At 38.8% G+C, this 121,896-nt stretch overlaps 4 protein-coding genes, 1 long non-coding RNA gene, 3 other non-coding genes and 4 pseudogenes across 13 annotated transcripts; 8 read left to right on the forward strand and 4 right to left on the reverse strand.

The window, feature by feature from the left end:
* Positions 1-10,231: 10,231 nt before the first annotated feature.
* Positions 10,232-10,335, reverse strand: LOC147937267 (small nucleolar RNA R71). Its single transcript, XR_015569793.1, has one exon. It is a non-coding gene; the product is annotated as a small nucleolar RNA R71 (small nucleolar RNA).
* Positions 10,336-11,565: 1,230 nt separating this feature from the next.
* On the forward strand, positions 11,566-12,165 carry LOC104720602 (uncharacterized). Its single transcript, XM_010438486.1, has one exon. It carries the CDS (start codon positions 11,566-11,568, stop codon positions 12,163-12,165), a length of 600 nt encoding a protein of 199 aa, XP_010436788.1.
* Positions 12,166-13,870: 1,705 nt separating this feature from the next.
* Positions 13,871-13,981, forward strand: LOC147937268 (small nucleolar RNA R71). Its single transcript, XR_015569796.1, has one exon. It is a non-coding gene; the product is annotated as a small nucleolar RNA R71 (small nucleolar RNA).
* Positions 13,982-40,142: 26,161 nt separating this feature from the next.
* LOC147937269 (uncharacterized) lies at positions 40,143-40,763 on the reverse strand. Its single transcript, XM_087468728.1, has one exon. It carries the CDS (start codon positions 40,761-40,763, stop codon positions 40,143-40,145), a length of 621 nt encoding a protein of 206 aa, XP_087324854.1.
* A 7,428-nt stretch (positions 40,764-48,191) lies between these two features.
* LOC104719560 (uncharacterized) lies at positions 48,192-61,886 on the reverse strand. 4 transcript variants are annotated; one of them, XR_015568624.1, is made up of 3 exons: positions 61,584-61,886; positions 53,834-53,889; positions 48,192-48,466 (listed from the first exon to the last, which is right to left on the reverse strand). It is a non-coding gene; the product is annotated as an uncharacterized LOC104719560 (long non-coding RNA). The 4 variants fall into 4 exon arrangements; XR_015568623.1 differs by lacking the exon at positions 53,834-53,889 and adding an exon at positions 55,345-56,176 and having other exon boundaries at positions 61,584-61,735; XR_756637.3 differs by lacking the exon at positions 61,584-61,886 and adding an exon at positions 55,345-60,793.
* LOC147937270 (small nucleolar RNA R71) lies at positions 52,287-52,393 on the reverse strand. The gene has a single exon (XR_015569761.1). It is a non-coding gene; the product is annotated as a small nucleolar RNA R71 (small nucleolar RNA).
* A 617-nt stretch (positions 61,887-62,503) lies between the features above and the next one.
* On the forward strand, positions 62,504-65,511 carry LOC147937271 (putative receptor-like protein kinase At5g39000 pseudogene; annotated as a pseudogene). The gene has a single exon (XR_015568625.1). The product of XR_015568625.1 is annotated as a putative receptor-like protein kinase At5g39000 pseudogene (transcript).
* A 5,584-nt stretch (positions 65,512-71,095) lies between these two features.
* Positions 71,096-73,972, forward strand: LOC104719562 (putative receptor-like protein kinase At5g39000). The gene has a single exon (XM_087469400.1). It carries the CDS (start codon positions 71,209-71,211, stop codon positions 73,795-73,797), a length of 2,589 nt encoding a protein of 862 aa, XP_087325526.1. The 5' UTR covers positions 71,096-71,208; the 3' UTR covers positions 73,798-73,972.
* Positions 73,973-75,658: 1,686 nt separating this feature from the next.
* On the forward strand, positions 75,659-76,468 carry LOC147937272 (uncharacterized). Its single transcript, XM_087470568.1, has one exon. The coding sequence runs from the start codon at positions 75,845-75,847 to the stop codon at positions 76,337-76,339; it is 495 nt and encodes a 164-aa protein (XP_087326694.1). The 5' UTR covers positions 75,659-75,844; the 3' UTR covers positions 76,340-76,468.
* A 1,393-nt stretch (positions 76,469-77,861) lies between these two features.
* Positions 77,862-81,151, forward strand: LOC104719561 (putative receptor-like protein kinase At5g39030 pseudogene; annotated as a pseudogene). The gene has a single exon (XR_015568169.1). The product of XR_015568169.1 is annotated as a putative receptor-like protein kinase At5g39030 pseudogene (transcript).
* Positions 81,152-90,689: 9,538 nt separating this feature from the next.
* On the forward strand, positions 90,690-105,051 carry LOC104720603 (putative receptor-like protein kinase At5g39030; annotated as a pseudogene).
* Positions 105,052-111,388: 6,337 nt separating this feature from the next.
* Positions 111,389-112,738, forward strand: LOC147937273 (uncharacterized; annotated as a pseudogene).
* The last annotated feature ends 9,158 nt before the right edge of the window (positions 112,739-121,896 follow it).

Consider the following 121,896-nt stretch of genomic DNA (forward strand, 5'->3'; position numbering starts at 1 on the left):
AACTGCTAGCTGCCCCAATGGATCGTCCGCAGACCCCACTAGCCTCACTACTAGCCATCCCAACGGACCCCAAGCTGGCCCTGCAGGGCATCGATCCTAACCCATCACTGTGGACATCCTAATTCACCAATAGGTTATTGGTGCGCTAGGCGTTACTCGAACCTTGGTCCTCACACTTTATCAACCTTCCCACAGGACAAGTTGCCACCAATTGACAGGTGTTGAACTGGCGGGCTTGTTGACATAGCTATTGGAGCGATTGCCACGAGTGGTACCATTAGGGGATCCACCCGCTGGGACTCCCGCACCCGGAAACCTAGCATCACCGGCCACTCTGGCACCGACGCCGCCCACATCGACTCCCTTAGTGCCTATGGTTCTGATGTGTGTAGAATTTCACTCCAAATATTTTACCATAAAAGACTACACAACGACTGAAAGTGCACAATTAATCAGTGTAGTATTTTTGGATCGATCCCATAGAGAGTAATAGCAAACACAAATAGAATTAAAAGAGAAAGAACTATGGCTAAGACTAAAGAAGAGATTGAGGTTTTGGTTTTCCTAATAACTATTTCAAATAAATAAAAACGGTTTAAAACTATAAGACTAAGGCGTTGGGCGTTTTGGGAGTCATCTAAGGGTCTTCATGGTTCTAAGCAATATTAAGTGTAAGATCTAACAAGTAAATACTAATTTTCGGTCTAGGTTCTTAACTACGAAACACTAATGAACTAACAAGCTACTATCATAGAATGAAAGTCTAAAGTCTTCATACTCCGTTACTCAACTTTCGCAGGCAACGACGCATGTCAACCAGCTAGAAAAACAAGTTCGATACATTCACCAAACTCCGCAACTCAACTTACGCAGGTTACGACGCGAGGTTTCGATATAACACTAGTTCGGAGAAATAGGATAACGCGGTTAGCGCTCCCGTTATCTAGATCAGCACTTGGTGATCAATCCAAGAACATGCATTAAGATAAAGATGTCCCAAAAGAACTCTAATATAGACCGAAAATAAGATCTAACAACCTAATTGAAGCGAACCTATGAATTCCCTCTTGAATCACCCCATAAAACCCAACAAAGTAAACTACTCGCTCATGATGTAAAGAAACGACATGATATTATAAAGTATAGTATCAAAAACAAATCAAATAACAAAAGGGGTTCAAAGGAAACTTCTCTATTTGTCACAAAAGTAACTTGATCCCAAAAGCAATGAAAGTATGAAATAAGAAGGAGTAGAAAGAGAGAGATGGTGGATCTTCAAAGGCTTCAATAGATGAACGAGAGAGGGTTCTGGTCGTCGCTACTTCTCTGGTCATCAGCTCTTTGGAGGCACAATGAAGGCACACCTCAAAACCCTAGGTGTGCATAAACAGATGATTTTGGATCCTAAGGAGTATGGAAGGATGCTGAGAAGGATTTGAGCTACCAAGTGAAGAGGATCAAGGAGATATAGCAGAGGGAACCAAGTCCGCGAGTCCACTGGACCAGACACTCGGCCGTGTGCTAGGAGGGACTCGATCGATTGGAAGAAGCAGAAGAGGAGACCACTCGACCATGTACTCGACCGAGCACCTGGTCGAGTTGACCGAGCCGCCTGGCTATTTTGTCTTCTAGCCATTTTAGGGCTTCCCCTCTCTCCTATATAAGTCACTTGTACCTCATGGCCGCCCACAAGTCAGAGAGAGTCAGAAATAATATCTAGAACCTAATATTTTACCCTTTTGGAGATTGTCTACTTTTTCCTTTCTTTTAGTTAAGATTTTTAGCCACTTTTGTACCAAAAACCAAGAATCTTTTGATACTTGCTTGTTTCATAACTTTCTAAGTATTAGGAATTTGGATTTAATTTCTTCTTCAATATTGTAGATCTATATATCATCTTTCTAGTCATGCAAGTTTCATCATTTTCTGGGTTTATGATTATGTTCATCATGTTTAGTGATTGTGAGTACTGGCTTAGGATCTTAAGGATGGATTAGGCTGGGTAAAAGTTATGGGCTTTTATATTGATCAAGCTTTATTGTTATAGATCTCTTCTAGATTAGATAAGCTCTATGCTGTTCTTACTCTGTTTTCATTGTTGTCCTGTCTCTGTTTTACATCCGCACACAACCTCGACCAACCACTCGATCGAGCATCCGATCGAGTGTCTGCTCGAGCTCCATCCAGAGCTTTTTATTATAGTATCTTTACATTCTGCATTTCATCATCATTAGTTGCTAGATAAAAACATTCATCACATTTGTCTTAACTTAGATAAGTATCCACATCCTAAGTGCTTGCATCACATCCATTATGGATTGATATCCTTTATGCTGCAACAACATAAGGGTAATTGAAACACCTTGCATCCACCTGTTCATCCATCATCTCTACCATCATTCATCATCATCACACATACAAAATTACATGTTTCATGGGGATGAAAGCATGCATTTGGAGCTAGATTGGTTGAAGACCATAGGACAAGCTAGCAATTGGAGCAAGTCCAGAAAAGCATCCTAGATTGGCTGATCAGCATTCGGATCGACCGATCCCGAATCCGAAGCAACTTTTCCTTTTTCGTTTTAAACCGACTTTTAGGGTATTATTTTACTATTTAAGCACGAGGCTCGACCTCTAGAAAGACCAACTTTTATTCTATGCCGCTTTTGAGATTTGTAATCTTGGGAGAAGATCTCTAATCCTTTGTATCCCTTTGGAGAAGAATTTTGAACCCTATTATTTTCTCTTTGCAATTCAAACATGTTTTCTTCATATTTGATTTGCAGTTCTTTGATTTCAATGTCTGAGTAGTTTTACTGTTGTGTTTCGGGTTTTAGAAGGGGGTTTATGACTCTCTAAACTTAGGTTGTTAGATTTGGGATTGATCTTATTGTTCTTCATCTATTGTTGTTTCGAATGCTTAAGCTAGACTGATCACCTAGATCAAGATCTTAGGTTTAATTCATCTAGGCATCAAAAGTGTTGTTGAATTGCTTGAAAAGAACATAGGTGAGCAAGGTGAACCTTAGCCAACGAAAGTTGAAGTTAAGGCACCTTGTGAACAAAATCAAACTTGAACTTATTGCTTGCTAGGGTTGCTAGATTCAAACGACGGTTTAGGGTTTATTCAATTCTTAGCATAGATAACTAATGCTGCAACAGTAGGCTAGTTTTACATTCGAGATTTGAGTTCAAGAACGGTGTTTAGTGCTCTCCCAATCTACCATCTAATTTCGTGATTGTCTTCTCCAACTAATTCCCTACGCCCAATATCTTTCCTTGCTTTCAAAACTCTTATTTATTTTCTATTTTTAATCGGTTACTTGAAAAACAATATTTCTCATTGCCTTAGCTATATTTGGTCTATATATTTTCATAGTGCATCGCTTGGTCTCTGTGGATTCGACCCTGAAGTGCTACGACGACACCACCAGATCGTGGTTGAGTGCACTTTGGGTTTTAATTGACTTGTGATCAATTTGGCGCCGTTGTCGGGGACCAAAACGCTGCCTTTGAAATTTTAGATTCATGTCTAGTCTAAGGTTATTTTATTTTAGTTTACTAACTGGTTCTTGCAATCTTTCTCCTCTGTTTCAGGTGTATGCATACAAGGAGCAACAAACAAGCCGATTTGCGTATACTGATCGAGTCACAACCCGGATTCAAAAGGAATACTCGTCTCAGTCAGTTCGACCTTCAACTCGAGCCAGTGCTCAATCGAGTGTCTGCTCGAATAAGTAATCATGTTTCCAAGTTGTATGTTCCATTATGTACCCACGCAACAACAACCAAGATTCCAGGCTCAATTGTATCCCCCTCCAGGATTCCAGAACTCACAAGCCCAAGAACCTGACTTAGGAGCTACTATGCAGCAATTTTTGTTTAGACAAGTAAATGGGCAGATTGAGGACGCAAAGCAGTTTGCTGAGCTGAACCAAACATTGGATTATTATTCTAATGACCTGAATAACAAGTTTGAGAGTCTAAACTCTAAGGAACCACACGATCAAAACCCAAGGGAGTTTATTGCTAAAGGTATTCATCTCTATGAGGAAGCTGTGACTGAGGACAGTGACGATCAAGCTGAGGAGGATTCGTCACTAATTGAAGCCCAAAGTGAAAGTTCTACTTCTACTCAGGAGACTGATGCAGAGAAACCACTCGACCAGGTGCTCGACCACACACACGATCAATTACCTGATCGACTGACTGATCGAGTTGTTCCCGCAGAAGCTGTTAAGCCTGTCAAATACATTCCTCCTGCTCAAAAACCTCCTTTGCCATTCCCAGGACGTTTCAAGGCACAAAAGCTGAAAGAAGTTAGGGAAATAATTGAAAAGAGGGAAGTGATGGCTTTACAACAAGAGGAGATCATTGAAAAGAAGGAAGAGGAGAGAGGACCAGCTTTGGAACACTATGCTCCATATCCTCTCTATAAAGGCATGTTACTTGACATATCCAAGCAAAAGGCTCAGAATCAAGACAAGAGAGATCAAGAGGAGATTGGGACAGCTATTGTTCCAACAAAACTTGAAGATCCAAGTCCATTCAATCTACCTTGCTCCATCAGCTACCTACACTTCAACAAATGTTTGTGTGACTTGGGAGCATCTATCAGTCTAATGCCTTATTCTACAGCACAAAAGCTTGGGCATACTGAATTCAAGTCCACATACCTTCACATATGCCTAGCAGATGGATCAAACAAGGAGGTGGTTGGTAAACTGGAGAGCTTACTTGTCAAGATAGGCAAGGCTAGAATTCCCACTGATTTCATCATAATAAAGATGGATAAGGAGTTAGAGGATCCAATCTTGCTTGGGAGACCATTCCTTGCCACAGCAGGAGAAGTCATTGATATTAAGGAAGGAGTGATAAGGTTAAACATAGCTGAAGGTTTGACCATGAACTTTGATATTACAAATCCATCTAACCAACCAACCATTGGAGGTCAACCATTTAAGATTGAAGATAAGGCTGATTATGGGGTTTTGAAAGAAGAAGAGACTTCAAAAGCTAAGGTCTATTCTCATGGGGAATCAGTTCAACATCTCAAGGATTCAGTTCAAGTGTTAGCTGGTTTAGTGAAGGATCTTCAAGTTCAGTTCAACAAGAAGCCTGTTAAGAAAGCAAGGCCAAGGCTCAAGGTTAAGATTAAGCAAGGTTCAGGTGTTGTAACTGTTTTGACCAAGAACAAGGATCATGGTGATCAATTTGAACCAGGGGGGACTTCATCACCTCCTTGGTCTCCAAACCAAGCCTGAAAAGGCCTCAAAAGTAAAGCTTAGTGACTTTAAACAAGCTCACTAGGGAGGAAATCCCTAAGGTATCTCTGTACATATTGTTTAGGGTTTTGGTATTTTGATATTTGTTTTGGTGTTTTCACGGGCAGGGAAGCAAGGGAGTCTAATTAGAAGAGGAAAAGAAGGCTTGCAGGCCAACTCGACCAGCCCACTCGACTGAGCACTCGACCGAGTACCAGTCGATGGCTATAGTCAAGTTGCCTCCTTCTCCACCTCCAAATCCAAATCCAAGCTCTAGCTACACCTTTGACAACATGAATGAGGATGTAGACACCTTCTTCCGCAACCAATAAGGTACCAACATCACCATTTCATTGTAAATACCATTTCGTCTCATGTTTAGTTTTCTTTTCACTCTTGAATCCTCTCACAAATTTTTCTTACACAAGGGACTGTATAATTTAAGTTTGGGGGAGGGTTTGAGATAGCATTTGACATTGTTTTCTATCTTCTTATTTCAAATTTTTAGCACAATCATGTTAGTATTTACATTTCATCTAAGGCATAAAAAAGACCAAAAAATTTGAAATTTTTTCACAAAAATCTTTGAAAAAACAGAGTGTTTATGTAGTTTGCATTGCATATTAGGATCTTGTTAGGACTGTTTCATATAGCATTAGGGGTCAATGATGAGTTTAGCCTTGTTAACTTGCTTGAATTCACTAAACTAGGATCAATGCCCAAGTTAATAGTACTTTGATGCTAGTTGAGTAGCTAGAAACATAAGATTGAACCAAGTCTAGAATTCCTATATTGCATTTTGTCTAAACTAAAGCATGTTGTGATATGAAACCATTTCCTATTTATTAGAACCTAATATTGACTTTTAAATATCAGTTTGTGCATTGCTTTAAACTCATGGATACTTTACACATATTTGGATCATCTTTCCCATTTTTTACCACTCTTGTTGATCCAAGTGCCTGAATTCATTATTGAATCAGTTTCCCCTACCCTTAACCAACCCTTCTTTCAAGCCATGTTATATCTTGTGTGTATGAGGCCTATTTTAGGATTGAGCTTGGTAGAAAGTGTTAGGTTTGAACTGACAAGAATGAAACCTTGTGTAGTTCTAGTTTGCATTTTTCAAACTAGGTAGGACTAGGATGTTTAAATTCTGGGTTGGGACTTGGTATGTTTAAAAACAGAGAAGAAAAGAGGGAAAAGAGAAAGTAAAGGGTAGAGTCTTTAGGAGAGGAATGTGTTTAAGTAAATATAAGCTCTAGTGAAAGAATGGGAAGTATGAAATTGTTAAAGATGGTTGTGTTCAAAGAAAAAGAAAGAAAGAAAAGAAGAGTCTAGCAAAAAGCTTTTCTGTCTTAAGAATTGAGAAGAAAAGGGAACCATAGCAAATAAGAAAGAAACCCCATTCCACTAGATGATTCAAATAAGAAACCTCTCCTAAGGCTTAAAAACAAAAGAGAAAAGGGTATTTGAGAAAAGATGAAGTTAAAGGGTAGAACTAGGACATTATGGGATTAGAATGATAGGAACAAACACTTTGGGTACCTTTCGGTAGACAAGGTTCTGTTCTTGTATGTGTTTAAGTGATCTTACCTTTAGCCTTCTTCTAAAGCTCAATCCACTTTTTGTGAGAGAAACCTTGTCTTTGATAAGCCCCACTCAAAAGAGAGACCATTTTTGTCTCTAAACCCTTATTACCAAGCCAAATGAGTTTAAGCATTCCATAAGTTGATTCATGTTCTTGTTTAATGAATGTTAAAGGAAATGGTTGACTTGAATGTATGTGGAAGTCTAAGGTTTGAATCAGTTAAGGTTGTGAAAGACTTGTCTAAAATTTTTAAGTACGGCTCAACTTTCATCCTAGTACTAATAACTTGGATATTGATTCTAGCTAGCTTATTAGCAAGTTTTAGGTGCTGAGATCCCACTTCCAAACCTCATTCTCCTTCTTATGTCTTGTTTATTTGCTTGAGGGCAAGCAAAGACTAAGTTTGGGGGTGTTGATGTTCATATATTTTACCATGTTTCACTTTAGTATATTCACATCTTTTGCATGTTTTACTATCTAGTTTGGCCATTATTGAGTAGCTTTAAGACTGTTTATGCATTAGACTAGGTTTGCATTGCATTTGCATAGTTTCTTGCATAAACAGATGATTTTGGATCCTAAGGAGTATGGAAGGATGCTGAGAAGGATTTGAGCTACCAAGTGAAGAGGATCAAGGAGATATAGCAGAGGGAACCAAGTCCACGAGTCCACTCGACCACCACACTCGACCAGACACTCGACCATGTGCTAGGAGGGACTCGATCGGTTGGAAGAAGCAGAAGAGGAGACCATTCGACCGTGTACTCGACCGAGCACCTGGTCGAGTGGACCGAGCCGCCTGGCTATTTTGTCTTCTAGCCATTTTAGGGCTTCCCCTCTCTCCTATATGTCACTTGTACCTCATGGCCGCCCACAAGTCATAGAGAGTCAGAAATAATATTTAGAACCTAGTATTTTACCCTTTTGGGGATTGTCTACTTTTTCCTTTCTTTTAGTTAAGATTTTTAGCCACTTTTGTACCAAAAGCCAAGAATCTTTTGATACTTGCTTGTTTCATAACTTTCTAAGTATTAGGAATTTGGATTTAATTTCTTCTTCAATATTGTAGATCTATATATCATCTTTCTAGTTATGCAAGTTTCATCATTTTCTGGGTTTATGATTATGTTCATCATGTTTAGTGATTGTGAGTAGTGGCTTAGGATCTTAAGGATAGATTAGGCTGGGTAAAAGTTATGGGCTTTTATATTGATCAAGCATTATTGTTATAGATCTCTTCTAGATTAGATAAGATCTATGCTGTTCTTACTCTGTTTTCATTGTTGTCCTGTCTCTGTTTTACATCCGCACACCAACTCGACCAACCACTCGATCGAGCATCCGATCGAGTGTCTGCTCGAGCTCCATCCAGAGCTTTTTATTATAGTATCTTTACATTCTGCATTTCATCATCATTAGTTGCTAGATAATAACATTCATCACATTTGTCTTAACTTAGATAAGTATCCACATCCTAAGTGCTTGCATCACATCCATTATGGATTGATATCCTTTATGCTGCAACAACATAAGGGTAATTGAAACACCTTGCATCCACATGTTCATCCATCATCTATACCATCATTCATCATCATCACACATACAAAATTGCATGTTTCATGGGGATGAAAGCATGCATTTGGAGCTAGATTGGTTGAAGACCATAGGACAAGCTAGCAATTGGAGCAAGTCCAGAAAAGCATCCTGGATTGGCTGATCAGCATTCGGATCGACCGATCCCGAATCTGAAGCAACTTTTCCTTTTTCGTTTTAAACCGACTTTAGGGTTTTATTTTACCATTTAAGCACGAGACTCGACCTCTAGAAAGACCAAATTTTATTCTACGCCGCTTTTGAGACTTGTAAGCTTGGGAGAAGATCTCTAATCCTTTGTATCCCTTTGGAGAAGAATTTTGAACCCTATTATTTTCTCTTTGCAATTCAAACATGTTTTCTTCATATTTGATTTGCAGTTCTTTGATTTCAATGTCTGAGTAGTTTTACTGTTGGGTTTCGGGTTTTAGAAGGGGGTTTATGACTCTTTAAACTTAGGTTGTTAGATTTGGGATTGATCTTATTGTTTTTCATCTATTGTTGTTTCGAATGCTTAAGCTAGACTGATCACCTAGATTAAGATCTTAGGTTTAATTCATCTAGGCATCAAAAGTGTTGTTGAATTTCTTGAAAAGAACATAGGTGAGCAAGGTGATCCTTAGCCAACGAAAGTTGAAGTTAAGGCACCTTGTGAACAAAATCAAACTTGAACTTATTGCTTGCTAGGGTTGCTAGATTCAAACGACGGTTTAGGGTTTATTCAATTCTTAGCATAGATAACTAATGCTGCGACAGTAGGTTAGTTTTACATTCGAGATTTGAGTTCAAGAACGGTGTTTAGTGCTCTCCCAATCTACCATCTAATTCGTGATAGTCTTCCCCAACTAATTCCCTACGCCCAATATCTTTCCTTGCTTTCAAAACTCTCATTTATTTTATGTTTTTAATCGGTTACTTAAAAAACAATCTTTCTCATTGCCTTAGCTATATTTCGTCTATATATTTTCATAGTGCAACGCTTGGTCTCTGTGGATTCGACCCTGAAGTGCTACAACGACACCACTAGATCGTGGTTGAGTGCACCTTGGGTTTTAATTAACCTGTGATCAATTTGGCACCGTTGCCGGGGACCAAAACGCTGCCTTTGAAATTTTAGATTCACGTTTAGTCTAAGGAATTTGAAACGCTCCTCTGTTTGAAATTTGAAACGCTCCTCTGTTTCAGGTGTATGCATACAAGGAGCAACAAACAAGCCAATTTGCGTATACTAGGAAACAAGGAGTTAGCACATCTTGAATGCGAAAACCGAAAAGCAAAAGCCCAAACCAACCCAATGGCTGACAGAGAAGAAGCAGTAGTTCGTCCACCCAACCCTCAGCTGGGTGTCGTCCACCAACAACAGAGGCAAGACCAGCAAGAGCAACCTGCACCAAATCCGCCAGCAAGGCCAACCACCTTGAGGGATGAAGATGCTCACAACAGACTCTTTGCAAATCGATCTGCGATTCAACCACCCGCCCCTGCGAGGCAAGACTACGAGATTAAGCATAGTCTAATCAATCTGGTTCAGAATCGTGTGTTCCACGGGTTGCCATCGGAGAGTCCTCTAGATCACATGGAGGCTTTTGAAAGACTGACCAGCACGATGAGATCCAATGGTGTTCCCTACGCCTACCTCATGCTGACTTTGTTCCAGTTTTCTTTGGCTGACAAGGCACTACGATGGCTGAATCTACTGGATCCTGGATCTCTCACCTCTTGAGCACAATGTAGAGCAGCTTTCCTGAACCACTTCTACACCAAATCACGCTCAGCCAAGTTGCGAAGCAAAATCACTTCATTCTCTCAAGGAAGTATGGAGACTTTCTGCGAATCATGGGAGAGGTTCAAGGAATATTTGAGAGACTGTCCTAACCACGGCTACAACCAAGAAAATCTGATGAACATCTTCTCAGGGGGAATCGAACAGAAGTACCAGATGGCATTAGACACAGCCATCAAAGGAGACTTCTCCACCAACACCGCGAACGAGGCCAATGCACTGATAGAAAATCTTGCGGCAAGCAATAGCAATCACGGCACAGACTATGATCGTACGGTGCGGGTCAATGCTGTCGAGACTGATGCTATTAATGATCTCACGACTAAGGTGAATCTTCTACTGAAAAGGGATCACCAAAACGTTAACTTGTGCGAGGAACAAGCCGGGGGATATGCAGACTTCGGAGCTGAGACAAACCTTGAGGGTACGGAGGAGATGAACTACATAGGAGGACAAGGAAATTTTCAGAATCGAGGCTTTAACCAGAATTTTAGGAATCATCCTAACCTATCCTGTAGAAGCAACAATGTTGAGAATCCTCAAGATCAGATCTATCCACCGCGACCTCAGCAGAGCAACTTCACACAAGGCTTCCAGAACAAGGGGATACGCTTTGGAGGATCAAATTTTCAGCAGACACCTCAAGTTAACAACTTCTCACAAAGTTATCAAGCACCTCCACCGCAGGCCGCAGCCCCGCAAGAGAGCAAATTGGAACAGATGATGCATGCTTTGATGGAGAATCAAAAGAAAAACGCTACTGAGGTGAATGTCAAGATCGACAGCATGTATTCTGAACTGAATGGGAGAATAGAATCGTTAAACTCTCACATGAGAGTGCTGGAAAACCAAGTGGCACAATCTGTAGCGAGAGTCAAGGCACCACCAGGAATACTTCCAGGGAAAAACAAGACTAATCCAAAAGAATTCGTGAATGTCATCACCCTTCGAAGCGGCAGGGAACTTACAGAACCACAACAAAGAGAAGGACTGACCGATCCAATAACAAGACTGGCCAATCCAAAACACATAATCAGGAAAGCAACCCCGATGAGGTTCCCAACCAAGCTTCTGATGGTATTAAAATCTCTGGTTCAGCTATTGCTGGGGGAGAGCAACCCTACAAACCCCAACAGACTTATATACCCAAACTACCTTTCCCTACGCGTCGCAAGTCCAAGATACAGGAGCGAGAGTATGAAAAGCTGAAATCAGTAGTAGGGGAGCTTCAGGTCAGACTCCTTTTTATCGAAGCAGTGAGGATGGTTCCATCTCTCAAGAAGTACATGAAGGAGATCCTCACCAATAAGCTCAATTTATAGAAAGGAGTAATGTATCACACGCAAGAATGCAGTTCAATGCTCCAAAATCGAATGCCTGAGAAATGTGGAGATCCAGGACCGTTTACTCTGGCTTGCACAATAGGAGATCTCAAGTTCAATAAGTGCCTCTGCGATTTAGGAGCAAGTGTGAGCCCGATGCCACTCAGCGTTGCAACGCGACTTGGTCTATACACTTTGAAGCCGACCCAAGTCACTTTAGTCCTTGGTGATCGTTCTACCCGATGTCCAGAAGGGGTATTAGAGAACCTACCAGTGCAAATTGGGAACTGCTACATACCCACTGACTTCATTGTTTTGAAACTCGACGAGGAATCCCAAGAACCCATTCTCCTTGGAAGACCTTTCTTGGCCACGACTGGTGCAATGATAAACGTCCGAGAGGGAAAAATTGATTTGCACATGGAGGATTTGGTCTTGAGATTCAACCTGGATAAAGTAGCTAAGAAACCCACAATCGATGGCCAAACATTCTGGGTTGACAAAATTGGAGAAATAGCTGACGAGATCTATGATGAAGTGTGTACTAGTGACCACCTGGCCGTAGCATTAACGAAGAAGGAAATAGAGCTGGGATACCTATCCGAGTAGACTTTGAAGATGGCAAAGACACTCGATGCTGCAGACATTCTGGGACATGAAGTATTATTCGTCAATCTGCAAACTGGACTGACCGATACGAAAATTGGACTAACCGATCCGGCTCCTCCTGTGGACATAACCGAAATAAGCTATGGATTGACCATTCCTGACGATGGATCAACCGTTCCCGCAACCTGCTCTGGAACAAAGGAGAACCAGGAGGATTGGAGCGAACTCAAGGCTCCAAAGCTGGACTTGAAACCACTCCCTGAAGGACTGAGGTACGCTTATCTTGGACCTAACTCCACCTATCATGTTGCGACAGTAGGTTAATTTTACATTCGAGATTTGAGTTCAAGAATGGTGTTTAGTGCTCTCCCAATCTACCATCTAATTTCGTGATAGTCTTCCCCAACTAATTCCCTACGCCCAATATCTTTTCTTGCTTTCAAAACTCTTATTTATTTTCTGTTTTTAATCGGTTACTTGAAAAACAATCTTTCTCATTGACTTAGCTATATTTGGCCTATATATTTTCATAGTGCATCACTTGGTCTCTGTGTATTCGACCCTGAAGTGCTACGACGACACCACTAGATCGTGGTTGAGTGCACCTTGGGTTTTAATTGACCTGTGATCACTTGATATAACATTAACATTAGAACCAGAATCACAAAGAGAGTTAGAGAATTCAATGCCTATTATGGAGCATGAGCAAACAAAATGTCCTGGATCTTCAGCTTTAGGTAGTCTCCTTAAGGGGTAGTGGCTTGCTGTTTCTTCATCAAATGGACATGTCATGCGAATAACATCTTCATGAGAGTCAAAGAGTGGTACCATAGTGTTGGGTTCACGGTAGGTGAGGGCTGGTACGGCTGAGATAGCATTGCGATATCCTTTAGGATTCTCTTTGGGTTTTCCCGGAAGTACACCAACTTGGCGTGGAACGGCATTAGCGGTTTGAGCAACTTGAGTTTGAAGATTCTTAAAATGGATAGAAATGCGTTCAAACTTCCCATTCAGTTCAGTATAGATGTTATCCATCCTTGAGTTGATATCTCTTGATTGCTTTCGAAAAGCAACAAGGAGCTATTGCATCTTTGTATCGACATAGGCATCAGCTTGAGTTGTAGACACTTGGGCTGGTCCGGTTTGTAAAGGCGGCTTGTTGTTGTTGAATTGAGCTCGCGGCTGAAAGTTGTTGTTGTTTCCACCGAAGTTGTTGCCTGGAAAACGGTTAGCTTGCTGAGGAAAATTTTGATCTTGGGGATTCTCCACATTTGGGTTCCTATAAGAAAGGTTAGAAGTATTTCTAAAATTATTGTTGAAGTTGTTGTTGTACCCTCGGTTTTGGTAGTATCCTTCAGCACCAACATAGTTGACTTCTTCTTGGTCATAAGAATCTTCTAGGAAAGGCTCCATGTTTCCATTGTTAATAGTCTCACAAGAGGTTACTCCACATTGTTGGTTCCTTAGAAGTTGGTTCATCATGTTCTTAAGATCGGCAATCTCCTTAGCGTCGGAATTGCTAGAACGGATGGTTCTATCAAAGTCGGTGCAAGTGTTGCTACTACTTGCGGCAAGGTTGTCGATGAGAGCTCGTCCTTCTTGAACGGTCTTCGTATTAAAATCTCCATTGCTGGCCGTACCGAGTGAAAGTTGATACTTAGGTTGTAATCCTCTATAGAAGGTACTTAAGAGGTTACCTTTAGCAAAACCATGATGGGGACAGTCACGTTCGTAGTCCTTGAAACGTTCTCATGCTTCATAAAAAGATTCGACCGGTCCTTGTTGAAAACTTTGCAGCTTGTTGCGAAGAGAGTTTGATCTCGACTTTGTGTAGAAGTGGCTGAGAAAGGCTGACTTGCATCCTTCCCAACTAGTGATTGATGCAGGAGGTAGAGACTTTAACCATCTATGAGCCTTATCGGCTAGAGAGAAGGAAAAAGCTTACACTTCTAGTAATCTTCGGGAATTCCATTGGTTCTTGTTGTAGAGCAGATTTCATCAAAAATATCAATTTGGTCCATCAGATGTGTGGTAGTAAGGCCATGGAACTGATTTTGCTTCACCAAACCAATAATTTGAGGTTTAATATCGTAATCACGTCGTGGAGGATGAGTGATTCGGATGGCAGCGCGGTCTTGAACGAATTGGTTTGGAGCATCGTAGTCGACTATGGTACGGTTAGGAGTGGCACGTCTTAGAGGGTGCACATAAGCAGGTTGTCTTGCGCCAACTTGAGGTAGTGGTGGATTAGCGATGAGTGGAGGATGGTGAGGAGGAGCATCAAGGTTGTCTCCCACACCTAGAGGATTGGCATCACGAGGAGCTTGTTGATGGTCTCGACCAACTAAAGGGTCGAGTTGCGGATCAGCGGCTTCAAGGTTGGGGTTGCCACCTTGTGCGAGAATTGGTTCTCGTTGCTCGTTGAGGGCAGGAGGTATCAGCGGTTGGTCGAGGTTAAAGGGACCTTGGTCCTGGTTCCTTTCTTCGGCCATGAGTTGTTGTTTTCGAAGTTTCCTAAGCTCACGTTCTAGTCGATCAATGTCTTGAATTGGAGATATGGTCAGAGGTTTGACTCTTCCAGCTTTCTATAGACACAAAGCACCTTAAAATGTGAGTTATGGAAGGTCTTAAAAAGTGGCCCATACTGTAAAGCTCTGAATCTGTCTTGAAACGTATTTTCTTTGTCTTTTGGTCCAAATTGCTATAAAACCTGTAAAACCTTCTTGAAACCTGAAATACTTGATTATAGACCTTTATATCTGAAATCTCATCAAACTAGTCCTAAATGCATATGAAAACAATAGCTAAAATGAGTAAAATAGTGATGTTATCAGGTTCTATCAGTACCTCCACCAGCCACACTCATGGACCCCTCCTGAAAGCCCTCCGACTCGCCAACACCCTCATCTATCACACTCTGATCCACGGTATCACTAACCACTAGGCCTCTGCCCCTACCAAGACCTTGTCCACGTCCACGACCATGTCCGCGTCCACGAACTCAACCAGCAACTGCACCCTCTCTAACCATCTGCACTACCAGAACCGAAAGCTAAGCACAATAACAAACCACAAATACAACACACATATTACCGTGGAATCTCATTGAAGGCTCGAAGAGGATGGTACTAGGACTTCATACCACAAAAAAATTGAGTAACTACTCATAATCAATTCCATCTCACAACATCATGCATCCAGCAACAGGAGAATAATTCAACCAATTAAATTCTTAAACCACTCTAACCCATCCACTTAACCATCCTAGAACCGTAAGGGCCCTGATACCAAACTGAAACAACTCGACCCATTTTTTTTTAATAATAACAGTATAATTAAGCATCTCATACTACTTAATTAAACCAACCAAACCACACAATTCATCATTAACCATCAACAACCAATAAGTACAGCGGAAACATACTAACAATACAAAAACCAACATATCATCAATACAATATCAATCCTAACCATTCTATCCAACAACCTAGCATAACTCTATCCAAGTTTCCAACATCAATAACATAACCCTAACACAATAACCGAGACACTAGATCATCCTCCTCCTCATTGCCATGAATACACGCCACATACCTGCACCACAGACACAAATTGAAATGCATGAGTATTTCATAAACACTCAGTGAGGCAATCCTCCCATATACTGGGATATACATACAAGCAACTGAGGTTCCAAAGTTAAGCAACACAAACAACACAAACAAACACATCAAACCAGGAAACCAAGTGTCGGTTAAAGCTGGTGTCGACCGACACTGACTGCTGTATAGAGAAACATGAACACCATTGCCACTGAAGTTGATCTCAAGAAGAGAAATAATATCGTGGCGGCTTGACCGTAAATAAAATACCGACGAACAAAAAGTTGGAGAAGAAGAATATCATAAAAGGACGAAGACAAGGAGTAGAAGGAGAAGAATGAACAAGAATAAGAAGGTAAAAAAAAAAAGGTTGGAGAAGAGGAGAAAACAAAGGTTTGCTAGGAGAAGAGATAAGAAAAACAAAAAACTAAAAGAATAGATCTAGGGCTGTTGGCTTTTTATAAGGTCTCTCTCTAAACCAAAAAATCTGATCGGTTTTGATGTACCGAACCAAAAAACCCTGAAACCGAAATCAATTTTAAATTTTGCTGATCGGTTTGGAATAGTAAATTGGTTTGAAACCAAAAACCAAAATTGTTGGTTTTTTTGGTTCGGTTCAAACGGTTTAGGCCAAAAACCTAGTATTAGTTATTAGTAGGGATGTACGTACTCTCTAAAATGCATGATAGAGAGGCTGGTGCAAGACATTTTGGCTATCATCCAAGATGTAAGAACATAGGCCTGACTCACCTTAATTTTGCTAATATGACCTTATGGTTTTATTCGATGGTACGGTCAGATTTATCTAAGGAACAGTTCTGGTTTCTAATGTTTTTGCTAAAATATATCGATTGAAAATAAGTATGGAAAAGTCGACGATCTATTAGCCGGACTATCGAGACCAGCTCCTCAAATCATAGAAGATCATTTCCATTTTGAGGTTTGTCATCTCCTTGTGAGGTAATTGAGGCCGCCCCTAGAGTTGTCAACACTAAATGCCTAACATCCACATACTACACATTTTCTTCCACTACTAGAGTTGCATAATAAGACAATTGGTTCTTGAACTACATTTTTTCTCTCATATGTTGGGGCGACTAAATTTGATAAGTTCGGCTCTATGGAGCATTTGCAACTTTTGGTTGGCTGCTTTTAGGCTCCTCCGAAAATGTATATTGCGGGATATTGATAAATTGTGCTCGGCTTTCCTCTGGTCCGGACCAGAACTGAGTGAGAATAAAGAAAAGGTCTCTTCGGAAGTTTGCAAACCTAAAAAAGGAAGCAAATGATATGATTTGGTTTGTGATTTTTGAAGGAGGCAAATGATATGTGTTGTCGAAAGCTAATCTGGAAAATCGTCCCCCATGGAAATTCATTATGGGTTAAATGGATACATACGTACTTGCTAAAGCAAGAAACATTTTGGTCCATCAAACAACCACAAGCCTCATATCTTAGATGTGGAAAAACTTATCAAATTCAAGGATATGGCTAGACTGTTTTGTAAGGTTAAAGTGAATAATGGCAATCAAGAGGGGCAATCCCTATGCACATGCACATGCAGATGCACATGCACATGCGCATGCGACATGCCCATGAAGCATGTGCTTGTGGCTCTTATATTCTGTGTGATGGTTCATGGCCGTTTGTTTTGGGTTCTCCTACTAAATAGGACTTAAATGTGTTGGGCTTGTGGCCCTTAGATTTTGTCCGACGGCTTGTGGCCGTTATCATGGAAGGCAGGAAAGCTGATATGCTAAAATTTATGGAAGAGACTTTAGATTTGAAAAGGCAAAACCGAAATGAGGGGGAAGATATCGTATCATGGAAAGGGGAAAGATATGTGTTCATACAAGGTTACTCCACTAAAGTCACTTTCAATGGGTGATCGGATAATTAAATTAAACGGGAGAACGTTGATGACATGTGTTTTCCGTAACAATGATATAGCTCCTCAGAACCACTTGTTCCGGAACCACTTGTTCTTTGTCTTATGATATATCATAGTTTTTACAGTTTTTAACCATGATATAAATGTATTTTTAGAGTCTTTTGATTTGCTTTTTAGAGTCATTTTGAGTTTTTGTAGGATCAGGTACCAATTGGCACAGATGAGAACGTAATGGAACGAAATATGATGATTTGTAGCACTTTCAAGCATTGAAGCTGAAGCTATGAAGCTTGGAGACGATTTTAGAAGAGAGCATCGACTGACGCTACATTGAAATCGGTCGACACCAGTTGCAACACAAGACAAACTCCGAGTTTCTCAAGTTTTGAAGATTTACAAACTTGCCCCAAATTTTTCCTTAATTGCAATATTCGTCCTTGTGTGTTTTAGACATATATATAGAATTTTTGGATTTTAGAGACTTTGGATGCTTTATTTTGCTGCAAATTTTTGAAAGAGGGATCCAGAGAGCTTTTGGGAGAGACAAGTCATAACTCACCTTTGTTGATGGAGATTTCAAACTCTTTATTTCTTTATTCTCTTTCGTATGCAATTTATTGAGAAGATGTTTTGCTTTTAATTGATTATGTCTAAGTAGCCTGCTTTTCAATGGTTTGTTAAATTGATTATTGATTGGGATTTATTATCTTATTTTTGTTCATCTTAGGTTGTTCTTCACATTAATTATTGACTGATCACCTAAAATTAATAACTTAGGATAATTAATTGATATGAGAATATAATTGATTTTCCTGATAAAATTAACTTTGGTGAGCAAAATTACCTTTTATAGAGAGATTTGTTTTAGTAATTTTGTTAACAAACTAAATTTTTTTTCAAAGATGTTTTAATTCTTGGATTTTACAAAGATATTTGGATTTCTAGTTTTAAACTAAGATAATATTTGCATTGAGAATTGATTTATTTTACTATCGTGTTTAGAGTTCAGGAACGATTTTAATTGATTGATTTGATACTCCATTATTTCCCGAGACTATTTCCTAGGCCTAGCTTCTCATCCATCTTGATTTTACAAAACTTTTAGTTTCTTTTCGCATTGCTATTTAAATATATCCTTCTGTTTAGCATAATTAAAAGATTAATAAATTTATTGTATTAATTTTGAGTCCATGTGGAATTCGACCTTAAGTACCACAGTGATCTATTAATTTGAGAGAGTAGCTATAAGGTTAATTTGAGCATATCATCTTACAAAATTCAAATCTCGGTACTCAACGGACTAGCACTTTCTGATTAACTTTGTTTATGACTGAAACGACCTGACCCGTTTTTTTTAAATTAATAAATAATAAATATATAAATATAATATAATAATAAACATCTAAGCTAGTTGTCCTATACCCACTTGCCACCTAACCATGATCACACAAAAAGCGGAAATAATAAAACCAATAAATAACCAATAAACCAATAACCAATATCAAATAAACCGTAATAATTCCAAAACCATAAACTAAAGATCCAATCAACATAAACCAGAAAACCAGCAATCCTAAACAATATTCTAGGACTCAACTCTAGCAATCTAACAAAAGCCATACAAAAACCATGTGAGCCACTAGAACATCCTCCTCTTCATTGCCATGATCCCACGGTCACACTTTGCCTCTACCTGCACCACAAACACAATGAGATGCGTGAGTATTACCAGAAATACCCATTGAGGCGATTCTCCCATCTACGAGCAATACACACAAGCAAATCAGGAGTACAACTCCAAATAAAATATAACAAACCAACCATTTAAAAAGAACAACCAATAACACTTTCACCACACCTACACATCATCACACAAAACAAGTCATACAACCCAATCGCTTAGATAAGCTCATGGTCATGCACTCACCTTAATAATTGATTCACGAAAATAAGAACAACCAAATGAGAGGCTCTCCAATATCCAAAAACAACCAAACTCGCTCCTACAACCAATCACACCGATAAACAAACATTGAAAACAATCTGCCAGAAAAATCAGAAAAGAACAACCTAAGAAGTGAAACCACGAAATCAAAACGAACCGTTAAATTTCATATCTTCGGTGAAAAGCAAGGTCGACATGTCCAGAAACTTCCCACAAAATTTCAAAACAATCGGCTTTAAGGTGAAACCTCAATCGATCCCGAAACACCCGCTAGTCTCAATCCGCGACTAAGACGAAACGCCCCACTAAACTGCCAATAACTCCTAGAATATTAACCCAAATTAAATTCTGTAAAAGGAGAGTGTACGAAAATCTCTTAGCTACACCCCTACCAAAAATAAATACCTTACGAAACGTTTTGAGTAATCGGATCTTCCTTCTCCAAATCCCTGTTAGTTATGTTTCTCTCATTATTCTAAAGAAAAAGCTTCATCTCCTTCTCTTCCTCCTTTACATTAAACAACTAAGAGTTATCTCCCTTTCTCTCCCGCTCTCTCTCATAAAAATGTCGACAATAGCAAAAACAAGAGAGGAGGCGTGACTTGGAGAAAGAGATTAGGGGTTTTTGGTTTAATTAGATTAAACCAGGATTTAATTAAACCAAAGTTAATTAAAATCTACTCTTTTGGTTTACTCAACATATCTCAAACTCTATTCCGGAACACGGATGTTACAATTATCCCCCACCAACATAGATTCGTCCTCGAATCTTCTACAACCATCAGCCAAGGACTCCCGTGCAACCGTCTCCATGGCCCGCACTCCTCCGACCGATCTACGGAAGGTCATCTCTAGGTGATAGACTCACGTTCCAGGCATTATTTGCTCTCGACTTTTGTACTTTCCTTTACTCACAGGCCTAAACCTTGAGTGTTTATTGGCTCCTCATCAGGCCGAAGCCTGCATGCCATAATATTGGCTCCTCATCAGGCCTAAGCCCGCATGCCATAATATATATAAGGAAGTCCAATACTCGTCTCTCGGATTACCACCCTACAGCGCGCCCCCGGATCGTCATCCAAAGTCGATATACCAACAACACTCCCAACCCACAAAGTCTTAGAATATGGTGGTACTAGGAGAACCGAAATCCCCCAAGGGTCATGAGCAAACAATTCTGAACACGTCTGAGTCCTATCCCTATCCAGGTTCCCTTCCCGTGGCTCGCGTAAGACAACACAATGTCCTACCAACCACATATCCCCTCATTAGAATACCTCATGACCATACAAGGATCATCTCACTGTCCCACGGGCCGCCACAAAGGCCAAACAAATATCCTAAACAGGACCGCCACCAAGGACACACAAATGTCCTAAACATGACCGCCAGAAAGGCCAAACAATTTTCTTAAACAGGACCGCCACAAAGGCCAAACAAATGTTCTAAATAGGACCGCCACAAAGGCCAAACAAATGTTCTAAATAGGACCGCCACAAAGGCCAAACAAATGTCCTAAACAGGACCGCCACAAAGGCCAAACAAATGTCCTAAACAGGACCGCCACAAAGGCCATCTGTTCCGAAGGGCCGTCACAAATACCATCTGTCCCGAAGGACCGTCACAAAGACCATCTATCCCAAAGGACAGTCACAAAGACCATCTGTCCCGCAGGACCGTCACAAAGACCATCTGTCCCGAAGGACCGCCTAAACAGGCACTCTGACTAAATAGCCCGCCACAAAGGCCACACTCTGGCTAAACAGCCCGCCACAAAGGCCACAATCTGGCTAAACAACCCGCCACAAAGGCCACACTCTGGCTAAACAGCCCGCCACAAAGGCCACAAAACGGCTAAACAGCCCACCACAAAGGTCACACAATAGCTAAACAGCCCGCCACAAAGGCCACACAATGGCTAAACAGCCCGCCACAAAGGTCACACACGGCTAAACAGCCCGCCACAAAGGCCACACACGTCTCGCAAGACTGCCGCACACGACACACAATGACCCCATGGTCCGCCACTAAGGCCACACTAGCCTCTCCAAGGCTCACAACCACTAAAAATGGACAAATTCTAACTCACATAAAACTTTCCATTTTTAGCACGTTCCACTTTTGGAAACTTCCCACTTATAGAAACTTCTATTTCAAGAAACTTCCCCTCAAACACCATCACAGTCCCGAAAGACTCCCATCAAAGGAATCTTCTTCTTCCAAAGTTCCTTGATCCTCCTCTCGAGCACCCTCACTGGTCTCGCCTCCAACGTCATGTTTTGCTGAAGATCTTCAAGGATCTTAGCCAACAACCGATCATCTTCACGGAGACACTTCCGCAACATAGACACATGGAAAACCTTATGGAATGCTCGAATAACTTCAGGTAACTCCAGCCTATATGCCATTGGTCCAACTCGCTCAAACACTCTGAACGGACCCATATACCTCGGACTCCACTTAGTCTGAGTCAATGACCTGTTTGGACCCCGCAACATGGCCATCTTGAGGTACACTCTATTTCCAACCAGAAGCTCAAGATCTCTCCTACTCCTATCGGCATAACTCCTCTGCCGATCCTGAGCTTCCTTCATGTTCAGCTTGAGAACCTGAATCTTCTTTGAGTCTCCTGAACATGCTCCTCTCCCCCACCTGAGTCCAGCATAACGGTGTACGACACGACCTTCCATACAAAGCCTTGTAAGGAGCCATCCCAATTCTGGCCTGGTAACTGTTGTGGTAAGCAAACTCTACCAAGCTCAAGTGATCTGCCCAATGGCCACCCCAATCCAGCACACACATCCTCTGACTGTCCATCTATCTGGGGATGATAAGTTGTACTCATATGCACCTTAGTGCCCATCTCTGCCTAAAATGCCCTCCAGAACACTGAAGTGAACTTGGAATCCCTATCAGACACAATGCTCGCTGGCACCCCATGCAATCTACTATCTCCTCCACATACTTCTTAGCCAAAACAGTTGCTCCATCAGTATTCTTAATGGCCAGAAAGTGTGACGACTTAGTCAACCGGTCCACAATGACCCAAAAAGCATCAAAGGTCCTGGACACTGGCAAACCAACCACGAAGTCCATAGTAATCATATCCCACTTCCACTCTGGAATGGGAAGACTCTTCAACAATCTACTTGGTACTTGATGCTCAGCCCTCACTAGCTAACACACATCACACCTCGAAACCCAACTAGCCATGTCCTTCTTCATCCCGACCCAGGGATAGTACCTCTTGAGATCATGGTACATCTTAGTCGCTCCTGGATGAATAGAGAACAAGCTCGCATGAGCCTCTCTCAGGATCTCCTGCCTCAACTCCTCATCCTTAGGTACACAAATCAGCCCATGTACCAAAATAGTACCATTAGCTGAGACCTGATACTCAGAGTCAACAGCCTTAGAGGCATTCACCAGCCCCAAATCATTCTCTTGAGCCAAACGCTCTCTGCTCAATAGGTCCGCTCTATCAGCTGCAACCAAACCCAATGGCTCCTGAGAAACCGCACATAAACTCAAGGCACTGATCGCTCCTACCAAAGAATTCATATCCTGCTCCTAAGCCGAAACCGCCCTCTTTCGACTCAGAGCATCCGCAACCAGTTTAGCCTTACCAGGGTGATAAGCTATCCCCAGATCATAATCCGCTACTAGCTTCATCCACCGCCTCTACCTCAAGTTCAGCTTGGGCTGAGTGAATATATCCCTCAGGCTCTTATGATCTGTAAAAACCTGTACATTTGCACCATAAAGATAAGATCTCCAAATCTTCAGGGCAAAAACTACAGCACCCATCTCCAAGTCATGAGTAGGATATATGTCCTCATGCTTCCGCAACTGCCGCGAATTGTAGGCAATCACCTTCCCATGCTGCATCAACACACACTCGAAACCAACTCTGGATGCATTTGTATACACCACATAGGGTTCTCTCTGCTTAGGCGAAGCCAAAAACTGGAGTAGTAGTCAAAATCTTCTTTAGGCTTGCAAGCCCTCCTTGCACTCATGTGACCACACAAAAGGAACATTCTTCCCTGTCAACTTAGTCAAAGGACATGCTCTGCTTGCAAAGCCCTGCACAAACCTCCTGTAATAGCCTGCCAACCCAAGGAAACTCCTGATCTCTGTGGCATTCTGCAGTCTAGGCCAATCCCTGATAGCCTGAATCATCTCCAGATCTACAGAAACCCCATATTCAGAAACTATGTGATCCCTGATAACACCGGCGCTCCCCACGGTGATACACTAGGACGGATGAACCCCCTATTTTCTTCCTCAGCTCTACTAGACTAATAATCAAGTATGATGACATCAACTCACCACCACCCGGATATCCACACCTCTTGTCCATCCAAGAACCTCTAGTAACTTACCTCTTAGGGAAACTTCCACAAAAAATCATCAATACGAGCGTAATAAAACAAACAAGTACCATACATTTGCACATTCTGATTCACCGCATAATATGCTTTGCAAGCCGCCAACTCAAACCACTTGCCTTGTTTCCCTCAGCAAGCTTACCAAAACCTTGAATCTAGCAACATCGTCGCAACGGTTATATTATCCTGCCATGAAGGCTTCTCGTGAACTTATGTATCTGGAAAACATGCCTTTGCCGGCTCAAACCTGCTGCAATTCCCCCTCCCGGGACTCCAGCACCACCGGCCTCATAATCCTGGCGCAATAGCCACACATACATAACCGCTCCGGTCAATAAAACCCTGACCCATTGGTCAACACATCCAAAACCCGAGATTAAACCACCGTCAATCTCTCAAGGTCTACATTCAATCGGTTTGTTTATACTCACGTCCTAGGTATTACTTGCTCCAAACTCCTCCACCCTTAGATCGCAACCTTTGAGCCATACCGATCTTACTCTCAGACCAGTGTCTTCGAGTTAACCGTCTCACTCTTGGAATACAATCCTCAAGATCTCGGTATTAGGGGAACTACTCATCCCCTTAGGGGAACATAATCCCCTCTGCCACTCTGGGAGCCCCAGCCCCTCGAGCTATCGGTATTCAGGAGAATCACCATCCCCTCAGGAGCAACAATACTTAACCACTATAAACATCTCCCGACCAAAAGTACCTCCTGTGGTCCAAGTATAACATTGCAATGTTACTCCTGCCCACTCAACTTCTCATATAAACCTGGATTACCCACCAAATAGAGAAGTATATGATCCAACTGCATAAGACCACCTATTTGCCCCTCTAGGCTCGATACCTCTCGAGAATAATCTCGTACCGGTTATCTACAACTGCTCCATCCTCCTAGCAGAAGATGGATAGCCCTCAACATCCGCAGCCCTCGGTTGCACCTGCCACATGCGGTAAAACTGGAGCATGCACTGGAACCCCTCTCGGTAACCGCTCCTACAGCACGCCAACAGATCTGCCAAGCAATCATCTCGACCCTGGGCTCCACCTGCTGCAACCCCACACTTGGGATCCCATCACCCCCGGCACGCTCACCGGCTAACCCCCTCTGGTCCCTCCTGATACGCTTGCGATCCTACCATGTACGTCCTCGTGGAACTCTGGACCACACATTCGCTGACCTTGGAAACCCGCCCGACCACGACCACGACAACGCCCACGTCCACGACCAACAACTCAAACACCTTTAACCACAGCACTTCCAAGAACAGAGACTAACAAGCAATCTTAACATAACACAAAAACATAAACTCACTGTGGAATCACACTGTAGGATCGAAGAGGATGTTCTAGGACTTCATGCCACACACAATTGACTAACTCACATAATAAATCAAGACATGCAATCCCAAACATCACAACATAAACCAAGTGAACCCAAATCTAGAACCGTAAGGGCTCTGATACCAAACTGAAATGACCCGACCTATTTTTTTAAAATTAATAAATAATAAATAAATAAATATAATATAATAATAAATATCTAAGCTACTTGTCCCATACCCACTAGCCACCTAACCACGATCACACCAAAAGCGGAAATAATAAAACCAATAAATAACCAATAAACCAATAACCAATATCAAATAAACCGTAATAATTCCAAAACCATAAACTAAAGATCCAATCAACATAAACCAGAAAACCAGCAATCCTAAACAACATTCTAGGAATCAACTCTAGCAATCTAACAAAAGCCAGACAACAACCAAGTGAGCAACTAGAACATCCTCCTCTTCATTGCCATGATCCCACGGTCACACTTTGCCTCTACCTGCACCACAAACACAATGAGATGCGTGAGTATTACCAGAAATACCCATTGAGGCTATTCTCCCATCTACGAGCTGTACACACAAGCAAATCAGGAGTACAACTCCAAATAAAATATAACAAACCAAACATTTAAACAGAACAACCAAAAACACTTTCACCATACCTACACATCATCACACAAAACAAGTGATACAACCCAATCGCTTAGATAAGCTCATGGTCACGCACTCACCTTAACAATTGATTCACGAAAATAAGAACAACCAAATGAGAGGCTCTCCAATATCCAAGAACAACAAAACTCGCTCCTACAACCAATCACACCGATAAACAAACATTGGAAACAATCTGCCAGAAAAATCAGAAAAGAACAACCTTATAAGTGAAACCACGAAATCAAAACGAACCGTTGAATTTCTAATACCTTCAGTGAAAAGCAAGGTTGACATGTCCAGAAACTTCCCACAAAATTTCAGAATAATCGGCTTTAAGGTGAAACCGCAATCGATCCCGAAACACCAGCTAGTCTCAATCCGCGACTAAGACGAAACGCCCCACTAAACTGCCAATAACTCCTAAGAATATTAACCCAAATTAACTTCTGTAAAAAGGAGAGTGTATGAAAATATCTTAGCTACACCCCTACCGAAAATAAATACCTTTCGAAACTTTTTGGGTAATCGGATCTTCCTTCTCCCAAACCCTAATAGTTATGTTTCTCTCATTATTCTAAAAAAAAAGCTTCATCTCCTTCTCTTCCTCCTTTACACTAAACAACTAAGAGTTCTCTCCCTTTCTCTCCCTCTCTCTCTCTCATAACAATGTCAACAAAAGCAAAAACAAGAGAGGAGGCGTGACTTTGAGAAAGAGATTAGGAGTTTTTGATTTAATTAGATTAAACCAGAATTTAATTAAACCAAAATTAATTAAAATCCCCTCTTTTGGTTTACTCAACATATCTCAAACTCTATTCCGGAACACGGATGTCACAATGACCATTGGCATGATCGAACTGAGAGATTTTTTGGCCTCATATGTTTTCTAAGCGACGGTATACACAGTTTGGCATGAAAGAAATGGAAAAAGACATGGATAGATTCCGAGTCCAGCATCGAGACCGGCAATCATTGATATGATCCATTGGTGACAGACGTTACAACAAAGGCCTCCAACTTTGGTTTGTATTGAGAGTTTAAGATCAAAATCATGGTTGTTCAAATACTTTCAACTAAAACTTGCACTTGCTGTAAATACAATATTTTATTTGAATTTAACTTAACACTATATTGAAAAATAATTAACACAATTCGATAAAATAATAAGATAATCAATTCTAAAAAATCTTACTATATAAAGCTTGATGTCAAAGTTACTCATTAACGAGATCGTGACACATGTCAATCCTATCGATAAGATGTCGACACGTGTCCAGATTACTGCTTAATATGATCGCGACATTTGTCAAATTAACGATCTTAGATTTTGTAACATCCGCGAACCAATTATTTGGTTTCTGGAATGGGTGTCGATCGACACCAATGTTTTCTGGTTCGGCCAGATTTATTCAATTGTCGATTTTGGTCAGTTTGGTTTAAGGAAAACCATAGAACCGGATTCTTTAAGTGGCAAGTCGACCTAGGTCGTGGATTTTTGTTGTTTTGGCCGCTTAATAGAGAGAAACGGAGAGAAAACAGTTCCTAAAAGTTTTTATAAAAGTTTGTGAGATTTCAAGGCTAGGAACGTGTTCGAAGGTTGGTGGGAGTGTAGGATTCATTGTTGTTGGTCTAAATCTTCCTGCAAAGAGGTGAGTGTAGGATTCATTGCTGTTGGTATAGGACCACTAGTTGCTAGTTGTAGTTGATTTATTATTATTATTATTTTATTATTATTAATTATTATTAAAAAAAACGGGTCAGGTCGTTTCAGTTTGGTATCAGAGCCCTTACGGTCCTAGGTTTGGGTTCACTAGGTTTCTGTTGCTGATGTTGTGATTACATGCTTTGATTGATTATGTGAGTTAGTCAATTTTGTGTGGCATGGAGTCATAAAACATCCTCTTCGAGCCTACAATGTGATTCCACGGTGAGTTTATGTTTTTGTGTTTTTGAGTTATGATAAGATTGCTTGTTAGCCTCTGTTCTTGGAAGTGCAGTGGTTAAAGGTGTTTGAGTTGTTGGTCGTGGACGTGGGCATTGTCGTGGCTGTGGTCGGACAGGTTTCCAGCGAGTGTGTGGTCCAGAGTTCCACGAGGAGGTACGTCGTAGGATCGCAAGCGTATCAGGAGTGACCAGAGGGGGTTAGCCGGGGAGCGTGCCAGGGGTTCTGGGAACCCAAGTGTGGGGTTGCAGCAGGTGGAGCCCAGGGTCGAGATGATTGCTTGGCGGATCCGTTGGCGTGCTGTGGGAGCGGGTACCGAGAGGGTACCAGTGCAAGCTTCAGTTGTACCGCATGTGGCGGGGTGCAGCCGAGGGCTGCGGATGTTGAGGACTATCTATCTTTTGTTAGGAGGATGGAGTAGTTGTAGATCACTGGTACGAGATTCTTCTCGAGAAGTATCGAGCCTAGAGGGGCAGATAGATGTTGATATGGAGGTTGATATGAGAAGTTGAGTGGGAAGGTGTAACATTCCAATGTTATACTCGGCCCACAGGAGGTACTTTTGGTCGAGAGATTTTTATAGTCGTTAAGGATTGTTGCTCCCGAGGGGATGGTGATTCTCCTGAATACCGATAGCTCGAGGGGCTGGGGGCTCCGAGAGTGGCAGAGGGGATTATGTTCCCCTAATACCGAGATCTTGAGGATCGTGGTCCAAGAGTGAGACGGTATAACTCGAAGACGCTGGTCTGAGAGTGAGATCGGTATGGCTCGAAGGTTGCGACCTAAGGGTGTAGGAGTTGGGAGCAAGCAATGCCTATGACTGAGTATAAACAAAACGATTGAATGTAGACCTCGAGAGATTGAGGTTAGTTTAATCTCGGGTTTTGGATGTGTTGACCAATGGGTCAGGGTTTTATGACCAGAGCAGTTATGAATGTGTAGCTGTTGCGCCAGGATTGTGAGGCCGATGGTGCTGGAGTCCCAGGAAGGGGAGTTGCAGCAGGTTTGAGCCGGGAAAGGCGTGTTTGCCAGATACATAAGTTCACGAGAAGCCTTTATGGCAGGATAATCTAATCGTTGCGACGATTTTGGTTTACGTTCATTCGAGATGGACGGGGTTGCTAGATTCAAGGTTTTGGTAAGCTTGTTGAGGGAAACAAGGCAAGTGGTTTGAGTTGGCGGCTTGCAAAGCATTCAATGCGGTGAATCAGAATATGCGAGCTTATGGTAGTTGTTTGTTTTATTACGCTCGTATTGATGATTTGCTGTGGAGAATTGCTAAGCGGGGAGCTAATTTTGTAATAAGCTATTTCTTGGATGGACAAGAGGTGTTGATATCCGGCTGGTGGTGAATTGATGTCAGCATACTTGATTATTAGTCTAGTAGAGCTGAGGAACGAAAAAGGGGATTCTTACGTCTTATCACGTCACTGTGGGGAGCGCCATTGTTATTCGTTAAGAAGAAGGGTGGGGGTTTCCGCTTGTGTATTGATTACAGGGGTCTTAACCGGGTCACTGTGAAGAACCAGTACCCTCTTCCGAGGATCGATGAGTTGTTGGATCAGTTGAGAGGTGCTACTTGGTTCTCCAAGATAGATCTGGCGTCGGGTTATCATCAGATCCCGATAGATGAGACAGATGTGAGGAAGACTGCTTTCAAGACGAGGTATGGGCATTATGAGTTTGTGTTGATGTTGTTTGGGTTGAAAAACGCGCCAGCAGCGTTTATGAGATTGATGAACAGCGTGTTTCAGGAGTTTCTAGACGTGTCTGTAATCATTTTCATCGACGACATCCTGGTTTATTTTAAGAGTCCTGAAGAGCATGCAGTGCATTTGAGGGCAGTTCTGGAGAAGCTGCGGGAGCAGAAGTTGTTTGTTAAGCTGAGCAAGTGTAGTTTCTGGTAGTGTGAGATGGGTTTTATGGGTCATATTGTGTCTGCAGATGGGGTTTATGTAGATCCGGAGAAGATTCAAGCTATTAGAGATTGACCTAGCCTACAGAATGTCACAGAGAGCAGGAGTTTCCTTGGGTTGGTAGGCTATTATAAGAGGTTTGTGCAGGGCTTTGTAAGTAGAGCACGTCCTATGACTAAGTTGACAGGGAAGAATTTTCCTTTTGTGTGGTCACAGGAGTGCGAGGAGGGCTTTGCAAGCCTGAAGGAGATGCTAACTACTACTCATGTATTGGCTTTGCCTAAGCAAGGAGAACCCTATGTGGTCTAGACAGATAGATCAAGAGTTGGCTTGGGTGTGTGTTGATGCAGCATGGGAAGGTGGTTGCATACGCTTCGCGGCAGTTATGGAAGCATGAGGACAATTACCCTACTCATGACTTGGAGATGGGTGTTGTAGTTTTTGCCCTGAAGATTGGGAGATCTTATCTTTATGGTGCAAAGGTACAGGTGTTTACAGATCATAGGAGCCTGAAGTATATATTCACTCAGCCCGAGCTGAACTTGAGGCAGAGGCGGTGGATGGAGCTGGTGGCGGATTATGATCTGGAGATATCTTGTCACTCTAATAAGGCTAAACTTGTTACGGATGCTCTGAGTCGAAAGCGGGCAGCTTCGGCTCAGGAGCAGGATATGGAGTCTCTAGTAGGAGAGATCAGTGCGTTGAGCTTGTGTGCGGTTTCTCAGGAGCCGTTGGGCTTGGTTGCAGGTGATAGAACAGATTTGTTGAGCAGAGTGCGGTTGGCTCGGGAGAAGGATTTGGGGATGGTGAATGCCTCAAAGGATGTTGATTCAGAGTATCAGGTTTCAGCTAATGGTACTATTTTGGTGCTTGGGTGGATTTCCGTGCCTAAGGATGAGGATTTGAGGTAAGAGATCCTAAGAGAGGCTCATGCGAGCATGTTCTCTATTCATCCAGGAGCGACTAAGATGTACCGTTATCTCAAGAGGTACTATCACTGGGTCGGGATGAATAAGGACGTGGCTAGTGGGGTCGCGAGGTGTGATGTGTGTCAGCTAGTGAAGGCTGAGCATCAGGTACCAGGTGGATTGCTGAAGAGTCTTCCCATTCCAGAGTGGAAGTGGAATATGATTACTATGGACTTCGTGGTGGGTTTACCAGTGTCCAGGAGGTTTGATGCGATTTAGGTCATTGTGGACCGGTTGACTAAGTCGGCACATTTTCTGGCCATTAAGAAGACTGATGGGTTGCGGTCTTGACTAAGAAGTAAGTAAAAGAGATAGTCAGATTGCATGGGGTGCCAGCGAGCATTGTCTCTGATAGGGATTCCAAGTTCACTTCGGTGTTCTGGAAGGCATTTCAAGCAGAGATGGGTACTAAGGTGCATATGAGTACAACTTACCATCCCCAGACAGATGGACAGTCAGAGAGGACGATCCAGACATTGGAGGATTTGTTGAGGATGTGTGTTTTGGATTGGGGTGCCATTAGGCAGATCATTTGAGCTTGGTAGAGTTTACTTATAACAACAGTTACCAGGTGAGTATTGGCATGGCTCCTTATGAGGCTTTGTATAGGAGGCCGTGTCGTACACCGTTATGCTGGACTCAGGTGGGCGAGAGGAGCATGTACGGGGCGGATTTTGTTCAGGAGACCTTGAAGAAGGTTCGGGTTCTCAAGCTGAACATGAAGGAAGCTCAGGATCGGCAGAGGAGTTATGCTGATAGGAGGAGGAGAGATCTTGAGTTTCAGGTGGGAGATAGAGTGTACCTTAAGATGGCCATGTTGTGGGGTCTGAACAGGTCATTGACTGAGCTTGTCCGAGGTATATGGGTCCGTTCAGAGTGATGGGCGAGTTGGACCAGTGGCATATAGGCTGGAGTTACCTGAGGTTATGCGAGCATTCCATAAGGTTTTCCACGTGTCTATGTTGCAGAAGTGTCTCCGTGAAGATGATCGGTTATTGGCTAAGATTCCTGAGGATCTTCAGCCTAACGTGACGTTGGAGGCGAGACCAGTGAGGGTGTTCGAGAGGAGGATCAAGGAACTTCGGATGAAGAAGATTCCTTTGATGGGAGTCCTTTGGGATTGTGATGGTGTTAAAAGGGAAAGGTTTCCTGATGAGTAGTTGCTAAAAGAGGAAAGTTTCCAGAAGTGGAAAATTCTAAAAATGGAAAGTTGTATGTGAGTTAGAATTTGTCCATTTTTAGTGGTTGTGAGCCTTGGAGAGGCTAGTGTGGCCTTAGTGGCGGACCATGGGGTCATTGTGTGTCGTGTGCGGTGGTCTTGCGAGACGTGTGTGGCCTTTGTGGCGGGCTATTTAGCAGTGTGGTCTTTGTGGCGGGTTGTTTAGCCATTGTGTGGCCTTTGTGGCGGGCTGTTTAGCCGTGTGTGGCCTTTTTGGCGGGCTGTTTAGCCATTGTGTGGCCTTTGTGGCGGGCTGTTTAGCCATTGTGGGACCTTTGTAGTGGGCTGTTTAGCCATTTTGTGGCCTTTGTGGCGGGCTGTTTAGCCAGAGTGTGGCCTTTGTGGCGGGCTGTTTAGCCAGAATGTGGCCTTTGTGGCGGGCTGTTTAGCCAGAGTGTGGCCTTTGTGGCGGGCTGTATAGCCAGATTGTGGCCTTTGTGGCGGGTTGTTTAGCCAGAGTGTGGCCTTTGTGGCGGGCTGTTTAGCCGGAGTGTGGCCTTCGTGACGGGCTGTTTAGCCAGAGTGCATGTTTAGGCGGTCCTTCGGGACAGATGGTCTTTGTGACAGTCCTTCGGGACAAATGGTCTTTGTGACGGTCCTTCGGGACGAGTGGCCTTGGTGGCGGTCCTGTTTAGGACATTTGTTTGGCCTTTGTGGCGGACCGTGGGGCAATGAGATGATCCTTGTGTAGTCATGAGGTATCCCAGTGAGGGGATATGTGGTTGGTAGAACATTGTGTTGTCTTACGCGAGCCACGGGAAGGAAACCTGGATAGGGATAGGACTCAGACGTGTTCAAAATTGTTTGCTCGCGATTCTTGGGGGACTTAGGTTCTCCTAGTACCGTCATATTCTAAGACTTTGTGGCTTGAGAGTGTGGTTGGTATATCGACTTTGGATGATGATCCGGGGGCGCGCTGTAGGATGGCAACCCGAGAGACGAGTATTGGACTTCCTTATATATATTATGGCATACGGGTTTAGGCCCGATGAGGAGCCAATATTATGGCATGCAGGCTTCGGCCTGATGAGGAGCCAATAAAAACTCAAGGTTTAGGCCTGTGAGTAAAGGCAAGTCCAAAAGTCGAGAGAAAATAATGCCTGGAACGTGAGTCTATCGCCTAGAGGTGACCTTCCGTAGATCGGATACTCATGCATCTCAATTTGTGTTTGTGGTGCAGGTAAAGGCAAAGTGTGATCGTGGAATCAAGGCAATGAAGAGGAGGATGTTCTAGGGACTTGATTGGTTGTTGTCTGACATTGTTAGGTTGCTAGAGTTGGGTCTTTAGAACTTGCTAGGTTGCCGGTTCCTTGCTTCCTGTTGTTTGACATTGGAATGGTTATGTTTGGATATTGGTTATTCTATTATTGAGTATTATTGGATATTGGTATTTGTTATTCCGCTGTTGTTATTCCGTTGTTGTTTGTGATTGTGGTTAGGTGGCTAGTGGGTATGAGACCACATGTCGTTTCAGATTTTGACACATGTCTAAGTTAATCGCTAGAAACAAAAAATTTAAAAATCTTTACCAAAAAAAAAAAACTAATCTAAAAACAAAAAGGAAATATTGACCTATCACTGTAGGAAATAGAGCATATGTCTTATTATATAAAAATGTATATTAAATGGTATCCTATATCAAATCAAAACTTTAAGTATGCCAGAAAATCATGAACAACAAAAAAACAAATACAAACCATGCAAGATCAGAAAACCATGCTAAGAAAAGAAAACGGGGTATCATGAATGATGATCAGATTGCTATGATCGAAAAGACACTTGCAGATGAACCTCATCTAAGGCTAGATTTAACTATGCTTCATATATGGGTAGACAAACTAAATCAATGTGTAAGTATAATATTTATATACTGCTATACATATATATTCGACTACTTCCACCTATCTCACTATTTTCACATCTATGAATAATAGACATCAAAATTGACTTTCATTGTCTAACATAGTTTACCAAAATACAGGATTCCCAAATTACAACTTAGACGATGGTAAAGATTTTCTATTTGTTTTATACAATTTTGGATGAAGAATCTACGTATTATCAATTTTTTTATTCTTTTTTTAATATTTTAATTTAATTATGTTGCAGTATTTTTAGATTTTAGTTTTATTATTTAGTTAAATTTGATTTTCTTATTAGAAACGATAGTAAAGACTTTTATTCTATTTGTCTTATACAATTTTGGATGACGAATCTATGTACTATCAATATTTGTTTTTTCCTTTTTAATATTTTAATTTAATTATGTTGTAGTATTTTTAGAATTTAGTTATATTATTTATTGAAATTTGATTTTTTTATTAGAAATTAGTGTTTTTTAAAATAAATTCTTTTATATTATTTGGAGTTTCTTTTTAAATTTTCAGTTAAAGATATGTAAGATCTTTATTTATTTATTCCTTCTAAAATAAATTTGAGTATGTTACAAGACCATGATGATATAAGAGTTTTAGCAACTGTCTTGTAATTTCTCAAATTTTATTGGGTTGGTCATAAACTCATTGCAATCATGTAGATATTTTTCTCTCAGTTTTTCATCCAACATACTTTTTGAGTTAACAATTTTAGTGGTTAAAAAAACTGTCACTACAAATTTTAATGGTTTAAAAAACTACATCAATGTGAAAGTAAAGAGACAAAAATTTGTTTAATTTCGTTCATAGATACATTTCATAGGTGGTGATAAATAGCGTATTTTACAATAAAATATTTTAGGGTGTAAGAACACATTATTAGTGATAAAACATAAAGTAAAATTGTACGTGGATGCTAATAAGATAACGCTTTGACGGGTTGATTGCATGTAAAACATTTTGTGAATAAGTTGTTGAATGTTTTGAAATTTGACAATAATAATATTCATATTGGTTAATGTTTGAAAAACATTTTGGTAGTCGATAATTTAGCTTTAGGTTATTGTAAGAATTGTAATAATAATTTTAAAATATAAAAATATATATTAGTGTATTAAAGTAAAAACTTCTCTCTAACTAAAAATATTTATCTTTTTATTTTTGGGCATGTTCAAAAATACCCCCTTTTCCATGTCCCTTTTTAAAAATATCCATCCATATTGACCATTTTTAAAACTATCCATCTTTATGTACAAAATGACCAAAAAATGTACAGTCATCAAAATCAAGAAAAAATTTCTGCCAAAAATTACTTTTCCCGCCAAAATCGAAAAAAAATTCCGTCAAATTTATTTTTTCCCGCCAATATTTTTGAAGTTTATACCTTTTAAAAACCTTGTAAACGCTTTTAAAAACCTTGTAAAATCGTTTACAAGATATTTAAAAACCTTTTAAAAACCTTATAAAAACCTTGTAAAAGCGTTTACAAGGTGTTTAAAAAATTTTAAAAACCTTGTAAATGCTTTTAAAATCTTTGTAAAAGCATTTACAAGGTATTTAAAAACCTTTTAAAAATCTTTTAAAAACCTTTATAAAAACATTTTGAAAAACTTTTAAAAACCTTTTAAAAACCTTATAAAAACCTTGAAAAGCGTTTAAAAAGTGTTTAAAAAACCTTTTAAAAATCTTGTAAAAGCATTTACAATGTGTTTATAAGGCTTTATAAGGTTTCTACCTTATAAAACCTTTTATAACCTTGTAAATTGATTCTCGCGAGAAATTTTTTAGCAGGAAATTTTTTTTTGTCAAAAATTTTTGGCGGGAAATTTTTTCGAAAATTTTTTGGCGGGAAAATATGTCGGAAATTCTTTTGGCAGAAAAATTTTGTTTTTCTTTTTCTTGAATAAAATATTTTTCCATCTAAGGGTAAAATGATTATTAAAAATTAAAGGAGGACAAAAATAAAAATGGTCAAAAAAGAGGGTATTTTTGAAAAGGGATATATTAAAAAGACTATTATTAACTAATTCTGTTTTATTTTTGGAAAATATATTTCACTTACAAAAAACATTGATATATTTTAAAAAAAATTAATTTTATTAAATATTTTTTAAACTCTCACATCCTAATCTAGTATATTATTATATAAAGTTGGGTTTTGAAAGTTAGTCATTAACAGGATCATGACACTTGTCAAGTATATTGATAAGATGGTGACAGATGTCAAAAAATATTATTTTTCAAAACAGCTAATTAAGAAAATAGCATTAAATTTACATGAAATTTACATTTTTATATCTTAAAAAAATTCCTAAATCAAAAAAGAAAATTAACAAAAAATTATCTATTTTCCATTGTACGCTAATTATATTATACATTTTTTCTCAATTAAATTTTGACATGTATAAACAAAAAAATAATTCATTAAGCATGTATATTATTATTAATCAATATATAGTGAATAAAGAAGTTAAAAAGAATAAAATAAGTTATGTCAAAACAATTATTATTTTTGAAACATAATAGGACACCTAATTAAGAAAATAACATTATATATACATAAAATTTATGTTTGTGAAGTGATATTAGTGCAGTGACCATTGATCAGTCGAATTATAGAAGACACCATCACACTAGGGATCGAGTCCGCTTTCTACGAATGTGGGGATTTGGCTAATGAGTCGGCATGTTATGGCCCAAATGTTGACAAAAAGTTATAGGTTTATATCACAGCTTTGATCTTTGATGTTTTTTTCCTATATAATTTTGCCGATATATTGCGTGGGTCTTTGATTCATGCAGGTTCTTCAATGGAAGCTATCAGATGCAATGAAATGGAATTGAAGTATATAAATCCTGCTAATTTAATCGAGGATGGAGACACTGATGGAGGTTCGAAAAGGGATTCTACAGTTAGTAGCATTATAAGTTTGGAAGATTAGTCGGTGATTGATGTTTCTGGTCAAAATCTAGAGTTTTCTCTTTTGAATAATTTTGATGATTCTGGTACTGGAACAAGAGCTGTTTGATCGAGTAATTGAGAAACGATTTTCAAATTTGTGAAGTTGGAATGGTTAACCGTTTTAAAATTGGTTTCAAACCGGATTTATATAGTTTTCTATCGGATTTGGTTTGTAAATCGGTTAAACCCAGATATATGGAGATATATATGAGAACCTTTGACTCAGATAGAAATAAGTTGGGAATTTACGATTCGAGAATATTTGAGACGAGGTCATAGTTTTAAGTAGTTGTTGTACAATGTGATACTTCTGAGGAGTAAATATTTCGTTGATCCTTAACGTGATTATGACATATGTCATATTTTGGATTGTTTATAAAGTTTCTATTTTGTATATTTGAATTATCTAAGACTTATATATACCATTGTGATTATAATTTTCAAATTTTTATTTTTATTATGTTATATTAACTTTTTTCTCAGTTTCTCAACTTTTATTAGGTTGGTCATAAAATCATTGTAATAGAGTAGATAATTTTCACCAGTTGTTCATCCAAAATATATTTGGAGTAATAAAAAATTCATGGTTAAAGAAATATGTGACAAAATTATTTTAGTAATTATAAGAACTATAATTATGCCAAATTGAAAGTTAATTAACATAAAATTTATTTAATTGGTTCAGAAGATATTTTATAGGTGGTGATAAAGAGTATACTTTAACAATAAAATAATTTTAGGTGTAAGAACATATTTTTAATGGTAAAACATAGAGTAAAATTAGATGTTGCTTTGACGAACTCTTTGCATGTAAAATATTTTGTGAATAAGTTGTGTAACATTTTTAAAATTTGACAATAATAATATTCATAATGATGAGTATTTGGCAAAACATTTGGTGAGATATAATTTAGCAATAAATTATTGTAATAATTGTTATTAGATATTAAAAATATAGAAATATAAATAAGTGTATGATAATAAATACAAATATGAATTTTTTCTCTAACTAAAATAATTTATATATTTAATTCAAAAAAAAAAATTCTTTTTTTATTTTTATATATTTTTTTAAGATTTATAATTTATTTTTTCAACAATTTTTAAGCCGCACATTGTGCTGACCCTTATCTAGTTTTATATAATTTCACCGGAAGAACTACAATGTTTTATGCTGTCAAGTGGAACTTGTGAAGCCCAATGAAGACTCAGTCTCGAAGATTGATTTTAATGGGCCTTGATCTTAATCGTCTAATTTCACCAAAACATATACATATGAACATGTTTTCATATATCAAATACAATCTTGAATTCCCTTCCTTTTCCCCAATTTTCATGTGTCGCTACTATGCTCAAGAATCGAAAGGATGTTCGTGATCGAGAAAAACAACAACGCTTGCAAGATGATTTGGTTGAAAATATTTGGGCAAAATTTGGAGTAAATCATTATTAAAATTAATCATTTTCTCCATTTAAGAATTGCACTTCTATTGTAATATGTATTAATGTTTTTATTATGTTTTGTATGTTTGAAAATTAATTAAAATGCAAAATTTTCTAGTTTTGAAAAATCTTAAATGTTTACACATTTATACCACTTCTATTCTATTTAAAATTTTTAAATTTAAAAAACAATATTTTCAAAAATAAGAGACCCAAAATTAGAACCTACCAATGGAAGAACAAATTTTATCTAAGAGATCATGGATTCTTATATTCAAAACAATACACAATTAATTCATAAAAAAATTAACAACCCCCTTATAAGAGACTACCGATAATTATGGTCTTAGTACTATTAGGATTGACGTAGTAGTCCTACAACCTAAATAAAAAATCGGAGATTAAAGAAGATTTAGTCGGAAATTAAACAAGATTTAATCAGAAATTAAACAAGATTTAATCGAAAACTAGTTTTAGGATTATTATTAAATTAATAATAAAATAAAATTTATATTACTAAATATATGTATAATTCTATTTTTGCTAAAATAAAAACATCAAATAAAATAGAAAACTATAATATTATCTTTTAAATTATAGTAAACACAATTAACACATAAAAACATAATTTTAAATAAAATTTTATGTTTTTTATAAAAAGTTTGTACATTGTAAAACATCACAAACTCTTAATTTAAATCTCTAAATAACAAAAAAAATATATTAGATTTATATATAATCGGTATACAAAAAATTAAACGGAAAATAATCGAATTAGATGAATTATAGTCAAATTAGACAAATATAATTAAATAATCGATGGTAGAAAAGAATTAATTATTAATCAAAACGTAAAGGATGTATCTAGCGATTTTAGGGATGTACCTAGCCATGCTTGGCGGGAATTTTTGAAACAGAAGTACTAATAGATATTTTAATTCACGGACTCTACTGTTATTCCACTAGCTTAAACATCAACGTCAACTTAATATAATCATTTGTTATTCCACTAGATCAAATCATCTGTTATTCTAATTTGATAAAAACTAAATAATGTCGTACGTGTTTTAATATCTCACTGATCTTTTATCAACAAAATAATAATAAATAAATAAATAAAACTGCGACAACAAAAAAAAAAGTTTGTTAATTGCTACGACAAAAGTAGTATCACGATTTTGTACAAAAGTATATGTCATTATGTAAATATAAAAATATAAAAATTTCATTTGTAAATATAAAAATAATAAAATTGGGTGGAAACTTATTGGTAAACAACAAAACAGAGGCAAAAGAACGAGTTAATGTTATTTAGAAATTTATAAGAAAATATGTTTTTTTAAAAGCCATGAAAAAAAATTAAAATAATCTAATATAGAACATATATTTTATTTTTTAGCAATACAACACATAAATAAATCAAAATCTAACTACAAAAACACACAGCTTTGATGTCCAAACTTTTTTATATCATAAGTAATATAAAAAAAATCCTTTTAAAGTTGTGTTTATAATAAAATAAACCTTTTCAAATTGTTTTTATATAAAATAAACCTATTATAATGGTTATGTTATAAGTATATTTTTTGTTATCAAATAATTTTTTGCTCTCGAGGATCAATTATTTGTTTAGTTCATATTAAATATGGACCAACCAAAGTAATCAGTCTACCTCTATATATAAAAGGCTAACATAATATAGTTGAAACTTATTGTTCCTCACGTATTGTTCCTTAATAAGTTTTTTTTTTTTTTTTATAACACCAAATCAATTATATTAATCATAAAAGTAGTACATGATAGATAAATAAAACCATTGAAATACAACTATTGAACAAAATATAGGAAATTGAAGAAGTGGAAGTGACTATGCTTTCTAGACGAAGTCGGCAACAGATGAAATCTGTTAAGTCCCCTCTTCATATACTTGTAAAAGGCTAACATAATATAGTTGAAACTTCCAGATGCTTTTTGCATCACTTTAATTAAACAAATACACTGATATGTTGCTTCAACTCGATCTGGATCATGTCTTTTATATCGCCATATCCACCGTTTCTGGTTAGTGACCGAGATTGCCTTTTTCGTAGAGCCCGAAGAATCTGAACGTGGGACAGCAAAACCATCATCACCATCATTGGACCATGTCTCTGAACAGAGGAAAACATCACATAAGCCAATTCCTTCGATCAAACAGATTTGTCTACTGATACCCGGATCAAATACCCAAATGATTTCTTCAAACCATATGTTTGAAAAAACTTCATCGGTTGAGAACCGGAGATGACGCCAGTGAAAGAAACCACTGGAAACAAACTGTATATAAAGGAATATATCACGCTTCAAACGGATTGACATGACATGAGACAAGAGACATCGATACAGTGAATCTTCCGATCTTGAATTTGGCAACGGCGTTACATGAAACTGATAAGTGTTTGTCTCCATTGCAAACATGATCATAAACGTTGTTACCATCCAACAGGAGAAAATAGATCGAAAAGGACTTCGATTAAAAAGTGTATCTCTCATCATCATTATTAAGAATAAAAGAAGAAAAAACTAAAAAAATGAGAAACAAACCACCGGCAAACGCCGGCAGTCCGCAGGTGAACTAAAATAGTAATATTTTCTATTAATAAATAGTTACTTTATGTAGATTGTGGAGTAAACATTCTATTAATAAATGATTACTTTATATAGATAGATTGTGGATTACACAGTATCTTACTAATGGTAATTAACTGCGGTCCGCACCATATTGCTAGCAATAGTACGGATGATTTGCTGATGGGTCAATAAATCGAAGGTCACGCGTCAATGCCAGAGGCGGATAGTTAATTAAAGGGGTAACTAAGGAAAATAATTATTTGGATCCGTACAATTTCAAAAAAAAAAAAATGCTAATTTTTACTTGTACAAATACATAATATTAAATTTATATTAGTAATTTATATATTTTTTTTTTGTCATCTGATGTTATTGATACTGCTTAAAAGATTACACTGTGAAATACATCTTAAGCCGGTGAAAAACAGAGATATCATTGGAGTCTAAAGCCCAAAAGAGTGAGGGTAAGCCGGCGGAAAAAGTATAAATCCCCCGGAAACAACTAGAAATATCAAAAGAAAAGTTGAAAACCGAAATCGAAAAAGAGCGAATACAACAGCTAAGAACAGAGGCATACTAACAATGAAAACCACGGCAAACGCTATGTCTAAACAAACAAATCAAACTTTTCTTCTGAAGTTTCTGCGAATGAGTTGTATCAATGCTGCCCACGCCCAAACATCGAACAATATCACAAAAGAGAGATGATCTCTCCAAACCAGACTTCATAATCTGACAAGTAAAGACCTAATTCAGAATCACAAAACACTTCTAGATGCGGCGAGACTACTGATCCGTCAATGAACGCCTATATAGAAGCCATATAAAAGCAATCTGACATCCTCCAGATTCAGAAACGCTAAGACAAGGAGAGAAACAAAACCACTTTGATGAGCTTCAATTTCCAGAATCAACACTCATCTACAGAGGTTTCCATCACTAGAAACTTCCACCTAAGAAGTAGAGAGCCAAGCATAAACTTCACACAAAATAACCTCTTCTTAGATAGGAGACGAACTAAATGGAAAACTAAAAGGTAGAACCAGGCTAAAGGTGAACGAGAAAACAAAGGCCAGTGAAGTCTTCCTACAGAACACAAACAAGCCAAACCAGCGGCATCAAAACAACAAGAAGCACAGGAGCGAAAAAACAAATCTGGGTTATGAGCGGGCAAAAACCAATGGTTTGTCTCTGTAGATCTCAGATTCGGCACCATCCTCCTCGCTAAAGTCACGAAGCAAGCACATCTGAAACGCTCGACTGCTTCCCCAAGACACCCAAAAGCACAATCTGATTGAACTAAAAAGAAACCCCAATCGAAGGCCAAAAACTTTCCACAACTTAAAGAGAAATTAAAGCAAAGGACTAAAGGAAGAAAAAATAGGGAGACTGGGGCCGTTGATAGAGGAGTCACTGCACTCCGGTCTCAATCTGACAAAAAACTTTGAGTGGCAGCTGGTTTTTAGGTTAGACGAGAGAGCGTTTAATTCGTTTACTCCCGTGTTCGAAATTGATGTTTATCTGATAATATTATTAATTTATATCTATAATCATAAGTCATAGTCGTTTTAATGAAATTTGATGCTTAAAAGCAAAATAAAAAGTAAAAGGAAACGATAAAATATATATTTTTTAAATCAGTTTGTTAACACGAATTGGAAAATAGGAAAAAATATTTTTCAATAAGGACATTTTTTCCACAAGTGCACAACAGCTGCAAAATGTATATCATGACAACAATCAAGAATGCTTTGCCAATCGAGTACGAAGAAGTGAAGAATGATACTGTTTTTGAAAATGTGTTTTCCAACTATGAAAATGGTCTAGGATATTCTGCGTGTTTGATACACAAAATCATGTGTAGGCAGTTGGTACCAAATAAGAAACATGAACTCTGCTTTTTGTTTGGAAGGAAGCCACTAAGATTTTCTATGCAAGAATTTTATGCAGTCATTGGACTCAAATACGAAGATGATTTCAGCTTAGATTTAAGGAGTTGGAAAGAGGATAAAGGTTTTTGGGCTAGGTTGTTGAGGATAGACGGGGAGACTTGCATTAAGAGGCAGATAGATGTGCACCTACTAGAAGCTCCCAAGTGGGAATCTGAAGACATGATTAGATTTGTCTACGTGTGTGTCATAGCTGGTTTGGTGATGGCTAAGGACGAGAAGAAAAAGATTCCTCTCTCATACATCAAATTGGTGATGGATCTTGATAAGTTGAGAGCTTATCCTTGGGGTTTGCATGCATTTGCCTATCTTGTGACCTCGATCATGGACACAAGAAAAGAAGTTGAAGAAGACCAGTAGTTATATTCTTAATGGTTTCTAATTCGCACTTCAAAAATGGGTTATGGAAGCAATTCATGTGATTAGAGAATTGTTGGGGGGAGAAAATTAACAAGGAATTCACAAACAGTCCGAGATGTTGTAACTGGAAGGGCGCAGCAAAAGTGTCTTATCAAGACATTATCTTCATAGAGCAATCATTTGGACCAAAGGTTAGTAATTTCATGACTTATGTATTCTTCTTTAATTTTTATGGTCATAATCTGGTAGTGTTTCCTTATATATAATATTTTTCAAATTTTCTTGATTGTTGCTTAACTAACATTTGTGTAAAGTTTTTTTTTATAAGATATCGTTTTTCCATACATTTCTATGAGAGGAAATTATGACATATTCGAGGTAGCAGATTTTCTGAGGCATGATGAGATCAATGATGTGGGAGTTAGAAACTAAACGAGTTGGTCAGATCTGGTTACGATTTTAGAAACCATGTGTGAGGATATGTTGAAACAGATGATGTAGACGAAGAAAAGATAGAGGAGGTTATAAACAAAGATGATTATGTTGAAAAGGATAGTGGGGTAGTTCTAGATGAGAAAGAAGATCCAAAGCTTAGTGATGGAGATAATCAATTTTATGGGTTGGAGAATAGCGAGAAGAAGCAATATGTAAATGTGAAAGTGTCAAGTACGAAGAAGAGAAAGACAAAGCACATTGATCATGGTGCAGAGAGTCGGAAAAATACAATTGCTATGTCAGCGAGCCGCAACACTCATGGTTTTGATGAAGAAATGAAAATTCATTCATTAAAGGAGTGTTTGAAGCTTCCTTCAAGCCTTTTCAAGAAGAAATAGGCCAGAGATTGAAGAAGATGGAGGAGGATGTATCAGAAGTGAAGGAATTACTGTCCACTCTAGCATCGACTTCGACACATGCCACTCCACTATCCGTTAAACCAAAAGATGTGGTAAGTCAAAAATAAATCTCTATGCTTATGGTATTGTATTTCTAATTGTTTTCTAAAACTTATGTATTCTTAATTTTGACACAGGGTAAACCACCATCCGTTCAGTATTAATTCTGACTCTATCTTAAGTCATTGTGATAATTAAAGTGCAATCAATATATCTAAGAATTCTGTTCAACATTCACGAACTAAACACATTGATATTAGACATCACTTCATTCGTGAATTGGTTGAGGAGAAACTGATTGAGATTGATCATGTGAGTACAGAATTTTAACTAGCTGATTTATTCACTAAGCCATTGGACATCAATATATTTACAAATCTGAGAAAGTCCATTAAAATTTGTAAGATCTAATCTTCTATGTTAAGGTGTGTTGATTGTATGATAGGAGCAATCACTAGAACAGACCATAGAAATCCGAGGATATATAAAAGATTAGTGTGTTGCTATATGCCTAGAGCTGTGTGGGAAATAGCTGCCTGTCATGTCGGTCCGTGCATCCTGTCAAACGTTGTCATGTCATTAGGAATTCAAAGAGCTGAGAAGAGACACAAAAGTGCATGAAGATAGTGCTGCTGTTTGGTGTAACAAAGACACATCAATATTATATGCTGAAGTGATAATAACACTATCAGAAGCATGCATAAGGATCCGTGATTGAGAAGTCAAGTGATATCACTAATCCATGAAGTTCACTGTAGCACAAGAGATAACAGAGTCCTGTGAAACATCATAGTTATGTTCAGTTATTTTAAATAAATAAATAAAAAAGTCAAAAAGGGTTCATGTTGTATCTTTTGATTGTGCTCTCTTCAAAGATTATTCCAGCTACCTATTCATGTTTGGATGGCATCAATGGATTGAAAGCATGACATTGTGAAAGACTAACAACTGATGTTCAGCCACTGATCTTTGAAAATTCAGACAGTTGTGGTAGTGTCTAGTGAGAGTTCTGTAGAGACAAATTGGCATATCCTGCAGCAGAAGAATCTCCAGGTACATACTTATATACAAAACAAGAATGTGTCAATCTCTTTCTCGGTCCCTAAACTCAATTTCGTGTGTTGCCAGAACCTTCTAATCACAAGTCTATAATAGCTCAAGTGATTGTATTTTCTCAAGCACTCGATTAAGCATTATTGCACTAAGCTATTTATGAGTGGTTGTAGGTCAGTACGATTTTGTTTTCTTTTTTTTCGGTTTTTGGGTTTTTGTTTGTTTTTATCTTTCAATCTTTCTTAACCTTCCTCCAGAGATGATGTCCATTCTCAGTGGTTTCCAGCGATTTGTGCAGCCGCGACAAGATATCGCTCCAGTAGAACATCAACATTCTGGTGGTGCTTCATCTTCCTCGGAAATGACTCCTACGACGCCTCCCTGTACAACAATGGTCCTCTATAATTCTGATGGGCTGGAGACTGAGGAAGTCTCTGATCGATTCGCCACTGCATCCTCGCGTGACGGTCCAATTTCTCCTTCATCTGATCCACCTCACTCTTCTGATACATGCGACTCTTCCTCTGCCTCTCCACCACAAAAGCAGTCAATTCGCACGTCTCAGGTGGTTCAAGTCTTTGATTCTGTTTCGACGGTTGAGATTCCAGGCTCAAGTGTTTCCTCTCGTCTTCGCAAGCGACAACCTGAAACGGTCATCTCGGAAGCCCCTCCTAAGTGGATGTGTGCTGCTAGTGATATGTCTGTATTTTGTCTCTCCTTAGCATATATTTATGATGCATTTAGTTAGGATAACTCATTGTTTTGCATCACTTTTCTAGTCTTTTCTATACATTTTGCATGTCTAGGTAGTTCTTGCATCATCCTTGCATACATTATGCATTTTGGAGTATTTCAGGTATCTAGGTGACGTTGGAAACACACCCGTTCGAGCTGTCGTTCGAGCCACCCATTAGAGCCACCCGTTCAAGCCATCGTTAGATCCGATCAAAGAGCCATCATCCCACCTCGTTCGAGCCACTCTTCAACCCGTCACTCGAGCCACTCACTAGAGTCACACTCGAGTCACCACTTGATCCACCACTCGAGCCATCGCTCGAGCCACCGGTCAAGGGATCCAGCTTTTGACGTCTTCATCAAAGTTGTAGAAAATTGAGTCATCTTTCCAATTCCGTTTATTGAAAGCCAATCGGAGGTGTGGGTCAATAGTTATCATCGTTTTATTGGATGCGTATACACCCGTTCGAGCCACTCATCATGCGACCACTCCACCCCGTTCGAGCCGTTCCACTAGAGTTAGATTTAGCTTTCGATGTTTTCATGAAAGTGTTAGGGAATTGAGTCATCGTTCCAACGTCGTTTATTTCCAGCCAATCTAAGGTGTGGTTCAATAGTTAACATCGTTTTGATGGATGCGTATACACCCAGCTCGAGCCAAAACCACTCTGGATCGAGCCAACACCACTCTGGTTTGATCCAACACCCCTCCACTCCACCCAGTTGACCTCGCTCGAGCCAGCCTCACCACGCTTCACTCAATCTCACTCGAACCATCTGGATCGAGCCACTGGACGCACACCGACTAGTTCGCACATGTAAGGAAGACGTTCTGTCTTACACGCTTCAGGAGATTCTCAAACCGACTCTTCACCTTGTCGTTTTAAATTTTTAGGGATTTACATGTTTTTACTATAAATAAGTTTTGTTAAGTCTTGGCTGAAGACATCTTTTATCTCGTTTTTTTTCTAAGGTTTACCTAGCCACCAAAAACGTTCTATGTTCTTGTTATCCAGATAGCTTGGATTTTATTGAGGTTTTGCATTTGATTTCTTCTACAAAGTTTTTCACCTCATTTTGATCTATCTCATGATGCTTTATTCAATGTTCTCCAAGTTTTTAACTTTGATGATGATTTCAAGATCCGAGTAGTGTGATAGTTCTTGAGGATGGGATAGATTAGGTGGAGTATCTTAGTATGTAGGGTGTTTAAGCTTGATTCGTATGATACCCTTCTGGACTAGATTTAGAAATACTAGTTTCTCTCTAATCAATTGGAACTAGGTCTTAGACACTTCCGCACCCAAAAGGTGTTTGATGAAATGTATGACCAACTAGTGCCAGAGACTTACGTTCCTAGCCTAAGAGATTAGTTGTCTAGGATGTTTGTTGATGTGAATGAACTGGTTCGTCATGCTTGCTTAACCATGTTTCTCTAGCAAAAGCTAGGTTTGGAAGTGTTTGAGTATGAGTAGCTTCTGCCAAGAGATTGGATTAGCTAAGTCATGATGTTCATTGTCTGGGGATAGTTTGCTTGTGGCATGTTAAAGACTCTGTAGACTAGGAGACTTTGCCGACATCAATTACTCCCACCCTTAGGACTTCTATCTTTCTGATTTTTATTGCATTCCTGAGACTGTTTCGGTTCTTGCTGTTTAGTTCACGCTTAGCTTCGGTTCTGCTTTTACTCATTTTTACTTCTTGTCATATATACATTTTCGTTTCTAGTTCTGTAACTCATTTCCGTTTTGCATTTAGGTCATTCTAGGATTTTTAGATACAAACAATCTTTGACTTGGCTTGACTTGTGATTTCTTGATTACATCCTGATTGCTAGCAACATCCCATTTGGATTGACACCTTAAGTACTACAACTACATAAGGTTAATTGAACCTGCTAGGATAGACACAAAAATCTTAGTATCAATTTGGCGTTGTTGCCATTTGGAATTCGTTTTGCTACATTTAAGATTTCAAGTTTTGCAAGATTAAGTTCTGTCACTTGTCATTCTGAGTACTCCACTATCCGTTAAACCAAAAGATGTGGTAAGTCAAAAATAAATCTCTATGCTTGTGGTATTGTATTTCTAATTGTTTTCTAAAACTTATGTATTCTTAATTCTGACACAGGGTAAACCACCATCCGTTCAGTATTAATTCTGACTCTATCTTAAATCATTGTGATAATTAAAGTGCAATCAATATATCTAAGAATTTTGTTCAGCATTCACGAACTAAACACATTGATATTAGACATCACTTCATTCGTGAATTGGTTGAGGAGAAACTGATTGAGATTGATCATGTGAGTACAGAATTTTAACTAGCTGATTTATTCACTAAGCCATTGGACATCAATAGATTTACAAATCTGAGAAAGTCCATTAAAATTTGTAAGATCTGATCTTCTATGTTAAGGTGTGTTGATTGTATGATAGGAGCAATCACTGGAACAGACCATAGAAATCCGAGGATATATGAAAGATTAGTGTGTTGCTATATGCCTAGAGCTGTGTGGGAAATAGCTGCCTGTCATGTCGGTCCGTGCATCCTGTCAAACATTGTCATGTCATTAGGAATTCAACGAGCTGAGAAGAGACACAAAAGTGCATGAAGATAGTGCTGCTGTTTGGTGTAACAAAGACACATCAATATTATATGCTTAAGTGATAATAACACTATCAGAAGCATGCATAAGGATCCGTGATTGAGAAGTCAAGTGATATCACTAATCCATGGAGTTCACTGTAGCACAAGAGATAACAGAGTCCTGTGAAACATCATAGTTATGTTCCGTTATTTTAATTAAATAAATAAAACGTCAAAAAGGGGTTCCTGTTGTATCTTTTTATTGTGCTCTCTTCAAAGATTATTCCAGCTACCTATTCATGTTTGGATGGCATTAATGGATTGAAAGCATGACAATGTGAAAGACTAATAACTGATGTTCAGCCACTGATCTTTGAAAATTCAGACAGTTGTGGTAGTGTCTAGTGAGAGTTCTGTAGAGACAAATTGGCATATCCTGCAGTAGAAGAATCTCCAGGTACATACTCATATACAAAATAAGAATGTGTCAATCTCTTTCTCGGTCCCTAAACTCAATTTCGTGTGTTGCCAGAACCTTCTAATCACAAGTCTATAATAGCTCAAGTGATTGTATTTTCTCAAGCACTCGATTAAGCATTATTGCACTAAGCTATTTATGAGTGGTTGTAGGTCAGTACGATTTCGTTTTCTTTTTCTTGGATTTTTCGGTTTTTGTTTGTTTTTACCTTTCAATCCTTCTTAAACTTCCTCCAGAGATGATGTCCATTCTCAGTGGTTTCCAGCGATTTGTGCAGCCGCGACAAGATATCGCTCCAGTAGAACATCAACATTCTGGTGGTGCTTCATCTTCCTCGGAAACGACTCCTACGACGCCTCCCTGTACAACAATGGTCCTCTACAATTCTGATGGGCTGGAGACTGAGGAAGTCTCTGATCGATTCGCCACTTCATCCTCGCGTGACGGTCCAATTGCTCCTTCGTCTGATCCACCTCACTTTTCTGATACATGCGACTCTTCCTCTGCCTCTCCACCACAAATGCAGTCAATTCGCATGTCTCAGGTGGTTCAAGTCTTTGATTCTGTTCTGACGGTTGAGATTCCAGGCTCGAGTGTTTCCTCTCGTCTTTGCAAGCGACAACCTGAAATGGTCATCTCGGAAGCCCCTCCTAAGCGGATGTGCACTGCTAGTGATATGTCTATATTTTGTCTCTCCTTAGCATATATTTATTATGCATTTAGTTAGGATAATTCATTGTTTTGCATCACTTTTCTAGCCTTTTCTATACACTTTGCATGTCTAGGTAGTTCTTGCATCATCCTTTCATAGATTGTGCATTTCGGAGTATTTCAGGTATCTAGGTGACGTTGGAAATGCACCCGTTCGAGCCGTTGTTCGAGCCACCCGTTCGAGCCACCCGTTCGAGCCACCGTTAGATCCGATCAAAGAGCTATCATCCCACCTCGTTCGAGCCACTCTTCAACCCGTCACTCGAGCCACTCACTAGAGTCACTCTCGAGTCACCACTCCACCCACAACTCGAGCCATCACTCCAGCCCCCGGTCAAGGAATTCAGCTTTTGACGTCTTCATCAAAGTTGTAGAGAATTGAGTCATCTTTCCGATGCCATTTATTTAAAGCCAATCGGAGGTTTAGTGCAAGAGTTATCATTGTTTTAGTAAATGCGTATATACCTGTTCGAGCCACTCGTCATGCGACCACTCCACCCCGTTCGAGCCGTTCCACTTGAGTGGGATTTAGCTTCCGACGTCCCCATCAAATTTGCAGGTAATTGAGTCATCTTTCCAATGCCGTTTATTTCAACCCAAACGAAGTTGTGGTTCAAGAGTTATCATCGTTTTAGTGGATGCATATACACCCAGCTCTAGCTAAAACCACTATGGATCGAGCCAACACCACTCTGGTTCGAGCCAACACCCCTCCACTCCACCCAGTTGACCTCGCTCGAGCCAGCCTTACCACACATCACTCAACCTCACTCGAACCATCTGGATCGAGCCACTGGACGCACACCGACTAGTTCGCACATGTCAGGAAGACGTTCCTCCTTACACACTTCAGGAGATTCCTAAACCGACTCTTGACCTTGTCGTTTTAAGTTTTAGGGATTTACATGTTTTTACTATAAATACGTTTTTTTAAGTCTTGGCTGAGGACATCTTTTATCTCGTTTTTTTTCTAAGGTTTACCTAGCCACCAAAAACGTTCTCTGATCTTGTAATCCAGATAGCTTGGATTTTATTGAGTTTTTGCATTTGATTTCTTCTACAAAGTTTTTCACCTCATTTTTAAATCTCATGATGCTTGATTCAATGTTCTCCAAGTTTGTAACATTGATGATGATTTCAAGATCCGAGTAGTGTGATAGTTCTTGAGGATGTGATAGATTAGGTGGAGAATCTTAGTATGTACGGTGTTTAAGCTTGATTCGTATGATACCCTTCTGGACTAGATTTAGAAATACTAGTTTCTCTCTGATCAATCGTAACTAGGTATTAGACACTTCCGCACCCAAAAGGTGTTTGATGAAATGTCTGACCAACTAGTGCCAAAGACTTACGTTCCTAGCCTAAGAGATTAGTTGTCTAGGATGTTTGTTGACGCGAATGAACTGGTTCTTCATGCCTGCTTAACCATGTTTCTCTAGCAAGAGCTAGGTTTGGAAGTGTTTGAGTATGAGTAGCTTCTGTCAAGAGATTGGATTAGCTAAGTCGTGATGTTCATTGTCTAGGGATAGTTTGCTTGTGGCATGTTAAACACTCTGTAGACTAGGAGACTCCACCGACATCAATTACTCCCACCCTTAGGACTTCTATCTTTATGATTTTTATTGCATTCCTGAGACTGTTTCGGTTCTTGCTGTTTAGTTCACGCTTAGACTCGTTTATGCTTTTACTCATTTTTACTTCTTGTCATATATACATTTTTGTTTCTAGTTCTGTAACTCATTTCCGTTTTGCATTCAAGTCATTCTAGGATTTTTAGATACAAAACACTCTTTGACTTGGCTTGACTTGTGATTTCTTGATTGCATCCTGATTGCTAGCAACATCCCATTTGGATTGACACCTTAAGTACTACAACTACATAAGGTTAATTGAACCTGCTAGGATAGACACAAAAATCTTAGTACCAATTTGGCGTCGTTGCCATTTCGGATTCGTTTTGCTACATTTAAGATTTCAAGTTTTGCAAGATTAAGTTATGTCACTTGTCATTCTGAGTACTGACTTGTTTTGGTTGTCTGGTTGTTTATTTTGCATCTCAGGAACCTGTTGATTGAAACCTTGCATGCACACCAGATCAAGAGGAAATCAGAATCTCCTTCCTACTATTGACGACATCAATCAGTTGCAAAGACCACGACAAGCTTGTACTTTCATTGGTCATCCCACACCAGTCACTATGGAACAAGAGAATGTACCAAATCCGAGACCGCAAAACATTGGTGTTGGGGATGCATCAAACACTCATACTCAGCGTGCTGGAATTGTTCCTCCTGCTGTGCAGAACAACAAATTCGAAATAAAAAGTGGTATGATCTCCATGATCCAAGGAAACAAGTTTCACGGGTTGCCTATGGAGGATCCACTCGACCACTTGGACGAGTTTGACCGTCTGTGCAGTCTCACTAAGATCAATGGAGTGAGTGAGGATGGATACAAGCTGCGCCTCTTCCCATTCTCCTTGGGAGATAAAGCTCATCAATGGGAGAAAAACATTCCCAAAGGATCAATTTCCACCTAGGATGACTGCAAGAAAGCCTTCTTGGCAAAGTTCTTCTCCAATGCCAGAAAAGCACGTCTCAGGAATGACATATCTGGTTTTGCTCATAAGAGCTCAGAATCATTCTGTGAAGCCTGAGAGCATTTCAAGGGATAACAGAGTCAGTGTCCACATCACGGATTCAGCAACGAGTCATTGCTGAGCACTCTCTACCGTGGTGTGCTACCAAAGATACGTATGCTGCTTGATACTGCTTCAAACAGCAACTTCCTGAACAAGGACGTCAATGAAGGATGGGAACTTGTTGAAAACCTCGCCCAGTCTGATGGAAATTATAACGAGGAATATGACCTCACAGTTAGAGGAGAATCTGGTTCTGAGCAGAAGAACAAGAGGGACCTTAAGAATGTGAATGACAATCTTGACTGCCTCTTGCTCAGTCAACAGCAAACCGTCCACTTCGTCTCTGAGGATGACCATTTTCACGTTCTGGATGGGGAAGGTGAGCAGTCTGAAGAAATCAGCTACGTCCAGAATCAAGGTGGAAATAAAAAGGGTTACAACCCCTACAAGATGAACCCCAATTTGTCTTACCGGAGCACCAATGTTGCAAATCCACATGATCAAGTGTACCCTCCTCAGCAGCAACAACAAGGCCAACAAAAACCTTTTGTGTCTTACAATCAAGGATTCGTACCTAAACAACAGTTCCATCAAGATTATCACGCTCCTTCCGGACCACCACCAGAATTTTCACCTCAACAAGTTCAACCTACTCAAGCTCCAGATCAAGAAATGAAGCACATGATGCAACAACTTCTTCAAGATCAAGCTAGTGGTTCTATGGATACTGCTAAGAAGTTTGCTGAACTAAGTCAGCAGCTGGAATGTTCTTACAATGATCTGAATGTCAAGTTTGAAGCTCTTAACTCCAAGATGAAGTATATGGAATGCAAGACTGCTTCTACTTCTACCCCAACACCTGGCCAACTACCTGGAAAAGCAGTTCAAAACCCCAAAAACTATGATAGTATCCATGCCATCACCACCCAAGCTGTAGATGTACGGCTCACTGAGGACAATGAGGGTTTAGATGGGGAGGATTTCCTTCAAAATGAAGTTCAAATTAAGGATCCCGTCGAGGTGCTCCAGGATCCAATTGAGTTAGCAAAGCAACCTGATCCTCAAGCTGCTAAAAATCATGTTGCTCCCCAGGACAGACCTGTAAGATTCATGCCACCTCCATACAATCCGCCTCTACCATTTCCAGTGAGATTCAAAAAAAAGCTTACTGAGAAGTATAGAGCTCTGTTTGAAAAACAAGTTAAGGAGATTGAGTTGAGAATGTCATTGCTAGATGCCTTCACACTTGTTACTCACTACCAAAAATTCCTTAAAGATTTGGTAATGGAGAGATCAAAGGAAGTTCAGGGCACAATGGTGTTGAGTCATGAGTGCAATGCCATCATTCAAAGGGAAGATTTAACCCTGAAAGAAAAATCTGTAATAGATAGAAAACAGCTTGATGAGTCGCCCGATGAGAAACACAATCACCTGGATCGTGTAACCTCTAATGTTGACACTCTTATAGCATCTGGACCTGCTAAAGAACAAGTTGTTACCTGGAGAAGAACAACTCTATCCAGTGCACCACCCTTTTTATCCTCTTTGTCCATTCCTGGAACATATAGAAGGGAGTTAGTAGAGAGTACACAGCTGAATTTGATCAACAATTGGAACAACTTGAACACCATATGTCACTACCTACACTCTCAGGTCATATACCTTCATCCCCTAAGTCCCTTAGGGAATCCATTATCCAAAGAATCAAGGAAAAGGAGGAAGCAGCTAAGGGAGCTCATGAAAAGGTTAGAGATGATGAGGAAACAATCATGTTGAGTCACCAACGCAATGAAGTGGAGATGATTGTCCCTAAAAAGCTTGAAGACCCTGGGTCTTTCACTCTACCTTGTACTATAGGTCCATTGGCTTTCAATAACAGCCTATGTGACCTTGATGCTTCAGTTAGCCTCATGCCACTCTCTGTAGCTTAGAGGCTAGGGTTCAACAAATACAAGTCAAGCGACCTCTGCTTAATATTAGCTGATAGGACTACTAGACTGCCTCATGGTATACTAGAGAACATGCCCATCAAAATTGGACAAGCTGAGATTCCTACTGACTTTGTGGTGCTGGAAATGGATCAAGAGCCTAAAGATCCACTAATCCTGGGAAGACCTTTTTTAGCTACAGCTGGAGCAGTCATTGATGTCAAGAAGGGGATGATTGATCTCAATCTGGGTAAAAACTTCATTTACTTTTCTGCACAAATCTATACCCAATACCCAAAATCGAGTTCTCACCTAGTCATACTAGTCCAGATAATGCGAACTAGAACTACACATGATCCTACTCTTTTCGGTTAGAACCTAACACTTTCTAACAAGCTCAACTCGGAAAAGGCCTGACACACACGAATACAATTGGCTTGAAATAATGGTTGGTTAAGGGTGCGGGGAACTGTTCCAAAAATGGGAATCAGCTACTTGGATTGACAAGGGTGGTAAAAATATAAAAGACATTCCAAGTATGTATATGGTATCCATGAGTTCTACTTCAATGCATAACAAGATAATTGCAAGTCAGGATTAGGTTCAGATAGATAGGGAGTGATGTCAATTCAAAACATGATTCAATCTTATATTTTCAAGTTCAATCAAAATGCATCAAAGAACTAAGAACAGGGGCATTGATCATATCATATTGAATTCAGCATGCTAAGAAGGTTACAATCATCATGTACCCCTATGCGAAATGCAACAACCCTATAAGAACACTCAATCCTAATATGCAGGTGCAAACTACATGAACACTCTGTTTTGTGGAAATTTTTAAAAATTTTCAAATTTTTATGGTTTTTCTATGCAAATAGATGAATGCAGACTCAAACATGATATGATGCAAAAATTTGAAATAAGAATCACAAAAAACAACATCAGATACATCATCTCAAACCCTCCCCCAAACTTAAATTACACAGTTTCTTGTGTAAGAAAAATCTGAAGAGGATTTAAGAATCACAACAAAACAATGCATGAATGAAATGATATATACAAACGGAAGGTATGAGTACCTCAGTAATAAAATAAGGAGTCGGAGCTCGCACAGGGAGCAGCGTGGTACTGACTCTGTTCCTCACCTTGTGCTGGATCCGCAGGGGTGACCTCGGCTGGTTGGTCGACTTGCTGCTCAACCGCGTGCGTGTTCTGATAAGTGTTTAGCTGCTCGTCGCACTGCATGTCGTCGACTCTGGACTCACCATGGTCCGAGACTAACACTACCACCTCGGTATGCCGATAATCACCCTGATGCTTGATTTGCTGCTCAACTTCCTGCATGTCCTGATAATCTCCCTGATGTTCATATCGCTGCTCAACCTCAGCCTCATGCTCATGCGCTTCTCGAGCTACGGAATGGACCGGAGAAGGTGTTCATTGGTGAGTTTGGCAGTGGCTCGATTGGTGAGTTTGGACAGTGGCTCAATTGGTGAGTTCAGACAGTGTGGGAGATCAAGTTGAGAGTGGTATCTCGAGCGAGAGTTTGGTGACCGGATCGAGTGGATGTGGTCGAGCGTAGCGACGGAGATTGGCTCGATCGACGTAGTTGAACTGGACATGGATGTAAGTTGGTCGAGTGGTGTCAAAACTGGATTGGAGATGTCGACTCGAGTGAGGAGAGGAAGGTTTGCTCGATTCGTGTGGTTGTGAGATTGGCTCGAGCGTGGCAGTTGGACCATGTAAGCGTGAGTGGCTCGAGAGAGTGGGTTTGGCGGTCATCTGGTTGAGAACGCACGGCGGTGGTTAAACTCTCTAGGTCGAGTCGAAGCGCCTTCTTTTGACTAATACTTTCACTTTTCCTTTTATGTTGCTAATACTCCCTTCTGCAGATTCCTGAACACCATAAAACTAAAAACAAAAATTAAAACACAAAGATTCTAAAGAATATTTACAGTGATACCTTTGGGACTTCCTCCCAAGCGAGCTTGTTTAAAGTCTCTGAGCTTGACTTTGCATACTCCTTATGATTTGGGAGGATCATAGAGAGGCTTCGGAGAACCCTCTTGAATGTCTTGTCTAACCAGATACCCTTTAACATTCTGCCAAGTTCAACAATAAATGGACTGCTCTTCTTCATTATCCCAAACCTCTTCCTTAATTTCCTTGGAGGAGTACTTCTCATTGTACCTTGAAGCTTCTTGATTTGCCCACTCATCTCCTTGACCATAGCTGCTAACTCTTTCACTGAATCCATTTGAATCTCTGTATTTTGGAGTTCATACAAACTGTCAAGCGCAGGAGGACTTGACTCTTGCGGTTGGTGAGGTTTAGGAAGCAGATTTTGATGCTTGGGGAGGGCAACAACTGCACTCGAGTTGGAACACGGTCGAGTGCCCCTTAGAGTTTCCTCTTTGGCTACCAAAACCCTTGTTTCTACCTCATTTACACCTTCAAAGATGTCAAACCCAGCTTTCTGATTTTTCTCTTTAATCAAAAAGGTTTGCCCATCAATAGTTAGCTTTTTCTTAGATGTCAAACTTCATCTTGAGGAGGGGGATGTGTTTTCAAAGTTTACAAGTCTAGTGAAGTATTTGGGTTGAGCAAAGTAAAAAGAGTTATTGGTTCTGGGCATAAAATAAAAAGATTAGACAAAGAAAAGAAAGTGAAAATGCTTAAGATGTTTAGAGTCCTTAGAAGAAAAGAAAAAGAACCATAGTGATAAAAAGATTTCCCAATCCGCTAGAATGAAAAGAAGTGAACTCCTCCAAGACTAAGTGTAAAGAGTTTGAGATGATGTTTCTGATGAAGGGCAGAGATAGGACCAGCTTCTGGGTTAGAATGTTAGGACTGAGTTTTCCTGGGAACCTTTGGGTAGACAGGGCGTTGCTCTTGTATGTATCAGTTGGTTTTAATCTTTAGCCTTCTCCTAAGCTCAACTCCTTTTCGTGAGAGAACCTTGTTCTGTATTGATAAAACCACTTGAGAAGGAGACCATCTTTGTCTCTGACCTTTTACCCAAGCCAAATGAGTTCAATGACATTGTTTAGCTTGATTCACGGTTCTCTGTTAATGAATGTTAAAGGGAGGGATTGATAGGATTGCATGTGTAGATTAAAGATCAGAATCGTTTCAATTAAGTTAAGAAATAAAGTTCTTTCACCATGCATCATAGAACTAAAAACAAGGACCTTGATTCTAACTATTTTATTCAACATGTTTTAGGTTCTGAGACCCCATCTTCACACTTTTCTTCCATACTTTGTTCTTGATCGTTTGCTTGAGGGCAAGCAAAGACTAAGTTTGGGGGAGTTGATATGTCTATATTTTGTCTCTACTTAGCATATATTTATCATGCATTTAGTTAGGATAACTCATTGTTTTGCATCACTTTTCTAGTCTTTTCTATACACTTTGCATGTCTAGGTAGTTCTTGCATCATCCTTATATACATTGTGCATTTCGGAGTATTTCAAGTATCTAGGTGACGTTGGAAACACACCCGTTCGAGCCGTCGTTCGAGCCACCCGTTTGAGCCACCCGTTCAATCCGTCGTTAGATCCGACCAAAGAGCCATCATCCTACCTCGTTCGAGCCACCCTTCAACCCGTCACTCGAGCCACTCACTCGAGTCACTCTCGAGTCATCACTCAAGCCATCACTCGAGCCACCGGTCGAGGGATTCAGCTTTTGACGTCTTATCCAAGTTGTAGAGAATCGAGTCATCTTTCTAATTCCGTTAATTTCAAGCCAATCAGAGGTGTGGTTCAAGAGTTATCATCGTTTTAGTGGATGCGTATAGACCCGTTCGAGCCACTCGTCATGCGACCATTCCACCCCGTTCAGCCGTTCAACTAGAGTGGGATTTACCTTTCGACGTCTCCATCAAAGTTGTAGGTAATTGAGTCATCTTTCCAACTCCGTTTATTTCAAGCCAATCGAAGGTGTGGGTCAAGAGTTATCATCGTTTTAGTGGATGCGTATACACCCAACTCGAGCCAAAACCACTATGGATCGAGCCAACACCACTCTGGTTCGAGCCAACACCCCTCCACTCCACCCAGTTGACCTTGCTCGAGCCAGCCTCACCACGCATCACTCAACCTCACTCGAACCATCTGGATCGAGCCACTGGACGCACACCGACTAGTTCGCACATGTCAGGAAGACGTTCCGTCGTACACGCTTCAGGAGATCCCAAACCGACTCTTCACCTTGTCGTTTTAAGTTTTAGGGATTTACATGTATTTACTATAAATACATTTTTTTTTAAGTCTTGGCTGAGAACATCTTTTATCTCGTTTTTTTCTAAGGTTTACGAGATAGCTTGGATTTTATTGAGTTTTTGCATTTGATTTCTTCTACAAAGTTTTTCACCTCATTTTTATCTATCTCATGATTCTTGATTCAATGTTCTCCAAGTCTGTAACTTTGATGATGATTTCTAGATCCGAGTAGTGTGATAGTTCTTGAGAATGGGATAGATTAGGTGGAGTATCTTAGTATGTAGGGTGTTTAAGCTTGATTCGTATGATACCCTTCTGGATTAGAGTTAGAAATACTAGTTTCTCTCTGATCAATTGGAACTAGTTCTTAGACACTTCCGCACCCAAAAGGTGTTTGATGAAATGTATGACCAACTAGTGCCAGAGACTTACGTTCCTAGCCTAAGAGATTAGTTGTCTAGGATGTTTGTTGACGTGAATGAACTGGTTCGTCATGCTTGCTTAACCTTGTTTCTCTAGCGAGAGCTAGGTTTGGAAGTGTTTGAGTATGAGTAGCTTCTGCCAAAAGTGTGACATGTTAAACACTCTGTAGAATAGGAGACTCTGCCGACATCAATTACTCCCATCTTTAGGACTTCTATCTTTCTGAGTTTTATTGCATTCCTGAGACTGTTTTGGTTCTTGCTGTTTAGTTCACGCATAGACTCGTTTCTGCTTTTACTCATTTTTACTTCTTGTCATACATTTTCATTTCTAGTTCTGTAACTCATTTTCGTTTTGCATTCAGGTCATTCTAGGATTTTTAGATACAAAAAACTCTTTGACTTGGCATGACTTGTGATTTCTTGATTGTATCCTGATTGCTAGCAACATCCCATTTGGATTGACACCTTAAGTACTACAACTACATAATGTTAATTGAACCTGCTAGGATAGACACAAAAATCTTAGTATCAGCTAGGGATACAAGTAAGTCTTGGGTTTACTGCTCAGTTATTACCTCGTTCGACTGGAAATGCTTCACCTCTACTGAGGCAGCACGAAGGTGTTTCTTGTTTTCTGCTCGTAGCTTTGCCCCTGAAACTTGCTATGTTTTCGATGATGACGACACAGTTCGGTCTTTGCTTGGAAATTATGGGTTGCTCAAAACCATTACTGATGTTGGCTAGTATGACGCCGATGTGGTGTATGGGTTTAGGGCCAATCTCCCACCGGTTAAGGTCAATACTAGCTCGGTGGAGGTTTTGTCCATGATTGGGTGTACATGTTCTCCCTTGCAAATATCAATGAGTTGTTTGGCCTTAAATGAGTCGATCTTCGTGAACAACGGCGCCAAACAGCGGCAATTTTGGAGGAGGACTTAGCCTTGTTTCTCTCAGATGGAAAGGTGAAGCAGTGTAAGCAACTGGTCCCTATTGTTGTCCACAGCCCTGTCACCAAGGAACTCCATAAGCTGTGTTGCAGTAACTGGACGCCTACGCTAATAATGGCTATATTTCATCGAGCAGGGTGATGGTCATCTATATGGTGATGCATCAGCTACCATTTGATTTTGGGCGGATGGTGTATGATCAGATCCTCCAACTAGGTCTGCAAGCGCAATCTGCTTTTTGGTTACCATTTCCTAGCCTGATCTATCGATTGTTACAAGCACAGCATCCTGTGAAGTCTGTGCGTCATCCATCTAATCACAAGTCGGCTGCCACTAAGAAGGTTGTGTCCAAGCCTATACTGCCTGATTTTCCAGCTGATTCGCCAACAGCTCGCAAAGCAATGTGCTTGGCCATGAAGATTCTACAGGATGCCTTGGCCGCAGGTAAGTGATTTTAATTCCCATCTTGTTGTCTCTCTATCTTGCTGTTTATTTTTTACTCAATTGTGCCAAACAAGCAGGGGGGATGATGAGTCGTGCTCTGATGAATAAGGGAACCTTGATTTGTGGGGGAGCTTGTTGCTGCTGCTTGATGTGTTATTTGTTTCTTTTTCCTTTGTGATCGCTGAACTCTTTTTTTTATTTGGCTCTGTGATAAGTTTGAACTTGCACTTAATACTTTTTCTGCAAAACAACCAGTTCTGATGGTTGTATCAGTTCCATATTATTCCTTGTTCTTGTCTGGTGTCTTGTGCTTATCCCTCTGTCTTGTGTTCTTTATGAGTGTGGTGCATCAAGTGCTTGTTTATCAAATTGAGTCAAAAAGGGAGATTGAAGATGCAGTCACTGTAGCAGATCATTGCGCAGAGCAAGGAGCTGCGAGGGAACAGGACTCTGCATCTGATCACAGACGTATGATGCTCGACAAGGAAGCAGAGCTGATGTGTCATAGTTGGAATGGCTAAGATGAACTGATGTCAAAGTACGATGAGCTGGATACGAAGATAAAGCAGGATTGGAAGAGAAGATATTCGGAGAATATTCTTCTCGACATTTAAGGAAAGATAAGGCTTAGCGTGCAAGCGATTACAGTAAGAGGAAGATTCAAAGATATTCTTGTTAGGGTTTTGAGAGGCTGAGTTTAAATAGTCTAGGGGTAGCCGCAGAACGTCTTTGAACACTTAGAAACTAATGTGTGAGATTGTAAACTTCAAGGCTATCAAAAAAAGCTTAGAAGGTGATTGTTTTTATTCTTCTTTTAGATCTACATTAGGGAGTGTTTAGATAGAAGAGATAAGAGTGCTTAGATTCAGTATTGTATTCAATAAGCATTGTTTAATAAGATTGAGTAGAAAAGCGTTCGCTTGGCGTTTTCCAAGCATAACTCTGTGTTGTGACTTATGCTACCCTTTCAGTAAATACTCTATGGCAAAGTCTAGAGGTTATTGGTTTGAGGGACGGTCCTTGGAAATGGACCATATAAAATGCTCTGGTCCCTGGTCTGAGAGGATGCACGAACCTAGACCTCTTAGTAATAAAAAAAAACAAAAAAATGAAGCTAAATCTTAGCATGGTTCATGGTGGTAGAACCCTAGTTTAAATTAGAATCATCACATTCAAGTTAGAATCTCAATTTATTAATGAGAAAATTATCAAGAATGATTCATAATTTATGTCAAGAAACTTTAATTGCTTTTGTTGGAGTAGAAATAACTCATACCTCTTTTTTCTTTTTGCTCCGACTTCTCCAATGGATTCTCCTATCCTCTGTCTCTTCTTCACTTTGCTGCTTCTCTTTTCTCCTCTCTTCCCCTCTCTACTGTTTCTCCCTTATTTTCTCTTCATCTCTTTGCCACTTCTCCCTTCTTCATTGAGAACCTCACCTCTCCTTTCTCCTCTCTTATTCGCCACTTCTATGTCGTTTTCTTAGGCATATCGCTGCCGGTATCTTCGCTGGATTTTGTCATTAGCATCGACAATGGAGGATTTTTCATGACTACTAAAAATAAAATGTTAAATAGTTAAATATTAAAATTCATATATATATATATATATATATAGACATTAATCATGAATTCTATATTTAAAGTTGATTAGAATTTGTATGTTGTTCTAATCATTTTTTGTATGTATGTTAAAAACTTATAGTTCTAATAACATTGTATATTTGATATTGAAATTAAAGTTATATAGGTTCAGCATAAAACAAAAAATTTGTTTTCAAACAAAAAATATTTTACATAAAAATACCGTGAAAAATAAATGTTTGTAATTTTTTAGGTGAAACAAATAATATTAGAGCATGTGTAGTGAAAGTCTTTCAATCAGTTTTTTATCCACAAAAAAATATATAATATTAAAAAAAATAAAAAAAAGAAATAAGTATATCTCAAATGAGAGATTTTAAGAATCTTGTGAGGGACTCTCTTAACACATGTCTCATCAGAATTGGTTCTTAATTTTATTTAAAATTTAAAATTTATTAAAATAAATTTATTTGAGAGAATGATAAAGTTACCCAATTCAACACATGAGTCAATTTGTTAATTTGTTAATATATTTGAGAGAATGATAAAGGTTACTTACCTGTTACGTCAATGTCCCACTATCCCCGTCCGCTTCGAAGACGAAAGACAAGTTGCAGATAAAACGACACTGTTCTCAATTATTAACATCGACGACGAATTTTCATCGAAACCTTTCTTTCGCTTGACCTGAAAAGTCAATAGTTGACCCAAAAGAGTCACTCACCACCCCTGGTTTAATATTACACACATGAATCTCTTATCTTCTCAGTTCTTTCTTCCAATTGTGTTTTTTTTTTTTCAGTTCCAATGATCTGTCACGCTTTGTTAGTTTTCTTTATCCTCGTTACCGTTGCCGTCGTAGGAGAAGTAGCCAAGGCGGCGTACGAACCCACCGTTGTCTTTCTCATCAACTGCGGTTCTACCTCCAACAACAGTGATACCACCAATGGCCGAACATGGACACCGGAGATAGGCAAAATACTGCCGTCGAATTCAGACTCTGCGTCCTTCTCTTCAGATGCGTTATACCAAGACTCAGGGATTACTCAAGTGCCGTACATGAAAGCTCGTATTTTCCGATCAGAGTTCACCTACACTTTTCCAGTCAGTACTCCCGGCTGGAAACTCCTCCGGTTATTCTTTTACCCGACCCGATACGGATCCGGATTCGACGCCGCTCCTTCCTTCTTCGACGTCAACGTCAACGGTTTCACTCTCTTGCGAAACTTCAGCGTAGATTCAACGGTAAAAGCTTCCAAACAAGTGTCAAAGTCTCTTATCAAAGAGTTCATCGTTCCGGTCCACCAGACTTATCTGAAACTCACTTTCACACCGTCTCCGAATTCGTTAGCTTTCGTTAACGGAATCGAGATCGTCACCATGCCTGATCAGTTTTACTCAAAGGGAGGATTTGACGACATGATAACAAACCTCATTAGCTCTACTGACTTCGTGATAGACAACTATACGGCTTTAGAGACTGTTCACCGGTTAAACGTTGGCGGACAAACTGTCAATGACGTCGGACGTTCTGGAATGTTCCGGCAGTGGCTTTCCGACGATGATTATTCCGATACTTCTGGATTCATTGCGAACATACCAGGTGTAAAGATCCGTTACACCGAGAAAACTCCAGAGTATGTTGCCCCGGAAAATGTGTATGCCACGTCTCGCCATATGGGGAACCCACAGGACCCTTCAATCAACAGAAATTTCAACCTGACGTGGTACTTTACAGTGGACGCCGGGTTTAAATACCTCGTGAGGCTACATTTCTGTGAGACTATTCCGCAAGTGATCGTACTGAACCAGATCGTTTTCTCCATCTTCATCGGACATCAGATTGCTAAGAAGGAGGTGGACGTGATTCAGTTGAGCGGTGGTTCTCGTATTCCGATGTATCTAGATTTCAGTGTGTATGTTGGTTCCGAAAACGGGTCGAGACCTGATCTACTACTTGATTTGCATCCTTACATGGACACTGGTGCATCATATTATGAGGCTCTTCTGAATGGTGTAGAGATTCTCAAGCTGAATGACTCTCAAGGTAATCTCGCAGGACCTAATCCAAATCCTCCAATACCAAGGGACCCAACACCAAACAGTGTGAGGCCGCCGACTAGTAAAGGTAATAAGTCAAATGTTTTGCCGATCATACTTGCAGTGGTTGGTTCTGCAATTGTGCTTGCGGTTTTTGTTGTTGTTGTCCTCGTGGTTATGAAGAGGAGGAAGAAGAATAGGAACGAGTTTAGTACTGTACACACCACGAGCAAGCCTTCTACGAACTCGTCATGGGGTCCTATTCCGCACGGGACAGGTTCCACAAATACAAAATCAGCAACATCTCTCCCGTCAGATCTATGCCGTCGGTTCTCCATCTACGAAATCAAATCCGCCACAAACAATTTCGAGGAAAAGCTAATCGTTGGAGTAGGCGGGTTTGGTTCTGTCTTCAAAGGACGAATAGACGGTGGAGCCACGCTTGTTGCAGTTAAACGGCTGGAAATTACATCGAACCAAGGTGCTAAAGAGTTCGAAACAGAGCTCGAGATGCTCTCAAAGCTCCGACATGTACATCTCGTCTCTCTAATTGGATACTGCGATGAGGACAACGAGATGGTACTTGTCTATGAATATATGCCACATGGTACACTTAAAGATCATCTTTACAAGAGAGACAAGGCCTCTGATCCTCCATTGTCGTGGAAACGGAGGCTAGAGATCTGCATTGGAGCGGCTCATGGACTACAGTATCTCCATACCGGCGCAAAGCACACGATCATACATCGAGACATCAAAACCACAAACATACTTCTTGATGAAGACTTCGTAGCCAAAGTAGCTGACTTTGGTTTATCAAGAGTCGGTCCTACTAGTGCTTCTCAAACTCACGTCTCTACCGTCGTTAAAGGAACGTTTGGTTATTTGGACCCTGAGTACTATCGCCGTCAAATCTTAACAGATAAATCTGACGTGTACTCCTTTGGAGTTGTTCTGTTCGAGGTTTTATGCTGTAGACCGATTCAAATGCAGAGTCTTCCACGGGAACAAATGGATTTGATCCGATGGGTGAAGTCAAATTACAAAAGAGGTACCGTTGATCAGATCATTGACCAAGACCTAGCTAATGATATTACTTCGGTATCATTGGAGAAGTTTTGTGAGATAGGCGTTAGATGTGTTCAAGATCGTGGTATTGAACGGCCATCGATGAACGACGTCGTTTGGGCGCTTGAGTTTGCTCTTCAGCTTCATGAGACTGATAAGAAGAAGAATGGCAATGTGGAGTCTCTGGATGTAATGCCACACGTTGAGGTAGGTACGACGACTGAGGGAGAAGATGACATGTTTAGTAGGACCTCAGGACACGTGGCGAATTCGTCCACTACCGATGACTCTGCTCCTCTGATTGGTGATGAGAGGAGTGGTTCGAGTTGGGGAGTATTTTCCGAGATCAAAGACCCTAAAGCACGGTAAATTTGATGGCTTGATAAACAAGTATTACATTCTATTTAGGGTTATATACTTATACATTATTTGTCTATGTATAATTGTTGAATAAAAACATAATGTATTGTATTTATTATATTATTATGAATTATATTTAGCAGTTTAAGTAAAGATAATAAATTCTTAATTCAAATTTTCAAAAATCTTACTTGAAATAGAGTATATATTAGACTGCTTAATTTTTTCCCCCAATAATTTCGTTGCAGCTAACTCAAATTTATCTTTTTCTATCACTGTGCGAGAATTTCTATATATGTGGAATAATTCAAATATTTTGGAGTCACAAAATCCTACTCTTTGGAGTCTTAGAAAATGATTTACTTGGATACATCATGATCATGAGTACTTCCTACACCGATTGAGTCAATATCAGTTAACAAACAAATACAATTTCCATATTTATACATATTAATTGTTCAATAAGTCCAAATTTTAACAACCAACAACCTTCAAGTATTAAAAAGAGCAATGAACATCTATTGTTGATTATTTTTTAGAATTACTGATTTAACAAAAGACTTATCAGATTTTCTTTAAAATATATACAGCTCCTATGAATGTTTTTGAACAGTCACATTTCTTTATTATGACTATTCATTATATATTTTTTACTTACAAGTATAACTAACATAAAAAATCAAATATCTTGTTTATATTCTTTTTTTTAACATCTTCAATCTTTATTAATTTGAAATGGATAATACAAATATCAACAAGCATACAAATTTAAAGCTTTGCATACCATACAACCAATATTTCCGGAACATGAAACAAACGAGAAATGAAAAACACGTCGCTTTTTGTTGCAAATAAGCCTTACACGCCAACAGATTTATTTATCTGTTATTTTCCTTCATCGTCTTTATTGTCGGTTTATTTTGTTCTTTTTGCTGGGCTATCTTTTATGTTATGTAGCACCAAAACATTTTTTGAAAATCAAAGGGTTGTGATCCATCAGTTACATCGCTAACCATACAAACCCTTCCATCTCCCGTGCTAGGCGATGGTTCTATATTGGCTGTAAATATTACCCATGATAAATCCATAATATCGATTCCTTTGTTGATATTCTTCAATGGCCAGAATTGAACAGTTCGCGTAGGGTCTTCAGATGAATTCGATAAAAGGCCATTCAATAGATGTAACGGTTGATAATTCTTTTTGTTCCCTTGATATAAGATTGACTGTCTCCAAAACAACTGAAACATAAAGAATGGAAATAAAACATCACCGAACTTTGTCCTCGCCTTAAGACGTGGGAGAAAGAGGTCTATAACCACTGATCAGAGATGGAGATGGTGTTTACGATAAGATCTTGTCGAGTCTTGAAGTCGCCAATAGTTGAGTCGCCCGGATCCCAGATCTGAGATTGTAAATCATCTCTCAAAAAGAAGTTTATGTCGAACCAAAGTCGACAATACATATAAGAACCGAATTCAATCAAAGAATTGAAGAGAGAAGGCCAACGAATTTGCATAAATCATTGGTAATTTATTAGGGTTTAATATATAAAATAAGGAATTGAAAACTGAAAACAAAAGAGAAACACTGACCGACGTCAACAGAGTCGACGGCGGCCGGAAGCAACTAGAAAACCAAGGGTTTGCCGAGAAGAGATGCTCTGGAAGCGTCGCCTATCGAGGGAGAGGTTTTTAAGTTTTTAAGTTATATTCTTAATTCTTATTTTTTACCTATAAATGCTTTAAAGAAAATTTAAAAAATATTTACAATACATTGTAAAAAAAATAGAATTTACATAATATTTTAAATATTTAAATTAAATATCAGTTTGATACATAAATACAAGAGAAATACCCTTAAATACCATTAAAAAGGTTTTTCTTCCTAAAATACCACACACCTTATTTTTTCATTAATACCATTCATTAATCAATAAAATGACCATTTTCTCCTTGTGTGTAAAGGTATCAAAAAAGTTCTGATCTCAAATTGATGATGGCGGCGGCGATCTCTTCGTTCATTATAGCTAATGAAGATCGAGATTAGCAACAATGGTCATTCCAAAGCCATTGATGTGTCTAGACCCGACGACGCTCTGATCGACAACATCGGTGATGGTTCATCTGGCGATCGGGGTAGAGAAAGAGGTTGAGCCCGATCTGAGGTGGTTATGGCAGTGGTGGAACAGAGGAGGACGAAGCGGTTGTGGTGGATGTGGAGGCAACAATTTAAAATGCAAATTCTTACTGATTTTGATGCTTTCATGTTGATATAGAGCACAACTTGTGGAAAGAAGAAGAAGAAGATTTGTTTCATCTATTATCCATTATTCCATCTTTACACGATACAATCAATGTGTACCTACTGTAAATGTAGGTTTAAGAAATAAGTTTTTGAGAAATTGATTTAGATTTCGTCTCATGGGAGATTGATTTGTCTTATTTGGGTAAATGAAGGTTAAGTATATGTATTCACTGAAGATTTAGGTATCTCCTTGCACTTGTTTCATACAAATCCAGAAATTTAGGTATATGTGATCCATTTCTCGAAAGAGTATGGTGTAATTCAGCTTTGGTTGTGTAATCATTGTCTTGTTTTTTGTTTTAAGTATCACTCTTCATGATCTTAGTATTTAATAGTTTCTCTTTTACCTACAGATGTTTGTTTAAATAAAATGTTTAAATAAAACAAAAATGGAGCAAAGAAAAGCAAAAGGAAAAGGTGAACAACATGGTGTTGTTTGATCAAGACACTTATGACAAGCTTCTCACTAAAGCACCCAAGTTCAAGTTCATTACTCCATCGATTCTCAAATGAGGGTATTTTACAATAGTTAATAGTATTGTCGTATTCTTTATTCGAAACATATGGTTGGTGTTGTTTGGTGTAATTTCAACATGATTCAAATAGTTTCTTGTTATGCTCTTCAATATAAAAAAATATAAAAAATAGAAGAGTGTGTCTCTAGGAAGGAAGACAATAAGAGAGCTAATACGTGATCTCGGAGAATGGTGTGCTTTGTGAAATAATTTCATTTTGATGTTAATTGAATATGTATGCTAGTTTCTCTACAGTTTTTGGAAAGATTGGATGGTATTTATGATTGTGAAAGATCCCATCTGTAAGTTTCTGGAAAGATTTTGTGTAATTCAGGATGACATTCATTAAAAAAAAATAAGGAAAAAAATGGGAAAACACGCCCGCCCGTCTCTCGAACACACGGTCTCATCCTATTAAGATTGTGAAAGTAACCATTAGGCCAAAGCCTATTATTCAAGTATTATTTAGCAATTGTTATATATATAGCTATTAGACGCACATTTTGTGATTTCTGGAAAGATTGGATGGTATGTAGGAAGCGTTTTCTGTAATTTAGGATGACATTCATTAAAAAAAAAATACGCGCATTTTGTGATTTCTGGAAAGATTGGATGGTATTTAGAAAGCGTTTTCTGTAATTTAGGATGACATTCATTAAAAAAAATAAGGAAAAAAATGGGAATATACGCCCGCCCGACTCTCGAACACATGGTCTCATCCTATTAAGATTGTGAAAGTAACCATTAGGCCAAAGCATATTATTCAACTATTGTTTAGCAATTGTTAATTATATAGCTATTAGACGCATATTTTGTGTTTTCTGGAAAGATTGGATGGTATTTAGGAAGAGTTTTGTGTAATTCAAGATGATGTGAGTTCAAACCCTTGTGGGTGTGTATTTCCATATTTTTTTTTTCAAAGAATTCTAAGAACATTTTTATGAATACCATCCAGAGATATCAATGAAATTTTCATGAATATCAAGGTATGCTTCCTCAATTTATAGAGAATTAGCATTTGATTCAATTAACATCAAATTCAAATTATTTTACAAAACACACCATCCAAACTATCTTTAACATCAATTTCTAATGTGAAAACAAAAACCATCTCTAGAGAACGAACCAACCCCTATACATCTCAATTAACTCAGTATTTAGGAAGGTTTTCCTAAATTTCAAGTGAACGTTCCTAAATATTATATTGTCCTTCCTAAACTTTATAAAAGCCTTCCTAAATTAAAAAAAAAAAGGTCTTTCATAAATTTCTTTGAATCCTCCTAAATGATAATTAGCATGCCTATCTCATGGTATAAATGAGTAACAAGTTTTGTGGTAAATATATATTTGTCACAAAATCGTAATAAGAAAAACAAAAAGACCAATACAATGTGGTTTATTAATAGAATAGCGAGTTCGAATTGCTTGGATAACAACAAAACCCAATGCTTCAAAACTAAAGATCAGGTTTCAGTGTGATCCCTGACATGTGTGATTTGTTATCTCTCTTTGTGCAACCTTGCCTTGTCCTTCTGTAAAAAAATAATGAAATCAGAAAATATGTTTAGGAAGGTCTTCCTAATCTTTACTAATCCATTCCTGAATTTTAGCTACAGTACGTCGAAAGAGAAATACCGCATTAAAACCTCATCCATCTACATAAACCAATACAGACGCACCATGTAATACCCTTCAAAGCTACTTATGCGTTGCACACCATAACATTAAAAAATAAATTCTTCGAACCAAATAGAAAAATTAACTCTCCCATGTATGTCATTTTCTTTTTTCAACAGATTCACATTTTAGAAATGTGATGAAAGTGGCATACTTTGCCATTATGTTGATTGATTAGGTACCTCTGATCCCAAATCAATCACAAAGAATCTAATGTGTTGCAATGAATTCAATATTAGACTCTCCATTTTACTGATTCAAACATTAGGTGTAAAAGGAACCTAACTAGTAACAAACATAAGATATTTATGAGTGAGCACATGAGACTTAAACAATGCAATTGTTTCTCGAGTTTAAGTATCTCCACTAATCTAAAATCCCTCTTTGATTATAGGGATCTACAATAATTGTGTCATCCTTAACATATCAAAACCAAGATAAGTCTACAGAGTATTGAGCCATAAATCAAGGAATTATATTCAAAATTTCAAGACTTAAGAGATAAGGATCTCAGAAATTAAGATTAATGACATTAAAAATAAAATTTACCTCTCGAATAGCTTTGATACTTCCATCCAACGATACCGAGATTGTTTTTCATTTGGAAACACTACTCCAAGCTGAGTCCCAGCAAGCTCAACACAAGCTTGAGTCTGAGATCACCGACCCGATCTCAAATATGATGAAGGATAACCAGCATATACGGTGTTGTTTTCTATGCTCATTAGGAGGCTTGAGCCATCTGAGAGTACAACATTTGAAGCGGACACAAAGATCTCGCAGTGTGCAAATTTAACGAAGACACATCATGATTTGAGATCGTCGCAGTCGCTGTTGAGATCTGTTATCACAGATTAAAACGCAAAACGACGAAGCAAGGCGAGGCGAGGAGAGTGCACGGCGAGGTGAGACAAGGAGGACGTACGGTGAATCAAAGAGAATGTGAAACGGTGAGACGAACAGATGAAGCAAATAGGCGAGTGTTTTGATGTAAGGGTAATCTTGTCAAATTGTTTAATGACAAATGTTAGAACTGGAAATTGTTGGGGCTTGTGGTATTTTTGACCCAAAAACTTAAAATCATTGTATCCATGACAATTGCCCTAAATACAATCAAAATTGTTTTTTTTTGTTTTGCAAAATAATATTGTGGGCTAAGGTACGTACTACGTAGTTAATAATAAAAGAGGAAGGAAATACTCTATATATATACGTATATGTCTAAGACTTTCAAAGTTCAAAGTTTGAACTTCAAACCATGAAACACCAAACTAGCTACACCAAACATATATTCTCTTCTTTTTTTGTTTAAACTTTCTCTTTTTTTTTTTTTTTTATAACTTCAATCACAATGATTCGTCACGTTTTGTTAATATTCTCTATTCTCATTTCAACCACCACCGTAGGAGGACAAGGAGCCAAGGCGCCATACAAGCCAGCTGATGTCTTTCTCTTCAACTGCGGCGATACTTCCAACAACCTCGACGATACTGGCCGGAACTGGACGGTTGAAGATCCCAAAACCATGTCGTCTAATTTAGTCAACGCTTCGTTCACTTCAGAAGCCTCATACCAAGAATCAGGTGTTTCTCAGATCCCATACATGAAAGCTAGAATATTCCTATCTCAGTTCACCTACACTTTCCAAGTCACTACTCCCGGCTCGAAATATCTCCGGTTATACTTTTATCCGACCCGATACGGATCCAACTTCGACGCCGTCAATTCCTTCTTTTCCGTCAAAGTCAACGGCTTCACTCTCTTGAACAACTTCAGCGCTGACTTAACGGTAAAAGCTTCTAAAACCAAAACAGAGTTTATTATAATCAAAGAGTTTATAATTCCCGTTAACCGAACGTTAAATCTCACGTTCACGCCGTCTACGAATTCGTTAGCTTTCATCAACGGGATCGAGATCGTCTCCATGCCTCAACGGCTTTACACTAAGGGTGGATTTGACGACGTTATAACAAACGTTGGTAGCTCCGTTGACTTTTATATAGAAAACTCAACTGCTTTCGAGACGGTTTACCGGTTAAACGTAGGGGGACGAACCGTCGGAGATTCGGGTATGTTCCGACGATGGCTCTCTGATGATGAGGTCGTGCTCAATCAAAACTCAGGAACCACTCCGATGGTACGAGATATAAAGATTAACTACACGGTGAAAACTCCTGCGTACGTTGCGCCGGAAGACGTGTACGCCACGTCACGTTCAATGGGGAACGCAGATCACCCTGAGCTAAACTTGAATTTTAACCTAACTTGGTTATTCAACGTTGACGCCGGGTTTAACTACCTTGTGAGGCTTCATTTTTGTGAGACTCTACTTGAAGTGAACAAAGCGGGTCAACGTGTCTTCTCAATCTTTATCGACAATCAGATTGTTACTCTTGAGATGGACGTGTTTAGGTTGAGCGGTGGTTCTTGGATTCCGATGTATCTTGATTATAATGTGATTGTTGGTTCGGGAAGTGGTGTGAGACATGATCTAAGGCTTGACTTGCATCCGTTGAGAAGCGTTAATCCAAAGTACTATGATGCTATTTTGAATGGTGTTGAGATTCTCAAGCTGATTGATCCTAATGGTAACCTCGCCGGACCTAATCCAGATCCTCTGGTATCACCAAACAGTGTAACGCCGCAGATTCAAAAAGGTAATAAGAAGTCAAATGTTTTGGTGATTATACTTGGAGTGGTTGGTTCTTCGATTGTATTAGCAATGTTTGTTGTTGGTGTTGTTGTTATTATAATGAGGAAGAAGAAGAAGAAGAAGAAGAGGTGCAACGAGTTTGGAGTGCATACCACGAAAACAAAATTGGCCACATCACTCCCATCGGATCTCTGTCGTAGGTTCTCCATCTCCGAAATCAAATCTGCCACAAATGATTTTGAGGACAAGCTAGTTGTTGGAGTAGGCGGGTTTGGTACTGTCTACAAAGGACGAATAGATGGTGGAGCCACGCTTGTTGCGGTTAAACGGCTGGATATTACATCAAACCAAGGTGCCAAAGAGTTCGAAACAGAGGTTGGGATGCTCACTAAGCTCAGACATGTTCATCTAGTCTCTCTAATCGGATACTGCAGCGACGAAAACGAAATGGTGCTTGTTTATGAGTATATGCAACATGGTACAGTTAGGGACCATCTCTACAAGAGGGATAAGTTCTCTGATCCTCCATTGTCGTGGAAACGTAGACTAGAGATCTGCATTGGAGCCGCTCGTGGACTACAATATCTCCATACTGGCGCGAAGCACACGATCATACATCGAGACATCAAAACTACAAACATACTTCTTGATGAGAACTTCGTTGCTAAAGTATCTGACTTTGGTTTATCAAGAGTCGGTCCTACAAGTGCTTCTCAAACGCATGTCTCCACCGTCGTCAGAGGAACGCTTGGTTATTTGGACCCTGAGTACTTTCGCCGTCAAGTCTTGACCGAAAAATCTGACGTGTACTCCTTTGGAGTTGTTCTGTTCGAGGTTTTGTGCTGTAGACCGATCAAAATGCAAAGTGATCCACTAGAGCAAGCGGATTTGATCCGATGGGTAAAGGAAAACTACGAGAAAGGAACTGTTGATCAGATCATTGACCAAGATCTAAGTGTCGATATCACTTCGGTATCATTGGAGAAGTTTTGTGAGATAGCTGTAAGATGTGTTCAAGATCGCGGTATTGAACGGCCATCGATGAACGAAGTCGTTTGGGCGCTTGAGTTTGCGCTTCAGCTTCATCAGACTGATAAGAAGAATGACAATGTGGAGTCTCTAGATCTAATGCCTCTTGGTGAGGTTGGTACAACTACCGACGGAGAAGATGACTTGTTTAGTAGGACTAGAGGAGAGGAAGCGAAATCGACCGCAGCCAGTGACTCTGTTCCTCAGGTTGGTAATGAAAGGAGTGGTTCAAGTTGGGGAGAACCTAAAGCACGGTAGATTTGATGGATTGATAAACAAGTGTATTACATTTCTGGTTAGGGTTATATATTTTGTGTATGTATAATTGTTGAATAAAAACATTATTGTACTTACAATATACGGTTGGGACTATACAGTCTTTGCCAGTTTAAATTAGCTGGCAAACAAACAATAGCAGTTTAAATTAAAATAATAATTAGCTAACTCAAATTTATATATCTTTCTATCACGTACAGATATGCTAAGATCTATATTAACATTTTTGAAATATATTTTGTATTCTAACTTTTTATTTGTAATATTTATATAATTAATTTTTTGTTATTTGAGTAAATGTTAAATAAAGTATTTGTAATAAAATCTAACCATAATATCTTACTTTCCTTAATTACATAATGGAAATATCTATACAAAATCACAATTCAATAACATAATTTTTTATTGTCTATACACTATATATATATAACATTGCATCATGTATATTAAAAATTAAAGAAACTTAAACAAGTATAATATAAAATTATAAAAAACTATGAAAATTTTTAGTGTTATGTCGCTATAAAAGGGTAGCTATAACAGAGTTGTCCAAGTGCATCACCTGTCATAATAGAATTTCCGCCAAATTAAGAATGTTTAGATGGTGAAACGGTTAAACTCGACAATGAATATCCGTTCACTAATCCAAATTACATATTTTTCTAAAACTTCATATGTTAATTTTATGATGCAATCTCAGTTTCGTCTTGTCAAACATAGTGTACTTTAAAAATATTGTTTCTCCCAATGTTTTGGTTAAAATCAATCTTGATGAAATCTTGTTTTATATTTCACTTTATTATCATGTTATACAATTGTAGTTCCAGTTGATAATATGTCTTCTGAGATATGCTACACATATTACATGTCACTTTTTGTAACGGCTTACGTATCACTTTTTCTATGTTTTTTTTAAATGAATTATTTTTTCAAGAGTCTTTATTATAGTTTTCCCAAAAAAAAGTGTGACCCTTACAATGTCTTCATTTTTTATCAAAACTTTTAAGTTTACTTGAGTAATTAATCTTTTGTTTTTCTTTAAGTGAAATTTAATAATAAATCTTTGTAGTATATGTTTCTTAGAAACTAATGTTTCACTTTAATTTTATGTATATGTTTAGAATTTTATAAATATAATTACGTATATTGGCTTTTTACTCCACCATGCATTACAATCTTACTTCCATTCTAAAACTCATTAACACATTATAAATTTTGCAATATGATCATTTTTTGGTTAAAATTTGAATAATAATATTATTACTAACAAATTCATAGTGTTATTTTTACTATTTGAAAATTTTCATTTCTGTTACTTAATTCATTTTATATAGTTATTATTTCATTATTTAATAAAACAAATTTATATTACCTTATTGTTTTTGCTATTTTAAATTTCATTAATTTTACTTAATTTGTTTTTAAAATTTATTTTTACTATTATTAATTATAAGTAATAAATATGCAATGAATAAATATTTCAAAAAATAAATTTTAATAAAAAGAAATATAGCATTGTTTATGTGGATGCTGATGTGGAGGAAGGAGAAGAGAGAAAAGTTATCTTTGTATATATAGATAGATATCTTTTCTATGAGCCATATTATTTTTTGCTTAATTAATATGTTTATATTGATTGTGTTGATATTGAAGATGTATGTAGATGTTGATTAAAAACAGTATACAATAAAAATCTAAGGATTTTCTCTTAATATTTTGTTTTCAACTATTATTTTTTTTTCCTGGGGGCAAATCTCCCATCCATTTTTTCCTGTTTTAATTATTATTTTTCTTAAATCTATGGCATTGACAAAAATCTTATGAATATCCTTTTAGAACATATATAGAATAATATTTGTGGACAATCAACAAAAAAATTTTAGCTAATAGCCTCGCGAAAAGATATATATATTTTTTTTGTTAAGTACTAATCCTATATATATTTTTTATCTTAAGGATAACGCCTTTATAGATAATAAATATATTACTTTCAAACCCTAAGACACCAGATCGTATATTACTTTTCTTGATGATGAACTTGGAGAAAGGAGCCGAAACGAAACAGATCTTGATTCGTGATCATGACGTAAAAACAGAGTTAGAAGTGTACATCTTTGAAGCATTCGCAATGGATGAAAGAGATGTTTTAAAACCATACTATGGCCCTAACTACTATTTCATCAAGGCATGGGTAGACGAGACCAAACAACACGGAACAAAAGTGGTGAAGGATTCCTTTGTGGTTAACCAAAGAATGGTGATTCCTTTAGATTTTCCCGCACCGTATCTTTACATAGAATTGCTTAGAGGATTCTCCTATAGAGATCCTGGAACATCCAACGGAACTGTTGTGATTGGTCGTGCGAAGATTCAGTTGCCTCCTTGGAGTAGCCATGGCCGGGGCGTGCGAACATCCATCGATCTCGTCGGTTTTAACGGTAATCGAAGTGTCGTGAAAAAGGGATATGTAAATTATTTAATGACAATTCATAAGAAAGTTGTTAATCATCGTCTTGTTCTTTAGGAGAATTAGGGTTTAAAAATATAAAAATTTTGGGTCTTTTTTTTCTGACAATTAAATTTTGGGTCTTATTCTAAAGATTATTGATCTTAAGTATCTCACCCATAGCTGTGGTTTTTTTTTTTTTTTAAATTCAGCTTAAGCATTGTGCCAAAAGAGTAAGATACATATTGTTCCATCACATTTTTGTCCACCAATTTCAACCACTTACGATTTATTTGAATGGACTATTCATTGTCATAGCCTATGCAAGCTGCTTAACAAAACGTGAATAATGGCCCCATTTGATATGCGTTAGCTGTACTGATTATCTTATTGGTTTATAATTACAACATAAACTTTAAAAATAAAGAGAAGTGAAGATATCAGAATTTTCTTCCAAACAATATTTCTTTTGCTTTGTCAGTCAATGGTTGACCCATAACACTCATTCATCACCACCCATGACTTTGAACTTCAATTATGAGGAGTATGAATGATTTTTTCCCTGTTAAATCCAAAGTCTTTTTTTTTCTCAGTAACGTGTAGTATACGATTTAGAATCATAATCGAGATGGTGCTGCAACAACGACACAAGAATAAATTCACTAGGTTACAAATCTTGGTGACACTAATTAAAGGTCTTGGTTATACGACAGTAATAACAAAAATTTTGTAAACAATTTGGTTGGAGAAGTCCCTCCAATGGCCCAAAGACCTCGAATTTTGACCAATTAACTTAGATTGGAAAGCTATGCCTATGCACATCGAGTCGTACGAACCAAGGAAACATTTATGCCTACTCAGATATGAAGTTTGTGAACGAAGAATCTACATCCTTGAATTTGTAGTCGAACCGAAGGTTTTAGATTCATCAAGGAGCTCGAACTGTTTTAAGCTAGTGTGTGAGAGAGACCTTCTAAGCCAAATTGAGGGGTTTTGAGTTCAGGGTTTAAGTGATCTGGCACGTGAGGGGTTGTTACAAAGGCCCGTTAAACTTAGGGAGAAAATCGTAATTGGCTCTGTAAGTGGCTGTTAGGGGTGGATTTCACCTCAACAATAAGCCCAGCCCAGAAAAAGCCCAAAAGAATTAATAGGCCGAGAGGGCTATTTTGTCTTTTCGGATGACGAACCGACACAATAATTTATAAATAGTGATTGTACGGCATACGAGTGAGGGACGGAAAAACGGAGAGAGTATTGATACGAGAGAACAGGTTCTCGAAGTATAGATTCGACGAGCTTGCAATTCGTCAATTGTTTCTCTTTTTTTTTTTTTCTTGCTCGTCTTTATCGATTGTAGTCCAACCTTTTCTCATATAATAAAGAGAACTTCGACCCTCTAAACACCGAATTAAAATACTTTAATTGGACGGATTCGGACATCAACAGTGGCTAGCTCTGCTTTTGAGCTGTGTGTAAAATCTTCCATTGCTATAAAATTGTGAAGTGCTACGTCTGTGCCGTTACCGTCAGAACTGAAACTGAAACCAATACCGCAACTGGTAAAAATAGGAAGGAGATTAATTATCTGAGTCTTGGACCCTTGGTGAAGAAAAGTATAACAGAGGTTAGGAGAAACGTATAGGTTCAACTCAGAAGGTGACTTGGCTCACTCTCATCCTGATGCCACTTTATGTTAATGATTTATATCCAAAGGATGAATGAGTTTAAGTAACTCACTGCTGCACTGCACTCACCATATAACCTCTAAATGATAATGCATGGTTTACCATTTTGAAGAGGATTGTAGGAGGAACAGTATTGATATGTAAAGGTAATGATACTTTCTCCATGGTTGAGGTAATAGGCAGTATAACGTTCAGATTCAATGATGACAGTGAGTTTACTCAAATTTTGATGAGAGTGGTGGAGTTAATCTCTATGAGAACTCTGGCGATGAAGGGGTGTCACTCCAAAGAATGAGACTCTATAAAGCCAAAAGTTCTAAATATACTTGTTGTTCCATCAAAGGAGCTCAAAGATTGCAAACAGATAAGAATGGAGTAGTCTTTATTTGGGTTTTAAGGTAGCAATAGCATATATCAGATTTGAGCGACAGAGTCTTTTCCTTGGCGAGTTAGTGTTTTTTTTTTTGTAAGAAATTTCTTGGAAACATTATTTTTTTTTGGCTTTGACAGTCAACAGTTGACCCATTGACTAACTCCTCATCCATGGCTTGAGCTTAAGTTATGCACACTCATCTCTTATCTTCTTCACCTTCTACGTAACTTATTTTAAAAAATACCATGATCTGTTACGTTTTGTTTGTTTTCTCTGTTCTCGTTTCCGTCACCGGGAGAGGAGTAGGAGCTGTGGCGGCATACAAGCCAGACGATGTCTTTTACATCAACTGCGGCGATAGTTTCGACAATGTTGATAGCAGTGGCCAGAAGTGGAAGGCGGAGAATCCCAAATTCATGTCGTCGAATTCAATCAACGCTTCGTTCACTTCAGACCAAGAATCAGAGATTCCTTGGGTTCCGTACATGAAAGTTCGAATATTCCGATCTGAGTTCACCTACACTTTTCCAGTCAGTACTCCGGGATTAAAATTTCTCCGTTTATACTTTTACCCGACCCAATACGGATCCAACTTGGACGCCAATAAATTCGTTTTCTCCCTCACCGTCAATGGTTACACTCTCCTGCGAAACTTCAGCGCCTCTTTAACGTTAGAAGCTTTAAAACCGGTTTCAACATTTTTGGTCAAAGAGTTTATCATTCCGGTTAACCTGAGTCTGATTCTCACCTTCACGCCGTCTCCGAATTCGTTTGGTTTCGTTAACGGAATCGGGATCGTCTCCATGCCTGAACGATTTTACTCAAAGGGAGGGTTTGATGACATGATAGAAACGTCGGTAGCAACAACATCGACTTTGAGATAGACAACTCGACGGCTTTCGAGACCGTTCACCGGATTAATGTAGGCGGACAAATGGTGGATGAGGTCGATGATTCGGGAATGTTCCGACCGTGGCTTTCTGATAATTATTTAGGAGATCAGGCAATGCATGTGACCATTCCAGGTGTAAAAATCAACTACACCAAGAAAACTCCGGCGTATGTTGGCTCGGAGGATGTGTATGCCACGTCGCGCCAAATGGGGAACATCGGGAACCCTATGCTAAACCTGAATTTCAACATGACATGGCTTTTTACAGTCGACGCTGAGTTTAACTACCTCGTGAGGCTTCATTTCTGTGAGACAATACCGCAAGTGAACAAAGTAAATCAACGCGTCTTCTCCATCTTCATCGGACATCAGATTGCTAAGAAGGAGGTGGACGTGATTCAGTTGAGCGGTGGTTCTCGTATTCCGATGTATCTAGATTTCAGTGTGTTTGTTGGTTCCAAAAATGGGTTGAGACCTGATCTACGACTTGAGTTGCATCCTTACATGGACACTGGTGCATCGTATTGTGAGGCTCTTCTGAATGGTGTAGAGATTCTCAAGCAGAATCATTCTGATGGTAATCTGGCCGCGCCTAATCCATATCCTCGAGTATCACCAGACTTAACACCAAATCGTGTAACCTCGCGGTTTTTAAAAGGCAAGCCACATCTTCTGGAGATAATCCTCATAGCCGTTTGTTCTGCAATTGGGCTGGTCACTTTTTTTGTTGTCCTGATCTTGTCGATACGTGAGATAAAGAGTAAAAATAGAAAGAAAAATAGTTTCGTCATGTTCAACGTATTTCTGAAACAATACACTTATGCAGAATTGAAGAACATTACAAAGTCATTTTCACACAGAGTTGAGAAAGGAGGATTTGGAACTGTTTATGGAGGAAACCTTTCTAATGATCAGAAGGTTGCAGTAAAGGTCTTGAAGGACTTGAATGGAAGTGGTGAAGATTTCATTAATGAAGTCACCAGCATGAGCCAAACATCTCATATAAACATTGTTTCTTTGCTCGGTTTCTGCCATGAAGGGTCGAAAAGAGAGATTGTGTATGAGTTTTTGGAGAATGGGTCTCTGGATCAGTTTATGTCTAGAAAAGAATCATTGACTCTAGATGTGAAAATACTATACGGAATCACGCTAGGCATTGCTCGGGGATTGGAATACTTGCACTATGGTTGCAAAACAAGAATTGTGCATTTCGACATCAAACCTCAGAAAATTTTGTTAGATGAAAATCTTTGCCCTAAAGTCTCAGACTTTGGCCTCGCTAAGCTTTGCGAGAAGAGAGAAAGCATTTTGTCACTAATAAACGCAAGAGGAACTATCGGTTACATTGCACCGGAGGTGTTCTCACGAATGTATGGCAGAGTCTCACATAAGTCAGATGTATATATAGCTATGGGATGTTGGTCATGGACATGATTGGAGCAAGGAACAAAGAAATAGTAGAAACTATTGACCATGATGCTAGTTCGACTTACTTTCCTGATTGGATCTATAAGGATCTTGAAGATGGAGAGCAAACATGGGTATTTGGTGATGAAATAACCAAAGAAGAAAAAGAGACTGCAAAGAAGATGATTGTGGTAGGACTTTGGTGTATCCAACCATGTCCATCAGATCGTCCACCAATGAACAAAGTCGTCGAAATGATGGAAGGAAGCTTAGATGCTCTTGAAATTCCCTCTAAGCCTTCCATGCATATCTCCGCTGAGGTTGTTCCTGAATCTTCTTCACTTTCTGATGGCGAGGAAACTGGATAAAAAAATATTGTTGATAATTATTAGCATGAAAACTTTATTCTAATAAAAGAAATTGTAATAGATAGAAGTATAAAGTTTATGTAGTACTTTACTTAATTTATCATAATTTCATATTGTAACGTTCGTGTCCCGAAAAATATGAATATTAAATTTTTATATCGGCAATTGAAGTGGATTTGGTTTAATCACTGTTGGTTTATTAACCTGATCGATTTACTGATTAACCAAAAGAATGGTTTAATTAATTATTGGTTTAGCTATTTTCTGGTTTAATTAAATTAAACCAAAGAGGCCCCTAATTCTTCTTTGGAAGGATCACGCTTCTCTTCTCTTCATTAATAGAGATTTGTCGCTGCTGGATGCTCAGAAAGAGGGAGAGGAAGAGGAATACCTCCTGGTTATTTGGTGTAAAGGAGAAAGAGAAGGAGAACAAGCGTTTTCCTTAGAGTAAGAGAGAAACAGACCTGTCAGGGTTTGGGAGAAGGAGGAACCGACTGGTCAAATCGTTTCAAAAGGTATTGATTTTTGGTAGGGTTGTAGCTAAGAGATTTTCGTACAAAAGTGAATTTGAGTTAATATTCTAGGAGATATTGGCATTTTCGTGAGGCGTTTCATCTCAGTCGCAGATTGAGACCAACGGGTGTTTCGGGGTCAATTGCGGTTTCATTTGAGATCTGATTGTACTGAAATTTTGTAGGAAGCTTCTGGACGTATAGGCCTTACTTTTCACCAGAGGGACTAGAAAGTTAACTGTTCGTTTTGATTTCGTGGTTTCACTTGTGAGGTTGTTCTTTTCTGTTTTTTCCTAGCAGTTTGTTTTCATTGTTTGTTTGTTGTTGTGATTGGGTGTAGGAGCGACTTTGGTTGTTCTTGGATATTGGAGAGCCTCTCATTTGGTTGCTGTTTTCGTGAATCACTTGTTAAGGTGAGTGCGTGACCATGAGCTTATCTGAGTGATTGGGTTGTATGACTTGTTTTGTGTGATGATATGTAGGTGTGGTGAATGTGTTATAGGGTGACATGTTCAATGAATGGTTTGTTATGTTTTGTTTGTGGTTGTACTCTTGATTTGCTTGTGTGTATAACTCGTAGATGGGAGGATCGCCTCACTGAGTATTTCTGGTAATACTCACGAATCTCATTGTGTTTGTGGTGCAGGTAATGAATGTGTAGCGTGGAATCACGGCACTGAGGAGGCTAATGATCTAGGGTCTCAATTGTTGTGTTTTGGTTATGTTAGTTAGTTTTATATGTTTCCGTTGTGCATGTTAATGGTTGGTTTATGTTAATTGGAGTTGTAGATGTTGGTTTATTGTTTAGGTTGTAATTAAATATTATGGGATATTTAATTATCTTGTTATTATTAAAAAAAATGGGTCGGGTTGTTTCAGTTTGGTACCAGAGCTCTTATGGTTCTAGGGCGGGTTAATGGATGGTTTAGAGTGGCTTAAGGAAATTTAATTGGTGGAATTATTTTCCTGTTGTTTGATGAATGATGTTGCTGATAGAATTGATTATGAGTAGTTAGTCAATTTTCATGTGGTATGGAGTTCTAGTATCATCCTCTTCGAACCTTCAATGAGATTCCACGGTAACTTGTTTTGTGTGTTGTGAGTTGTGTAGTGTTTTTAGCTTATGTGCGGGAAGTGCAGTTGGCTATTGACAAGTTGTTGGAAAGTGGAGGATCACGCCGGTATCAGGAAATACTGTTAGCGGTGATTTGTGAAAGTGGATGTGTTGGAAATGGATTTCCGAGAAGTTAAGATGGAGATTTATTACGGATTTTTCTTTTGGGACTTGTGTGTCATGTGGAACAGGAAATAGGTAGGAAATTCTATAAATAGAAAGTTTCCATAAATAGAAAGTTTCTAAAAATGGAAAGTTTCTAAAACTGGAAAGTTTATTGGAGTTAAAACTTGTCTATTTTTGGAAAGGGCGTGTGTAAACACCTGAGTGGTTGGGGGTGTTCTAGAGTTGGCCTGAAGAGTGGTCACGATGGTGGTGATATTCTGGGAGGGAATATAGTGGTTGGTATGATATTGTGATGTTTTACGGGGACCACGGAAGGTAATTCTTCTCAAGTAGTGCTTACAGACGTCGAGACTTGTTTGCCCTAGGGACGGTGGGTTCTGAACAACTCATAAGGAGATGGTGGTTCTCCTGACGGGATGGTGGTTCCCCTGTATACCGATAGCTTGAGGGGTGGTGGGCCCTGAGAGCGGCATAGGAGATGGTGGTTCTCCTGGGAGATGGTGGTTCTCTAGAGGGGATGGTGGTTCCCCTGATACCGAGATATCGAGGGTGACGACCTAAGAGTGAGACGGTATGACTCGAGGACGGTGGTCTGAGAGTGAGATCGGTATGGCTCAATGGTTTTGACCTGAGAGTGGATGAGTTGAGAGCAAATAAAGTCTAGGACGTGTGAATAAGCATAATGACAAGATGTGGATGACGGGGTTGATGGTGGTTCAATCTCGGGATTTAGTGTTGACCAAAGGGGTCAAGACTTTGTTTGACGGGTGCGGCCAGGATTGTGTGGACCGTTGGGGTCAGGATGGCGTGGACCGGTGTGGTCGGGATGGTATTGACCGGTGGGATCGGGATGAAATGACTAGTGAGGTCAAGATGGTTTGGACCAGTGGTGTCTTCGTTGTGGTAGACCAAATGGTTAGAGGGTGCAAACCGTTGTGATTGTGGTTGGAGAAGTTTTGCGGATCACGGGGGGTGGTCCCGGTTGGAGAAATGCTTATAGATGTTATGACCGTTTGCTATAAGGACGGGGGGTCCTGAAAAACTCATGAGGAGATGGGGTTTTCCTGAGGGAACGGGGTTCCCTAGATACCGATAGCTCGAAGGACTGCGGTCCTGAGGGTGGCAGAGAATATGGTGGTTCTTGATAAGAAAGAAACACTTCTTCTTTATTATTTGTAAACGTAACAATACAATTGTAACCAGAGAGGTCTTTAGACGCAGCTAGACATTACCATCTCCTTCAAAGTCTCATACGACTCTGTTACATACAACTCACATAACCGTCTAACAGAAAACTCACAATCTTTTATATCGAAATTGACTAACACGTGCGAACCTCCTTCTTGAACGTGTGCCTCAAAATTCTTTCTTCCTTCGTATATACACTCTATGTAGCTTATCAATACCCCCCCTTCAAGATGAAGCTTTTCCTCAAGCGCTAATGTTGGGAACTGTTGTTCTAACTCCCTGAACATTTCCCACGAATTCTCATGGTCCGGAAGTCCCCTCCAATGCACTAAAGCCTCCAAGATGCCTCTATCGTTGTACCGAGTCCCCAACACTGCTTCCGGCTAAATAATCAATTCTTCTGATTCATTAAACAACATTGGCAAGGGAATTACCTGAGTGTGGTCTCCCAAAACCTTTTTGATTTGAGAAACATGAAAAATATGGTGTATCTTCAACCCTTTCGGTAAATGCAGCCGATAAGATGCTTTGCCAATCCTTTCCATCACTTCAGAAGGACCATAGAACTTTGCTGCTAATTTCTGGCAAGCTCCCTTAGCCACTGATTGCTGTCTATAAGGTCTTAGCTTCAAAAACACCCAATCACCGACTTCATATACAATGTCTCTCCTGTATTTATCGGCGTTGTTCTTCATCAACTGTTGGGCGTGTGTCAAATGATGTTTTATTTGTGATAGCATTAAGTCCCTTTCTCTTAACATCTCTTCCAGCTCATAAACTTTTGTTGAATTTTCTTCATAAACGCAATATTGCAGGCGGATCATGACCATATACAACCTTAAATGGTGAAGTTTTAAGTGCTGTGTGATACGAAGAGTTGTACCACAGCTCAGCCCACGATAACTATTTATGCCATGACTTCGGATGAGTAGAAGCAAAACAATGTAGGTAAGTCTCAAGGCATCTGTTTAATACCTCTGTTTGGCCGTCTGGTTAAGGGTGGAATGCGGTACTACACTTGAGCTTGGTTCCTGAGAGTTTGAAGCAATCCTTCCAAAAAGCGCTTAGAAAGGTGTTACCCCTATCAGAGACTATCGATGCTGGATAACCATGTAGTCTTACCACTTCACTGATGAATAACCGAGCCACATCAGAAGCTGAGAATGGATTTTTGAGACTTAGGAAATGGCCATACTTGCTCAATCTATCAACCACCACCAAGATAACATTCCTGCTTTGAGATATTGGTAAGCCTTCCACAAAATCCATAGATATGTCTTCCCAAACTTGATGAGGTAGAGGTAAAGGTTGAAGTAACCCAGCTGGAGACAAAGTAGAGTATTTATGTCGGTGACAAGTGTCGCACTTTGAGAGAAACTTCTGAGCATCTTTCATCAACCCTTCCCAATGAAATGATTGTTGTATTCTTTTCACTGTCTTCAATAAACCTGAATGTTCTCCCATGAGACCAGTATGATATTCCTGCAAGATAACTGGTATGAATCTAGAAGACTTAGGTAGAACTAATCGGTTTAAACCATAGTCTTCCACTTCTCACTGCATAGTCCTTGTTTTCTTCGTTTGATGCTGTACACGATTCCATTTTCTCCTGAAGCTGTTTGTCCTTATAATTCTCCTCATATATGTCCTACAACTGAAACATTGTGGGTACTGTAAGAGCCATCAAAACAACCGATGGAACTACTCCTTGAGGTTGATTCATTCTTGATAAACCGTCAGCTGCAGTGTACTTTATCCCAGGTTTGTAGATGATTTCAAAATCATCAAAACAACCGATGGAACTACTCCTTGAGGTTGATTCATTCTTGATAAACCGTCAGCTGCAGTGTTCTTTATCCCAGGTTTGTAGATGATTTCAAAATCATAATTCAGCAACTTGATCAGCCACTTTTGATAATCCATTGTCACTTCCCTCTGATCTAGCAAGAATTTCAGACTTTTTTGATCAGTATGCACCACAAAGTGTCTCCCAAACAAATAATGTTTCCAATTTTGAATAGCCAACACTATAGCCATGAGCTCACATTCATAAATCGGTTTGAGTTGTTCCTTAGCAGTCAATTTGTGACTGAAGTAAGCGATAGAACTTCTATTTTGCATTAGCACTGCGCCTAACCCATAACCAGATGCATCCGCTTCCACTGTAAATGTTTCATTTAAGTCTGATAAGGATAGCACCGGAGCAGATGACATTGCCTTTTTTAGTTTATCAAAGGCCAATTGTGCTTTAGTACTCTATTCAAAACTGTCTTTCTTCAGCAATTCTGTTAATGGTCTGGCTAAGACTCCATAACCTCTAATAAATCGTCTATAGTACTCAGTCAAACCCAAGAATCCTCTTAGTTCTTTTACTGATGTAGGTGTTCTCCATTTGTTCATAGCTTCTGCTTTGACTGGATCTGTAGAATCACCTTCTCTTGATATGATATGACCCAAGTACTCAATCTGTTTCGGACTAAAAGAACATTTTTTCTGATTTGCGAATAGTCTATTATCCTCCAAGATCTTCAACACTGCACCCAAATGTTCTTGATGTTCTTCGATTGAGGTAATGTATACTAGGATGTCATCGAAAAATACCAGTATAAACTTTCGCAAGTAGGGTCTGAAAATTGCGTTCATCAATGATTGAAATGTTGTTGGGGAATTGGTTAATCCAAAGGGCATAACCAAGAATTCATAATGACTGTCATGTGTCCTAAAAGCAGTCTTCTCCACATCGTGTTCTCTCATCCTTATCTAGTGGTATCCAGCTCTCAAATCCAATTTAGAAAACACAGTGGATCCATTTAACTCATCCAATAGTTGATCAATCATGGGTATTGGAAACTTATTCGGTACTGTCACTCTGTTTAAAGCTCTATAATCCACACAAAATCTCCAACTTTTGTCCTTCTTCTTCACTAATAGTACTGGACTTGAGAATGGACTGTGGCTAGGTATGATAATCCCAAAGTCTAACATTTCTTTGACCATCTTTTCCATTATCTCTTTCTGTGCGTGTGGATACCTATAAGGTCTCACACTGATGGTGTTATGTCTTTGCAGTAGAGTAATTGAGTGTTCTCTTCCTCTAATTGGAGGTAGGCCAGATGGAACATCAAAAACATTGTCGTATTTATTCAGAACTGTCTGAATCTCCTTCTCAAGCTGCACTGAATTCGATTTACTCACTTGTTGGTTGTACAACTCCACCATAGCACCTTTATTATGAATCGTGAATCCACCAGACAGCGACTTCAATGACATTTTAGAGATGAGTAGGTCAGATTCTCCTCGTATTGACACCATCTGACCATTGTGAATAAACGACATCTCATTCTTCTCCCAAATCACTCTACAATCTCCTAGTGTTCTAAGCCAATAAACTCCAAGTATGACATCGATCTGTCCTAATTCAAGAACAATGAAATCAGTGGTGAATTCCAAGTTCTGAACAGAAAAAGTAACTTTCTCACAAATCCCTATCCCATTCACCAAAATGCTGGTTCCCAAAGTGACATTTAAGTTTGGGTCCTCTCTGCATTTGAGATTCAACTTCTTTACTATAGCAGGGGATATGAAATTGTGGGTTGCACCGCTATCCAACATAATTACTATGTTATTTTTGCCCATTGGTTCCACGCTTGGCTCTTCTTACTTTAGTGGTGGCAGGATCAGAAATCCCCCTGAAAGATTGGAAAGAGAGTGCCATACATTCACCCACTGGTTTCACGCTAGGCTCTTCTTCCCTGTTCTCGTCTAAAACCTCCACTTTAAAGCCATTGAAGACTGTCATCACTCTCAGTTCTCTGTTTGGACACTTATGGTCTTTTGACCAAGGTCCATTGCATTTAAAACAAATAACTTTTCTTCTCTTCTCATCCAGCTCTGCATTTGTGTTATGTCTTCTAGGTCTTTGCTCACTTCTGTTACCGACTTCTCATTAGACTGTGCAGAATCGGTAATAATAGACTTCATCTTCCAGGTGTTAGCGTTAGATTGAGAATTACTTCTATAATCTTGACCATGTGGTTCTTTGTTCTCCTTATTAGCTAACATTAGCTCCTTCTTAACAACCCTCCTCATTATAGTGGACTCCATTTCTCTAGTCTCTGCCACCATCTCTGGAAAATTGCGCAGCTTTTGCATATGCACAAGTTCCTGCATTTTTGGAGTCAATCTGTTGAGAAATATACCTTCAAGTTTCTGTTCATCAAGGCCCATCACTTGAGAAGATAAATCCTCAAACCGTTGTATGTAATCAGCTATGGATCCCGTTTGTTGGATACAAAAAAGGCTTTGGCTTGGCCCTCTAATCTTCAAGTTCCCATATTGCAACATTAGAGCTGACTTAAACTGCAACCAACTTTCAAACTATCTAGTATTAACCACCCAGTTATACCAGCTCAAGGCTTCTCCACTGAGATTAACTGAAACCAATGCCAACTTCTCTGCATCGTTATAACCACCAAGTCAAAAAAATCTCTCGACACGAGCAACCCAACTGTACACTCCAGCTCCATCAAAAACTGTCATTTCTACGTTCTTGAGCTTAGTCACTCTAAGCCCAGGCCTAATACTGCTAAGGCATTGTTCCGAGGATAGTAGACGTACCTGATTTTGGTAATCATGTGATTGTGGTTCCCTCGCATGACTTGGTCCTCCGATCTCTCGAGTTGTTTCTGTTCTGGGTAAAGAATTGAGGATCATGTCTAGTTTCCTCCCAAGGTCCTCCAATTTCTGATCGCGAATCTTCATATCATTTCCCAAGGACTCAATCTTTGATCCCATCTGAGAGCTCATCGATTCAAGCCTTTCATTCATCTTACTTCCTGAGTTTTGCATCTCGCTCAATTGATCGTAGATGTCAGCTAGTGACGCTTCGTGCTGCTCCTCCGCTGATAACTCTCGCACCGGTGATAATCCCATTGCCAAAACCATCTTCACGGATCAATTCTTCAATTTTCAATCGAAATCCCCAAATTCACCAAGAATCCTAATTCCTCAATTGCGATTACTCCGATCTCAGTCACGACTCACCAATTGATAAGAAAGAAACACTTCTTCTTTATTATCTGTAAACGTAACGATACAATTGTAACCATAGAGGTCTCTAGACGCAGCTAGACATTACCATCTCCCTCAAAGTCTCATATGACTCTGTTACATACAACTCACATAACCGTCTAACAGAAAACTCACAATCTTTTATATTGAAATTGACTAACACGTGCGAACCTCCTTCTTGCACGTGTGCCTCAAGCTTCGTTCTTCCTTCGTATATACACTCTATGTAGCCTATCAGTTCTCCTTTCTCCTGGTACCGAGATCCCGAGGGTGAGACTTGAGGGTGGGACAGTATGACTCGAAAACGGGAGGTCTGAGAATGAGATCGGTATAGCTTGAAGGTTGCGACCTAAGAGTAGGTGAGTTGGAGGTAAAAGTGTCAAGCACATGGAGATAAGAAGTGTGATTGGGGGTTCAATCTCGGATTTCCTGTTGTGATCGGATGCAGATCTGAGGGTTGATGGGGGTTCATTCTCGGGGTTTCTGTGTGTTGACCAGGAGGGTCAGGTTTATGCTGGCCAGAGGGGACTAGAGTTGTGATAATTGGGAGACTCTTGTTTGGGTTGAACTAAGGATTGAAATTTCAGTTTAGAAATTTTATTTAAATTGAAAATTGAAAACTTCACCAAAAAAAGTCATTGTTTTGTCATTAACAAAAAAATATCATAACATCAAATTAATGTTTGTTAGTAGCCCTTTTAGCACGATTAAGGGACATGTTTAGTTTGGCTGAATCAACGAAATATAAATATCAGTAATAGTTGATGTGAAGAATGATGTACTAAAAAATTCATGTTTTAAATTACTTAAATCTAAATATTTTTTAAGGGAAAATCATATTTTAAACCTTCAAAGTGTCATTGAGTAGCACTTTAAACCTTGAGATATTATATTTTCACTAACACTATAAACCTTTAAACTGTTTTCAATAACACTTTAAATCTTACTTAAAACAAACTTTCATGTTTGTACCGCCACGAAAATTGACGGAACAGTAATATCCGTCAACGTAAAATAGTTAAACAATATTGGTTTGATTTAAATACTTATTTAATTAATTTAATTTAATTTAATTATTTATGAAGATTGATAAAACATTAAAAATACATCAAAGCAAAAAAAAAATGAAGAATCAGAGGTAAGGTTAAAACATTTGACAAATGATTTGAAGCAGCAATATATTCAGAAGATTCATTTGTTTCCAATAAGAAGTCAATCGATTTGAATCAGAATCCAGTGGAGATGTATTTATTAAAAAGATTAATAATGTGAAGAGTAACGTCGTAAAAGTTTTGCCTATAATGAAGACGAATACAAATTTATTTTTTTATCTTTTTATTTATTTATAAAAACTAAAACTAATGAAATTTTAAATTAAACCAACATATTGTAACTATTTTGCGTTGATGGATATTATTATTCCGTTATTTTTTATGGCGGTACAAAAATGAAAGTTAGTTTTATTTAAAGTGTTAGTAAAATCATTTTAAAGATCTATAGTGTTAGTAAAATTCTCACGAGGTTTAAAATGCTATCCAGTGACACTTTGAAGGTTTAAAACATGATTTTTCCTATTTCTTAATATATTTTGACATTTTTTGTTGTGTAAATACGCCATTTTCTTGTAAACAATCACCTACACTGAAAAAAGTTTTTATAAAAATTGAAGGATTCCTTTGTGGTTAACCAAAGAATGGTGATTCCTTTAGATTTTCCCGCACCGTATCTTTACATAGAATTGCTTAGAGGATTCTCCTATAGAGATCCTGGAACATCCAACGGAACTGTTGTGATGGGTCGTGCGAAGATTCAGTTGCCTCCTTGGAGTAGCCATGGCCGGGGCGTGCGAACATCCATCGATCTCGTCGGTTTTAACGGTAATCGATGTGTCGTGAAAAAGGGATATGTAAAATATTTAATGACAATTCATAAGAAAGTTGTTAATCATCGTCTTGTTCTTTAGGAGAATTAGGGTTTAAAAAAAAAACAATTTTGAGTAAAAAATAGGAAGGAGAGTTAATTATCTGAGTCTTGGTGAAGAAAAGTATAACAGAGGTTAGGAGAAACGTATAAGTTCAACTCAGAAGGTGACTTGGCTCACACTCATCATGATGTCACTTTATGTTAATGATTAAGATCCTAACTCCTAAGGATGAATGAGTATAAGTAACTCACTGCTGCACTCACCATATAACCTCTAAATGATAATGCATGGTTTACCATTTTGAAGAGGATTGTAGGAGGAACAGTATTGATATGTAAAGGTAATAGGCAGTATAACGTTCAGATTCAATGATGACAGTGAGTTTGCTCAAATTTTGATGAGAGTGGTGGAGTTAATCTCTATGAGAACTCTGGCAATGAAGGGGTGTCACTCCAAAGAATGATACTTGTTGTTCCATCAAAGGAGCTCAAAGATTGCAATAGATAAGAATGGAGTAGTCTTTATTTGGTTTTTAAGGTAGCAATAGCAAATATCAGATTTGAGCGATAGAGAGTTGATTTGTTTTTTGTAAGAAATTTCTTGGAAACATTAATTTTTTTGGTTTGTCAGTCAACAGTTGACCCATTGACTAATTCGTTTGGTTTCGTTAATGGAATCGGGATCGTCTCCACGCCTGACCGGTTTTACTCAAAAGGGACGGTTTGACGACATGATAAGAAACGTTGGTAGGGACAACATCAACTTTGAGATTGTTGTAAATGTTTGCTTCATATGGGCTTATTTGGTCTGAACTATGAACTGGGTCTATATTGATGTGTAGCACATACAGGATCCGGGTTATGTAGCCTGCAGGAATGAACCAACATAAGCTCTAGGGTTTCACTATATAAGAGAAGCTAGGATTGAAGAAACTAGATAAGCACAAGCCGAAGAGCACACACTAAAGAAGCTGGTGGTACCTTGGTGGCGGCTATAGGGAAGGGCGCTGTACAGGGCAGAGAGCATGCGTGATAACTCTCTAATTTACATGTTTTAAGCATCCTTTTTGTCCATATTCTTCATTATATTTACCCTAACTTTAGCAGTTTTAGGTCATTTACTATAGGAATTTGCATTTAGGCCATTTAGGATGTTGCATTCTTGCATTTGCATATTTTGGATGAAAACAGGTGCTTTAGAGCCTAAAATGGAGAGAAAAAAGGTCAAATCCGAGCATGTACCCTAAGGAGCTATTGAGCAGGAAGGACAGTCTGAACACCAATCCGATCGAAGAGGATCCAAGAGCAGGAAGAACAATCCAAAGATCTATCCGAAGAGCACCCCGAGCTCATCCTCGACCACCTCATCGAGCAGACCCTCGGGCAGGACTGGGAAGCTAGGGTTAATGGGTTTCCATATATAAATCCCCCCTCTTCTTCCTCTCGCCTTAGCACGCCGCAGACACCCAAACCAAAGAGCGAGAGCTTCTCAGAGAGATTTTGAGCGACTCAAACACTTTTCCCACTGTTAGGATTTATTTTTATTTCTTTTTGCATTTTCGATTCTATACTCTTCTACTCTACTCTATTTTTAATACAATGCAATTCTCATTTATCTATGTTTTTGTGTTTCTTTCCAAGAGATCTGAGTAGTGAAGTAAGGTTTCTAGGGATGAGATAGACGATTTTGTGTTCTTGATCGGTTAGGATGTCTTAGCTTGGATGTTTATGTTTTATAAATTCCCTTCTAGATTGGTGTTCTTAAGGCTATCAACAGACCGAGAGGTTGAGATTAGATCTAGGGCATTTTACCATCAAGAGGTGTATATGAAATGCTTGAATAAATCAATGCTAGAGATTTACTCACTTAGCCTAAGAGATTAGATGAGTAAGGGTTTATTGACAATAATGAATCGGTTTGTATTGCCTGTTTGATCATATTTCTCCAACGAGAGTTGGGTAGGGGAGTGATTAAGGTTGATTGTTTCTATCACGAGAGTGTTTTAACAAGATTTTAGAGATTCATTGTCTAGGGAATATTTGCTTGAGGCATGTAGGACTTCCATACTGGTCAGGAATGCTCAGGGGTCGATAACCCCATCCTTAGGAGCTTTCGTATTTTGATTGTTTACATTTTTATTCATAACTCGATCCCTTACCCGAACAGGCACACAATCACCTGCTTCGAGTATACCTTCGAGTTGTTCATACTCGTCTTGTTTACTCGACCACCCCACGCGATCCTGTACCCGAATGCTTGCATCGAGTACATAAGTCATGTGGTTCTTGTTTATTTACTTTATTTTAATTATTTTAGGATTGTTAGATAAAATCCCAACTATTGCTTGGCTTGACTTGCTTGTCTCTGATTGCATCTTATCTGCTAGCATATCAACCATTAGGATTGATAACCCTTTGTTCTACAACTGCATAAGGAATTGATACCCTGGGTGAAAATCCTACTATCAATTTGGCGCTGTTGTCGGGGAAGCCCAAGAAGCCAACCCTCTCTATTTAAGGAGCCTCAACCTCACAACTTCATAACTCCTTAAGTTTTCTCTAAACCCTAAACTCTTTGTTTTCCAAACTTCTTCCCTCTCCAAAGAAATCGAGTTTTTCAGTCTTTCTGAACTAACCCTATTAATCTCGAAGTTTAGCTTTTTCTCTTTTCAAGGATTCAACAATGGCTCCAAAGGTGAAGACTTACCAAAAGAAGGGGAGCAGATCAGCCTCTGCCGCTGCTAGAACCGGAGGTGATACCGCCGAAGCTCACGATTCACAAGGAAGAGGAGATGTTCCGCATTCTCAACCATTGGCTGGACGTTTCGCATCCCCAACCCGATGCTCAACCCGACCGTCTACCCATGCTGGCACTCGAGCACCTGATCGGGTAGATACCCGAGTTCTCTCTCCTAACCCAGTAGAAGTTGCAATCCGCCGATCTCCTCGACCTAGGGACCTGACTATGTCCGAGCGAACCGTTACCGACCCGATGGAGGTCGATTCAGATGCAGAAGGAGGAGAACCGGAGGAGATCCAAACCTCCAGGGTGAGAAGCAGAGCTGCGGTTGCAAGGGGGAAGAGAACAGCCTTTGAAAAGGCTGAGAAGGTGGCTGAGAGGGCGGCTAAAGAAGAAGATCAAGACACGGAGGAGGAGAGCCGTGACTGAGAGGAGGAGCACAGAGAACGCCCACGCCTGGCTTCGAGGAGGCTGAAGCAGAAAGAGGTGGAGACTCCGGCCAAGCTCTTCAAGGTCCTCCGCAAGATGAACTTTGTTGGTACCCGCTATCCCCACCGAGAAACAATGAAGCAATTGGGCATCGCTAGAGATGTCGAGTTCCTGTTCGACATGTGACACCTGGGCCAGATGATGCGAGCCAACCTCGAGGCTTATGAGGAGGATACGATACACTTCCTTGCCACACTGCAGTTACACTTCTTTGAGGACCACCCGACCCTACTACCCGATCGGGGGATCAGGTTCATCACTTTCTCCGTGCGCAACAAGGAGTACCGGCTTACCTTCAAGGAGATCGGGAAGCTGTATGGTTTCAAGGCTGGGAGTGGAGAGAACATGGAAGTGGGCAAGGAGGAGATGAAGTCCCTATGGCTGACAATAGGGGACAAGCTTCCGTACAAGTCTACAAGCTCCAAGTCTGCTCAAATAAGGAGCCCTGTTTTGAGGTATTTTCATAAGTCCCTAGCTTGCACCCTTTTTGCTAGAAAAGAGACTGGGAATGTGAATGACCATGAGCTCCAGCTGCTAGACATTGCCTTGTGCGGAGTGTTAGACAATGCTAGGGATGGTACACCGCTAGTTGGACATGCTGCGGACACTAGTATGGTCTTTGTGCTGCTCGATCATTTCCTTTACCTCAAGTCATGGGCAATGAAAACTGATAGAAGAGAGGGAGCTGGAGAGATCTCAATAGGAGGATTGGTCACATCAATTTTGGTGGCCTGCGATGTGCCTTTGAAGGGAGTAGTTCATGAGCCGAGATGGCTAGACATCGACTACCTCACCTTGGCGAGATTCTTGGCTTATGAGAGACCAAATGATATGTTCTTATTCAAGTTCGTTCATCCAACAGTCAGGGCTGCTCAAATGGTTTTGCCCAACGTCGTGTGCACTAAGATCCGGCTAGGACAGAACATAGATTTCATGCCACCATGGGAGGAGCTGTACAACCCCGAAGGTGAATCCGAAGCTGACCAGAGAGAGTCGACAGGGCAAGGACAAGGAAACAATTCAGAGGACTACGATTTTGACGAGTATGTTTGCTCTCAAAAGCAACCTGTTGGAGTGAGGGAAGCCAACAAGAGGATAGGGTGGTTGAAGAGGATGAACAAGTTTTTGGCAAAGAAGGTAAAAGACCTCACTGGCTCAGTGAAGGTAATGGGAGGACAGATCAAGGAGCTGCAAGACAAGGCAAGTTGTGCCTCAGCTCCCAATTCGGCTTATGCACCCACATGGATGGGGAGGAGCGGAGCACTGGAAGGAATCCGAGGATTAGCGCCTCCAGAGCCCCACAGGGCATCCTCCTACAAGGCCCAAACAGAAGAGGATGTCACCAGACCCGATAGATCGCGGAGAAGCCACTCAAATGCCTATCCGATGCCTAACCCGATGGGGTACACGATGCCCTATCCGATGCCCCAGCCGAACACCAAATCGGGTGACCACTCAGGTACTTACCCTCCGCCTTACCATATGCCATACACGATGCCATAATCGATGCACCCTACAATCGGCTATACGGGTGACCTTTTCGGACCTCTTCCACCATACCCATCGTACTATCTGATGCCCTACCCGATGAGCTATGCGACGCCTTACCCGATCAACCCCTCAGATGCTGGTATGAGCAGGTCGTCCGTGCGCATAACCGAGCTCTCTGATGAGCAAATCCCGGCACCTGCTGAAGCCGGTGACGACCTTGGCTACACGTTGGCGAGTATGGAGGCTGCTACAACCTCTTTCTTCACCAACCCATGAGGTACCACTTTCATCCAAACCATTGTTAATACCATTGCATTTTATTTTGTTTCATTTTGTTTGATTCTCAGATTTCTTTTTCAGACTTTTTAAGTTTGGGGGAGGGTCTGAGAATTTATATAACATTGTGTTTTATTTTTTTATTTCAAATTTTTGCATGCTAGTTTTATTCATTTGAGTCTGCATCTATTTGCATTAAAAACACTAAAAATTTGAAAATTTTGAAAAAAAAAAAGAGTGGTCATGTAGTTGCGTTTTCATATTAGGATTGAGTCTAGACTTCTTCGTATAGGATTGTTGCATATGCATTTTAGGTGACAATGATTAAAACCACCTTGTTTAATGCCAAACCTTAGGATTGAAGCTATAGCCCTTAATCACAGTTCATTGTTGCTAGATCAATCTTTGGAAAAAAATGAAAAATCTTTGTTTAAAACCTTGTGTCTTTTGAAATCTTCCTCCACTTGCTTGAACATTGAATCATCACTATATTATTTTACTTAAACTGAACTTAAATTGTCTTGCTTATGGAATTTGAATACTTGCTCATGGTAACTCTAAACTCGGGTTAGCACTCCATTTTTACCCATCTTTTCGTTTAACCTGATTTGTTTTTCTCTACCCTTGAACCCCAAACCTTTCTTTCAAACCTTGTTGTGAATTGATGAGTGAGGCCTTTTCATTGTGCTATAGGTTGTGAAACCTTGAGAGTATTGAGAACGACAAAGAAATGGCTCTTGTTTTAGCTAAGTTTAGAATCATTTGGACTAGCTAATAGAATCAGTTTTGAAAGATTGGTGGTTAGCATGATTATTTGGGGTTGGGTTGAGGAATAAAAGAGAAATTAAAGAAGAAAGTCCCTAAGGTCTGATTCAATTAGCTCTAAGTCTCTAAATAAAAAAAAAAGAGAAAAAGATCTTGCTATAGTCTCCTAGAAAAGAAAAAGAAAAAAAAATAATCTAGGAATATTATTAGGAGTTTAGCAAAGAAAGAAAAAGAAAAAAAAAAGAGAGAGAGCTACATGTTTAAAGTTTAGACCTTAGGGATTATAAAAAAAGGAGTTAAAATCAAGAATATGGGTAGTATTATTCTAGGGGGTTTGATAAAAAAAAAAAAGAGAAAGTGAATGAGAAAAGGGTAGATTATCAAGAGTTAAGCTTTGTATGCCCTAATTGTTCTCAATCTTAGATAGTTTTCGCAACTGTCTATCATTCCATCTTTTGAGAGAAAACCACCCAAAGATATTGTTCGAAACCACCATACCAAAAAGCCTTACCCTTGAAACCGATTGAGCTTGATTCACCTTCCATTTGCAAGAATTCGCCAAATACTTTAATGAATGTGAAAGAGATGTTCTTTGTAATTGCAAGTCTTTACTTTTAGTTGGAGGATTTACTAGATCGATGCATGGTGATAAACATAGAAAAATATTTGCAAGTATCTTGATTGATCTGAGCAACATTAAACTATCTTTAAGGACTATAGCTTGAATCTTTCGCTTAGCTCAAAAGGTTATGAGTCCCATTTTTAACCTCTTCCTCCTACTTCCTTGCTAGAGGACTAGCAAGATTTAAGTTTAGGGTCTGATAACTCTCTAATTTACATGTTTTAAACATCTTTTTTTGTCCATATTCTGCATTCCAAGAGCAGGAAGAACAAGAGCAGGAAGAACAATCCGAAGACCTATCCAAAGAGCAACCCGAGCACCTCATCGAGCAGACCCTCAAGCAAGATTAGAAAGCTAGGGTTAATGGGTTTTCATATATAAACCCCCTGAAACAACCCGACCCGTTTTTTTTAATAAATACAATATATATAATTAAGCATCCCATACTACTTAATTAACCAACCCAAACCACAACTCATCATTAAACCAGCAATAACCATTAAGCACAGCGGGAACATACCAATAATACAAAACCAATACATCATCAATACAATAACACTCCTAACCAATCTATCCAACAACCTAGCATAACTCTATCCAAGGTTCCAACATAAACAATGTAACCACCAACACACAAACGAGACCCTAGATCATCCTCCTCCTCATCGCCACGATTCCACGTCACATACATGCACACCACAAACAACAATTGAGATGCATGAGTATTTGATAAACACTCAGTGAGGCAATCCGGGACCCCCCGTCCCTCTAGCAAACGATCATAATGTCCTACCAACACCATAATCTCTCCCAGAATATCACCACTGTCATGGCCACCCCAGGCCTCACTCCAGACATCTCAAACACTTTAGATGTCCCCCCGCACACTTTCCAGAAATGGACAAGTTCTACCTCCCGAAAAACTTTCCATTTTTAGAAACTATTCATTTATGGAACTTTCCATTTATACAACCTTATATTTATGGAAACTTCCATTTATAAAATTCCTGAGCTATTTCCTTTCCACATTACACACGAGTCACAAAATCCAAAATAATTCCATTTGCAAAACATCCACTCCTACAAATCACACCAACGGTATTTCCTGATACCGGCGTGATCCACCACTTGACAACAACTTTTCAATAGCCAACTGCACCCCCCCCCCCCACAGCTAAAAACACTACACAACTAACAATACAGAAAACAACTTACCGTGGAATCTCATTGAAGGCTCGAAGAGGATGATACAAGGACTCGATATACCACAAACAAATTGACTAAATACTCATAATCAATTTCCATTCACAATATCATATATCATGCAACAGGAAAATAATTCACCCAATTAAATTCCTAGCCGCTCTAACCATCCACTTAGCCATCCTAAAACCGTAAGGGCTCTAATACCAAACTGAAACAACCCGACCCGTTTTTTTTAATAAATACAATATATATAATTAAGCATCCCATACTACTTAATTAACCAACCCAAACAACAACTCATCATTAAACCAGCAATAACCATTAAGCACTGCGGGAACATACCAATAATACAAAACCAATACATCATTAATACAATAACACTCCTAACCAATCTCTCCAACAACCTACCATAATAGTATCCAATGTTCCAACATAAAAAATGTAACCACCTACACACAAAAGAGACCCTAGATCATCCTCCTCCTCATCGCCATGATTCCACGTCACGTACCTGCACACCACAAACAACAATTGAGATGCATGAGTATTTGATAAACACTCAGTGAGGCAATCCTCCCATCTACTAGGCTATACACACAAACAACTGAGATTCCCCATCTTTACCAAACAACAAACAAACCAGGAAAATCACGAATCAGACAAGTTGGTGTCGACCGACACCAACATTGTGTCGATCGACACCGACTCCGCAGTCGCGTTCTACGCTAAGCCGCTCGTCGAATCTCCGTTTCCAATCATCTCCAATCCGCTCCAAACTCACCCAAAAGTTTCAGGAACCTATAACAACCATAACACAACCACCACAAGCACGAACAACACCACAAAACACAGCAAATCAATCAAACAAAGGATTCTCAGGCTTAGATAAGCCATGATCATGCACTCACCTCTTTTGCAGGAAGATTCTAACTCAACAAAGACGAATCCAACCCTTAGAAGCCTTCTCCTTTATTCCTAGCACCAGATCTCCACTCCACAGCAACAGATCACTCCACACAAGCCAAGAATCTCTCCAAAAGCCTCCAAACTCTCAAGAACACCTTTCTTCTCTCTTTTCTCTTAGAACGGCCAAGACAACCTCCTTCTACGACCTAGGTCAAGTTTTCCCTTATATACATGGTTTAAACAACCCAATAAAATCAAACCAAACTAGAAACTACAATTAAAAACAACCTGGTCGAACCATACATTGATGGTGTCGATCGACACTCCCCTTGGTGTCGATCGACACCCCTTCCCAATAACCAGAAATTGGTTCGCGAGTGTTACCCCCCCCCCCCCCTCTTCTTCCTCTCGCCCTAGCACGCCGCAGACACTCAAACCAGAGAGCGAGAGCTTCTGAGAGAGATCTTGAGCGACTCAAACACTTTTTCCACTTTGTTAGGATTTATTTTTATTTCTTTTTGCATTTTCGATTATATACTCTTCTACTCTACTCTATTTTCAATACAATGCAATTCTCATTTATCTATGTTTTGTGTTTCTTTCCATGAGATCTGAGTAGTGAAGTAAGGTTTCTAGGGATGGGATAGACGATTTTGTGTGCTTGATCGGTTAGGATATCTTAGCTTGGATGTTTATGTTTTATAAATTCCCTTCTAGATTGGTGTTCTTAAGGCTATCAACAGACTGAGAGGTTGAGATTAGATCTAGGGCGTTTTACCATCGAGAGGTGTAGATGAAATGCTTGAATAAATCAATGCTAGAGATTTACTCACTTAGCCTAAGAGATTAGATGAGTAAGGGGTTTATTGACAATAATGAATCGGTTTGTATTGCCTGCTTGATCATGTTTCTCCAACGAGAGTTAGGTAGGGGAGTGATTAAGGTTGATTGTTTCTGTCACGAGAGTGTTTTAACAAGATTTTAGAGATTCATTGTCTAGGGAATATTTGCTTGAGGAATGTAGGACATCCATACTGGTCAGGAATGCTTAGGAGTCGATTACCCCATCCTTAGGAGCTTTTGTATTTAGATTGTTTACATTATTATTCATAACTCAATCTCTTACCCGAACAGGCACATGATCACCTGCTTCGACTATACCTTCGAGCTGTTCATACTCGTCTTGTTTAGTCGATCACCCCACCCGATCTTGTACCCGAATGCTTGCATCGAGTACATAAGTCGTGTGGTTCTTGTTTATTTACTTTCTTTTAATTATTTTAGGATTGTTAGATCAAACCCCAACTATTACTTGGCTTGACTTGCTTGTCTCTGATTGCATCTTATCTGCTAGCATATCAACCATTTGGATTGATAACCCTTTGTACTACAACTGCATAGGGAATTGATACCCTGGGTGAAAATCCTACTATCAATGTGCAGGTAGTCATACATGGAGCTTGAAGTTGTGCGCAGATCCATGATAAAGGAGCAGAATCTTGGCTGGGGTCAAAGGGCTGAGAGTTGGACATAACCTAGTCTAGGTTTAAGGTGTCTTCGGGACACTCTGATGAGAGACGAAGGTGGAGCTGCTTCTTTAGGTTCTGAAAGTGTTTCATGGTTAATTATACATGGAGGGGAGAGCTGAACCAGAGACATAGAGAGAGGAAGAAGAAAAGCTGGATACTCTATGGGTTTTCTTCTTCAGGTTTCTTTGTAGTTACTCTCGAAGCTTTGTATATGTAACACAATGTAAAACCTTGAGTGATTGATAGTGGATGTTTGTGGGAGAAGGTTCCCACACGAGATGTACCCTCTGCATGAGGGGAACTCGTTAAATCTCTGTGTTATGTTTATGTTATGCATATTGATCTGTGAAGTAGAAGACACTACAAGAAAATAAGTACATTGTGACGTAATATTTCGTCACAATAATTTTTTTTTTCTCACAATAAAAATATTGCTACCAATATGTGACGTTTAGTAAATGGTTACAATACAATCGTCACAAATTGTTTAAAGTTACTAAAACATCACAAGAGTTGTGACTAACTAATAAGTAGCCATTTTTTCACCAAATGTAACGATATGTAAACGTATCGAAAATGTCACAATTATTTACTGAAAATATTGTCCAAAATACGTTATATTTCATGACCGATACCACATATCAAGTTTGTCACTATTTATGATGTTGTTGTAGTCTCAAAACGTCACACTTAGTGCCCTGTAAAATGTCACTTGTCCGTCACAGTTACTAAATAAGAACATGTATCAAAACTGTCATTCATTATAACAAAACTTTAGTCCCAAACCCGTATTGCATTTTGTTACTATTATTACGTTATAATGTTTAACTCATCACAACCAACAATTAGTGTCAAAATGATTACAGTTAATGACCAAAACCATCTTCTCCTATTTTTCTTAATATTATTGTTTTATTGTCACAATGATACATAAGCTATATATTAATAATTACAACAAACTTATATAATAATATTGTGACGAAATAATTACGAACTTATGACTAAAAAACATGTCACAACATAGTATCTAAAAAGTCACAAATTTGTGACAAAAAAAATTCGTCTCAATCTAACGTCACAATATCCCTTTTCTTGTAGTGAGAGGAGTAGGGGCAGAGTCGCGGTAAGTGGTTCACTACAGAGGTGAATTGGGGTCTGCGATTCTTAATAGAGATAGACAACTCGACGGCTTTCAAGACCGTTCACCGGATTAATGTAGGCGGACGAATGGTGGATGAGGTCAATGATTCGGGAATGTTCCGGTCGTGGCTTTCTGATAATTATTTCGGAGATCAGGCAATGACTGTGACCATTCCAGGTGTAAAAATCATCTACACCAAGAAAAATCCGGCGTATGTTGGGCCGGAGGATGTGTATGCCACGTCGCGCCAAATGGGGAACGTCGGGAACCCTATGCTAAACCTGAATTTCAACCTGACATGGCTTTTTACAGTCGACGCCGAGTTTAACTACCTTGTGAGGCTTCCTTTCTGTTAGACATTACTGGAAGTGAACAAAGCAAATCAACGCGTCTTCTCCATCTTCATTGTACATCAGATTGCTAAGAACCAAGTGGATGTGATTCAGTTAAGCGGTGGTTCTCATATTCTGATGTATCTAGATTTCAGTGTGTATGTTGGTTCCAAAAATGGGTTGAGACCTGATCTACGACTTGAGTTGCACCCTTACATGGACACTGGTGCATCGTATTGTGAGGCTCTTCTGAATGGTGTAGAGATTCTCAAGCAGAATTATTCTGATGGTAATCTGGCCGCACCTAATCCATATCCTCGAGTATCACCAGACTTAACACCAAATCGTGTAACCTCACAGTTTCGAAAAGGCAAGTCACATCTTTTGGAGAGAATCCTCATAGCCCTTGGTTCCGCAATTGGGCTGGTCACTTTTTTTGTTGTCCTGATCTAGTTGATATGTGAGATAAAGAGTAAAAATAGAAAGGAAAATAGTTTCGGCATGTTCAAGGTACTGCTGAAACAATACACTTATGCAGAATTGAAGAACATTACAAAGTCATTTTCACACACAGTTGGGAAAGGAGGATTTGGAACTATTTATAGAGGAAACCTTTCTAATGGTCTGAAGGTTGCAGTAAAGGTCTTGAAGGACTTGAATTGAACTGGTGAGGATTTCATTAATGAAGTCACCAACATGAGCCAAACATCTCAAAAGAGGATTGTGTACGAGTTTTTAGAGAATGGGTCTCTGGATCAGTTTATGTTTAGAAAAGAATCATTGACTCTAGATGTAAAAGTACTATATGGAATCGCGCTAGGCATTGCTAGGGGATTGGAGCACTTGCACTATGGTTGCAAAACAAGAATTGTACATTTTGACATCAAACCTCAGAATATCCTGTTAGATGAAAATCTTTGTCCTAAATTCTCAGACTTTGGCCTTGCTAGAGGAATTTTGTCACTGATAAATACTAGAGGAACTATCAGATACATTTCACCTGAGGTGTTTTCAAGAATGTATGACAGAGTCTCGCAGAAGTCTGATTTGTATAGCTATGGAATGCTGGTCCTCAAGATGATTGGTGCAAGGAACAAAAAAGTAGTAGAAACAATTGATTTTGCAGCTAGTTTGACTTATTCTCCAAATTGGATCTATAAGGATCTTGAAGAGGGAGAATAAACATGGATATTTGGCGATGAAATAACCATAGAGGAAAAACAGATTGCAAGGAAGATGATTTTTGTAGGTCTCTGGTGTATTCAACCATGCCCAACAGATCGTCCGCCGATGAACAAAGTCGTCGAGATGATAAAAGGAAGTGTCAATTGATATGTATATATTTTACCATATTTAACTATAAATTATTCACATCTTTTACATGTTATATTAGCTTATTTTTTACTTTCATGTAGTTTAATGATTGTTTATGCATTAGAATAGGATTTGCATTGCATTTGCATTGTTTCTTGTTTAAAGAGGTGAATTGGACTCAAGAAGCATGGAAATAGCATCTGAGATGAGAGGAGTGCAACCAGTGAAGCGGATAGGAGGTGAATCAAGGAGAAGACCAACAAAGCATGAAGCACTCGACCACCACTACTCGTGCACTCGACCGTCTGCTACTCCAACACTTGACTATGTGCAACTCGTGGACTCAACTGTGTAATACTCAGGGACTCAACCGTTTGGAAACAAGGGAATGGACCACTCGACCATGCCACTCAACCACTGTGGTCGAGCACACGAGCCGCCTCTCTATTTTGTCAGCTAGCCAAATAAGGGCTTCCTTCCCTCACTATATATATCCCTTGTATCCCATAGCCGCCCATAACTCTCTCTTTAGGCAGAAAAGTATATGTAGCCACCAAAAACCTAATTTTTACCCCTTAAGGGTTTTTAGCTCTTATTTATCATTTGCAACTTTTATTTTACAGTTTTTCTCAGATTTTAATATCTTGTAAGTCTCATAACTTTCTGGGTATTGAGAATCTGAGTTTGCTTCTTTATATTAAGTTGTTGTTCATCATCTCATATTTCTTATCATGCTTGTTTCATCCTTTTCTGGGTTTCTGTTTATTATCATCATGATCTGTTCATCTAAGTAGTGAGCTAGGATTCTAGAGATGGATTAGGCTGGTTTAGGGCTGTGGTTATTTAGAATATTAAAGCTTGTTAGATTATATATCCCTTCTGGGTTAGGTATGCACTAGGTTGTTCTTATATCAAGAGGGTAAGGATAGATCTTAAGCTTCTCTACATCACACCAATGTTAGGGTTGTTAGATAAAGCTAATACTGGAGATTATTGTGTCTATCCCAAGAGATTGGTTGTATAGGGTGGTTTTTGACAAATAACTTGGATCATTGTTCACATCCTGATTGCATAGACTTCACACACTTTATGGATTGACATCTCTTATACTACAAGAGCATAAGAGAATTGAAACCTCTTGCACCTGATCGTCATTGCTTATGTCTCTGTTTGCATGTTTGCATACATTCATTGCATAAGTACACCAAAAAGAACTAGTTTCATCAATGCTCTTGAAGTCCCTCCTAATCCTTCAATGCATATTTCTAGTGGACTTATTGCCGAATCTTCTTCGCTTTATGATTGCAGAGAAACCGAATAAAAACTGAAACCGTTGATCTTGTTGAATGGAATTTTGGTATTGTAGTGTAGCATACTTCTGCAGACACGAGACTTGGCAAGCAAGGTATTGAAAATAAACGGTCAAAAATAAAAATGAATAAATCCTTGGCGCCTAAGAAATTCACATTTGTTTTTGTGTGTATCATTTATAGATTTTCGTCATTGTGTCATTGTTTCTTTTATATGTTAAGAGTTATAATAGAATACTTTTGGGTGAATTAGGTAACTGACCAAAATCACAATTGAAATGAAGAATATAGCATGTTAATTGGAGAAATTAAGTTACTAACCAAAGGGCAATGAACAAGAATGCATAATATAAAATAGAAAATTAATCTAAAAATTACATAGAAAGTTTGAAACATCCTATAGTATGAAACAAAAATACTTCTCTAAACATCCTATATTATGAAACGGAGGGAGTATAACATAGAAAACTCAAATTATCAAGTTAAACGTTCGTAAAAAATTAGATAGTTGTGACAACCAGTCCCGCGGACCGCACTAGTCCACCGCTACCCGCTCCAACGGACCCCAAGCTGGCCCTACAGGGCATCGATCCTAACCCCTCACTGTGGATATCCAAATTCACCAGGAGGTTATTGGTGCGCCAGGCGTTCCTCGAACCCTGGTCTCCACCTTTTAACAACCTTCACACAGCTCAATTGGTGACAGCTTGTCCTGTGGGAAGGTTGTAAAGGGTGGGGACCAGGGTTCGAGGAACGCCTGGCACACCAATAACCTACTGGTGGATTTGAATAACCACAGTGAGAGGTTAGGATCGATGTCCTGCAGGGCCAGCTTGGGACATATGGGGGCAAGCTAGCAGGGGCTAGTGGGGTACACGGGACGAGTTGTTACAATAATTAAATGATATATTATGGAATAAAGCATGATAGTAATGGTTTGGGCGGCGTTGATAAAATGGTAATAATAGTGATAATAATAGTGGTGATCGTGACGATGATGGTGGTAAGGATGCTAGCGTCTGCGATAGCTGGTGGTGATGTCAATGGAAGTAGTGGTGGTTAGTGACTGTCGAGTTAAACAAATGCAAAAAATATATATACCCTAAAGGATACAAGAGAACTCAAAATTTCAAAGTATACCAAATAAAAAATTGCTATCTACAAAAAAATTTAATATATATAACGGCCCTAAATTGTCGACCTGAATGTTATTAAAAATACCTTGTCTTATATCCATGATATAATATTTTCTATATTATAACTTTTATCTATATTATGTTTCTCCAATACTAACAAACCAAATGTGACGAAAGGAACAAAATTCTTATAAACTGTAGTCAAATTATTTATGCAATAGAATATATATTTTTAGTTATAACTTATAAGAGAATTAATGCATAATATAATTAATATATAATAATCTATATTAGAGGTTGTTATGTTCAGTTTTTGTTGTGTAACTTTTTGTTACCTAGCCATCAAGTGAGAGAAAAATATTGTAATTGTTGGTTATATATAAGGGTTAATTTGGACATTAATATACATAATACATAGAACTAGGATCTAATGTGCAGTACACCGCAGAATAATGTTTGTATTTTAAAATTTTCAGAAAAATATTAGATTATACTATGATGGATTTGTTTAAACGAAGTACACTTGTGGTTGTAGTTGCAAAAGTTTGCATAAACATTTGGTTTGGCTCCTAGCCTCCTAGGGTTATCAATTGCATAAACTAATAATTAAAAATTGGTGTGTTAACGAAAGTCCTATGAATGATTGACGCGCATATGCGATTATGGTGGTTAAATATTAAAAATTATCATAATAAATATAATATATAATTGTAAAAATTCTATTATCATGATAAAATAAAAAAAATAAAAGTAAATATGATTAATAATTAAAATCATATATGAAGTACTTAATAATTCTTCAAGAACAAATAAATGTTGTAGTAAAACATTAAATAATAATTCATATTAGAAAATTTGTGTTAGAGAATGGTTAGTATTTAAGATTAACATGAATATATATTGAACTTGATAATTTGGTTTTTAAACATTGGTTATAACCAGTTATAAATATAAAAACCTATTTACCGCAAGAAAATATTTTATTTATATATACAATTATGTTAAAATATTACTTTTATATTATTATTTAAAGTATATGATTTAAACCTTTTACTTTTAGATTTAACCCGTAGTATATACGTAACTAAATACTGATATTACATATATGTTCAATATTTTTTATTTATAGAATCTTAATAATTGTAAAAATCATATACATAATTTGAAATGTACAACATATAATTAAAAGGTATAATTTCAACATTCAAATCTAGTTCACTAAAGTTACTCACATAGATTTCATATAAATTTAAATGATGAAATGTTGCAACAAACATATATGATTTTTTTCTTTTGTCAAACATATGAAAAACCCTTATAGAAGTAACAATTAGGCTCTTTTGCGTTTATGAGATATTTGAAAGATGGCTAAACTGAAGACAAAAATTAATTCGTAAAACAGTGTAGAGTTCACGACATAGAGAGTGAAAGTTAGACTTAAGACAGGATGCTTACAGAAGAATCTCATCTTCAATAGTACCCCAATTTCCATGACCACTCCCTCATGTTGTTTATCACTTACTAACATCTTCAAGTAACAAAAAAAATCACAAAACATTAGAAGTTAAACAACCCAACTAAAATAGTGAACAAAACAAAAAGAAAGCTTACTCACGATATGTCCCACTACGACGCTTATAAGTTTTTTGTGGTCATTCAACATCAGCTGATTCACCAGTGAAAAATCCACCACAGCACCTACTCCATGACCACCTCCACCACAGTATTCACCAACATACCCACTTCGCCGTGCGTCATCTCATCAACATATATATTTCCGGTTTAATGTTTGCAAACATCATATATGTGAGATGGAATGAGTGTGAATCCTCCTAGATTTATAGCTGAATAAAATCTTTACGAACCTAATTAACGTGAAAGCATTAGGATATAGAATATTTTCATTATTAGATCTTTATTCGAGAATGCAAATCACGATTGATAGAAAGATTTTTTTTATCAAAAAATCGAGAAAATATTCCTATAAATGTGACTTTTGTTATCATCATAAAATAAATAATTAGTTACCATATTTATCAGAATCTAATTACTTGTGATTTTAATGTATTTTAATCGGTAAATCAGTTTCAATAATTTAGTTTAAACTTATCAATGGAATAAGATATAAATATTTTCCAACTCTAAGCCTTTTTGGCCAAAACTGTTGTGAAAATGTTAATATACATATAAGTGATTGATGGTTAGAGCGGTTAAAAAGTGAATCTCTATTATATTATTTAAGCAACCTTTAAACAAATAACCCTATTCCTGTAATATATTACACAAATGCCACTGTATTTAATTACAAAATATAATAACCTCATCTTAATATTAATTTGTTGTAACCAAAAAATGGTTACCCAGAAAATAGCAATTGAAAAAGGGAGACTTGCAAAATTAGACCCCTTACTTGAGTCAATTGCAAGACTAGACTCCTCCTTTTCTCTCTCCAACATTTACCACTTTCTGCCTACTAAATCTTCTGCCATTCATTGTATTCACAGAAGTGCCATTATTTCTGATTTATTTGAATTTCTTGCGAAAATGTTTATTACATCCATATCCTCATCTTCTTGTCTTATTTACGGTTGTACCACCGCCATCAATTTTCCAACAACCATGAACAACTAAATTTGAAGCTCTTAATGCTTCAACAACCCGATTTGTGAGCTTAAATAACACCCAATGCTATGAGAACTTCATTTTCTTCCATCTCCTCTCCATTTTAATCGAAAAAAATCAAAGTTCGTTAATCTTGTTATATCTCGTGAACAAGGGAAATTGGCGCTGTGTTTCTTCAGTAGTGACTAAGTACGACGTCCTCGGTGCTTGACATTGCGAAACCACCACCGATAAGATTATTTTCCGGTAGATTTCGTGATTTTCTTTGTTTTTTTGTCGAAATTAGACTTCATTTGTTAGTCCAACTGTCATCATATCATGTAAAGTCTACTATGTGGTCAGTTTTACAATTTAAAATTTATCGACTTTCGAGCCCGTAGACTAAAATTTCAGTCTCCTTAATTTCATTTGAAAACAAAAAAATATAGTTTAGACTGCATTATAATATTTACAACCGATACCTCGTTTGCAGTCTACTAAGGTGTATTTTCGCAATTGACCAAATTCTTGACTTTTTAGTGATGACTGCATTTCTAAGTCTTCTTACGATAATAAACGAGTAGACTTCTATAGTGACTATTTTTGGAGTTGACCAAAATATTTAAGCATTGACCGTAATATTATTATATTAAAATAACTAGTTGACTGCAAAAGAAGTCTACTAATCAAAAAATTAAAATGTTGGTCAACCCCAAAAATGACCACGACAGACTGCAAACGAAGTCATCATTACTATAGACTTCGTACGTAGTCTACTTGGCAAAAGTCAAACTTGGTCAATTGCAAAACTAACCACGACGAAGTTTACATTTTCTTGTTGACGGATAGATGAAGTCTACTTGTTAGACAGAAGTCTACTGTAAAGTCAATGGGTTGGTCAATTGCAAAAATAACCAGAGTAAACTATAATTGAAGTTAACAAGTGGAACTTTCCATTGAAGTCTACCTAATTTTATCTATTTAATTGCAAAACTGACCAAAAAAATAACAAAGGATGACCACAAAAGAAGTCAACCAGTTCTGGTAGACTTTGTCCGCTGTCTACTTTGTTAAATTGTAATTGCAAAAATAGACCACAAAAAATAGACTTCATTTGAAGTTATCTTCGTATAGTCTACTTTATATTTACCCATTGACGTCAACATGAAGTCAGCAGAATTTGAAAACCAAATTATTGCAAATTGGTGAATAATTTTTAATATTTTCTTGTTGTATTCTTTGATATATGTTATTTACTTGCCTCTGTATGTTTTGACATGAATCCATATTATACATATGGAGAAATCAAGTTTTTGGTTTTTATAGGCAGTTAGGTCATTAAAGTAGACTAATTTACGAAGTCAAACCGTTGGAGTTATTTGTGAAGTCTGTATATTTGAAATATTGTTTAATTGAAATTTATAAAATTTTCTTTTTGATTTTGTAGTTCATTTGTTTTGTATCGGTTATGTACTTGCCTCTGTCTATTTTTTTGATGATAATATATTATACTTTTGTATCAATCATGTTTTTGGTTTTGTTAGGCATCTAGGTTATTGATTTAAGACTTCTACGGATAGTCAGCTATGTAATGAGTATTTGACTTGCTGCTTACTCTTTCAGGTAGATGGCGCAAATACCTGTTGTTTATGGAGTATGGGTGACGAGAAATGGGTCTTGGCATTTTGATATGGATGGACGCAAAGGTGGGAGAATGTTTTTTTTGCGACACAGCTTTACATACGCTGAGCTTCTTGAAATGGCTGTAGAAGATTATCTGATTGACAAAGAAACAGAGATGGTTCAGTTATCGTATCCCTTAACCGAGATGATGCTTCAGCAATTGCCCCAAGATACCCCTCCTGTCTATATCACAAATGATAGATCAGTTCAAAACTTGATAGATTTTAGTAGTAGGAATGTTGTTCGCCTTTGCGTCTCTACGCGATGCATGGATGGACAGCCGGTTAAGGAATGTGTTAATGATATAAACAACACTTGTTCTATTGACGATGGGAAGCCAACAGATGAATTTGGTGACGATGTAGATCCAGGTGCCGATGAATGTGTTGAATAATGTTAAGAAGCTCTCCATGATACTACAGATGAGAAGCCAAAAGATGTTGATGACATGGATTTCGATTACAGTGAGTACGGGAAATTTGAAGATGAAGATGATGATGAAGATGGAGATAACCTGGATGTAGATGCTGAAGAAGGGAAACCGTTTGTTGGTGATATTCATTGACAGTTAAATAATCCTTGGATAGACCAACTGAAAGTAGATCAATGCTTTCCATGCAATCATGATGTCAAAACAGAGGTGCGTTTGACTGCCATTATGTTGAAATTCTCTTTCAAAATTAAGAAGTCCACAAAGTCTCGGTTAGTGGCAATATGCTTTGTGCCAGCATGCACGTGGAGGGTCGTGGCCACTGTGAAGAATGATCCAACCACTTTTTGGGTCACCAAATATCTGAACGTGCATACATGTTCTATTGTGGACCGCATAGCTCACCGTAAGCGTTGCACCTCCTAATATATTGGGATGCTTTTTGTAGACCGGGTAGGAATAGTAGATGGTGTTGTCCCACAACATATCCAAGATTCAATGAGGAAAATGTTCGGCATGACATTGGAATACACAACTTCGTACAGGGCTTTACAATATGCCTTGGAATATGTGAGAGGAAACACCGAATCTGGATATGAGAAGTTGCCTTATTGTCTTAGAAAAATAGAGCAGTCAAACTCGGGAAGTGTCATTGACCTTGTTGTTGATGACGAGCATAGGTTTAAGTACCTTTTCGTATCTTTCGATGCTTTAATCCGTGGTTTAAATTACGTGAGGCGAGTTCTTGTGGTTGATGGGACCCATCTCACCGGAAAGTATAAAGGTGTATTGCTAGTCGCTTGCGCACAGGATGGTAACTTTCAGATATTTCCGTTGGCTTTTGGAATTGTCGACTCGGAGTGTGATGCTTCATGGGATTGGTTTTTCACCAAATTAAGTGAGTGTATCTCGGATGAATATCCACTGGTAGTAGTTTCGGATAGGTGCAGTTCAATAGCTAAAGCATGTCGCAATGTTATGCCATGGGCAACACGAGGGATATGTTACTACCATCTCCACAAAACATAATTTCTAATTTCCGTGGGAAGCAACTGATGTACTTGGTGAAAGGGGCAGCATATGCGCATACGCATGATGATTACAACCGCTACATGGCTTCCCTTACTAACGTAAATCCGGCCCTTGCAGCGTACTTGAATGAGGCAGATCCAGCTTTTTGGTCTCGGTTTTACTGTCGAGGAGATAGATACAACATCAAGACTAGCAACAATGTGGAATCTATCAACTCCATGCTAAAGAAAGCCAAAGGTTATCCCATCACATATCTCATTGAGTTTATTACGAAAAAGTTAGGTAGGTGGTATTGGAAAAGACGAGAGGATGCACTTAGTCTGACAACCACTTTTAGTCGGGGTGTTGAGTATTGGTCGTAAGGGAGCATTATGCAGATATGATGATGGTAGAACGCATTGATGGTTGGGGTTTCTATGTTAGGGTGGGCAACATGACTGTTTGGTTGACTTGGAAGCAAAATCTTGTTCATGCGGGGTGTTTGATGTTGAGAAAATGCCATGTTCACATGCAATTAAGGCTGTCAATTCAAGCGGATGGCATATGTACTATAGAAAAGATTATGTTTATGCGTCGTACGCGGCTACCATCATGCCCAATGTCGAGCACGATCCAATTAGGCCAGATATCCGATGTATACCTCCCATACCGAAGCGGAAGCCTGGAAGGCAAAAGAAGCCTCGTTGGCTAACATGGCTAGAACTGTCACGTAAAAATGGGAGCAAGCCGAGGAAGTCTCACAAGCAATATGCTTGTTCAAAATGCTGACAGCCTGGACATACTCGACCTCATTGTTTAAGTAACAATCCCACTTGATACATTTTTAACGTTTTGTATATGATCGTCGGTTACACTAATAATTATTTGTTCAGGTTACTGAAGACGGCGAGTAGAAGTTCACTTCATCGTGAAGTCACCTAGAATTTCCCTAGCTATAATTTGTCTCTGTAATAAATTTTAGGGATTATCCCACGTGTTCAAGTCGACATTATTAAAGACTAGTACTTAACTATCATTTACTCGTAAGACCATTTTATGATACTCGTCTTCTTAACCAACCACCATCAGCTAGAGAATGATGAGTCAAATTTCGGGGTCAGTTTCTGGTACAAATTCGCATATACAAACTACTGTGGTAGATCAACGATTATTGTGAAATCATGGACAGATGCAAATCCGGAAAGAAATTTCTTCAGATGCACTTTTCACGGGTTTTCCCATTGGTCAGACGCAGAACCATCACGTGGTTGGCAAAGGCGGAGCTTGTTGGATGTGAGGGATGATATCCGTCAACATAGAGAAGAAATCAAGGTAATTAAAGAATCTATAAGAAAAATGAAAGAACAAGTTGTTAACTGTTTGGTGAACTTTGGGGTGGTTAACACATATGACGAAGACAAGAAGAAGTTTGAATGTGATTTACTGGCAGCCAATGAAAGGGAAAAAACGCTTCGACAATTCATGATTCCCTCTTGGATAGGTTTCATTGTTGTCATCGTAATGTGTTTTGGGATGTGTACGAAGTCTCTAAGTTAACTTCAATCAGATGTCTATTAAGCTTTCGATGTATGATATTGTTTCAAGTCTACATTCATTGTACCCTTTCGATATCTCTACATTTGTTTTACCCTTTTGCTATCTCTACATTCGTTGTACCCTTTCGATTTCTCTACATTCATTGTATCGTTGACGTCTCTTCATCTTCTTCTTCGATCATTGCACCTATAAATATCCTCTCAATTTCCACTCAATCTATTGCATCTCCTTCTTCGATAACAAGAGAATAAGTTGGTTATGAGCTATGGCCGGAGAGAGTTCTAGTAAGCGTAACCGAAGCAGTTCCGATTTCGAGTGGGAAGAGGAAGTAATAGATGTCATGAAAGATGCGTTTGAGAGGACGAGAGTCGTGGTTGAAGAAGAGAAGAAGGATCGCTTCAAAGCAATTCTTCGTACGATGAGAGATCACATGAAGAAGAAGGAAGAGACTACCGCCCTTGTGCATCAAGTGGATCTGATCGACACTCAACTATCCCAACTGAATCAAATATTGGGTCAACAACTTGTCGACTTCGAGGCAGAGCACAAGAGGTTAGAGGAGATGAGAGAGGTTGCGGAAGCTGATGTCAAACAGTGTGTGGTTCCTCCTCCTATTGATTAGGGCAAACTTCATGTCCCTCTCGACGATTAGTTGCATCATCCAAACTCCTATTTGTATTTTATTTTTTAACTTAATGTATGCATACTGAATACCTATTTCTATTTTCTATTTGTCAACTCTACATGAATAATGAATACCTATTTCTATTTCTATCGGTCAACTCTACATGTCCATTGTGCATCAAGATCCATTTGAAGTCTCTAACTTAACTTCAGAAATATGTCTACTAGGCTTTTGTTATACGCTATTGTTTAGAGAAGACTACAACAAGTAATTAATATTTTAATAACTAACTAATGAGGAACAGACAAGTGTAAAAATAATCAGAGGCGACAAAAAAAAAATAAAAAAAATATTGGTTCTCTCTTCTTTCTCTCTCTTTCTGTATTATTTTATTAATTTTTAATAAGAATTTAAAATAACACATTCCCCGATAAAATTTATATTGCTTCTCGGGTTCCGACAGCAGAGTAGAGGGAGTAACGGCGGGAGAGCAGGTAAAAAAGCACTTTGTTGGCATTTATTGAAACTCTGTAGATGCCTTGGCATTAGGTCCGACAGCAAAAGGATGAACCACTGTTTTACATATTGAGATATTAGGTGAGAGACAACGTTAAAAGAGATAATTACGAGTACAATAGTAATAAAGATGATCCCACAAAAATATATGGATAGCAGCCTATCATCAGAGTTAAACAAAAAATTTAACTACAAGAACAAAAGTTCTACATGTCTATTGGACAACAATATTCATTCGAAGTCAGCATCGGGATTTCTCTGGGACCTTGTTCTTGTACGTCCTGCGGGTGATGAATGGTTTGGATACATATAAGTTACTAGAGTTTTGACAAATAGAATTTTTGAAACATACCATAAAAGTTAGTAGAGTTATGGATCTTTCTTTAAGAAATCAAGTAAAACCTTCTTCAACTCCATGTCTACTTTATCAAAAGGATTGTACGCTGATGTGGCTTATTTATCACCCATGATAGTCTTGGCTGTGTTATCACCAACGAAAGGAGAACGTTGACTTGACGCCAACCTCTCAACCCTTTCAGCCTTGCCATGTGCCGCAATCCTAGCGGCTTCTTTCCTTGGTTCTTGTTTCTTGGCTCTAGCAGTCAAGTCGGCAGTTGTTAGGATTTCCGTGCGAATAAACACAGGTGGGTCTGACTCAGTGTCAGATGATTCAGAGCTGACTTTCTTTGGCACCTTCGTATCCGTACGAGTAACAGATGGAGATGGTTTCAGGGTCTGAGATTTCCCTGGCTTGTTCTGCAAATTCCGATTTAAAAGTTACATGCTCATTTATGAAAACAAATAATATTAAAGTCACCTCATATGTTTAATTTCTCTCAAATAAATCAAACAAAGAAAACACAGATATAGAAGTCTACTTCACATAAGGAAGTCTACTTCACATAAAGTAGATAGTTGTTTTTTTTTCTTCGAAGTTGACAACTTCTGGAAGTCTATTTTTTCTTCGCCTTGTACCTGGTATTGTGATTGTGAGGGATCGTAGTAGGAAATTGCAAGTGTTCAGAACTAACCATATCCGTCTGAGAGTCCTTCTGTTCCTTTGATAAAGGATCAGCCTCTTTCGTACCAGTTACATCTCCCTTCATTTTGGTAAGATCCGAAGGCTTTTAATCTTCCCATTCAACATGTTGAAACCTTCCTTCATCTGATCGTGCAGAGCTGCTCCCCACATGTCGAGCTCATCTTTAATAGAATCCAAGATATTGAACTCCAAGGCAGTTGAAGTACCTGGACAGTGCCTCTTCCCACTTTGTTCATCAAATGTACCAGCTCTCTTCTTCTCACTCTTTTCCTCCACCTTCACCTTCGCATTGTTAGATTCATAAATACCAACCGTCTGCCACAAACCTCTCCCCCACTTCCATGGACCAAAATCCCCATTGAATGCTCTCAAAATGTTATCAATCTTGTCATCAGCTTCATCGTCTTCCCAAATAGGACTAATCATGCCACCAATGGTTTTGAAGTATCTGAAGTTTGTCTACAATTTATATAAAACAGTATACTAGTTCAAATCTAACACAATAATGGTTACTGACTCATCTAATATCGTAGATAAATTATAGACAAATCACAGAGATGCGTACCTGTTTTAGAATGCCCTCTTTGACATATTTTCTACCACGAGAACCGCGGTAAGCAAGCAACGGTGGACTTGGATTGTTCGCCAACGGTTCCCCAATTAATTTGCCAAAATCAGGCATAGATTCGTACACCCATATCTGCAGAGGTTCGACAAATCCGTCTATGGTGTAACTCTGCTTGTTTAAGTCCTTCTCCTTAACAGACACAATCAGGTTCTTGAAAGCAACTCTTCCCCAGGGATAATCAAGAAATGCATCTAAATCCATGACTAGCCTAGCCATATTTAGACGGGTGGGCGTTGATGGTTTCCTAGCTTCTATAAACCCAGCGTAGATAGCTAAATAACCCAACCTAACACGCTCTATTCTATCCCAATCGCCTGAGTTCTTACATGCTGCAACCAGTTGACTCCAAGCTTCTTCCAAAACTCTTCCATCTCGTCTGAAACCTCAACTTGTGGTTGCTCCAACGACTCGACATCGTCCCAGTTAAGTCCAGTGATGGCTTCAAACTCATTCAAAGAAAATCGTAAAGGGTTAGATCCAACCAGACTCCAGATCTCGTGCTTTTTGTTGCAGACTATCTGTAAGGTGAGCTTGTTGAACTGTAACAAGACACCCAGTCGAGATTGATAAATCTCGTCCCATTCATCCGGCTCAAGAGCTTTGTACAGTTCATCAAACAGCTTTGTATCGTTGCTGTAATAGCCGATGCTTTTTTGAGGAACTGGCTCATCACCTTTCGTGTAAAACCTCCGAGGAAATTCTGGTTTTCTCTCCTCATCCATTCTGCAAGATAAGATTAGGTTTGGTGGGGAAATTAAAAAAAATGAGAGATTGAGAAAGAGGAAGACAAATCCAATAAGTCTATGCGTCAAATTGAAAAAGAAGGCTACTATTGAATTGCAAAAGAAGTCAACCTTCAGTTTGATCAAAGAGGACAACGGCGGCGAAGACGCGGCGAAGATGAAGATAAAGCGGCTGGGTTGAAGAATACAGAGTTCGTCGAGATCTAGTACAGATAAGTTAAACAAAGTAAGTAAACTGACAATCCGAAAGACAGAGATTTAGGTTTAACATGAACAAAAAAATGGAAAAATCAAACGTTAGTGATAAGCGATAGAGATAAGCGGAAGGATAAGCGGAAGAGAAGCATTTTCTAGTTCCTTATGAGGAAGAATTAGAGATAACTATCCTATGTTATCTCGGTTTTTAAGTTGTATAAAATTACAATAATTATAATAATTCCGGTTTTATAAAACCAAAATTGTTTTATTAGAAACAGTACCAGAAAATTAGGAAGAAATTATAAAGAAACCGATTAAAACCGGATCCCGCTTATCGATAAATTAAACATATAAATATTACCGCCAACTAACGTCAAATCAATTTATACCTTGTAATGATTATGTTGACAACTTCTCTGGCAGACTTTTCCACGGGAAACTAAACCGTCTGCAAATCCATCAAATCAAATTAATTTTTGTACTATTATGCTGAAGACTTATCAAGTAGACTTTTTTCTGGAGAAACTAAAACATACTTTAAACTGCAAATCCATCAAATCAAATTAATTTTTGTAATATTATGTTGAAGACTTATCAAGTAGACTTCTTTCTGGAGAAACTAAAACATACTTTAAACTGCAAATCCATCAAATCAAATTAATTTTTGTACAATTATTAATGCAGCGGAATATCAGAAAAGAGATTGAGTTTGTGATCAACAGGACCAAAACTCGTTAGTTTGTGTGTTAAGCTAACAGAGCAAACGACACGATAGGGTGAGAGAAACTCTCTATTTTTTTTCTTATTAAAATTCAAGCTGCTCATACAATAAAATCAACTCCTGTATATAATAATAGGATGGATAAAACCTAAAGCAAAAGGAAAACACAACACCGCTTAAGCTAATGTCGGTGGAAATAAAGAGATAAAATATTAAGTAAAGCCCAGCAAAATAATAACGTAAAGCCCAAGGAAGAAGAAGATAGTAGATGCTACATCAGGTCTCCTGGGGTAGGGAGAAAATTCGAACCCGAATTTTCGTCTTGATCACCTGCTACAAAAGGTACCAGATGCTTAACATTGAAGACATCTGCAATGTTCATGTGAGGAGGAAGACGAAGTCGATACGCATTGTTATTGATTTTCTCAGTGATTGCGAGAGGACCAATCTTACGAGACTTCAGCTTGTTGTAAGTTCCTGGTTTGAATCGGTCCTTGGTGAGAACTGCCCAAACCAAATCCCCCACGGCAAATTGTACGTCTCGACGTTTCGCATCAATTGTGGCCTTGTACTTCGCCGTTGACAATTCAATATTAGCACGTACTTGCTCGTGTATGGACGTAAACTCATCAACAAAATCACACGCTCGGCCATGATGACGAGTACGGTCTGGTGAAATGCCAAGATCAGTTGGAGAACGCGAACTTATACCATAAACCACACGAAAAGGACTGAAACTGGTGCTTCGATTAACTGCGTGATTGTGAGCAAACTCAGACACAACACTGAATCCCATGACTTAATATTATCACCAACCAAGCAACGTAACAAATCACCCAATGCTCTGTTGGTAACTTCAGTTTGTCCATCCGTCTGCGGGTGATAAGCGGAGCTCATATCCAATTTAGTACGTAAAAGTCGCCACAAAGAACGCCAAAAATGACTCAAGAAACGCGAGTCACGGTCTGAAACAATCGATAAGGTTAACCCATGTAGCATGTATACTTCCCAAAAAAATAATATTGCAACCTGAACTGCATCGGTAGTCTTCTTACACGGAATGAAATGCACCATCTTCGAAAATCGATCCACCACAACAAAAATGGAATCGTTACCGCATTGAGTACGAGGTAAACCAAGTACAAAGTCCATGCTCACATCAGTCCAGGGTTGAGTAGGAATTGGTAATGGTAAATAAAGACCTGAGTTAGTAGCCTTTCCTTTAGTAGCTTGGCAAATCCCGCAACGAATGACGTAACGTTCAACGTCGCGACGTAACGTTGGCCAAAAATAAGAAGAGCTAACAAGCTTAAGTGTACGGTCCCTGCCCACATGACCCTCTCCATGTAACTCACGAATCAATTGAAGACGCAAACTACATTCGGGAATACACCATCAAGTATCACGTACGTAGTGTCTTCACCATTTTGAACTGTGGTCCAAATCTTTCCAAAAAAAGGATCAGTAGGATAGAACTCCGGTAACACTTCAAATCCAGGAATAGAAACGTGTAGCGTAGTCAACAGAGAATGACGTCGACTCAACGCATCGGCAACCTTATTAAGAGTGCCTGTCTTGTGCTTGATAACAAATGTAAACTACTGCAAATATGAAAACCAAGAAGCATGACGAGCAGATACCTTGTCTTGTGAACCAAGATGTTTTAACGCGTCGTGATCGGTGAACAAAACAAACTCACGATGAAACAAATAATGTCTCCAATGCTTCACGGCTTGGACAATCGCATACAGCTCAACGTCATAAGTGCTATAACGCTCCCGGGAACCTGCAATTTTTTCACTAAAGAAAGCGATGGGTCTAGTCGCTTGACTCAAAACCGCCCCGATGCCAGTCTTAGAGGCATCACAGTGCAACTTAAAAGCCATGGCAAAGTTTGGAAGACAGAGAACCGGTGCAGAAGTAAGGCGGTCTTTAATAGTGTGAAAAGCATTTTCTGCTTCCATTGTCCATTGAAACTTAGAACCCTTCATGCAATCTGTCAAAGGAGCCATGATGCTGCTAAAATGTGCAATAAAACGGCGATAAAATGATGCCAAACCATGAAAGCTACGAACGTCGGTTATTGTTTTGGGCGTTGGCCATGAATGAATTGCGGAAACCTTGGCTGGATCCACTTCTAGACCACGGGTTGACACAATATAGCCGAGAAAAAGAACTTCAGAAACTCCAAAAGCACATTTTTTTATTGTGGCAAAAAGCTTCTCCTTGCGTAAGACGAGCAACACTTCACGTAAATGTAACAAATGCTCAGCAAGAGAGGAACTATAAATTAATATGTCATCAAAATAGACCACCACACAACGACCAATAAACGGGCGAAGTGCTTGATTCATTACACGCAGAAATGTGCTAGGAGCGTTGGATAATCCAAAGGGCATTACAAGCCACTCAAATAAGCCTTCACGTGTTTTAAAAGCTGTTTTCCACTCATCACCAGGACGCACACGAATTTGATGATAACCACTACGAAGATCAAGCTTAGAAAAAATGGTAGCTTTACCAATTTGATCAAGTAAATCATCATGGCGTGGAATAGGAAAACGGTAACGGATTGTGATTTTGTTGATAGCACGACTATCAACGCACATACGCCATGACCCATCCTTCTTGGGAATAAGGAGAGCTGGAACTGCACAAGGACTCAAACTTTCTTTCAAATATCCTCTAGCCAACAATTCTTCCACTTGTCTTCGCAACTCATCGTGTTCTTGAGGACTCATGCGATAATGGGGTCTATTAGGAAGTGAAGCACCAGGCACAAGATCTATACAATTTTGAATGTCTCTCAAAGGAGGTAAACCCGGGGGTAATTCATTAGGAAATACATCGTCAAACTCTTTAAGAATTTCACAAAATTCTAGCGGGATCTCCAAATCTGAAGCAATTTTTTCTGAAGCAACAACTAATGCAAAGGCAATTCCGGTCGAGCGAATTTCATCTTCAAACTGAAATGGTCTCACAAACAACGTGGGTTTAGTAGCAGCAACCTCATGGATAACCGGTGTTGATGCAATGCTAGGAGTAAGAGACAATATTGGTACAACTACCAGGATCAATGATCATCTTGCAGATTTTCCCTTTAATAGTGCAAGTAGAACGAAAAAGATTTGTTCGAAGCCAAGATTCCTCAGTACTTTGTGGTAATAAACAGTTTCGACGGAACACTAAAGCTAATCCTGTATCTCCTAACACCTCTTCTTCGCCACCTAATTCCTCATCAACACCACCATCATCATAAATTGCAGGTTCTTCTTCGACAAACAACCCACGCCGACCTTGTTGTGGACATGAGGATTGACGGTGACCTTGTTCACCACAACCAAAACAACGAACATTGGAGACACGTTTGACCTCCATGACATCAGATTTCCCGGTTAAAACAGGTGGAGAAACAGAGGCTGTCCCCTGTTTTGATGAACTGATACTTTGTTCATTATTTCGCACACGAACTGAACTTTGAGACCATCCCGACGAAGCAAAACGTGGTTGTTGTTCAATTAAAAGTGCTCGCTGATGAGCCTCAGAAACAGTAACAGGACAAAACTGAAGCAGAGTACCCTGTATATGCGGTCGTAACCCTCCGATGAACCTTGAAACCAACTGGTCAGTTGATTCAGCAAGTGAATTTCGTGTTAAGAGAGAAAAAAATTTAGTTGCGTACTCATCCACTGATTTGTTCCCTTGTCGTAAATTTTGGAGTCTTGTATACATCTTACGACCATAATTGAAAGGTAGAAACGCCTCTTTCATCTTCTTTATCAATTTTGGCCATGACGTGATCTTCTCTTTTCCTTCATGGCGGTGTTTGTCCTTCATCTGTTGCCACCAAGCAGATGCTTATCCCTTGAAACGTGTAGCTACTAAGGGAACGCGCATGTCATCAGGAACTTGTTTAAAATCGAGAAGCTCTTCCACTGAGCTGATCCAATCAAGAAGTTCCTCAG

Source organism: Camelina sativa, chromosome 10 (assembly GCF_030686135.1).
Source record: "Camelina sativa cultivar CO46 ecotype springtype chromosome 10, ASM3068613v1".
NCBI classification, from domain to species: domain Eukaryota; kingdom Viridiplantae; phylum Streptophyta; class Magnoliopsida; order Brassicales; family Brassicaceae; genus Camelina; species Camelina sativa.

Coding starts and splice junctions, on each gene's coding strand:
- LOC104719562 (XM_087469400.1), top strand. CDS start 71,209: ATGATTCGTCACGTTTTGTTAATATTCTCTATTCTCATTTCAACCACC.
- LOC104720602 (XM_010438486.1), top strand. CDS start 11,566: ATGTATCACACGCAAGAATGCAGTTCAATGCTCCAAAATCGAATGCCT.
- LOC147937272 (XM_087470568.1), top strand. CDS start 75,845: ATGATGAACTTGGAGAAAGGAGCCGAAACGAAACAGATCTTGATTCGT.
- LOC147937269 (XM_087468728.1), bottom strand. CDS start 40,763: ATGGAGACAAACACTTATCAGTTTCATGTAACGCCGTTGCCAAATTCA.